General features: G+C 42.4%; 1 protein-coding gene across 2 annotated transcripts; it reads left to right on the top strand.

Annotated features, from left to right (window-relative positions):
• The first annotated feature begins 61,449 nt into the window (after positions 1-61,449).
• LOC140202917 (3-phosphoinositide-dependent protein kinase 1-like) lies at positions 61,450-143,815 on the top strand. Of its 2 annotated transcripts, XM_072268506.1 has the most exons (15): positions 61,450-61,624; positions 65,020-65,065; positions 116,564-116,857; positions 122,467-122,509; positions 124,908-125,045; positions 125,237-125,381; positions 126,592-126,689; positions 127,055-127,130; positions 128,105-128,173; positions 129,313-129,409; positions 129,888-130,061; positions 130,700-130,917; positions 131,240-131,297; positions 138,517-138,669; positions 139,404-143,815. In XM_072268506.1, the coding sequence occupies exons 3-15, from the start codon at positions 116,618-116,620 to the stop codon at positions 139,515-139,517; spliced, it is 1,623 nt and encodes a 540-aa protein (XP_072124607.1). In that variant the 5' UTR covers positions 61,450-61,624; positions 65,020-65,065; positions 116,564-116,617; the 3' UTR covers positions 139,518-143,815. The 2 variants fall into 2 exon arrangements, with proteins under 2 accessions (XP_072124607.1, XP_072124606.1); XM_072268505.1 differs by lacking the exon at positions 65,020-65,065.
• The last annotated feature ends 364 nt before the right edge of the window (positions 143,816-144,179 follow it).

Genomic DNA, 144,179 nt, shown 5'->3' with positions numbered 1-144,179 from the left:
GATGAGGAGACGATGTTGCCTACGGTGGGGGAGCCTAAGACCAGATGACACAACCTCAGAATGGAGGAACGTTCATTTAGAATGGAGATGAGGAGGAATTTCTTTAGCCAGAATGGTGCATCTGTGGAACTCATTGCCACCGGTGGCTGTGGAGGACAAGTCATTGGGTGTATTTAAGGCAGAGGTTGATAGGTTCTTGATTAGATAGGGCATGAAAGGATATGGGGAGAAGACAGGAGAAATGGATCTGCTATGATGAAATGGTGGAACAGACTAGATGGTCTTTTGGTCTGTTAGCTTTCATCAAATAGGATGGAATGGGATGCTTCTCCTGCTCTTTATAAGGTCATCCATCAGTGTCCCATGTTCCCTTGCCTTCTCAGCCTCCTTCCCTTGAACAGCAACATTCTTGTAAATCTTTGCAGCTTCAAGTTCCAAAACCTTGCTCCAGGGATGAGGATAAGGTCATGTGTCCAAAAATGGCAGGAGTCTCGATAAAGTCTTTTCCTGTGGAAAGAGCCTGCAGCTTAGTCGTGTCCGAGAGAAGGACTTGCAACCATAGCTTGTGTAGATGTCAAATGCAAAATCCACGGAGACACAAGAGTCACAAAAAGGGAATCCATGTGATATTATAGCCACTACTGATGATGCAGAATTTACTTTCTGTTGCTTTGTTGCATCAGTTGGAGCCTCGAATATTGAAACATTTGAGATTCAAAGGAGCCTTGACTAGATGGCTGTGGAGGTCACTTCTCTCTTTATGAGCAAAACTAGAACTGACTGTCAATGTTTAAAAATAAGCATCACTCCCATATAGAATAGTGATCAGGGAAAAATATCTCTCAAATGTTCATCAGTCTTAGAAATTCTTTTTCTCACAGAATGGTGGAAACAATATCTTTATATTTTTTTGAGTCCGAGGTAGGTGGATTCTTAATACGCAAGAGCAGAATGGTAACTGGCACAGGCAAAAATGCAGATTTGGGGTTACAATCAGATTGACCATTATCATTTTGAATGGCAGAGGAAGTTTGAGTGGCCACATGACCTACATCTGCCCCTAATGAGAATACTCTTGTGTGTGCTTGAAGCATGCAACAGTAGGGGTTTAAGATCATAATCCTGACTGATGAGACAACTTTAGAGATACTGATCAACTCAGCTGCAAAGTGTTCCATTGTGGGGAGGAGCTCCTGATAAGCAAAAGTATCATCTACCCTCAGTGAAAAACAAGGGTCAACCTAAAGTTTATTTGTATGAGGTCTGGAAAGACTTTGCAAGGATTCAATGCACAGTACGCTATAATGACCTGTGGACAAACTGGTCAACCAGTTATAAAGGGCAAAGATTGGATAATGAGATAATAAATTGATTGGACTATATGCATTTATTATTCAAATTGATCTTTTGTCCAAATTATCTGATATAGGGAATGAAAGTTTCATTTTTACTCTGCAGTTTGTAGATAAAGATTTCCTGGAAGCAGCCTCTGAGGTTGTTCAGGGGACTCAGACTGATCTGGCTCCAAGGCATATTCACAAACACTTTGATAGAATGAACCAAATGGGCAAGAGTCCAAGGGAACATTTTAGTTATTGCAGGCTAGAACTATAAACCAACCGAGGATGTTTGAAAAGGGAACAGTAAGTGCTCAAAGTCTACTTTATTGTTTCTATGCTCAAGTATAGGCACAATGAATGTAAGTAGAACAAAAAAAGAAGCCTGCTTCAGTGCAAAGTGATCACAGTGTTGCTAAATTGTGGTGATTAGGGTTTTGCTACTTGATTCAAAAACTGAATGGTTGAAGGGGAGTAGCTGTTCCTGAACATGGTGTTATGCAGGTTTATGTACCTGCTGCCCAATGGCAGCTTGGCCTGCATGGTGGGTCACCACTCTCTTCTTGGGCACTGTTACAATAGATGCCTCTTCATACTGTAGAAATGACAGGTTGAGTATGTCCGTTAGGTACTCTAGCCAGTTGGTCTGATCTTTAGGACTTGGCCAGATACACTGCCTAGATCAGATGCCCAAAGACTGAAATTACAGGGTCATGTGTTCTCACTGAAAGGAGATGAGCTACAAACTGAACACACGGGAACTGTCAGTTTGAGGACCTTTGCCAGGAGTTTTGTGCATTGGCTGAACTTTGCTAGAATTGGAGGGTGCTATGTAGACATACCTGTGCTAGCAGCGAAGAACCAGATCACTCAGGCACATTACAACCAGGGTGAAGGCTGACCCAGACATTCCAACAACTCCGTGCAAGCTTTGCCAAGAGAACAGTGATCACTTCTCCGTTGACTGATACTTACAATGGGTTAAGGTCAGCCATGTAAAGTCAGCAGGGTACACCAGTGAAGCTGGGCGGAGCTAATGTTCAACAATGCCCCACAGGTCGTTTTTGCATTTATTTGAGAGCTTCTGCAATGGAAGAGAAGAAGATGCTGTGGCAGCAGAATAATGGGACAGGTGGAGCTGCTGCCAGACAGCTCCAATGATGCAGCTTTGAACCAAAAGCAAGCTTATTATCAAAGTTCAAGTGCAAAATAAATTTATTATCAAAGTACCTACCCTGAGATTCATTTTCTTGTGGGCGTTCACATAAAAACGAAGAAATGCAATAGAATCAAAGAAAGACAGCCCACTACTGTTGCATGTGTTCCAGTGCTTCTGCATTCTGGTTATCCTGCTCACTCTGGCACATGCATGCTCAGCCTCTAAAGTTATAATGCTGAGGAATTCAAAGTTACTAACTCTCTCCACCTCTGATGCCCTGATGAGGGCTGGCTCATGGACCTCTGGTTTCCTCCTCCTGCAGTCAATAATCTGCCCTTTGGTTTTGCTGATGTTGAGTGAGAGGTGGTTGTTTTGGCAGCACTCAGTCGGATTTTCATTCTCCCTCCTACGTGCTGATTCGTCACCCTTTGATTTGGCCAACAACAACAGTGGCGTCATCAACAAACTTAGACATTGGAGCTGTACTTAGACTCACAGAAAGCGAGGAGAGCAGGCGGCTACACATGCAGCCTTGTGGCATCTCTGCGCTGATAGTGGTAGTGGAGGAGATGTTGTTGCCAGTCTGAACTGATTGGGGTCTGCAAGTGAGGAAATCAGGGATCAAGTTGCCAAAGGAGGTAAAGAGGCCTATGTTTTGGAGCTTATTGATTAATCTTGAGGGGATGGTAGTATTGAATATGGAACTGTAGGCAAGGAAGAGCGTCATGGTGAATGCATCTTCACTATCCAGATGTTCTAGGGTTGAGTGAAGAGCCAACGAAATGGCACCTGCTGTTGACCTGTTAATTGGAGCGGACCCAAGTCACCGCTCAGGCAGGATTTGACATGTTTTATCACTAACCTTTCAAAACACTTCATCACGGAGGATGTAAGTGCTACTGGACGATAGCCATTGAGGTAGGTCACCATGTTCTTCTTAGGCACCAGTATAATTGAAGTCTTCTTAAAGCAGGTGGGTACCACAGACTGCTGTAGTGTGAGGTTGAAGACCTCAGAAAGCACTCCAGAGCAACACACACAAAATGCTAGAGGAATTCAACAGGTTAGGCAGCATCTATGCAAATAAATAAACAGTGGATGCTTTGGGCCGAGACCCTTCACAAAGTCTGGAAAAGAAGGAGAAAGATGCCAGAATTAAAAATGGGGGGGGGGAGAACAAGCTAGAACATGAAAGATGAAGCCAGGTAGGTGGGAAAGATAAATTTATTCATTTATTGACATATAGTTTGGAGTATTCCCTTCTGGCCCTTTGAGCTATGCTGCACAGCAATCCCCCAATTTGATCCTATCCCATTGACAGGACAATTCACAATGACCAATTAACTTACCAACTCGCATGTCTTTGGATTGTGGCAGGAATCCAGAGAACCTGGAGGAAACCCATGCCACCAAGGGCTGGAGAAAGGAAAAAGAGAGGGATACCATGGAGTGTGGGGTGATAGGCAAGTGAAGGGAAGTGATAAGAGGCCAGCATTGGGAACAGAAGAAGATAGAAGAGGGAAGGAAAAAGAAAAAAAATAGAAAAAGTAATTAACGAAGGAGAAATTGATGTTCGTGCCCTCGGGTTGGAGGCTACCTAGATGAAATACGAGGTGTTGCTCCTCCACCCTGAATGAGGCTTCATCTGGACTAAGAGGAGGCCATGGACCAATATGCCAGAACAGGAATGGGGATAGGAGTTAAAATGGTTGGCCACTGGGAAATGATGCTTTTGGCCAATGGAGCGAAGATGCAAAGTGGTCTGCCAACTTACATCAGGTCTCTCCAATGTAGAGGATGCCATATCAGGAGCACCAGATACAACAGACAACCCTAAATGATTCACAGGTGAAGTGTTACTTCACTGTTTGGGGTTCTGAATGGAGGTGAAGGTGGAGGTGAATGGGCATTTCCATCGCTTGCAAGGAATAGATGTCAGGAGGGAGATTAGTGGGAAGGGATGAATGGAGAAGGGAATCACGGGGGGTGCGATCCTTGCAGAAAGAGGAGAGTAGGGGGAGGTAAAGAGGTTTTTGGTGAGAGGATCCTGTTGAAGATGGAAGATATTGTGGAGAATGGGAGAATGTTGTGTTGGATCTGGAGACTCATGGGGTGGTAGGTGAGGATGAAAGGAACTCTATCGCTGTTAAGGTGCCATAAGATAGGGTGAGGGTGGATGTCCAGGAAATGGAGGAGATACAGGTGAGAGTAGCATCAATGTTGGAGGAAAGGAAACTCCATTCTTTGAAGGAGGAGGACACCTCTGATGTCCTGGAAATGAAAGTCTCATCTTGGGAACCAATGCAGTGGAGACGAAGGAACTGAGAAAAGGAGATAACATCTTTACAGAGACAGGATGGGAGGAGGTATAGACAAGATAGCCATGGGAATCAACAGGTAGACTGTTTGCCTCCAGAGACGGAAACAGAAAGGCTGAGAAAGGGGAGGGAGGTGTCAAAACGGATCAAGTGAATTTAAGGGCTGGGAGGAAGTTGGAGGCAAAGTTGATGCAATTGACGAGCTCAGCATTGATACATTAAGCAACACCAATGTTGTCATCAATGTAGCACAGAAAGAGTTGGGGACCATTACCAGTGAAGACTTGGAACGTGGACTGTCCCATGTAGCCAATGATAAGGCTGGCATAGCTGGGCCCATGTGGGCTTGAGTTTGCATGAAGTGGGAGGAGCTGAAAGGGAAATTGTTGAGGGTGACGACCGGTTCTGCCAGATGGAGGAGGATGGTGGTGGAGGGGAACTAGTTGGTCTTTTGTTGAGGAAGTAGTGGAGAGCATTAAGGCATTGTTGATGGGGTAGAACTCTATAGGGACTGGATATTCATGCTGAAAATGAGGCGGTCTGGGCCCGGGAATTGAAAGTTGTTGAGGAGATCAAGAGCATGTGATGTGTTGTGAATGCAGGTGAGAAGGGACTGAACCAAGGGGGTTATAATGCAGCTGAGGTATGTGGACATGAATTCAGTGGGGCAGGAGCAGGCAAGATCAATGGACCTACCCAGATGATCAGTTTTGTGGATCTTGGGTAGGAGGTAGAAACAAGCAGTGTGGGATAAGGGAACTATGAGTTTGGTGGCTGTGGATGGAAGATCTCCAGAGTTGATGAGGTTAGTGATGGTGTGGGACACAGTGGCTTGATGGTCCTGAGAGGGGTTCTTTTCAAAGGGAAGTAAGAAGAGGTGTCTGAGAGTTGCTACCTGGATAGAGGTCAGTCTGCCACATTACAATATCACCCTCCTTGTCTGCGGGTTTGATGATAAGGTTAGCATGGGTGTGGAGTAAGTGGAGAACAGTGCATTCAGATAAACACTCCAGCCAGTTGAATAGCACAGGTCTGCAGTGCTTGCAAACACTAGAAAATCTGCAGATGCTAGAATTTCAAGCAACACACATAGAAGTTGCTGGTGAACTTGGCCAGGTATGCCATCTGGATGTGTTCACCCTCCTGAAGGGTGCTCTCATGTCGACCTCAGGGACTGAAGTCACAGTGTTTTCAGTGATTGGGGGGATTGTGAAGGTGCCTGCAAGTCCTGTTGGTCAAAACTAGCATGTAAGGGTCTCGGCCTGAAACCTAGAGATGCTGCCTGGCCTGCTGCATTCACCAGCAACTTTGATGTGTGTTACTTAAAAGGCATTGAGCTCATTTGGGAACGAAATGTTGCTGTCACTCATTGTATATCATTTGTAGGAGGTTATAAAATTCAAGGCCTGCCACAGCTGTCAAGCAAATATCTGTGATTTGAGTTTGGGCTGCAGTTGCCACCTTGCATGTGAGATGGCTTTCCAAATGTCACGCATAGCCCTCTTATACTTTCCTTTGTTTGATTTCGATGTTTTTAATCTAAGGTTCCTTCAGAAGTCAGAAAAGAGGCACAGAACTTGTTGCTTCACAATCATTATATTAAGCATTAACACAACAAAAAAAAGCCTAAAATGGACAGTAGCATCAGCAGAGGCTAGCAGTAGAAGGGAGAAAATGAGAGGGCGCCCAACAAGAATGTCATGGTCCGGTCAGTGAAATCTGTATTCCAGTTCACGGTCTGGTCCCTGTTCCTTATTCCAGGTTTTCGGTTTTCCCCAGTTTCTGTTGAGGCAGCTGGTTCTCGTTTGGGCTGGCTTCATAAGTACCTTCAGGATTCAGCCTCTGGCTGCTGGATTGTTCCTGTCTGACTCCCTGCTGTTCCCCTTCCTTCTGTTGCCTCGCCTCGCCTCGCCTCGCCTGTAACCCTGTCAAGTTCCATCGCTGGAGCAATATAAGGAATTGTCTATTGTTGTTTTGAACTGTCTCTGTGTCCATGCCTTCACTAGGTAGGTCTGGCCGTTTGCCGCTACCTAGTGTTAGGCTCTGTCTTTGTGTCCTTGCCTTTGCCAGGTCGGTCCGGCCATTTTCCGCTACCTAGTGTTAGGAACCGTCTGTGTCCATGTCTTCGCTAGGTAGATCTGGCCACCTGCCGCTACCTTGTGTTGGGAATTGTCTTGTCGTATTCTGTGTTCTGTGCAATGAGTCCGGGCCCTACGTCCTGTTTCCAAGGAGGGGTCCTGGCTCTGTGCTCCATGTTCCTGCCTCTGCCTCGACCAAGGCTCCGCGCTCTCACCTCTCCCTCAGCCAGGGCTCCGCGCTCCTGCCTCGTCCAGTCCTAGCCACAATCCAAGAACCTTGTCCTGTCCAAGCCATGGCTTTGTGTTCTCGTCCCGTCCATGTGTCTTGCCTAGCCCAGGAGTACCTTGCCCAGCCCAGTGCTGCTGTTCCCTCGTCTTGTGCTGGGGTTCCCTTGTGTTGTCCAGGAGTCTCACGTCCAATCCTGTAGACATGTCTTGCCCTCACCTAGTTCTGGAGTCCGAGCCCGAGTCAAGTCCCAGGTTCTGGGTCGTTGCCCAGTCTCTGGCTTGGAGTCCAAACCCAAGCCTCAAAGTACCCTCGCACCTCAAGGAACTCAAGCCTCCTCATGTCTCACCTAGTTCCGGGGTCTGAGCCCGAGTCAAGACCCAGGTTCTGGGTCCTTGTCCAGTCTCTCGCTCTGAGTCCATGCCCAGGCTCCTAGTTCCCAGTTCCATGTCCTGGTTCCGCTATTCTAGTCAAGTCCTAGCCCAGGCCCTATATCCTAGTCTCGTTCAGGGCCTGTGTCATGTCCAGCATCCTTTCTTCCCCACTTCTCTTGCTTCCTTGTCACACCTAGTCCCGTTCCTAGTGTTTCAGTGTCTGTGTCTTGCATTTGGGTCTGCTCCTTCAACGCCCCCCATATGACAGAGGAGCACCTCTGTGTATTCTACTGCGGTAAGAAAAACTCCGTTCAAATTTGCAGATAAGACTCCGCCTATCAGAGAGCTCCTACTTGAATAATGCAACACCAGGAGAAGCTTACAGAGTCATAGCACTCAGGGACACACTGAAAACCCGCATATACACAATGTCACCACAAGGAAGCATACTATGCAGTTACTTGTATATAAGTATTTATATAAAATACAAGCAGACAATTAATCATTAAGCTGCAAAGTAAATAATATTCAGTCAGATCCAACATCTTGGTCGCCAAGCTTGACTGCCACCAATCTAGCACTCAGCAGATTGCGGATCTCTTGGTTCACCCAGGGGTTCTGGTTGGGGATGATTCTGAATGATTGTGTGGAGACACACTCGACAATGAGTGGCTTTATAAAGTCCACGACAACCTCTCGGGTATTCATTCAGATCCTCTGATGAGTCCTTGAAAATGGCTCAGTCCACTGACTCGAAGCAATTGAGTTACATGTCATGAAATTTGTTGTTTTGTGGCAGCAGTACATTGCAATACATAAAAATTACTATAACTTGCTATATATATAAACTAAACTAAAGAAGAAGTGCAAAAAAAGAGCAAAAATAGTGAAGTTGTGTTCATGGTTTCGTTGTCTGTCCAGAAATCTGATGGCAGAGAAGAAAAAGTGGTTCCTAAATCTTTGAGTGCTTGTCTTCAGGCTCCTGTACCTGCTCTCTGATGGTAGTAATAAGAAGAGAGCTTGTTCTGGGTGGTGGGTGACCTTAATGACATGCAATGCCTCAAAAAGTCAGCGTCCATCATTAAGGACCTCTTTTGAAGATGTCCTCAATGCTGGGGAGGCTAGTGCCCACGATGGAGCTGGTTGAGTTGACAACCGTCTGCAGCTTTTTCCAGTCCTGTGCAGTGGCCCCTCCAGATGAGATGGTGATGCAACCAGTTAGAAGGTTGACACCCAGGAACTTGAAACTGCTCACACTTTCCACTGCTGATCCCTCAGTGAGGACTGATTAGTGTTCTCCCAACCTTTCCTTCCTGAAGGCCACGAACAATTCCTTCATCTTACTGACGTGGAATGCAAGGTTGTCGCTACGACACTACTCCACCAGCCAATCTATCTCACTTCTGTACGCCTCCTCGTCACCATCTGAGATTCTGCCGACAGCAGTTGTGTCACTGGTAAATTTATAGGTGCCGTTTGCACTGTGCCTAGCCACACAAGGGTGTAGAGAAAGTAGAGCAGTGGGCCAAGCACACATCCATGAGGTGTGCTGGTGTTGGTTGTCAGTGAGGATGAGATGCTATTTTCGTTCTGCACTGACTGTGGTCAAGCATCTAGTTTGCAAAGAGAGGTACAAAGGCCCAGGTTTTGAAACTTGTTAATTATTACTGAGGGGATAATGGCGATGACCACTGAGCTGAAAACAATAAGAGCAGCCAGACGTAGGTTTTGCTGTTGTCCAGGTGGTCCAAGGCCGATTAGAGAGCCAGTGAGATTGCATCCACTGTAGGCCTACCGTGAGAGTAGGTAAACTGCAGGTTCTGGCTTATGCAGTTAATTCAATCCATGACCAACTGCTCAAAGCACTTTGTCACTGTAGATGTGAGTGCAACTGGGAGATAGTTGTTCAGGTAGCTCACACTACTTTTCTTGGGCTCTGATATTATTTTTGTCCTTTTGTAGCAGTGACAGATTGAACTTTGGCGTTGTAGAGTTCTCCGAAGATCACATGAGTTCCTCCTGAGATTCCAGTTTCCTCGCACGTCCTAAACACATCTGAGTTGGTTGGTTAATTGACTGTATTAAACGATCCCTGTTAGGTGAAGAAGCTATTGTCCATGCTTAAGACATAGTAGTCATTAATGCAAATGCAAACTACAAGCTGTAACTAGTTTTGCAATTAAAAGTATAACTGTTTGAACAAGAACCATGATCTGAAGATAGCCAGTAAGTGGCTCACAGCAGGAGAACATTCATGAGCTATGGTTCATGAACTGACATGACAATTGCTTAGTTATTTATAAGTAGTATTTATTTCTTCTTCTACTTGCATAGTTTGTTATCTTTTGCGCACGGGTTGAAAACCAAGTTGATGCAGTCTTTTATTGATTCTATTATGGTTATTATTCTATTATGGAGTTATTCAGTATGCCTGCACAAAAATGATCTCAAGGTTGTGTAATGCACTGTAATGTTCACTGCTGAAGTAACAGTTTCTCTGTAGCAGCAATGTTTGGCTTATGACTGGAGATAACAGGACTCTGGATGCATGTTAGCCAATCAGGATTTTGTTGCCCTGTCTAGTGATTCTGGAAGTAATTGATTTTGCGGGCTTTTGCCAGAGGGAGAGAGAGAGATGAAGAGAGAAGACACGAATGGAGAGAGTTGGTAGACCACCGGGCGGGGTGGACTCGGAGCGAGGGTCCGAAGGACAACGACGATCGGAGGACGTCAATGGGGACCGATCGGCCTATGGGTGAGCTCCAACTTTGTGCCCAGACTGTTTAATAAGATTTGGACCCTTTTTCTTTTATATTTCGTTTCTCTACTAACCATATAGTCAAAGTAAGAGTTATAAAGCTTAATTGTTTAATAGCATATTGTGTACTGTTTATTATTCAGGGTATTGATTTGTAACAGGGGACACATCACGCAACATCCACCCAACTGAGATTTCTTAAGTTTGGCCGGGCAGGGGGTTATCACCCCCTATATTAAGCCGCTAGGCAAACCGAGTATTACAGTTGTATTTGGTGACATAAATGTACTTTGATAATAAATTTACATTGGACTTTGAATTTTGAACGTAATCGCCTCTGTTTCAAGAATCTAATGGTAGGGGAATAATAACTGCTCCTGAACCTGGCGACGTGGGTCCTGAGTCGCCTGTACCTCTTCGTCATCAGAGTTGTGAGAAGACAGCATGTCCTGGATGGTGGGGTCCTAGATGATGGATGCTGCTTTCTTGCAACAGCGCTCTTTGTAGATGTGCTCAATGGTGGGGAGGGCTTTACGCTGATGGACTGGGCTGTATCCACTAATTTTTGTAGGATTTTCTGTTCGTGGGCATTGGTGCTTCCATACCAGGCTGTGATGCAGCCAGTCAATATACTGTCCACAACACATCTATAGAAGTTTGTCAAAGTTTTAGATGTCATGCTGACTCTTTTCAAGCTCCTAAGGAAGTAGAGGTGTTCCCGTGCTTTCTTCATAATTGCACTTGCGTGCTGGGTCCAGGACAGGTCCTCTGAAATGATAACACCGAGGAATTTAAAGTTGCTGACCCCCTCCACCTCTGATGAGGACCGGTTACTTCTTCTTGAAGTCAATAATCAGGTCCTTGGTCTTGCTGACATTGGGCAAAAGGTTGTTGTTGTGGCACCACTCAGCCAGATTTTTAATCTCCCTCCTATATACCGATTCGTCTCCACCTTTGATTCAGCCAGTGACAGTGGTGTTGTCAGCAAACTTGAACATGGCATTGGAGCTGTGTTTAGCCACACAGTGATAAGTGTAAAGCGAGTCGAGCAGGTGCTAAGCACACAGCCCTGTGGTGCACCTGTGCTGATGGAGATTGTGGAGGAGATGTTGTTTCCAATCTGAACTGACTGGGGTCTGCAAGTGAGCAAATCAGGGATCCAATTTGTCAAGAGGTATTGAGGACAATGTCTTGAAGTTTATTGATTAGTTTTGAGGGGATGATAGTATTGAATGCAGAGTTGTAGTCGATGAAGTACATCCCGATGTATGCATCTTCACTGTCCAGATGCTCCAAGGTCGAGTGAAGAACCAATGAGATGGCAGCTGCAGTGGACCTGTCGCGTCAGTAGGCAAATTGGAGCAGATCCAAGTTGTTTTTCGAGCAGGAGTTAATATGTTTCATCACCAACCCCTCAAAACACTTCATCACTATGGCTGTGAGGGCTACTGGATGATAGTCTTTGAGGCAGGTTACCACATTCTTCTCAGGTGCTGGTACAGTGAAGTCTGCCTGAAGCAGATGGGTACCACAGAATGCCAAGTGAGAGGTTAAACATCTCAGTGAACACTCCAGCCAGTTAATTAGCACCATTTTTTAGTACTCACTAGGTACCCCATCTGGGCCGGATGCTTCGCGTCAGTTCACCCTCCAGAAGGATGCATGCACGTCACCCTCAGAGACTGAAATCACAGGGTCATCGGGGCTGTGGGAGCTGGTGGTGATTCTCCCAAGTTTTGACAGTCAAAGCAAGCACAGAAAGCATTGAGCTCATCTGGAAGCGAAGCTCTGCCGTCGCCTATGTCACTTGATTTTACATTATATGAAGAGATACTATTCCAGCCCTGCTACAACTGTCGAGCATCCTTTGTTTATTCACACTTGGCCCAGAATTGCCATTTCACCCATGAGATGGCTTTCTGGAGATCGTACCTGGACCTCTTGTACCTTACTTGGTCACTGGACCTGAATGACACTGATCTGGCTCTCAGAAGATTAAGAATCTCATGGTTCCTCCAGGGCTTCTGGTTGGGGGAGGTTTGAATGACTTTGTGGGGATGCAGCCATCCATGTCTGTTTGCATAAAGTCCGTGACAACCATAGTGCATTCATTCAGATCTTCTGAAGAGTCCTTAAACATAGCCCAGTCCACCAACTCAAAGCAGTCCCACAGCTGCTCCTCTGCATCCTGCGACCACCTCCTTGTTGTACTTGACCTCCTCCTGTATGCAGGAAGTGGGCAGCCAAGTGATCAGATTTCCCGAAATGTGGTCTAGGCATGGAACTGCAGGCATTCCTAATCATAGTATTGCCGTGGTCTCATGTGTCGGGACCCGTGGTGCTGCAGGTTATATCCTGATGATAATTGGTCAGACATTTCTTCAAAGAAACCTGATTGAAGTCATTGACTAGGATTTGAAATGCATTGGAGTGGGCTGTTTCTTGTTTGGTGATGGCAGCATTCAATATCTCGAGTGCATGGTTGATGTTGGTTTTTGGTAGTACGTAAACTGTGGTCAGGAGTACTCTCTTGGTAAGTAGAACAGTCAGCACTTAATCATTGGACGTTCGGGGTCAGGGAAACAAGAACGTGACAAGCCCAAGACTGCTGCATCTGTGTGCCACAGAGAATTCATCATGAAACACAGACCCGACCTTTTGCCTTCTCCAAGTCAGCAGTTCAATCCATCCTGTGTATCGAGAAGCCCTCGGGTCCGATCACTGAACCCTGCAAGTCTGAAGTGAGCCATGTCTCCATGCAGCACAGAATATAGTAATTCATCATTTCCCTTTAATACAACAAACTTGCCCTTAGGACCTCATTCTTGTTCTCCAACGACTGCACGTTTCCTAACAAGCTGCTGGGTAGAGGGAGTCTCATTCCTCTGCGTCTCAGCCTGGCTTGTAGTCCTTCCTCATCCATCTCTTCTGGCTATGGTGATGTACCTTCGTATACTTAAAGGTGCCGTACTTGCTTGCTTGAGAGTTAAGTCCGCCAAGTCCTTCAGAAGATAGTGGAATTGCTAGTTTATGAAGACAGTTCAAAAGTACATTGCTTAAAGGGAAGTTAGAGGTTGCCGTTTGCAGTGAGTAATTCAGAAGAGGTATATATAGAAGTCTAGTAGATAGCATGCAACACGTCGCTGTGGTCCACCAGCGCCATCCTGGCAAGGTTGCAGTAGTAGCTGGTCACACACTTAAAGAAACAAATGTTTGAAAATTCTCCAGCTTCACAATGAATCATTGACAGGTTATCTTCTTTAAATATGACACAATTTCAGTCTCTTTTTCTGTTTTATTCCAGCACTGCATTGTTATCTTTGCCAGCAGTCCAACAAAGTGTAGCATCAACCAATGTAGCAGAGTCGAAGAATAGCAGTGAGTCATGTCAAGAGGTTTCAAGTTTGTTAGTTTGTCAGAGACAAGTGCACAGCTGAGGATGTCGAACTACCTCAGGAAGTCTTCCAACATACTGAACTTGTAATGGCTGCGTGTAACTGTGAGAAGTGTTCATGCATTCCTTTTTGGGAAGAGAAAGCATAGTGAGTGTTTCATAACAGTCATGTAGGGAGAGGACATAATGACATTATTCCATGATTATGCAGGGAGTTCCTAGTTTAAATAACCGTGTTTGAACTCTCTGTGCCTGTAACTGCTACCGTAAGCAATATCAGAGATGGTAGACTGCAGACGCTAGAAAGAAAGGAGGGCAACTTCAAAGTGGCATTCCTTGACTAGACCATGCAGGGAGTGGTACAATGAGAGAGGGACAATAAGGGAATGATGCAGTGTTACGACCCAAGACGTCGACAGTTCATGCCTCACAATGGATGCTGCTCACTGCTGAGTTCCTCCAGCAGATCGTTCACTGCTCTCATTAGGTACAGCGACCAAGCATTCCAGCACTATACAAGGCCCACAGGAGTGGATGATGAAAGTCTGTCTCCTTTGGCTGAAGTGTCTAGAACCAGGATTAATAGATCTCGAAACTCTTTTGTTCAAATTTCTGGGCGTCAAGACCCATTATGTAAGAGGCTTAGGGCACAGTGTGTAAGAGAAACTCATTCGAAAGCCTTTCCTTCTCAAGTTGTGCCTATCCAAAATTAGCAGGGCAGGTGAAGTTGGTGGGGTAATGGGAATTCAAAATTGGGCATGGCGTCTGTTATGAGTCAGGGGAAAGAGGAGATGGGACATGCAGAATGGGACCACATTAGACAACTGAAGAAACAGTGACAGTAGACCTCAAGGAGTAAGGGGCCAATCATAGCACTTGATAAGAGGGGATAGGCTGGCCAGGAAGTCAGGTGATTGATGGGTGGTGGACATTCAGACATGCATGGGGCTGGTGTCTGGAGTTTGAGGTGAGGGGCGGGGGTCCAGATGTAAGAGCGGAGACACTTACTGTCCTTAACACGTAGAGATGCTTTGAGCAAGTGAGCCATGAAATGTGTGTTGCGCGTCACTTGGCACCATTGTATACACAGGTCGACCTGTGGGAATGCATGTCATTTAAAAAGGACCCAAATGGAATCAGATTCAATCAGGTTTATCATCACCGACATGCGTCGTAAATTTGTTAACTTAGTGGCAACAGTACAATGTAATACATGATAAATAGAGAAAATAAATGAATTACATTAAGTAATTCTGTACAATATAAAGCATTTCTCGCAACTCTCTATTTCTTCTCTATATAAACAATAAAGTGAGTCTTGGAGGAACTACCGAGTCTGGGTCCATTTGTTCGAGCGAAACCAATTAGTTGCAGCATCCACCCATCACGGTTATTCTTATTGGTTATCAGTTTTGTAGAACAATTGGCATAGTCGGCAGGATTTGTGGATTGCTGACAATGTTTCACTGGAACAAAGAGGTTGCCCAGCAACAATATGGTATACCTGGGTGGACAGATAATACTGATGGGTTTGCTGTGCTTGCTAACACCCTTGCTAAGTTGGGACCTCCCATAAATTGGGATGATCGCCTAGATAATTCTGGCGACAAATTGGGAAGTAAGGTGGCTAGATTGTCGCGAGAAATAAATTTTCATACTGAAGGCTATTGGCTGCTGGCCACAGCCTTGCGCCAACAGTTGGAAAGGACCCATGAAGTGGAACAAGAAAAAGATAAATTGAGGGATGAAGTGAATGCTGTGAAGGAGAGGTGCTCAGTAATGACTAAGGTGGTGAGGACCAGTCAGAATAGGGCACAGGAAGCTGAGGAGAAGGGAATTGAGATGGCATGTAGGCAAGTGCAAATTAAACATCAGGAGGCGGTCCGCTGCCAGAATTATACCCCTAATCCCATGAAGATAAGATCAATGTTGCTATCCAGGGGAGACCCAGACACCTGGGATGCAGATATATGGTATGATGATAATGATAATGGGTCCTTTGATGAGGGGGAAACTGCTTTTGCCCCAGAACCATTGCAGGCTTGGCCTGCTGTGGTGACTTCTCAGAAAAATGTCCATGGGCAGCCAGGAGTACAGACTCTCGAGTGCAAGAAGTATAATGATAAGGAGCTATCTGAGATGGCTGCCCGTTTTAAACGAAGGTCTGAGGAATTGCTGGCCAAATGGTTACTTCGCTTGTGGGATGATGGAGGTGCTAGTATAAACTTTGATCCTGAAGAACTAGCAAGACTAGGGTCTTTAACCTCGAATTCTCGTATTAGTATTGATATTCTCGTACTTGGAATATTGTGTGCAGTTTTGGTCACCAAATTACAGGAAGGATATAAATAAGGTTGAAAGAGTGCAGAGAAGGTTTACAAGGATGTTGCCAGGACTTGAGAAACTCAGTTACAGAGAAAGGTTGAATAGGTTAGGACTTTATTCCCTGGAGCGTAGAAGAATGAGGGGAGATTTGATAGAGGTATATAAAATTATGATGGGTGTAGATAGAGTGAATGCAAGCAGGCTTTTTCCACTGAGGCTGGGGGAGAAAAAAACTGAGGGCATGGGTTAAGGGTGAAGGGGGAAAAGTTTAAAGGGAACATTAGAGGGGGCTTCTTCACACAGAGAGTGGTGGGAGTGTGGAATGAGCTGCCAGATGAAGTGGTAAATGCGAGCTCACTTTTAACATTTAAGAAAAACTTGGACAGGTACATGGATGAGAGGTGTATGGAGGGATATGGTCCAGGTGCAGGTCAGTGGGATGAGGCAGAAAAATGGTTCGGCACAGCCAAGAAGGGCCAAAAGGCCTGTTTCTGTGCTGTAATGTTCTATGGTTCTATGGTTCTAAGTATATATATGTATATTAAATAGTTAAATTTAAAATAGTGCAAAAACAGAAGCAATAAAAATAGTGAGGTAGTGTTCATGGGTTCAATGTCCATTTAGAAATCAGATGGTAGATGGGAAGGAACTGTTCCTGAATCGCTGAGAGTGTGTCTTCAGGCTTCTGTACTTCCTTCCTGATGGTAACAATGAGAAGAGGGCATGTCCTGGGTGATGGTGGTCCTTAATAATGGACCACTTTTCTGAGGCACCACTCCCTAAAGATGTTTTGGATACTATGGAGGCTGGTACCCAAGATGGAGCTGACTAATTCTACAACTTTCTGTAGCTTCTTTGGATCCTGTGCAGGAGCCCCACTTCCCCAGAGCAGACGGTGGTGGATATGATGATATCTGTTGAGTTTGTTATTGAGGGAGAGTTCAGAGCACAGCAGGACACCAGCATGCAGGACACTCAAATGAATTTTATTGATAACCCTGCTTGTACACCATGAGAAATTCTCCCATGTGGGAGCAGCTACCTGAGTAGCACAGGAATAAATTTATTAACTATCTCTACATCCCCCCCCTTCTTAAAAAAAAACAAGATACATACATCTTGTCTATAGAACTGCATTGAAATTGTAGTCACTGAAATTGAACGATTCATTCATAGCACACAGGTTACACTCCTTACATAAAGATAAAAACTACTTGTCAACATTATAACTATCTTTCTCTTTGTTTTTAATGGTCTCTCTCTCTCTGTTTTCCTCCTTTTTTCCAATACTTTTTAAGAACAGTCTCATTTTGTGAAATGTTTTCAACATTAGAACTTTTTTTAAAAAAACACTCAATCTACTGGAGGTCAGGGCAGACCACCTCAACACTGACAAAGTGAGAGGATTATTCTGCCTCTTTAGGCTCTTGTCCTAAGCTGTTAGGCTATGGAGGGACAGGTAAATGACCTGATCTAGTATAGGTTCCTGGAAACGTTGGAGCAGATGGAGATTCTTGAACAGGTGCGTCCACCTCAGGTTAGTGGTTTTCCACATAAGGGTTAGGCCACTTTATTTCTTTCTCTACCTTTTGTGGATTTTGAAGGTGGACGAGTGCACGCCTGTTCCACCTGATTTCACCTTGTGATGTTCTGATCACAAGCGATCGTGGTTCATTCTGCTGGGCTGTTGTTCCTTTGGTGAACTGGTCTGAAACCCAAACAGCCTCACCACTCCTGAGCGGCGACAACGATTTTGCCCTGTGTCTGAGATCGTGCATGCTCTTTGTTTTCTCACAGTACGTCGTCACAAAATTTCTCACTTTGTCCAAGTCTGATAAAAAGGGAAGGAAGAACAGGCAGGCTTGTTCTCAATCTCCAGCCTGTTGAGCTCTGATGGACTATAGTTATTTGCAAGAGGTGCGGACCAAAACCTGCTTTATCAGGTTTTTGCCTTCAGTCGGACTCTTCTAACAGTTTGCACTGCTCCTTCCGTTTCTCCATTTGCCTGTGGGTACCGTCGACTGCTTGTCTGCTGTTTGAACTCATAGCTCCTAGCAAAGGCTTTGAGTTCTGAGCAGCAGAATTGTGTATTGTTGTCTGACACGTGTCTCTAGTATTCCATGTCGAGTGAATACAGCTTTCAGGTGCTGTGTAACTATTGCTGAGGATGAAGAGGACAGCTCGGACAACTCAGCATTCCATGAGCAGTAATCCACAGTGAGAAGATATTTGTCTCCTTGTATTGGAGAGGTTGTGACTGTCACGTAATAGCATTGCCCATTTACCTGGTTGAAAGACACGCCACCTGCCAATCAAGGTTTGACCCCTCCTCGCCCATCAATGCACACCTAACAATTGGCCCCTTTAATTAGCCTTGTACTTGACCTCGGGCAACTGGCCTTTGTAAGCAGTTTAACCCTGCTGGCACCGAGCCATTGGCTTCCCTGCGAATCACCTGGGCTGGACTCATCAGCCCTGCTGCTCTATAAAGGAAGCCTCGTGTGCTTGATCCTCTCTCTTTTTTGCTACCTCCGAGGGACCACCCTGCTGTTGGTGAGTTGTGCATTGAATAGGGTTAGGGGTGTGAGTATCGTCCCTAATATTATAAGAGCCGTGCCCGCACAGTGTCAAGGGTGTCGGGTATCGTATTGACTTTTCCTGTGTGTGTGTGTGAGACGTGATTTTATTAATTGCCCGTGCGTGTTTTATTGCTGATCGGACTACGGTAAATTGTGTGTGTGTGCATGTTGCTTCTGTTGCCATTTTCCCACATTTGCCTTCTGTAAATAAAATCCTTTACTACCAAGACTGTGTCTAGAGTCCTCGCCTTTCAGACCCTACCGAATCTGTTTCCTCACTCACAACACTCCTTTCAGCTCGAAAAATGTCTGTGGCTGCAATTTGCCATGGAAAGTCTGGGAGTTCTGTGGGACAGAGGGGTTCAGCATGATTTTTGTGTAGTTTTCTGCATCTTTCACATTGCTTTATGTAATCTCCCATCTGTGTGCTCAGACCAGGCCACCACACGAGTTGCCTTGCTCTTAAACGATATTTTTCGATGCCTTGATGTCCTTGGTGGATTTGACTGATGATTTTGGTATGCGTAGAATCAGAAATGATGAGTCTGGAGCCCTTTAGCAGCAAATCATCAAGAATGGTGAGTGTGTCTCTTTCAAGCCTGTTAGGTCAGAGAACATGAGCTCTTTTGGAACAGCTGACCATCCATGCTCACAGTATTGCTTGACCTTGCTGCAGATTTTGTCCTTTTCAACTCAGCACAAATTTTGTCCAGTTTACCCTGTGATGCAGGAAGACTTTTTTTTAACTGAGCTAAGTAGATATTGGCATCTTCCATGAGGTGGGGTCAGCATCTGCCCACTAACTTTTGCATGGCGTCCTTGACAGTGTCTGGTGTCGTGAAAGATTTGCCAGTGTCATGTTCATTGTCATAACAGTATCACACAAACCTCATTCTGAATCTTTGCAGATGTGGAGGTAAGTCATCCAAGTGTTTCGAGCTGAGGAGGCTGACAAGTGGCTTGTGGTCTGTTTCAGGTAGGAATTCAGTGCCTGTCAAGTAGCAGCTCGTGTTCACAAGCCCACACGAGAGCCAGCATCTTCTTTTCAATTTGTGTGCAATGCTGTTCAGTAGGAGTCAATGCTCTTGATGCATCTGCCACCGGTTTCCATACACCCACTGCAGTACTGCATGAGCATTCCCCCTAGGCCAAAGGAAGAGGTGTCTGCTGAGACCTCAGTTGCTTTGTTCCAATCAAAGAACGCCAATGTTAGTGGAGAGATAAGCTCTGTTTTAAGTGATAAGAATGACTTCCTCTGTGGTATGTCCCAGGTTGAAACATTCCTCTGAGAGAGGAGGTCATGTTTTCTCTGCCAAATCTGAACTGAACCTTCCCAGCTGGTCTACCATGCCAAGGAAACCGTGGATCTCTGATACATCCATAGGCTGTTCCACGTTTCAAAGTCCTGCCAATTTTCGTCTGAATCTGGTTGCACTCCCTCTGAACACAGTTGGTGGCCAAAGAACTTTGCAAATTTGTATTTTTTTGTTCAGGGTGATTCCAGCCTGTTTCGGTTTCTTCGAGGTAGCTTCCACTCATTTATCATGTTGCTCACTTGAGCCTCCAAAGGTGAGTATATCGTCCATGTGGCAAACTACTTCTTCCAATCCCTCCAAAATTTGGTTCATTCTCATCTGAAAGAGTTCAGGAGCTGATAAGATTCCAAAGGGGAGTTTCTTGAAGGTATTGCATTTATGTGGTATGATGAAGGTTCTGAGCTTCTGTGACTCAGGAGCTAAATGGATCTGCCAGAACCTTGAATTTGTATCTAGTTTGGTGAAGAACTTTGCTCCACCCAGCATACCCAATGTGTGCTCAACAAAAAGACTAAACTTCTTCTGCCTCACTGCATTATTCAATGTCGTTAGATCAACACAGATCCTCACTCTGCCATCTAGCACGGGAACAGGAACAATACCCACACTCCAGTCAGTAGGTCCATTCACTCTGGTTCTAATGTCAAATGCCTCCATTCTCTTAAATTCAGCTTTGACTTTGTTCATCAATGGGGCTGGTATACACCTCACAGTGGTCAGAGAGTAGGGCCTCTCTGCTGGCCTCAGTTGGATAAGATACTCTTCTTTCAGCACCCCCAGGCCTGTGAACAACTCCGGGTACTTCCCCTGCCACTGATCATTGTTTAGCAAATCCAACCTTGTAATCAGGTTCACCTTCTCAATGGCCTGTCATCCCAATGGTGGTGAGAAGAGATTCTGAACAACATAGACATCCTCTTTTAACTGTTTCTCATTTTTATGGACGGAAGTAGTAAACATTCGTTTCGCACTGAGCTTACGTTTCCCTGGCCCCATGAGCACTTTCGTTGTTCGGTTTAGTGTAATGCTTGTTTTCTTCACCAGTTTTGTGAACAGACATTCGGAGATGGCTGTGACATCTGCCCCAGTGTCCATATAGAAGAATCTCCTCATTTTGCAACTGAACCATAATACACCAGCCTTGTCTATTTGAATCTAGAGCCCCAAGGAAAGCTTTCTCTTCATCTGCATCATGGTCTTCTTTGACCCCCTGAAGAACTATTTTTGAGTAACACTGGCTCTTTTAATGGCTAACTCTATTGCACTGGTGGCATTTCACTTACTTTGCTGGACGGATCTCTTTGACGTGGATTGGAGACGACACATCTCCTGCAGTTGGACATTTTCCTGCTCTTTGTTTCGATTGTTTGTTTTGTTTGAGCTGAGCTCTACTATCACTTTCTCTAGTCTCTCTGTCTGCATCTTGTTTGTATCCTTCTTTTTGTACAGCTTCCAGCTTTATATCAACATCCTTTTGGTGCCTGAGTTCTGCCTGTTGCTGACGAACATTCTCACCCTGCCTGACCATAGTAATAGCTTTCTCTAGTGTGTGAGATTTACCTGCAACTGAAGTCTCTCTGACAAATTGGTGATTGTAGCCCAACAACAATCCTTCTCTAATGTCCTCATCTCTCAGATTTCCATATGCACAATTGTCTGAGGGCATACAATGCTGTGATGAAGTTATTTACACTTTCATCCGGCTCCTGCTTTCTGCAGTTGAACTCTGCTCTCTCACATAACACATTTCACTTTCCTGTGAAATATTCTTTAGAATTAGTCCTGCACTGTTTTGTACTCCTTTTCCTGAGTATCTGTCAGTCCTAATCCAGTTATGATGTCATCTGCTTTGTGACCCATGCAATATATCAGTGTGCTTACTTGATGCTCTTCTGAAGCCTCAGTGAGATTGCTTGCAAACTGATATCTCTCAAAGTGTCTGAGCTGTCTCTCAGTCCCCTGATATAGAGAACTCAAATGTCTCGGGTGGCTTTATTAGAGAAGTCGATGTAAGTCTTGCAGGTATTCGCTTCATTTTCCTGTTGGTTGTTTACTTAGTTGGACTATAAAATCTTCTTTTCTCTTGATTTTGAGTTTGACTGATTTCCCTGACTTATCTGCTGTGTCTGTGTCTCTGTGCACTTCCACAGGCTAAAGACCCACAGATTATTTTAATGTTTCCACTTTTGGGTGTATCTTGAAGGCATTGCCTAGCAACCCTGGCCTTTTCTCAGCTCAGGCCTCATGGTGCATTCATTTAGTAAACTAGCATAGGCACTTTAGGTTGATATGTCTGGATTTTTTTTTATAGATATATGAGAACAAGAACAGTCTTACTGTAAGTTCTTTCTTGTTGGGGAATCTCACTTGTTCACCAATTCAATTACTTCTGACGTCATGTTGGGTCTGTTATTGAGGGGTGGTGCAGACCACACCAGGATACCATTATGCAGGAAATACAACTGAACTTTATTAATAACCCTGCTTGTACAGTATGTAAACTCCTCTCATGTGGGAGTGCCATAGGAGTAACACTATTCTCTACCACTACAACATCTGAGCAACATTACAAAGTACATCTTGAGAAATGTTCCCCGACAGTTCAGGCATGAGAAGTTGGTTGTTCAAGACTGAGATGAGAAGTTCTTTTACCAAATGTGGCGGGTCTCTGTCACTTGGTACCTCAGAGCGTTGATGATGCTTACTTGATGATTAGATCCAAAGCCAAGGTCAATAGAAGATTGAGATACAAGGAAATTAGACCATGAAAACAGGAACAGGAGCTGCAACTCAGCCCTGGAAATCTGCTTTATATTTCATCAAGATCACAGCTAATCTTCTTCCTCACTACTTTTTCCCTCCTCTTCTCATGTCCATGGATCCCTTAGCAGCCGGAAGTTGGACAATCTCCGACTTTGACTGACCTCACTGACAGTGCCTTTATAGTCCTCCAGAGCAGGAGAATTACGAAGATTTTCTATTGTTCTCCTGAAGAAACTTTTCTTAAATTTCTCGGTCCTACATGGGCTAATCTGACCCTTCCTACGGCCCTCAGCTGAGGGAACTATGCTCCTTGAAATCACCCTCTCAAACTTGTAGAATTTTGTAAGTTTCAATGTAATTTCTTCTCATTCTTCGAAATACTAAAGCAAACACAGTCTCTCCTCATTGAAAGGTTGTGGGAGAGGGTAGGAATTTGGAAACTGGCTGATCTTATTGAATAATGACATAGGCTGGAATGGGCTCTTCTGGGGGCGGGGGGACAGCTCTGTTCCTGTTTTCTATTGCTGACAGTGAAAGGAATAATATCACGGGTTTCTATCCGCCAAGTCAGGATTGCAAAAGAGTAAAGCATCATGGAAACTTGGCCAAGTACAGAACATATTTAGACCATAAGACAATAAGATATAGGAATAGAATTGGGCCATTTGGCCCATTAAGTCTGCCCCAATTCCTCCCAGCCTCAATCCCTGCCTTCTCCCCATAGCCCTTCATGTCCTGATCATTCAAGAATTTATCAACCTCTGCCGTAAATATTCATAAAGACTTAGCCTCCACAGCCGCCTGTGGCAAGAATTCCACCGATTCACCACCCTCTGGCTAAAGAAATTCCTCCTCATCTCCGTTCTAAAAGGATGCCCCTCTATTCCGAGGCTCTCCTCTGGTCCCAGACTCTCCAACCATAGGAAACGTCCTCTCCACATCCACTCTATTAAGGCCTTTCAACACTTGATGGGTTTTAATTAGGTCATCCCTCATTCCTCTGAATTCTAGTGGATGCAAATACTCTTGGTATTACAAGCCATTCAATCCTGGAATGATTTTCGTGAACCTCCTTTGAACCCTCTCCAGTGTCAGCACATCCTTTCTAAGATAAGGGGCCCAAACCTGCTCACAATACTCCGAGTGAGGCCTCACCAGTGCCTTGTGAAGCCTCAACATTACATCCTTGCTTTTATTATTCGGTACAGAGTAAAGCTTTTTCCAGATTGACCAGTCACTGAATGTGTAGAGATGGTGCCCTCTACTGTTCATTAGTGAATCAGATATGGTGCATACTAAAACATATCCTTGGGCATCACTGCCACTTCTATGCCCACACTTCCAGACTGAAAAATAGCTTTTTCCCCAGAGCTATAATTGCTCGGAACCAATCGATCAAACATCATCCATCAATTTGTTATATTGCTACTTTAATACTGGGTTTATGGCTGTCATGCATCTGAGTTGTGCTTTTGTACTGCTGGACGTTGCTTGTTCAACGTTCAGCTGGTTACCTGATTTTATTTATTGTTTATTTATTTTGTTATTTTATAGCACTGAGTACCAGAGTTGCAAACTCATTATTGCTGTATTGGTGCATGACAAATTGTACTATGCAATGACAATAAAGATATTTCATTCATTCATTAAGTGGAGTGATTTTGAGATAGAATCATTTTTAGGAGTGCAATGATGATTCATGAGAGGGCTATAAGCGAGATAAGCCCTCTTAGACAGATCCAGGCACAGGAGAACATTGAATCCATTCAAAATCAAAGGCTTTTCGTAGTCTCACCTCAGTCAAATTGATACCAAGCTGTACCAGGACAACATCCTGGTACAGGCTATGCCATTCAGGGGCTTGGGCTATACTATTTTCTTTTTGCTTTCTGCTATCATAACCATATGTGTTAAGTGCTGTGTACTGCGTTTTACACCTTGGTCCTGGAGGAATGCTGTTTGGTTTGGCTATATACTCATGTATGGTTGAATGATAACTAAACTTGAACTTAAACCTGGTGGCCACGTCTATCACAAATGTTAATTGCTGAGGAATTTTGGTGGAATCTAAGCTTCAAACACTGACATATCAGGAAGGAGTGAATTACTAAAATAGTATGTTTTGGGAAGCAGTCAAATCCCTTAGATTAACTACACCAAATTAGGTAGGGGCAGAAGGGTATGACTGTAAGTGAGGCAAATAGAGGGATCCAGGAGACAGGTCTGAAGGAGTTTCAGTCCTTGGAATTGTCTGAAAAGTTCTGAGATTCTAGCTTGCTGTGTGGATGGGAACAAGGGCTATAAGGAATGACAAGCAACCTAACCACAGAACAGTGGTTCAGAGAGCGTGGGGGGGGGGGGGGGGGGGTTGCAGTGAGAAGAAATATGTGAGTTGTCATTGGACATAGTATAGTCAGAGGGATAAACGCTATTTACTGTCGCTGGGATGGAGAGTTCAGAGTATCTCATGTCAGAGCTGGGAGCTAGCCAGCAAAGGATACAAGCCTACTCAAGTACAAGGAAATCTGCAGATGCTGGAATTTCAAGCAACACACATAAAAGTTGCTGGTGAATGCAGCAGGCCAGTCCTGACGAAGGGTCTTGGCCAGAAACGTTGACTGTCCCTCTTCCTAGAGATGCTGCCTGGCCTGCTGCATTCACCAGCAACTTTTATAAGCCTACTCAAGTGACAGATGGGTGTGCTGAGGGGGAAGGGTGGCCCTTTTGTTAACAAGTGAATTTGAATCAATAGCACGGAGCAGCTATTGGATCAGAAGGTGGAAATCTTCACGAGTAGAGTGAGGAAATCACAAAAGTAACAGGAGCTTGATGGAAGTTATATACAAGTCTCCAAATAGTAGTCAGGAGGCGGGGCACAAAATACAGCAAGAGATCAACAAGACATGTGCAAAAGGTAGTATTACAGTGATCATGGAAGATATCAATATGCAGGTAGCCAGGGAAAATCAGATTGAAATGCAAGAGGGGGAATTTGTGGAATGTCTATAAGAAGGGTTTTTTTTAGAGCAGCATGTTCTAGATTCCACCAGGGAATAGGCAGATACAGCAGAAATTCATCTCGAAGGGAAAAGGAGTGCCCCAAAGGGAGGACAAAACAGCCATTGTTGACACAGCATAAAAGCAAAAGAAGAGGCATATAATATGGCAAAGAAGTCAGAGGTCTAGAAAGCCATTAAAATGCAACAGAGGACAACTAAAAAATCTATAAAGGAGGAGAGGGAAGATGAGGGTAAACTGGTCAATAATAACAAAGAAAATTCCAATAGTTCTTTTTGATACATAAAGGGTAAGAGTGGACAAAGGGCTGCTTGAAAATCACTCTGGAGAGGAATTAGAGTGGCTGAGAAATGGAGAAGAAGCGAAGTACTTTGCATTATACGCCACAGTGGAAGACACCAGTAAGGGAGAGAGTTGAATATCATAGCCATTGAGAAGCTGAAAAGGTCAATCAAGTTCAGAAACAGATTTAGTATCACTGCCTATTTGTTGTTTTGTGCCAGCAGTACAATGCAAAGACGTAAATTTACTATCAATTACAAAATAAATAGATAGGGCAAAAAAAGGAATGACAAGGTAGTGCTCATGGGTTCATGTTCCATTCAGAAATCTGCTGGTGAAGGGGAAAAAGTTGTTCCTGAAACATTGAGTTTGGTTTTTCAGGCTCCCTACCTCCTTCCCAATGGTAGCAATGAGAAGAGGACATGTTCAAGACAGTGAAGGCCCTTAATGATGAATGCCACCTCTTGACGTTCTTGATGATGGGGTGGATTTTGGCTGAATCTACAACCTCTGCAGCCTCTTGTGATCCTGTATGTCAGAGGCTCCATACCAGTGTGTGATGCAACTCGTAACCATACACCAATGGAAATTCAGAATCAGGTTAATATCACTGGCATATGTGGTGAAATTTGTTGTTTTGCAGCAGAAGTATATTGCAATACATTATAAGAAAACAAACTGTAAATTACAATAAGTATAATGAATAAACTTCTCTTGGGCTTCCAGCTGGGTACAGGTATCCATTATAACCGATGTTTTAATGACAAACTCCGCCACCTTCTTCAGGGATGATGCCTGGACATGTCTATACCACCAGACTAGACTTGCCCAGGCATCAGCCCTGAAGAAGATGGCAGAGTTTGTCATTGAAACATCGGTTATAATGGATACCTGTACCCAGCTGGACACCCGAGAAGAGTTTATTCGTAATATACGCTGGGAAAGCACTACATCCTTTTTTTTTTAACAATACAACTTCAACTTAACAATCCATCTCCTGTACTCAATACATTGATTTATGAAAGTCAAAGTGTCAACAGCTTTACTTACAACCTCATCAACCTGATTTTCACATTCTCACAATCTGTCCAAATCCTTCTGTAAACTCCCTGCTTTCTCAACAATACCTGCCTCTCCACCTATCTTTGTATTGTCTGCAAACTTGGCCACAAAGCCATCAATTCCATCATCCAAATCATTGGAATGTAATAATAAAAGATGCGGACCCAATACCAACCCCTGTGGAATACCACTAGTAACCATCAGCCAACCAGAATAGGCCCCCTTTATTCCAACTCTTTGCCTCCTACAGGTTAGCAAATCTTCCTACTATGCTGATTTTATTACGCTAATAGTTTCCTTCTCCGCTTTGAAACCAATGGGTGAGGTAAGGAATCAGTTTGCACCATTTCCCACTTGGTCGTCCTTCATGTACCCATCATTTTTCTCCTTTGGTAGAGAATATGGAGCTAGGGAATCTGCTGTGCTCATATTGAGACAGGGAGTGAATTCAAAGGGCCAAAAGTTTCAGGCCAGTGACCTTTCATCAGAAATAGGAGATGTTAGAATACCAGCCTGCAGAGAAGAGAGAGGCAGAGTGAATGAACACAATGTCTGTACAGAGGAGACCAGGAAAGGCTGGGTGACCCAAGTGTGCTTGATGTGACAGAGAGAGGAGGGTAAAGCTTTCTTAATTGTAACTGATCTGTCCTAAAGAGAATTGCTGGCAGAGGACAGGACGAGTAGACAGTGAGATGGTGGCTGTAAGGACAACGTTGAGGAATTTCCATCGATTTGTATCGTTTCAGACCTACGTCTGTCTCACATTGCATGGAACGTTGAATGTATCTGGAGTCACTGGTGAAGCGCTGGATTCTTTGTCAAGATATTGTTGTTGCATTGAGACCTCTGGTGTTCCTTGCCATTAACGGTGCAGCTGTCTGTAGAATGGTTTCCTTGACGGTTTCCTTGTTCTTTGCCCTCCTTCCACATTGTGATTGTTTTGCACCCATGTTTTCTGACAGCAAGACAGTAAGTTATTTTGGTAGCTGCATGGCATCACTGCCTTGTTCTAAAACTTCCAATATATTGTAAATGAATATAATTCTTCTGTTTGAAACTTCTTCTATCATTACAGTAGGATTTCTTGATTTTGTCTTCATCCTTCAACCTAAATTCTGAATTCACAGACATATGAATCTTATAACTGCATGCTGATTAAACTGTTGTCTCATTGACTCTTGGTTCTGTGCAGTATAGTCTTAGTCCTTCACCTACTTTCTTGTAGTGTCAAGTCTTCCTCTGTTATCTCTGAGATCTGATTTCAAAGCCTTTCTGATTACAAGTATGCTTTTGTTTTCTAAATTCAATGTTTTCTGGCATGTAGTAATTTGGTGGACTTGCAAACTGAGAATGGGACAAGAAATGGAATCTCCGTTACACACTCTGTGGATGCTGCTTTACCCAGTGGATCATTTCCAGTGTTTGCTGCCTTCAGACCGAGAGAAGCCAGCTGGCAAGTTTTGACTGTCACAGAACAAACAGGCTGGTTGAAGATAAGCAGAGTGACAGGAAGGGACAGAAAGTTCATCAAAAATGCTGTACCAGTGAGAAAATGGTAATAAGATCAGTGATCATATCTAACTGCAAGAAGTGTTTGCAACTAAATAGATAATGAAACTAATGCAGAAGCTGAAATAACATGTTGTGGATAAATGGTAACCGGGGGTTAAATATTCCATACTACATGATTTTTAGAAAAGGAGAAAATATAGAAGAATATATTAGTACAGTGAGGTCATGGATAGACTTGGGTTGATATCTTTATTATAAAGGGTGCTATAACTGTTGCAAAGGAATAACTGGCCTAGATAAACAGGAAGTGTGATCAGTATGGGTAGAGATGAGAGATAACATTGGAGGGGGCGGTTACAGGAAATGATGTCAGAGAGAGAATGAATCAGGAAATAAAAGTTTCTACTGTCACAAAACATCAGTTTGTTTGATCAGGTGGTTCAAATGATCATGAAGGAGTTTAAACTTAACATAGGAGGGCACATCATATTCATAAAGCAATTTTGAAAGATGAGTTTATCAAGAACATTTGGGGCGGATTCCAGCAGAAAGGTTTCAGGGAACCACTTTATGCCTCGTCTGAGTAATGAGAGAGGCTTAATTAGTAACTTGTATTGAGGGATCATTTAGGAAAGTGATCATAATATGATGGAGGTTTGTAGTGTCAGAGTAAATCAGAAACTAAACCATTGAAATGAAAAGATACACATACAGAAGATATGTGGGGTGAATTTAATAGGGTTAGTTTGGAAAACTCATTTTAAAAATAATCTGCTGATATATTATTTCAAAGGATTTTTTTTTATAATTCTTAGTAAATTCCGTTGAGAAATGAAAATACACGGAAAAACTGATACATCTGTGGCTTAGTAAGAAAGCCAAGGGTAATATTAAATTAAACAGCTTGCAGCAATATCAGGAGCAGTAGGAAACTAAGTGTGGGAGCATTATTGAAAGCTTTCATGACATCTAAGAAAAAAAAATCAGAATGAAAGTAACAATAAATATTTGTCCAAGTTCTTCTACAACCATATGAGAAGGAAAAAGTGAATATAAATCTGTGTTACTTAGAGGCAAAGTTTGCAGAAGTTAAAGTGGAGAGAATAAAGAAATATCTGAGGTATTAATCTTTTATCTGTCTTCAATATAGAAGACACAATAGTCAAACCCAGACCAAAGTTGAATCATAGGAGGATGCACGACAGCTGTGGCAGGACTTAAATGCCATCACCTCCTACAAATAAAATCAAGTGACATAAATGACAAAAAGGTTTCGCTCTCAAATAACCTCAGTGCTGTTTAGGCCCACTTTGACTGACAGAATATGGAGGCACGTTCACAAACACCTATGGCCCCTGACAACCCTGTGATTTCATTCTCTGAGGCTTCCTTCAGAAGGCTGAACCCACGGAGAGCATCTGGCCCAGACAGTGTACCTGGCCGAATAATAAAGATGTGTTAATCTACTGGCTGGAGTATTTGCTGACAACTTTAACCTCTCATTTACCTGCTTCAAGCAGGCTTTAATCATACTGGTGCTCAGAAAGGACATGCTAACCTGCCTCAGTGACCATTGTCTAGTAGCACTTACATCCACTCTGATGAAATGCTTTGAGAGGTTGGTCATAAAACACCAATTCCTGCCCGAGGAGTGAATTGGATCACCTCCACTGTGCCATTGATCACAACAGATCAACAGCACAGCCCATTTCATTGGCTCTACATTCAGCCCTGGAACATCTAGACAGTGAAGATGCATGGTACATCAGGATGCTCTTTACTGACCGCAACTCGGCATTCAGTACCATCATCCCCTCAAAACCAATCAATAAGCTGCAAGGCCTCACCCTCGATACCTCCTTATGCAAGCTGATCCCTCAATTTCCTCTCTTGCAAATCCCAGTCAGTTTGGATTGGCAACAACATCTCCACCATCTCCATCAGCACAGGTGTGTCACAAGGCTGTGTGCTTAGCACCTGCTCTACTCACTTTATACTTTTGACTGTGAGGCTGAGCACAGCCCCAACGTCATAGTGAAGTTTGCTGGTGACACCACTGCTGGTGGCAGAATCAAAGGCGGAGATGAATCGGTACGTAGGAGGGAGACTGAAAATCTGGCTGAGTGGTGCCACAACAACAACTACAGACCTTCACTCAATATCGGGAGGAATTCTCCTCTGGGCATCCCGTGTCTGTTTAACTCATATTCATCAGCCTCCCATAACCCACCTCAGATACAGTTTGGGTGTTCCTGGTGCTTCCTTTTGAGCCATACCCCCAATGAGACTTTATTATCTACAGCACAGCAGGAAGTGTCAAACAAAGTACTGAGAACCCCAAGGAGAACAGTATTAAATGGCCATAGCTAAACCCTGGCACACACCGGGAGAAGCCAGTGTCACTACAGAAAAACCATTACGCAAACAACAGGAATTCTGCAGATGCTGGAAATTCAAGCAACACACATCAAAGTTGCTGGTGAACGCAGCAGGCCAGGCAGTATCTCTAGGAAGAAGTACAGTCGACGTTTCAGGCCGAGACCCTTCGTCAGGAGATGTGTGTTGCATCTCCATTACGTTGATTTGTAGCCTTGGTTTGTATCCTTATGACAAGGAAGCAGTTCGCCCCAATTCCCGCATGGTCCTCCCCCGTGTGGCCATTTTTCTTTCTCCCTTGTTAGGGAATGCGGAGTATAGCACTGAGTTAAAGGATCAGCTGTGGTCACGTTGAATGGTGGAGCAGATTCAAAGGGCAAGGAATTTCAGGCCAGTGATCTTTTATCAAAACTAGAAAATGTCAGAAAACAAGCCTGCAGAGAAGTGGGAACAAACACTCCCCAAACGTTAAACCTTTCATCACCAGAATCATTCTCCTGAACCTCCTCTGGACCATCTCCAGTGCTAGCTCATCCTTTCTTAGATAAAGGGTCCAAAACTGCTCTCGTTACTGCCAGAACATAGACCAATGCCCAACGTACTAGACATCTGTCATACTAAGATAAGGAATGTCTACTATTCCAGGCCCAGGCTGCATTTTGGTAACTGGATCACTTAGCCGTCCTTCTCCTACCTGCGTACAGGCAGAGGCTAAAGGGCAAAGCCCTAGATGATTAGGCCAACAAAGAGGTGGTTGCCGGAGGCAGGGGGACAGCCCCAGGATTGCTTCAAGTCATTAGACTGGGCCGTGTTCAAGGACTCACCTGGGGATCTGAATGAATACACCACGGTTGTAATGGACTTTATTAAAAGAGCTGTAGATGAGTGTTCCCACAAAATCATTCAGATCTTTGCTAATCAGAAGCCCTTGATAAACCATGAGACCTGAAATCTGCTGAGAGCCAGATCAGAGGCATTCCAGACTGTGACCAAGAAAGTTATAAGAGGTCCAGGTATGATCGTTGAAAAGCCATCTCACAGGCAAAGTGGCAATTCTGGACTAAGCCTGAATCAACGAAGGATTCTTGACGGTTGTGGCAGGGCTTGGATTCTATCACCTCTCGCAAAGTTAAATCAAGCAACATAGGAGACAGCAGGCTTCACTCCCAGATGAGCTCAATGCCATCTATGCTCGCTTTGACCGTCAAAACATGGAGGAACCGTCACAAACACCCATATCCCCGATGATCCTATGATTTCAGTGTCCAAAGCCAATGTGCAAGCAGCCTTCAGAGTATGAACAGACGAAAAGCATCCGTCCAGAAGGGGTACCAGGCCAAGTACTAAAGACCTGTGCTGCCCAACCAGCTGGTTTGTTCACTGGGACCTTTAACCCCTCACTTCGGCAGATTGAGGTACCCACCTGCTTCAAGCAGGATTCAAATATACCAGTGTCCAAGAAGAGCATGGTGGCCTGCCTCAATGACCATCGCCCAGTAGCACTTACATCCACAGTGAAGTGTTTGGTGATGGAACATATCAATTCCTTGCTGAGAAGTGAATTAGATCTGCTCCAATTTGCTCACTGAAGCAATGGATCCATCTCACTGAAACTTCACTCAATCCTGGAACCTCTGGACAGCCAAGTGGCATACAACAGGATGCTCTTTATAGGCCACAATTCAGCATTCAATACCATCATCCCATCAAAACTAATCAATAAGCCTCAAGACCTTGGCCTCAATATCTCCTTGTGCAATTGGATCTTGGATTTCCTCACTTGCAGATCCCAGTCTGTTTGGATTGGCAACGTCATCTCCTCCACAATCTTCATCAGCACAGGCGCATGAAAAGGCTGTGTGCTTAGTCTCCTTTTCAACTCACTATACACTGATGACTACATGGCTAAGCACAGCTCCAATGCCATATTCAAGCCTGCTGATGACACCACTGTCTTTGGCCGAATCAAAAATGGTGATGAAGCAGCATATAGGAGGGAGACTGAAGATCTGGCTGAGTGGTGTCACAACAACAACCTCTTACTAAGTGTTAGCAAGATCAAGGAGCTGGTTATAGATTTCAGGAGAAGGAAACCATAGCTCCACAAACCTGTTCTCATTGGAGGATCAGAGGTGGGGAAGGTTAAGAACTTTAAATTCTTTTCTTTTTAAATCTTTTTATTAATTTTTCCAAAGTTATAAACAAAATAACAGTGTTGATACAAAGAGATTGGAATAATCTTATTGTTAATAAACATATACAGAAAAGATTTCAGATAACACAGGTATAATAGACTTCCAAACTCATGATCATAGGTATAAAAGAAAAAGAAAAAAAATACGAAGAAAAAACCCCCAAAAAAACAAAAAAAACTAAATACTAAACCCAAAAAAGCAGATGGAACAAAACAAGGCTAGACCAATATCTTAAATCGAACACATTCAGTAATGTCATCAACTCCGCTCCTCTATTCATATATTTTAAGTTAATAAGAAAGATTCAGAAAGGTCGAATTACAAGAACTTTGAATTCCTATGTGTTATTATTTCAGAGGACTTGTCCTGGGCCCAGTATGTAAGAGAAATTATGAAGAAAGGACAGTGGCACCTCTACTTCCTTAGAAGTTTGCAAAGATTTGGCAGGATATCTAAGACGTTGACAAATGTCTATAGATGTGCAGTGGAGAGGATATTAACTGGCTGCATCACAGCCTGGTATGGGAACACCAATACCCTTTAATGGAAAATCTTACAAAAAGTAGTGGATATGGTCCAGTCCATCACAGGTATGGCCCTCCCCACCCTTGAGGACATCCACATGAGATGCTGTCACAGGAAAGTGGCATCCATCATCAGGGACCCCCACCCCAACTTTCCAGCCCATGCTCTCTTCCCGTTACTGCCATCAGAAAGGAGGTACAGGAGACTGACGTCCTACACCACCAGGTTCAGGAACAGTTAATACCCCTCTTGATCCAAAGGGGATAACTTCACTCAACTTCTCTTGCCCCATCATTGAAATATTCCTACAAACCAATAAACTCACTTTCAAGGACACTTTATCTCATGTTCTTAATACTTATTGCTTATTTATTTATTTTTTTTTGTATTTCTTCTTTTTGTATTTGCACAGTTGTTATCTTTTGCACTCTAGTTGAACACTCTAGTTGGATGGTCTTTCATTGATTGGTTATTATTCTACAGATTTATTGGGTATGTCCACAAGAAAACTAATCTCAGGGTTGCATATGGTGACGTATATGTACTTTGATAATAAAAATTTAATTTGAACTTTATAAAGCCTCAGCATTACACCCTTGGTTTTATATTCTAGTCCTTTTGAAATATATGCTAACATTGCACTTGCATTCCTTACCACAGATTTAACTTGCAAATTAACCTTCAGGGCAGCCTGCACGAGAACTCCGAAGACCCTTTGCACCTGGATTTGCAACCCATTTAGAAAATAGTCTACACCTGTATTTCTTCTACCAAAGTCCATGACCATTGTCACGACCCCCATGACGGGAATAAAGAACCAGCAGAAATAGAAAACACTTTGGAGTCCATTATTGCTATAAACTAATAATATTTATTAGTAACTACACAATACAGTAATATAAATGTAGATAAATCAAACAGGTTAGCAATGATTACATAAAAGTAAGTGTGGAATATATATGTATGAAAAACCAAGCTTCTTTAAGTCTAGGGGTAAAAAGATACAGTCTTACGATGATGAGTAAAGTTCAGTTCAGTTTGTGGTATCGAGTTGAGTAGTGATGGAGAGAGTGGGAGAGATTTGGTCTTCAGGTGAGCTGATGCCGTCGATCTTCTCGTTGTCCTCTGAAATCCTTTACAAGTCACCGACTGTGACTTTAACAAAGGGGACCGGTTTTCTGTGGTGGAGCTATCCCCCAGGCGAGGGTGGACACATAGACAACTCCCCACCAGTCAACCCTTTTTCCTCCTTCCACTACAAGAGTGATTGGATCGATCCGCCTGATCGATCCTCCAAAACCCACTTTTTCTGCGTGCGCAACAATGCTCATTCAGTGTCTAGATTGTGTGCCTGAGGTCTGTATCATCTGACCTCCCATTTATCTCACCAGGCTGAGCATCACCTGTCATTCAAATAATCCCTCCTTCCTTTCTCTGTGAAGAAATGCAAGCAGGCAAACAGTCCTTGAAAAATATCAACAACCTGCCTTCGGTCACCATAGCAACTTTCCAGCTGCTCGGTGCTGTCTCCAAACCCAACTCAGTAGAAATCCAAAGTTACTTCCAGTGCCTTAAAGTGACAGTCCAACGGTTAATCTTCATCTCTCTCTCTCTTTTACAAAAGCAACATATCGGTGGTAAATAGGTCTCTCTTTTCAAAACCACAGTTAATAGGGGTACTCCAGGATCCCCTCACACCATACACTTCCCCACGCTGTATTTGATCTGCCTCTTCTTTGACTATTCTCCGAATCTAGGTTCTTCTGCAGACTCCCTGCTTCCTCAACACTAACTGCCCCTCCAGGTATCAATGTATCATCCATAAACTTGGCGAAAAAGCAATCAATTCTGTCATCCAAATCATTGACATATAATGTGGAAAGATATGGTCCCAACATTGACCCTTGTGGAACACCACTAGTCATCAGAAAAGACTCCCTTTTTCCCACTCTTTGCCTCCTGCCATTCAGCCAATCTTCAATCTATACTAGTATAATTCCTGTAAAATCATAGACGCTATCTTGTTTAACAGCCTCATATGTGGCAGCTTGTTAAAAGCCTTCTGAAAATCCAAGTAAACAACATCCACTGACTTTTCTTTACTATCCTGCCTGTTATTTCCTCAAGCAACTCCAACAAGTTTGCCAGGCAAGATTTCCCCTTAAGGAAACCATGCTGACTTTGGCCTATTTTATCATGTTCCTTCAGGTACCCTGAAATTTCATCCTTAATAATGGACTCCAACATCTTCCCAATGACTGAAGTCAGGCTAGCTGCCCTATAATTTTCTATCTTTTGCCTCCCTCCCTTATGAAGGAGTGGAGTGACATTTGCGATTTTCCAATCCTCCAGAACCATTCCAGGATCTAGTAATTCTTGAAAGATCACTATTAATGCCTTCACAATCTCTTCAGCTTTCAGAACCCTGGAGTATCATCCATCTTGTTCAGATGACTTATTTGCCATTGGAACGTTCAGCTTCCCATATACCTTCTTAGTAATAGAAACTGCACTCACTTCTGCCCTGATGTTATATAACCATATAACAATTACAGCACGGAAACAGGCCATCTCGGCCCTTCTAGTCCATGCCGAGCTCTTACTCTCACCTAGTCCCACTGACCTGCACTCACCCCATAACCCTCCATTCCTTTCCTGTCCATGTAGTTGCTCAATTTAACTTTAAACGACAACATCGAACCTGTCTCAACCATTTCTGCTGGAAGTTCGTTCCACACAGCTACCACTCTCTGAGTAAAGAAGTTCCCCCTCATGTTACCCCTAAACTTTTGCCCTTTAACTCTCAACTCATGTCCTCTTGTTTGAATCTCACCCTACTCTCAATGGAAAAAGCCTATCCACATCAACTCTGTCTATCCCCCTCATAATTTTAAATACCTCTATCAAGTCCCCCCTCAACCTTCTACGTTCCAAAGAATAAAGACCCAACTTGTTCAACCTTTCTCTGCAACTTAGGAGATGAAACCCAGGTAACAGTCTAGTAAATCTTCTCTGTACTCTCTCTATTTTGTTGACATCTTTCTTATAATTCGGTGATCAAAACTGTACACAATACTCCAAATTTGGCCTCACCTATGCCTTGTACAATTTCAACATTACATCCCAACTCCTATACTCAGTGCTCTGATTTATAAAGGCCAGCATACCAAAAGCTTTCTTCACCACCCTGTCCACATGAGATTCCACCTTCAGGGAACTATGCACCATTATTCCTTCATCCCTCTGTTCTACTGAATTCTTCAATGCCCTACCATTTACCATGGATGTCCTATTTTGATTAGTCCTACCAAAATGTAACACCTCACATTTATCAGTATTAAACTCCATCTGCCATCTTTCAGCCCACTCTTCTAATCGGCCTAAATCTCTCTGCAAGCTTTGAAAACCTACTTCATTATCCACAACTCCACCTATCTTAGTATCATCTGCATACTTACTCATCCAATTTACCACCCCATCATTCAGATTATTAATGTATATGACAAATAACATTGGACCCAGTACAGATCCCTGAGGCACACCACTAGTCACCGACCTCCAATCTGACAGTTATCCACCACCACCCTCTTGCGTCTCCCATCCAGCCACTGCTGAATCCATTTTACTACTTCAATATTAATACCTAACGATTGAACCTTCCTAACCAACCTTCTGTGTGGGACCTTGTCAAAGGCCTTACACATATAGACAACATCCACCGCTTTACCCTAGCCAACTTCCTTAGTAACCTCTTCAAAAAATTCAATAAGATTTGTCAAACATGACCTTCCACACACAAATCCATGTTGACTGTTTCTAATCAGACCCTGTCTATCCAGATAATTATATATACCATCTCTAAGAATACTTTTCATTAATTTACCCACCACTGATGTCAAACTTACAGGCCAATAATTGCTAGGTTTACTCTTAGAACCCTTTTTAAACAATGGAACCACATGAACAACACACCAATCCTCCGGCACCATCCCCGTTTCTAATGACATTTGAAATATTTCTGTCAGAGCCCCTGCTATTTCTACACTAACTTCCCTCAAGGTCCTAGGGAATATCCTATCAGGACCCAGAGACTTATCCACTTTTGTGTTCCATAAAAGCTCCAGTACTTCCTCTTCTTTAATCATCATAGTTTCCATAACTTCCCTACTTGTTTCTCTTATCTTACCCAATTCAATATCCTTCTCCTTAATGAATACCGAAGAAAAAAAATTGTTGAGAATCCAATTTTATCCCTCACTATTCTTTTGCTATTAATATAACTGTAGAAGCCCTTGGGATTTATTTTCCCCTTACTTGCCAAAGCAACCTCATATCTTTTTTTTAGCTTTTCTAATTTCTTTCTTAAGATTCTTTTTTTTTTACATTCTTTATATTCTTCGAGCACCTCATGTTCTCCATGCTGCCTATATTTATTGTAAAAGGGGGGGGGGAAACAAAAAGAAAAAAAAATATTTATTGTAGATATCTCTCTTTTTCCGAACCAAGTTTCCAATATCCATTGAATACCATGGCGCTCTCAAACTTTTAACCTTTCCTTTCATCCTAACAGGAACATAAAGATTCTGTACTCTCAAAATTTCACCTTTAGATGACCTTAATTTCTCTATTACATTCTTCCCATAAAACAAATTGTCCCAATCCACTCCTTTTAAATCCTTTCGTACCTCCTCAAAGTTAACCTTTCTCCAATCAAAATTCTCAACTCTGGGTCCAGACCTATCCTTCTGCATAATTATATTGAAACTAATAGCATTGTGATCACTGGACCCGAAGTGCTCCCCAACACAAACCTCTGTCACCTGACCTATCTCATTCCCTAACAGGAGATCCAACACTGCCCCTCCTCTAGTTGCTACCTCTATGTATTGCTGCAAAAAACTATCCTGCACACATTTTACAAACTCCAAACCATCTAGCCCTTTTACAGTATGGGCTTCCCAGTCTATGTGTGGAAAATTAAAATCTCCCACAATCACAACCCTGTGCATACTGCAAATATCTGCTATCTCCTTGTAAATCTGCTTCTCCAATTCTCGCTCCCCATTTGGTGGTCTATAATACACCTCCATAAGAGTTACTACACCTTTCCCATTCCTCAATTCCACCCAAATAGCTTCCCTAGATGAGCCCTCCTGCCAGAATACCGCTGTAATATTTTCTCTGACAAGCAATGCATCACCTCCCTCTCTTGTTCCCCCCCTCCATTCTATCACACCTGAAGCAACGAAATCCAGGAATATTTAGTTGCCAATCATTCTTGAATTTCTGGCATGCTGCTAGTGTATCCCACAGTGAAGACTCTTGCAAACTTTGTTAGCCATTTCTTTGTCTCCCATTACTATCTCTCCAATGGTTTGATGTCCACTCTTACTTCTCGGTGAATGACCACCAGAAAATGAATCTCAAGGTATAATATGGTGGCATTTGTGTACTTTGATAATAAATTTTACTTTGAACTTTGAGCTCAAGTACATGCAGGTACAGGTGCAATGAAAAAACTTACGCAAGAAATTCTGCAGATGTGTGAAATCCAGGGCAATGGACACAAAATGCTGGAGAAGTTGAGCAAGTCAGGCAGCGTCTATGGAGAGTAATAAACATTTGACATTTCAGACTGAGCTCCTTCATCAGGACGGAAAAGGAAGGGGAAAGAAGCTGGAATGAGAAGGCAGAGGGGAGGTGAAGGAGTAAAAGGTTGCAGGTAATAGAATTTACAGCATTACAGGCACATACCACTAGAGGAATTGGAATTGGTTTGTTATTTTCACATGTACTGATATACAGTGAGAAGTTTTTCTTGTAGGTCAACTCATTACGCAGTGCTTGAGGTGGAACAAGGAATGTAGAATAAAGTGTAAAAGCAACAGAGAAAGTACAGTGCAGGTAAACAATAAAGTTCAAAACCATAACAGCAGGTTGTGAGGTCTAGGGTCTTTAGTATTGGACGAGGGAAGCATTTACTATAAATGTTAATATAAACAATAACATTTAATATAAACTGCCTGAGAACAGGAGGATTGAAGCTGTCCTTGAGCCTGGTGGTGTGTGTTTTCAGGCTTTGTATCTTCCGCCCAATTGAAGCGGGGAGAATAGAGATGCTGGCTGCTTTACTGAGGCAGCGGGATGCATAGAAGGAGCCCATTGAGGGGAGGCTGGTTTTCATGATGAGCTGAGCCATGTTCACTATTCCCTGCAGATTCTTGCGGTCACAGGTAGAGCAGTTGCCGTACCAAGATGTTTTGCATCCAGATAGGATGCTTTCTATGGTCCGTTGATAAAGATTAGTAAGGGTCAACGGGGACATGCCAAATTCATTTAGCCTCCAGAGGAGGTACAGGCTTTGTTGAGATCTCTTGACTGTGGCATCTACGTGGTCTACCAGGAAAGGCTATTGGTGATGTTTAGTCTTCAGAACATGAGGCTCTTAGCCTTCTCAACAATTGATTTGGAAAGGAGAATGGGCCCTGCTTTCTCCTCACCCATCCCTTTTTGAGATCAATGAGCAGCTCTTTTGTATTGCTGACATTGAGGGAAAGATTGTTGTCATGACATCACGTCGCTTCTCCTGCTTACATCGTTGTTTGAGATACAGCCCATTACGGTGATATCATCTGCAAGCCTGTAGAGTTAGAGCAGAATCTGGCCGCTTTGTCATGCTTGTACAGGGAGCAGAGTAAGGAGAAGGCACAACATTCATTAGGAAAACCATAAATGGGACATAAATTGTACAAGAAAGAACACAATTAGAACCAAAAATTAACAAAGTTGTGTTATTGCAATGTTGGAACCAGAAATGCACTAATAAAACCTGAGAATTCCCTGGAAACTGATGACCTACATCTCAGAATTCTTAAGAAACAGTAGGTAGAGATAACGGACACACTAGTATTGATGTTCCTAAATCCCCTTGATTCTGAAATAATCTCAGTAAACTGGAAGGTAGACGTTTGGGGAAGTTGTAGTCACAGGTGTTGGCTGACCAGGACGTTTTAAGGTGCAGACGCTGAGTAGACATTTCAATTGCTCTCACAAAAGGATTATAGGTAAGCTACCTGCCTTGATGAACAGAGACACTATTATAGAGGCCATTGCCAGGTCTTTTTTTTGTTCCCGGCTGAACACTGAACAAATAGAAAATGTGTACATTTGCAATTGATGACGAGCAATAGCATTAAAGACAATATGAAAATGGGCCAATTGATCAGCTCAATAAGATCATCAACTTTTGCATTTCCATCTGCTATTTGTGCCCTCAAAATCGATTAAAATCAGAAATGTAGGTGTCTGAAAAACCTTGGATGCATCTCGTCTGCAGAAGGAATATTGACAGGTATGTGTCCGACCAAAGACTGAGTTACTTTACTTTTATTTGAGAGCTTCTCACAATGTAGTGGCATCAAACACTGACAGACTCCTATATATCATTCTGTATCTAGTAGGGTAGTAAAGTAGTTTAGATAGGGAGATGGAGTGGCAGAAAATGAATGGATTTAGCAAACTTTCCATCAAATGTTAGCAAAACGAAAGAGCTGGTTATTGACTTCAGGAGGCATGGTGGAGCAGATGCCCTTGCATTTATCAATGGTGCTGAGGAGGAGATGGTTGAGTGCTTCAAATTCCTGGACATAGATATCACCAATAGTTTGTCCTGGTCCAACCACATATGGCCAAGAAAAAATGTTAGCTCCTCTATTTCCTCAGAAGTCTGAGGGAATTCTACATACCCTGATGACCCTCACTCATTTTTACAGGTGCACCATAGAATACGTCCTATTCAGACGCATCACATCTTGGTCTGGCAACTGCTCTGCCTAAGACAGCAAGAGATTGCAAAGAGTTGTGAATGCAGCCTGGTCTGTCGTGAAAGCCGTCCTCCCCTCCATTGACTCTGTCTACGCTTCCTGCTTCCTCAGGAAAGCAGGCAACATAATCGAAGACCCCTCCCACACTAGTCATTCTCTGTTCTCACCCCAAACCCCGTCCCTTGGGCTGAAGATACAGAAGCTTGAAAACATGTACTATCAGGGTCAAGGACAGCTTCTACCTCACCGTTATAAGACTGTCAAATGGACCTCTTCTACAATAAAGATGCACTCTTCATCTCTCAGTCTACCTTGTTATTGCTCTTGCACCATGTATGTCTCCTTGCACAGTGCCTTCTCCATAACCGTGACACTCTATTTTACATTCCATTATTGTTTCTCCTTTTGCACTAACTCAATGTACTGATGTTTGGAATAATACCCCTGGGTAGCATACAAAAAGCTTTTCACTATTTCAGCACAGGTGACCATAAAAAACCAGTAAGAGTGAAAGAGCATGTGCAGGCAGATGGGATTAATTTGGATTGGTACCATGGACATGGGCTGGAAGGCTTGTTCCTGTGCTTAACTAGTTCTGCATTCTTGTCACAGTACACTCTCGGAGGACTGGACCCAAGTGCGGAGGAACAGCAGGCTTTCTCTGTCACGGGGGTCGCTGGCAGCAGCGCAACCCATGAGCTGCGGATGGCAGGTTCACAGCTTGACTCCGTCTGACGCAGAGGGCAGCCGATTCCTCATGAGAGAAGGATTCCTGAGTCTAACAAGAGGTTAGACTCAGGAATCCTAACAGAGCCTTGGAGGAATGACTGGGTGACACTGCAAGACAAATCGTTCTCTGCAACACAATGACTCCACTAAGGCACTAAACAGGAGTCCTCTTTAAATAACCATAGGATGCGGAAAAACCTGTCAGTCATAATTAACTTGACAAGATTAAACCGAAAGCACAAAGGCTTAACAGCTCTAGTTGAGATAACAGTTAGCAAATACAGGTGTTCGAGAAACATCCATCAATGTTCTCCAGCAAGCCACAGAGGCCTTCAGGGCTCATGACAGTTCAATGTTCAGAGGGATCTGTATGCCTACAATGGAGCAAGTGCTCCAACATATTTCTAGCTTTGCAATAAGTCATCAACTGAGTAATTCCTTGTTTAATTATAGCATGTCTCCACAGTTTACTGCAGGCTTTACTCCTGTTAATGGCATAGTTTGTCACACTCACACTTGGGCTTGTTGGATATGTAACTGTTTCAAGGAAGATGAAAGCATTTGGCTTAGCATGAAGAAGTTGGGGTCATCGGTCTGGTGAGGAAGCGCAAGACCCAAAACTAACCTGGATTTGTAGACTGGGTTGGAATTATGGCTCGTACTGGGAATCAGACGAGATTTGTCCATCTAGATTAGGTGATCATATCTAAAGATGCTGAAGTAATGGATGACGCTCAAACCAGTTGTGATCATGATACAGAGCCAACCACTGTTTGAAAGTCACGGCACAACTCGTCAAGAGGCTGCAAGTTCCATTGTCCCAGGGACAAGGGCAATGTACACAGTTGAGAAGGCCACAAAGTAATCTGTGATAACTGTGTATCACTTTGGATGTGTATACGCACTGAGTTTTACTAAAGAAGTGTGCCTTTACAATGTAGATAAGTCAACTGGACCAGATGGATTACATCCCAGTGCTCTGAAAGAGGTAGCTGAAGAGATTGTGGAGTCATTCTTTCAAGAATCACCAGATTCTGGAATGGTTACAGAGGACTGGAAAATTGTAAAAGTCACTCCACTCTTTAAGAAGGAAGGGAGGCAAAATAAAGAAAATTATTGCGGTTCGCCTGACTTCAGTGGTTGGGAAAATGTTGGAGTCCATTATTAAGGATGAGGTTTCGTGGTACTTGGGGGCACTTGATAAAATAGGCTGAAGTCAGCATGGTTTCCTTGAGGGGAGCTCTTACCTGACAAATATGTTGGAAGTCTTTGACAAAATAACAGACAGGATAGAAAAAGGAGAGTCAGTGGATGTTGTATACTTGGATTTTCAGAAGGCCTTTGACAAATTGCTACTCATGAGGCTCCTAAGCAAGATAAGAACATGAAAGATACTAGCATGGATAGAAGATTGGCTAACTAGCAAGAGGCAAGGTGTGGGAATAAAGGGTACTTGGTTTGGTTGGCTGCCAGTAACTAGCAGTGTTCCACAGGTGTCGGTGTTGGGGCCACTTCTTTTCATGTTTATATGTCAATGATTTGGATGGCTTTGTGGTCAAATTTTGTGGACGATATAAATATATGTGGAAGGGTAGGTAGTGTTGAGGGGGGGGGATCTGCAAAAGGACTTAGGTTCAGAGAATGGGCATAGAAGTGGCAGATGGAATACAGTGTTGGGAAGTGTATGGTCATACAACTTGATGGAAGAAATGAAAGGATTGACTGTTTTCTAAATGGAGAGAAAATTCAAAAATCAGAGGTGCAAAAAGACTTGGGAATCCTCATGCAAGATTTCCTAAAGGTTAACTTGCAGGTTGAGTCAGTAATAAGGAAGGCAAATGCGATGTTAGCATTCATTTCAAGAAGACTAGAATATAAAAGCAAGGATGTAATGCTGAGGCATGATAAGGCACTGGTATGACTGCACTAGTAGTATTGCGAGGAGTTTTGGGCCGCTTATCTACGGAAGGATGTGCTGACGTTGGAGAGGGCCCAAAGAATGCTCCCAGGAATGAAAGGGTTAATGTATGCGGAGTGTTTGATTGCTCTGTGTTCGTACTCACTGGAGTTCAGAAGAATGAGGGGGGATGTTATTGAAACCTATCGAATGGTGAAATAGAATGGATGAGAAGACCATGTTTCCTATAGTGAGGGAGTCCGAGGACCAGAGGGCACATCCTCAGAATAGACAGGCATCCCTTTTGAACATCCTAAGGGGGAAGTTCTTTAGCCAGCGGTTGGTATGTCAGTGGAATTCATTGCCACAGACAGCTGTGAAAGCCGAGTCATTGGTTATATATAAAGCTGAGCTTGATATGTTCTTGGTTAGTTATAGTGTGAAAGGCTGCAGGGAGAAGGCAGGAGAATGGAATTGAAAGAGGGAATAAATCTGCCATGATGGAATGGAAAAGCAGACTCGATGGACCAAATGGCCTCATCGTGCTCCTATGTCTTATAGTCTTATGGTCTCATTCGTATATTGTTTTGTGAATGTCAGATTGTCAGAGGATGTGCTGATATATCATCATCTGAATACTTACATGATGAAATCAAACTTCCCTGTTAAAGTTCGTAGAAGCATTCTGATTCAAATTTTCCGTGGTCTGCGACCATTACTGTAAGTAACAGAATCAGGTTTAATATCACTAACCTTTGTCGTGAAATTTGTTGTTATGTGGCAGCAGTACATTGCAATACATAATAATAAAAACAGTAAATTACAATTCAGGCTCTTTAGGCCTCTCCCTGATGGTCATATTGAGAAGGGGGCATGTCCTGGGTGATGGGGGTCCTTAATGATAGATACCCTTGGATGCTGTGGAGGCTAGTGCCCAGGATGGAGCTGGATGAGTTTACAGATTTCTGCAGCTCTTCACAGTACACCTGTAGAAGTTTACAAGAGTCTTTGTTCACATATCAGGCCTCAAACTCCTAATGAAATATAGCCACTGTTGTGACTTCTTTGTAACTGCATCAATACATTGGATCCATTATAGAACTTCAGAGATGTTGACTCCCAGGAACTCGAAGTTGCTCACCCTTTCCACTGCCGATCCCTCTGTAAGGACTGGTGTGTGTTCGCTCAACTTCCTGCTCCTGAAGTCCACAACCATTTCCTCAGTCTTACTGAGGTGGAGTGCAAGATTGTTGTTGCGACACTACTCAACCAGCTGATTTATCTCTTTCCTGTTTCCCTCCTCGTCACCACCTGAAATTCTGTCAACAATAGCTGTGTAGTCAGCAAGTTTATAGATGGTGATTGAGCTGTGCCTAGGTACGCAGTCGTGGATGTAGAGAGAGTCGAGCACACATTCTTGAGTCATGCTAGTATCTGTGTGGTGGAGATGTTATTTCTCATCCGCACAGACTGTGGTCTCCTGGTGAGTAAGTCAAGGATCCAGTTACAGAGGGAGGTACAAAGGCTCAGGTTTTGGAGCTTTTTGATTAGAACCGAATTCAAGATTGTGTTGAACGCTGAAGGCTGATTTATACTTCTGCGTCAAATCAACGCCGTAGGTATGGCATTGCCACGAACCCTACACGGATCCTTATGCCGTAGCCCAACGCGCACCTCTCCCAAAATGTAACTACGCGTCATGGCAAACGCAGAACGCAACAGCTGTGATTGGTCCGCTTGGTAGCATCGCATTTCCTCCTATGCTGCAATAGCTTCCCATGGGGCGACTGAAGGGCAGGGAAGGAACTCTGGCTGCAATGCTTTCCATAAAGCTTTACAGACCTCCGAAATTATGGAGGACATATTTCACTTCTACGAAAAAAGACGATCGCTTTAAACTTGTTTACCCCGAGAAAGACTACGATGACCATGAAGCCTCGCACAGGCAGGTGTGTGTGCATGCGTAATGTGCCCGAATTGCAGAGCGACGCAGACACACCGACGCACAAGTATAAATGCTCACAACGCACATAGGCCACTTGTGTATGTTACGGCGTCAAGTTGCGCACAAGTATAAATCAGCCTTGAGCTGTAGTCAAGAAACACACAAAATACTGGACATGTCCAGGCTGTGTAGATTTTCTCATGTTTGTAGTCAATAAGCAGCAGCCTGACATAGATATTGCTGTTGTCTGTGTGACCCAAGGCTGAGTGGAGAGCCAGTGCGATTGCATCTGCTGTAGACCTCTTGTGGCAATAGGAAAATTGCAGTGGGACCAGGTCATTGCTTAGGCAGGAGTTGATTCTAGCCATTGCCAACCTCTCAAAGCACTCCGTCACAGGAGATGTGAGTGTCACTGGACGACAGTCATCGAGGCAGTTTACCCTGATCTTCTTGGCCATCGGTGTGATTGTCATCCTTTTGAAGCAGGTGGGAACCTCTGACTGCAGCAACGAGAGATTGGAGATTACCATGAACACTCCCACCAGCTGGTTTTCACAGGTTCTCAGAGCGCTATCAAGTTACACCATCTGGGCCTGATGCTTTGTGAGGTTTCACCCTCTTGAAAAATGTTCTGACATCGGCCTCCAAGGCAGAGATCACAGGGTCACAAAGAGATGAAAAAGCATCATGTAGATGCTGTCCGGAATTTAAATTCCAGGTGATGCTGGTGAAACCCATCACTGGGTGTTGAACATTCTGACTCTGCCCCATTGAGTATATTCAGGGTAAAACAATAGGTGAATGGTAGCTTTTTAAAACTTTAGAGGAAGATTAGGGAAGACCTTAAGTGGTCATCTCCTGTATTAACACACTGTTAAAGGCATTTTCCTGCCACTTAATGCACAGTTCAGGACAGGACTGCTTTGTCATTCAAAATTCTGGGCCAGATGAATATTCAGGAACATCCCTCAACACTATGACAAAGGGGTATATTTTGGGTGCCTGGAATTTATGCTTAGAAGATTTTGGATCAGTCAACAGTATTGAACATTCTGCTGGTTTAGTTTGCAACCATTGTAAATATATAATTCTGTAAAGTTAGATTAAGAGAACACTCAGTCCTCTTTTACTGTCATTTAGAAATGCATACATGCATTAAGAAATGATACAATGTTTCTCCGGAGTGATATTGTAGCAACCCACTTTTGAGCACACACGAACCGGCTCACGAAACAGTGCACGCAGGCAGAGGGCCGGCCCCAAAAAGGGCGCCAGGCCATCTTCACCAGCAGGGGGAAAGTCCTGCGCGCAGAAAGGGTCTGGGAATATGCATTCCCCACAGCAGTTCCGCCCAGGGAGGGCGGGAACGGGAAGGCTTTAAAGCAGGCCGCGAAGTTTGAATAAATCTCTTTCATGGCAACTCTAACTCACCAACTACGTGTGGATATTTTAGCGCTGTGTGTAGCATACCGCTACAATATCACAGAAAACAGGACAAACCAAAGACTAACACTGACAGAACCACATAATTATAACATATAGTTACAGCAGTACAAAGCAATACCATAATTTGATGAAGAACAAACCATGGGCACGGTAAAAAAAAGTCTCAAAGTCCCCGAGTCGATCGATTCCCGAGTCCCCGATAGCAGGCGGCAAAAGGGAGAAACTCCCTGCCATAAACCTCCAGGCTCCGTCAACTTGCCGATGCCTTGGAAGCAGCCGACCACAGCCGACACTGAGTCCGTCCGTCCGAAAACTTCGAGCTTCCGACCAGCCCCTCCAATACAGCCTCCCGAGCGCCATCCTCTGCCGAGCGCCTTTGATCTAGCCCTGGCCGCTGAAACACGCAAAGCCGAGGATTTCGGGGCCTTCTGCTCCGGAGATTCCGGTTACCACACAGTAGCAGCGGCAGCAAAGCGGGCATTTCAGAAGTTTTCTAGATGTTCCTTCGTACTCTCACGTCCGTCTCCATCAAATCAGAATTCTGCGCAGTTCCCTACTTGACAGATAACAGGTATCAATCACTGGAGAGGCCGCGCGCGCTGCCCTCGCACCGCCATCTTCTCCTTAGCCAGTTAGCTGACTATATTCAAAGTGTTAAGGTTAAATATATGATTATAGCCATTCAAGCTGCAATTAATCATCAGGTGTTATCTTTGTGTTTAAAAAGAATAAACACAGCAGATAGTAATAAATTATGAATGAGTGCGGTGTGAATAGAGACTTTAATATTTCCCAATTACAGTTTCCATGTGGCTGAAATTAGTCAGCCATAACAGAGCCAACTCGTTTTCCAGAACTGTTGAAGGTTTATCTTAGATCCACCTTGGATTGCAAGAGTTTCAGAATTGGATTGCTTGCTGAAGACCTGATAAAGGGTCTTGGCCCAAAACGTCAACTGCTTATTCCTCTCCAAAGATGTTTGCCTGCAGCATTTTGTGTGTGTTGCTCAATTTCAAAATGACTGTGCCTAAAGTTTTAAAAGGCTTTTGATGGGTACCTGACATAAAGTAAAGTCTGACATAAATAAGCAAAAGGTTATCAGAGTGAGGCACCTTTTTTCTCACAGGTTGCTATGAGTGTGTTTCACAATGATTAGTATGATGGCTTTATCTTTGAACTGTCTTAGCAGCTGTGGTCAGGCATGTGAAGGGGTCCATTGACGACATAAATGAATGTCATTGCAAAGGCAAACTGGGATCTCACTCAGAATCACAACGTACCCTGGACTAGACAAAGCCAGGGAGAGATGTGGAGTTGGCTGATGCATGCAGAATCTAGTGTGGAACTTCATGATTCAATATGTGGGATAAAATTAACTGGCACATGTAAAATTGTTGTCTTATAAATCATGGTCACGATGTTTACTTTACTTACTGCCCGTCACACCACTGTCGTTTAGGGCAGTAGTGAAGGTCCCCCATCTCTGCTGGTGTTCAGGACTTGCTTCATCATGTTAGTAACTTCCTCTCGATTTTCACTACTGTCAGTCATGCAGGTCCTGGGTGGAGACTCAGGGTTACAATCACACTCAGATGCAGAAGGATTCTTCGTTGCTGTTTCCGTAACAATTTTGTTTTACCAGTCCAGGTTGTTAGGACTGAGCTGAACCTCCGAACCTGGAGGACTGGTGGGCCACTCTTGGTCTGGCCTCTACCCACAGGCCTGGAGGACTGATGGGCCACTCTTGGTCTGGCCTCTACCCACAGGCCTGGAGGACTGGTGGGCCACTCTACCCTTTGACCTGTCTGGCACGGGTGACCCTACCAAGATCCAAAGCACAAGACCCTGACTCCAGCCAATATAGCTCTCGGCGTCATCGAGGCACGCAAGCCTCCAAACCCTACGACGAGGTTGTCGTAGTCTTGGAGCGTGGTCACGCCACATTAAGCACATATTGTGTTTGGTTAGTTGAATAAGTATTTTGTTAAATAATGGAGAGAATATAAGTAAGTAAATGAAAACTCTGTGTGGATTTCAGAAAGTTAAAAAGGAGATAAAAAAGCAGAACTCCAGAGGTTGTAATTAGTGCATAAATTGAAATAGGATAGTGCAGACAATTATGTTGTAGAAAGGTGAAGAATGATGGAAAAATTGTACGACAGTATCTATGTAAATAAATCCACACACTTTTTTGTAATTCTTGTATGCCTTATCTGAAAGGTATATTTTTGAAATATTTACAAAGTATCATGGAGCAGCAATTGTGTTGGATTCAAAATGTCCAAAGCAAGTACAGTATTGAGACGATAGCATGGAGTGCAACAGTGACACCTGTTGGCAGAAAGTCAAAGCTGCAATAGATTTGCCTCCGTGCCCAGCAGGTGATCACTGCCCGGGTATCATTGCACAGCAAGCCACTGACTAGACAATAGATGCCAGGGACAAAATTGATGACAAAAACTATTATAGGAAAAATTAGCTTGTTCCACTTCCTTCCCCAGTCCATGGAAAAAACCTTGTGGATCAGAGATTGCTTAAAACAAAACTAACTTTATTCACAATAAAAAAACAAGAATAAATTGTACAAAGCCTTTTCATTCTTACATCGATAGACAATGTGTTAAGTAGCATTTCATTACATTACTTGAAACCAATAGCACTGTTGCCACACATGTGGCCCTCTGGGACGGTACACTACAACAATAATCGAGGAGCTTTCTCTCTCAGTCCACTCCTCACTCAGTAGTGGGAAAGCCCTGTCCTGTGGTCCCCCTACCAAGCCCTTGCGGAGGCTGCACCAAGCTTCGGCACCTACTGCCGTAGTCTAGGAAGTGCCAGTCAGCTGCATTCATCTGCAGACCATCTTGATTTGCTGGCAGACCTACGAGTTTCAGGCAAACCAAAGGGCATCCTTCACTGCTCTTTCAGCAGGACCTGATGTCTGCCCCTCTGCGTGTCCCTGGGAATAACCCATAGATCTGAGAGTCCTGTGTCACGTGGAGAACCGAGACGCTGCTTGCTGGATGCCGGTCACAAGGAAGCCTGAAGCACCCAAGCAGAGATCAACCATACTAGTGCCCAAGAAGAATGTGGTAACCAGCCTCAGTGACTATTGTCTAGTAGACTTAGATCCACAGTGCTGAAGTACTTTGAGAGTTTGGTGATAAAACGTACCAAATCCTGCCTGAGAAGCAACTTGGATCCGCTCCAATTTGCCTCCCGTCACAACAGGTTAACTGCAGATGCCATCTCATTGGCTCTCCTCTCAGCTCTGAAACACCTTGGCAAGGAAGATGTGTGTGTCGGGATGCTCTTAGTTGACTACATCTCAGCATTCAACACCATCATCCCCTCTGACTCATTCCCAAGCTCCAAGGCCACAGGACCATAAGATAAAGGAGCAGAATTAGGCCATTTGGCTCATTGAGTCTGATCCACCATTTCATCATGTCTGATCCACTCCCCCCTCAGTCCCAATCTCCTGCCTTCTCCCTGTATCCCTTCATGCCCTGACTAGTCAAAAACCTATCAACCTCTTCCTTAAATATACCCATTGACTTGGCCTCCACAGCCACCTGTGGCAATGAATTCCATAGATTCACTACCCTCTGGTTAAAGAAATTCCTTCTCATCTCTGTTCTAAGTAAACATCCCTCTATTCTGAGGCTGTGTCCTGTACAACTGGGTCCTCGATTTCCTCACCTGCAGAACCCAGTCAGTTTGGGTGGGCACCGCGGTAGGAAAAGAAGCGCCACAGTGGCGTGGCTGCTAGTGCAATGCTCTTACGGCTTGGGGCGTCAGAGTTCGAAGTTCGGAGTTCCATTCTGGACTCCCCCCCGACCGGAGTGAGTTTCCTACAGATTCTCCGGATTGCTCCCAGAGTCCAAAGACAAGGTTAATTAGTCATTGTAAGTTGTCCTGTGGTTAGGCTGGGGTTAAACAGGCGAGTTGCTGGGTGGAACGGCTTGTTGGGCTGGAAGGGCCTGTCTCTAAGTAAGTATCTCCAGGTAAAATAACTGTAGGTAAAATAAAATAACCACGTCCTCCACGATCTCCGTCAGCACGGATGTACCGCAGGCTGTGTGCTTCGCCCCTTGCCCTACTCACCTTTCACTTATGATTGTGTGGCTAAGCACACTCCAGAGTTGCTTTTAACTTTGGTGATGACATCACTTTCTTTTGGCCGAATCAAAGGTGGTGACCCATCAGCATACAGGAGAGAGATTGATAATATGGCTGAACGGTACCACAACAACCACCTCCCACTCAGCGTCAGCAAGACCGAAGAGCTGGATAGCGACTGCAGGAGAAGGAAGCTGGAGGCCATGATCCAGTCCTCACTAGGGGGATCAGAAGTGGAGAGGCTGAGTAAAGTTAAATTCAGAAGGTCTGCCATAGGCCAGCAAGTAAGCGCCATTACAAAGAAGACACAATAGTGTCTCATTTTCCCTATATCATTGCAGAGGTTCGGCATGTCATCAAAAACTTTTACCTGCTTCTACAGATGCACAGTGGAGAGTGTCCTGGCTGCATCACAGGCAAATGGAATGTTGGCCTTCGTTGCTAGAGGGATTGAATTTAAGAGTAGGGAGGCTATGCTGCAACTCCACGGGGTACTGGTGCAGTTCAGGTCTCCTTACTTGAGGAAGGATATACTGGCTTTGGAGGTGGTGAAGAGAAGGCTCACCAGAGATGAAGGGGTTAGACTCTGAGGAGAGATTGAGTCGCCTGGGACTGTACTCGCTGGAATTCAGAAGGATGAGAGGAGATCTTATACAAACACATAAAATTATGAAAGGGATAGATAAGATAGAGGCAGGAAAGTTACAGCCTCAAGATTCGGGGGAGTAGATTTAGGATGGAGATGAGGAGGAACTGCTTTTCCCAGAGAGTGATGAATCTGTGGAATTCTCTGCCCAATGAAGCAATGGAGGCTACCTCAGTAAATATATTAAAGACTCGGTTAGATAGATTTTTGCACAGTAGGGGAATTAAGGGTTATGGCTAAAAGACAGATAGGTGGAGATGAGTCCATGGCCTGATCAGCCATAATCTTATTGAATGTCAGAGTAGGTTCGACGGGCCAGATGGCCGACTCCTGCTCTTCTTTATTTATGTTCTTATGACTCTTTAGAGCTCATGTTCTCAGTATTATTTTTACTTGTACAGTTTTTCCTTTGCACGTTATTATTTATCAGTCTTTATCTGTTTATGTCAAGACTTTTTTTTGTAAAACGTTATTGTAATTCTTGTAAGAAATTAAATATCGGCGGTGTATGGTAATATGTACATACTTTGATAATAAAGCACCGCAGACAAAAAGCCAGAGGAACTCAGCAGGTCAGGTAGCATCTATGGAAATGAATAAACCCTTCTTCAGGACTTCATTTATTCAAGTAAAAAATTACTTTGTACTTTGAACACCATAAAATTCTTCTGGATCTATAGGTCAGGACTAAACTTGTGAATTTTCCTCCAGCAGCTTTAACTGATATCAGCAACTCAGCCTGGAGGAAAGATCTAATCGGACTTTACCAGATTGAGTGACTCAGTACTGCCCTGGAGCGTATTTACTAGCCTTTTGTTTTAGTGGCGAACAATTGAATTTGGATATCTGGATCCATTGTTTAATACACAGTTGGAATGTGGGCTTGTACAAGTGAAGTCATCTGGTGTTGCCTACAAATGCCACACTGTGCAGAAACAGGAGGCATTCTCACAGACATGAACCATTTCCTGAACCATCCAATTTCTTGGAAAGAATCTGCCTTTGTTTTCTTGTGTTCTTCAGTCTTCTCGATGCTATTGCAGTTCCTGTAGAGGCTGTGTCTCAAAATAAACCATAGTACAGCAACCTGGCCTCAGGCTATGTCCACACTACGCTTGATAATTTTGAAAACAAAGGTTTTTCTCTTCGTTTTGACCTTCTGTCCACACCGAAATGGTGTTTTCAGCCCCCGAAAATGGAGGTTTTCAGAAATGGTCTCCAGAGTGTATAAATCTGAAAATGCCTAATATCCGTCGCAGTGTGTACAGGGTAACCGGAGCTTTTTAAAACCACTGTCATGACGTGCTGCAACAGATGGCGGCAGCGCGGCATTTCATTGTTTTATTATTATTATTATTACTACTTTATTGTCGTCAAAGAATTGATACTAGAGCATACAATCATCACAGCGATATTTGTTTCTGCGCTTCGCAGAACCTAACAATTTCAGAACAGACTGCAATGAGACTAAAGCCAGAAGAGTTAGAAATGTACTCACCAAATACTTCGACCCATAGCTTACTGAATAAATAAGCGTACTCACTTTGCCCTGTTTTCTGTCCTTGCTTGTATGAAGGTGGTTTACCTATTGATGCAAGTACTTCTCTGACAATAGATGTGTGACAGTCTAATGTAACATTGTATGGAAATACAAGATAACACTGATGCAGACATGTTTTATACATTTAACAAGGTGCTTTATTAATGTAACAGAGTTAGTCAGTTTTTCCAATGTTTGTCGTCAGCCGGGTCATACTGTCCGTGAACTCCCTGTCGGTTGCCTCCATATGCTCCAGTATTAGTGTTTTTTAGTTTTAAGTCCTCCTGCGCGAGAGCCAAGAGCAATTCCTTTTAAGTTTTTCTACTCTGTAACTGGACAAACATGCACTAAGTATACCGTTTCCTCTTCGCTTGTTTTCTGTGTGTCCTGCGCATGCCCAGGAGGAGATTCGCCCAAATATCCGTCTAATGTGGACAGAGATATTTTGAAAAACGCTTAGTGTGGACACCTGTCATTTTTACTTGAAACCGGCGTTTTCAAAATTATCCGGCGTAGTGTAGACGTAGCCTAAGTGTTACTTGAAATTTTTTTTTGAAAGGCTGAGTGATTAGACACAGATTCAAAAATACAAACACAAAATACTCTGCAGAAGCTGGGGTCAAAGCAACACTCACAACATGCTGGAGAACTCAGCAGGTCGGGCAGCATCCGTGGAAATGATCAGTCAACGTTTCAGGCCGGAACCCTTCATGTCCTGACGAAGGGTTCCAGCCTGAAATGTTGACTGATCGTTTCCATGCATGCTGCCCGACCTGCTGAGTTCCTCCAGCAAGTTGTGAGTGTTGCTTCAAAAATACAAAGTTGAAACATTAGGAAATGCCTCACATGCAATGCTGTAGACAGACTCCTAGGATGAACCAGTAAAAATGAAACATTTTAGCGGTTAGCACAACGCTTTACAATACCAGCGACCTGGGTTCAAGTCTGTAAACAGTTTGCCTGTTCTCCCCATGACAACGTGGGTTTCCTCCAGGTGCTCCAGTTTCCTGCCGTGTTCCAAGAATGTACCTGTTGGTAGGTTAACCGGACATTGTGAATTGTCTTGTGATTAAACCAGGGTTAAATTGGGGATTTAATCCTAGCCTAATCAGTCCTGCTGAAGGGTTTCGGCCCGAAACATCAACGGTACTTTTTCCCATAGATACTGCCTGGCCTGCTGAGTTTGTGTGTGTTGCTCGGATTTCCAGCGTCTGCAGATTTTCTCTGGTTTGTGGATCGGGGATGGGTGGGCAGTGTGGCTCGACGGGCTGCAAGGGCCTACCTTGCGCTGTATCTCAATAAATGAATAAACTTGTGCAGTAGGATCATTCCGGATGGAAGAAATTACACGAGGAGGATAATGGTACCACATTGCAGCTTCTCACCTTTCTGATTAAAGCTGAACTGGGTATGGGACTGCCTGCATTCCAACACCTCGCCATTGGACAATCTTTATCTGTGAAGCTGGGTTCTGTAACAACATTCACGGTGGAGTAATGAAGGCCAATTTCCCCACACGGTTAAGGACCATCCAGGAGGAGAAGACAGCTGGACCATCCCATACACTGTGTACCATTACCTGCATGCCACTACCTCGTCAGTGCCCCATTCCCGTCAGCATAATCTTGGTCAGGCAGCTCAGAGTGGACAATGGATCAACGTCGAGACTAAGCCAGCTATGAAATTTCACTTCCTGCCCAGCCAGCCATCCACTAGTCTGGCCATACCAACTGAAGACCATTAAAGGCATCCATTAGTCTTGCGAGACCATGGATCTGTGCCTGGAAAGTCTTCACTCTCCAGGGTGCAGGCCTGGGCAAGGTTGTATGGAAGACCAGCAGTTGCCCATGCTGCAAGTCTCCCCTCTCCACGACACCAGTGTTGTCCAAGGAAAGGGCATTAGGACCCATACAGCTTGGCACCAGTGTCGTCGCAGAGCAATGTGTGATTAAGTGCCTTCCTCAAGGACACAACACGCTGCCTGGTCTGGGGCTTGAACTCACGACCTTCAGGTCGCTAGTCCAATGCCTTAACCACTTGGCCACGTGCCCACATCAGAAGACCATTATTATCCTTTTTACATCCACCCCCCCCACCAAATTTTATGTCATCTCTGAATGTGGAAGAGGTGCTCTGTCCACCCAATATGCCATCAATGCACAAGAAACAGACATTGGCATTAGTTCCATTCTATGGGGAAAATCTAATCCTATCCCAAAAAAAAGCAAATCTTCTATGTTTCTCCCACTCCCCCAATATCATCACCCTATGGTTGTTGAACATCTTGTAAGTTGTCTGGGCTCTTTGGTGACCTGTAGAATGATCCCAGCACTGTAACCACCCCTCTATGAGTTAATTCAAAGCAGATGAATTCTGTTGCTGGAAACTCGAAGTAAGATGCAGCAGAGCCCAGAGATCTGAAAGAAAAAGAGGTGTTGGAGACGTCCGGAAGGTCTGATGGTATTTGCGGAAAGAAAACAGAGTTAATATGTGTTAATTTTTTTCCCCACAGGAAACTGTGAAAAGGAGAAAACAAGTTTGTTTTTAGTCACACAGCAGTTGAGGGAGAAGTGGAAAAGAGGAAGAGAACATCTTTGGTAGTTTGAGGCGTGGGCTGCTGTGGTCGTTGTAGAGGTCATCTACTGTAGATCACATGGGTCTGTGGGAGCATCTGAGAGAAGGAAATGACCACCAGCTTTGAGGTGAGGACAGTTCATGTTTATTTTATTGATTTAGTAATACAGTACAGAGTAGGCGCGCCTGGACTTTCGTGTTATGCCACCCCAGCCCGATCATGGGACATGTACAATGACCAATTAAACTCCCCGGTACATCTTTGGACTGTGGGAGGAAATCGGAGCCCCCAGGGAAAGCCCACGCATTCCATGGGGAGGGTTTACAGATCCTTACAGAGAGCTGCGGAACTGAACTCCGAGCTGCCGTAGCTTTGCACTAACTGATACGTTACCACGGTGACCACTGTGAACGCGAGAACAGGAGAAGTGCTACCATCTCACACAAAGCAAAACTAACCACAGGAATAATGAGGTTTTGCTCCCAAATGCCCGCAACGTCGTTTATGCCCACTTTGACTGACAGGACATGGGGGCACCTTTACGAACACTCACAGCCCCTGGCGACCCTGTGATTTCGGTCTTTGAGGCCAGTGTCAGGGCATCCCTCAGGAAGGTGAACGCACAAGAAACATCTGGCCCAGATGGTGTATGGAACCGAGTACCGAAGACCTGGCTGGAGTGTTCACAGACATCTTCAACCTCTCGCTCCGGCAGAGTGTGGTACCCACTTGATCCAGGCAGGCTTCAAATGCCGAAGAAGAACGTGGTAATCTTCCTCAATGATTATCGTTAAATACACTTATATCCCCTGTAGTCATAACCGAAGGGTGGTAGTGGGGACGAGCTCCCACTGCTAAACAAATGCTCTTCATGGTGTGCATCTCAAACAGCCCCTGACAACCAAGTCCAACTCCTGGCCTTCAGGTGGGGCACAGTTCTTATGCCCGGCGGAGCTGTTCTCACTGACAGGAAAAGGGGCAAAGGCGGGCCACTGGCACCTTAAAACCAGTTGCTCTGGGCAGATGGGGCTCATTAACCATGGATGGTACCTCATCTAGGAGAGGGAAAACTCCGATTTCAAACCTCCGCTGCCTTGCTGCTATACCCACTCATGGGAAAGGCTTCGAGAGTAAACCCCGAGGAAAAATCCGGAGTCGGAGTCCCGAAGGTGGCTGACTGCTGTTGCACGGCAATTCCCGCGATGCTGCTGGCACCAAACTGTATCAACTTTCATTGTCCCTTTGGACCTGTCATCAGCATGGAGAGGGGGGGTCCCACTGCATGGGCAACAGACAGATCTCCATATCAACTCTGCCCTGGCTTGCGCCCTGGAGAGGCCACTCCAGCTTACCAGAGGCGCAGAACCCATGGTCGACCACGACCGACAGAGGCCACACATCCCCTGCAATTAAGTGCTTTGAGAGGTTGGTCATGTAGTATATCAAATCCTGCCTAAGGAGTGACGTGAATCCACTCCAATATGCTGGCTGTCACACCAGGTCAACAGCAGATGCCATTTCAGTGACCCTTCACTTAGCCCTGTAACACATGGGCAATGAAGGTACATATGTCAGGAGGCTACTCATTGACCACAACTCAGCCATCAACATCTCAGTACTCATCACCAAGATCAGAGACCTGGGCCTTGCTACCTCCTTGTGCAACTGGATCCTCTATTTCCTCACTTGCAGACCCCAGTCAGTTTGGATTGGCAATAGCACCTCTCCACAATAATGTGTTGTAAGGTAGACAAGAATGAGGTTTAGAAGGAACTGAGGAAAGCTAGAATGGGCATGAGAAGACTAAGCAAGTGGAGTTAAGGATAACTCCAAGGCATTCTGCACATACATGAAAAACAGGAAGATAACTAGAGTAAGGGTAGGACCATTCAGGCATAAAGTGGGAAACATGTGCCTGGAAGTGGAGGAGAGTCAGGAGGTCTGTAATGAATGATTTGCTTCAGTGTTCAGCAGTGAGAGGGACTTTGATGAGTTGGGGGGGGGGTTAGCATAGATGAGACTAATTTACTGGAGTATGTCGAGGTTAACTTTTGAAAAGCACTAGGACAGATAAGTTTCCAGGGCTGAAAGGGATATTCGCCAGGTCATTACAGAAAGTGAGGAAAGAGAGAGCTTGGATATTATGGTATGGATATAAGACTCGTATATAATTCCAAGGATTATCCCTAATCCTTGGAATTATATACGAGTCTTATGTCCATAGCAGCCGGCTGGTGGCATAGTGGCATCAGCGCCGGACTCCAGAGCGAAGGCTCCCGAGTTCGAATCCAGCCGGCTCCCTTGCACACTTTCCATCCGTGCTGGGTTGAGCGTTGAAATAGCAACCTCGTAAAAATAAGAAAGCCTGCTAAAAAAAATCACTGTCACGATGGCATCCCGATGATTCCACTCGGAGTTAAGGGCTTTCTTCTTCTTCTTCTTCTTCTCTTATGTCCGTGGTGGGCAAACTAACAGAGAGGATTCTTAGGACAGGTTTTACAAGCATTTGAAGAAGCAAAGTTTTATTAAAGATAGTCAAAATGACTTTGTGAGAAGCAGGTTGTGTCTCACGAGTATAAAGGACTTTACTGAGGAATCAACAAAAGAAAATGTAGGTAGAGTGGTCGATGTGGAGTACATGAATTTTAGTAATGTGTCTGACAAGGTTTCCTATGGCAGACTCATCCAGATAGCCATAAGGCATGGGATCCTGAGAAACTTGGCTGTGTGGATTCACGTTGGCTTGCCCACACAAGCCAGAGGATGTTAGTAGCTGGACTGCATTTTGCCTGGAGGTTGATGACTTGAGGACTTCCGCAGGGATCTGTTCTGGACCGCTTACTCTTTGTGACTTGAATGAGGAAGTAGAGGGTGGGTTAGTAAGTTTGCAGTTGAGGCGAAGGTTGGTGCTGTTGTGGAGAATGTTGAAGGTTGTCATAGATTACGACGGGACGTAGGCAGAATACAGAATACAGAAGGGCAGGTGAAGTTCGATCCAGAAGAGTGATAAACAAATAAAAGGAATTTGGTGCATTGGCCTTCATTAGTCAGCGACTTGAGTTCAAGAGCCGCAAGGTAATGTTGTAGTTCTATAAAACTCTGGTTAGACCACTCTTGGAGTATTGTATTCATTTCTGGTTGCCTCAACCAGAAGGAAGTTGAAGATTTAGTGAGGAGCTTTTCCAACCCTGGAAATCCCGGATTTGAGATCACATCTGATGAAGACAGGTTGCGTTGAGGAATTGAAGATATATAAAAAAAAACATCTTGAACCTATGTAACCTCTGGCTAAAAGAATAATTGGGCCTGAATAGGAATTTTTGAACTGAAGTAAACTCTGTCTTCAGCAGTTAGCTAAAAACCGGCTTATACTAGTTCTCCCTTGGTTTGCAGAGAGACATTGAGAGTTTGATCACATTTTATATTGCACCCTCGTTTGAGTAGGGGAAGGAAGACTCAACCATAAGGACAGGAATGAACGTCCACCTGTAATTAAGTCAGGGCCTAGCAAAGGGAAAACTGATAAGGACTGTACAGTACATCCATCTGTAATTAAACTTTGATTTAGTGGACTCTCTTATCTAAGTAATTAAGTTTTGCACCAATAGACTTGGTGGGCGTACCAGTTCAAATAACATGTTGCAACAGTAATGTATGGGGCTTACTATGGATAAATATATGGCTGTAACCTGACTAAGTGGGCCCACTTGTCAGATGGTGGCAGTACTTACATGCCTTCCCTCTGACAACTGGGTCTCAAACTCCTGCAGAAGGGTGCTTAATAAACTGATGTAACTATGAGAAGCTGGTCTCCTGAGTTTTATTCAGATTCTACTTTAACAGCATGAGCGAAGGGTTTTTTTTTCCTTTGGAGCGGAGGAATTGATGGAGGTGTATAAGATTATGAGAGGTCTAAATGGAGAAAAGGCAGTACCTTTCTCCCAGGACGGCAATGTTAGATGTTAGAAGCATTTTTTCACAGTGCCTGGGATGTACTGCTGGTGCAATAGGGACATTGGAGAGACTCTTCATTAGGCACATACATGTGGGAGGGGAGGTTTAGCCTGATTGTGGGGTAGGTTTATATAAATTGTCACAACGTCACCAAGCGGTACTAAGTTGTGTTAGTAGCAGAAATGGGTGCTTTAGGGGCTCAAGCAGTCGTGTATGAAGAGCAGACACTAGCAGCAGCAGATGCTGCAATCCAGATCGTGAGGAAAGGCTTTGATTCCATCCCTCCACAGATGCTGCCTGCACCACTGATTTCCTCCAGTGGTTTGTGTGTTGTTAGAGTGAATTAACAGTTTATGTTTATAATTATGTGAAAGCCTGTAAATAATTTTATCACCTTATAGTTATAAATAGATAATCAATGGCCTATTTATGCTTGTAAGTGATTTAACTGTTCATATGAATTAATCAGTAGTTTCCCAGGAAAAGTAGTGTGGATTAGTGGACATTAAGGGACCTAAAGTATCCTTGTACTGCCATTATTGCTTTTAGTTCTGAGCTTAGTCCGGAGGTTCTGATGTAATTTGCCCCAGTAATACCGATGATACTGCCGGCATTAACCATGATTTATATTCAAAAGAAGTATGTAAATGTGCTTCAGTAGCCAGACAACAGGAAAATACAATAGGATCTTGAACGGAATCAGTTCCTGCACACTTTTGTTGTGCAAATGTCATGATTAAGAAGTGCAAAAGACTTAATGTGTTTCACTCACAAAACTTATCACCAAATTAAAGCATTATTTTGATAAAATCATTACAGATGAGACATCTATTTTTACAATTTAAGAAAAAACCTAGTTGCAACGCAAGTTTCATAATAAAGAACAGTAAATGACCCAGCCCTAAAGGAAGCAAAATTGGCACATTAACCTCGGACTTAAAATTGGGGGCAGCAGTCTCATTTTGCGCATGCGCAGACCGTATTCCTGGCCGGGTCAAAAGCGGATCGCCGGAAGCAGCGATAGGCCGGTCCTCATCCTCAATGTCACTTGAGCTGACCAATAGCTGTCCAGTACTGAGAATCCGGAAGTGGCGCAGTGAAATGATACCCAATGCGAAGACTCCTAAATAAAGGGGTTGGACTGCCGGTAGGAAGGCGCTGGGGCCGAGACGCATTGTTGTGCTATGACGTAAGGAGTCGGAGACGGAAGATGGCGGAGTTAGCGGCTGCGGGCGGCGGGCAGTGAGCGGCGCCCAGGTCAGCGCCAGCTCTCGCAACCCGATCGCGGGTAGTGCCAGGCAACTGTATCTGGGCCGCACCGCGTCCATGGCGAGAACCAGCAGTCAGATGGTGAGTAGCGGCTCATTAGGACTCAGGGTCCGGATCGTACGGAGACCGCTGGGCCTCCCTAGCTGTGGTTAGGAAAAGTCTGAGGGGAGGGTGAGGCCGACCAGGAGGTAGGTTAGAGCGGAGGAGGCCAAGGGGATAGGTTGAAGGGGTTAGGTGGTTCTGGGGAGGGAGGAGGGAAAGAGGTTGGGGGTGTCTGGTGGGTAGAGAGGCCGGGGGTGGGGGAGGACTGGCGGGTGGAGGGGCTTGGGGTAGGGACTGGAGAGAAAGAGGATGTACTGGGTCGAGGGATGGAAAGAGGGTAGGTGGGCAGGGGAGAGGTAGAACAGTATAGTGTCAGAAAGACCCTGCAGCCTCAACGTTTGTGCTGACTATGAACCCAATTTCAATGAATTCCATCTGCTTGAATGTGGTCAATATCCCTGCATCTTTATCTGCCTCCTTAAATGCTCTTAAAGGTTGTAACTGTATGTGCTCCCACCACCAGCCTAGCACTGCTTTTCAGGCATCCATCGTTGTTAGTGTAGCAAATCTGCCTTCCTCCCTGCCCCCCCCCCCGCACTAATACAATCCCCTCTGCTGTTTATTTTCATTCTGAGGAAACAAGATGCCATCTACCCCATCTATGCCTCTGGTGATTTTGAATACTTTATCAATCTGCCCTGAACCTCTGAGGTGCCAGGATACATATAAAAAGACCATGTTTGTGTGATCTCTTCTTACTGATAGTACTTCGTAACCCAGTGAAGATTCTGGTGAACCCCTTTTACATCTTCTTAAAAGTCCCACATCCTTCCTATAGGTGACCAGAGCCATACACAGTACTCCAAGTGTGGCCAAACTAAAGTTTGACGAAGAGTGGTATGACTTGATAAGTTTTATACAAGCTGGCACAACTGATTTTTTTTAAACTAATATGACATATGTTACCTTTAACACCTAATCAACTTGTGTTGCGTCTTCTAGGAGAATTAGGAACACATATCCCACCAGTTACCTTGTATTCCTCTGCATTTGGCCTCAGAATGCTGCATCTCACACGTGTCCATCTTAAGCTCTCGTTTCTCTGTTCATATTACAGCTGATCGGCAACCTTCTTCACTATCCAGAGCTTGACCACTTTGTGTCATCTGTAAGCTTCTAATCACCACACTTGCTTTTCTTTTTGTCCATCCCAATCACAAGTATAGAGGTCCCAGCAGAGATCTGGGTAGAAGGCACCGTGTGCCTTAAACATCTCGATCACTCTGCCATGAGGGACGTCATTGCAAGCTATAGTAAAGTCTGTATGAAGTCAACATTGACTGCCCTACTATCATCTAAGATCAAGTTTGAATGGGGGGGGTACTGAGTAGGAGGTGGGATCAGAGGGGAAAGGTGGGATCTGGGTGGGAAGTCAGATTTAGAGAGGGTGGGGCGGGGGAGAGAGAAGACATCAGAAATAAAGGGGGCTGGGAGAGGGGGGAGATTGGATGGGGAAGGGTGGACAGAAGGGAGGGGAGATCAGAGGGAAGGGAGGGAGGGCCGGGAGGTAGATGATATTGTGGGAAGGGGAAGATCAGGGGGAGAGTGGGAGCTGGAAGGGAGATGAGGTTAGAAGGAAGTGGGGGCGGTGAGAGAGGGGGGAATTGGATGGGGAAGGGGGGGACAGAAGGGAGGGGAGATCAGAGGGAAGGGGCGGTGGGCCAAGAGGTAGATGTTATTGGAGGGGAGGGAGATGAGATAGGAGGGAGGGGAGATCAGATGGGGAGGGGGTGAGGGGGGGAGATCGAGAGCTGGATAGGAGGGGTAAGGTTGTGAGCGGGGGGGGGAGCAGGGCCGGAGGGGAGATCAGGGGTGTGTGTGTGTCAGGAGGGGGCTGGGAGGGAGGGGGAAGGGGGTGTTGGGAGGGATCGGATGAGGAAATGGTCTGGGAGGGGTGGCCAGGTGGGTGGGGATTGGATGGGGAAATGGTCCGGGAGGGGTGGCCAGGTGGGTGGGGATCGGATGGGGAAATGGTCCGGGAGGGGTGGCCAGGTGGGTGGGGATCGGATGGGGAAATGGTCCGGGAGGGGTGGCCAGGTGGGTGTGGATTGGATGAGGAAATGGTCCGGGAGGGGTGGCCAGGTGGGTGGGGATCGGATGGGGAAATGATCTGGGAGGGGTGGCCAGGTGGGTGTGGATCGGTTGGGGAAATGGTCTGGGAGGGGTGGCCAGGTGGGTGGGGATCGGATGGGGAAGGGGCTGCCAGGAGAGACGGTGGAGTTTAGAGGGGGTGATGTCTGTGAGGAAGAGAAATGTCACAAGAGACGAGCTGCAGGTAGACCCTGCTGGGTTGGATCGGTAAGAAGGAATGGGGCAGTTTGAGATGGAGTTGGCAGGTTGAGGTAGATTAGGAGTCAAGGGGTGAGGCTTTAAGGGTGGAGTCATATGAGCGTGGGATAAAGGAGAACTGAGTTGAGGGCTGGCAGGTATGAAGATAGGAGGTGGAGGGAGAGGAAGGCAGGAGGCAGACACTTCGGAGGTGAGTGAAGTGATGACAGGAATTGTGAGACCAAAGGCCTGGAGCCATGAGATGGGGGGGCGCGTGAAGATGGAGTAGACACATTAGACTGAAGATGGGGAAGGGGGCTTGCAAGGTGCTGTTAGTGAGGAAGGCAGTGGTGATGGAATTGGAGAAAAGAGTGAAGTGTGGGGGCCAGTCAGGATGGAGTTGATGGTGACCAAAGTTGGGTATCTGGTTAATGACCCTGGCATGAACCCTGGTGAGTATTTGGGATGGGTCACTGGCTGTTGAAGAGTGTGTGGATGCAGAATGAAGCAAGAGGGGGTTTAGTTTTGTATCTGGTGTAATGTTTGAGGTGCTGGGTGTGATGGGACCAGTGGGACTAGTGAGCGGGAAGGAGATTTGTACGTGGAGCGAGAAGGGGTTTGGGAAGCAACATGGGTCTGGTGTGGAGAACTGACCTAGGGGAGGGCAAATGAAGAAAGGGGGATAATTACCAAAGGATAACAAGGGTATAACCATGATGTTTTGGGATGGTGGAGACCAACAATTGGCTCCCTTCCTACTACCTGCTTCTTCCCTCCATCGTCCCCTCTATCCTTCACCTGCCCTTCATACTCCCTCCCCTTATATTCCTATGGTCTTCGTTGTATTCCCAGTTGTGTGTGGCTGATCTCCCATTCTGTTCCCCTCTGATTAATGTGGTCCTTTCTCACTCTCTATCCCATCCTTGGAACTTCTTGACTCTTACCCTTTCTTTGTATTTTCTCTCAAACTCTCACTCCTGCACTCTCCTCGGTGCCCTCTTGTGTCACAACGCTGACTTCATCTTCCTGTCTTTCAGAATACTTTCCTTCACTGTCCTGCATCACAATATGTGCACGTTGTAGATAAATGGCTTTTTGTTTTGCAGGCTTTGAAATTTTGAGTCAAGGCTGATATATCCTTGTTGCTTTTTGGTGAGGACTGAATCTTTACTTAAATTGAGTGACTTGTTCTGCTGGTAGAGTTCATTTCTGTACATTATCATGTTTAATAGATTTAGCCAAATTCAGAGTGCTTTGTTTCCTGTGTGAGTGTTGTACCATTTTGTTTAGTATCCCTCTGAGATTTTCATTCCAGTATTTAGTGTATTTCTTCTGTTATTATTGTTCAGAGTTATGAATTCTACATTTAAAGGTTTGGATGGATTGTGAAGATGTTAGTCTCTTCTGCTGATATAATCCCTTTCTGACAACTGAGCTTTTACTAGTTCATAGGTTTTTAAAAAATTGTTTCCATAATTTGAAGCAAGGCTGGGATATTTTTTATTACTGTATCTGAATACCCTATATGAAGGTGAGTCACTTGACCAGCTTGATCTGTAATAGTGGTTTTAACTAGTAGACATGTTGGAAATATAATATTTACTGTATTGTAAGTTGATTGAAGCACAGCCCATACTTGTTTTCTTCTAAACGTGCTTTGGGTTTAAAGATGATTTGTTCTGGTGGTTCTGAAGTGACTAATGAATTCTTTGTGGGGAACTCAGCTTCTGTAGCCACTCGGGTAGGTGGAGCTTAACAGTTCTTGGTACTGTTGTTCCTTCCACCCAATGCTTCTCTGTACTTGTCAAAAGTTTGGTTCAAAATCTTTCCTTTAGGAGTTTGGTATCAATTATGTGGTGGTCCATCATGACTTGGATGCTAGGACTGGGAGACAGTGTCCTCCAATCTAGCCAGTGAATTTTTCAATATTTTAAGATGCATCAAACCAAAGACTTGAATCCCCAAGTGCTAGTTAATCAGTGTAAAGTAAATAGTACCAATGGCATGATGGGCCAAAAGGCCTGCTTCTGTGCTGTATGATTCTGCAACTCTGTTTGGCATCTGAGGCAGTGCTTTGATGTTTCTACTATAAGACTGTTGAAGCTGACATGTTGGGTGGCAAACACCCAAATACTGTTTATTGGTTGAATACAGCCTTGGTGTTGGGTTTTAGAACATTCCTTCCCCATTCAGCTAAATGCTGTGATGACTTGATGAAAGTACTGCAGTAGTGGATTTTGTCATTGGTGTTTGTGGTCACTGAGCAGCCCTTCCAGAGATCTGGGAACTGATCTGAGGTGACCAAGGACCAGTGTTAGTGAGGGGACGGTGTAGTGTTGAAGGATATTTAACTTCCAGACATTTAGTGTTCTGTCACGTTCTTTGTTAGGGGAACCAGCAATGGCTTGGAGCTCAGCCAGTATGGGTGTGTTGTCATTCTCCTCTTACCATAGAGGTAACTATGTGATTTTAATTCAGCGGTGGAGACACAATTTTCCCGTTTGTCCGAGGTATTTACTCCACTTCAATCGAGAGCTTTTGAAGGTGATTGAGGTCGAATAGAACATGTGTATAATGACACAGCTTTGATACTTGCTGCACTAGGATAGGCCAAGGACAAGCATATTGGGGAGAGTCTTCCCTTAATTCCTCTTGTTTGATTGAGTCAAAAACCTTTGTGGGGTGGTATGTTGTTGTGCCTCTGAAGCAGGTTGATCCTCATGTGGTTGAGGATTTTGAGATACTTTGGTATTACTGAGACTGTAACAAATAACGTGCTGTGGAATGCAGTCCAGAGCACTTGTATCAACTGGCAGTTTTGAATTAAGAGTTCTTCAAAGTGCTTCTGTTGACTTGTCTTTGAACTCTCATTGAGATGGCATGTGAAGTGCTTGAGCTTAAATAATCTTGATGATGCTTAAGTATTCAGTTGATCTCTTGATATTTTGTAATATTTTTCAGCCTCTCTCTTGAGTCTCAAGTTTTCATTTGACCTTAGTTTTCAGGTGTCTCCGGATCTGTTTTTAGCCTGAAGTTGTGATGATGCTTAAAGACCAAGAATGTTTTTGGTTTGTCTACAATTTATCAGCATCTGGATCTCTAGATCGTTCTATGTTCTTGGGTAGAGAAATTGTTTGTTTATGGTTGATAATTATGGTGGAAGTTTTCTTTTTCTTTGAACCATTTACTAGTTTTCCTGTGGCAGCATTTCTGTTGCCATTGGGGCCTGCTTGATGGAATGAATTGGGCTCCTGTGGTATGGTTGACACATTATTGCCCCTCACTTGGCCAATAAAGTAGTTTGAGGCATATTGGTACACTGGTTGGGGTGTTACAACTTTCTATCTGAAACTATTTTACTCCTGTAAAGCGTGTCTGCTTGGTGTTTTGTCAGGAGGTAGACTCGGTGGAGTTAGCTGTCCTTGCACTCTTCCTAGCAGATATTTGTCTTTACAAAGCTTTGGTGCAATTACCAGGTGAGTTGTATATTACATTTTACAGACCTTGTCACTTTATTTCAAGGTAACAGTAGAATTATTCTTTGGGCTCACCTGTCACTTCCGGGGCTGACATGCAGACTTCATATCTAGGTGGACTGGTTCTGTGAATGTGAGCCAAAACATTGAGCTCTCACATAGGAACCTCTTAAGTCTTAATTCATTCTTGATGTCAAGACCAGTTCAGTGGAAATGGTGTCCTTCCAGGAGCAGGTGCATGCACCCTGTTGTTTCTTGACCTGGTTTTCTCTTGCTGTCAGGGTGGTAATGTGATTGTCAGCATGGCTGAGTTTCCATACTATGAGTTGGTGTGATGTTTGGCTCTTTTGTTTTGGTTTTTCACAAGAGTCCACACGTTCTTGATCTTAAACTTTATTTTGAAACATGGAATACGCCTGCAATTGGGGATAGCTGTTGCACACCACTGATGTGGTCTTGCTTGGCAAGATCATTAGAGACTATGCTCCTTTGCATAGACTGGAGAAGGTCTAGTATAAACAATTGTTGTAAGTTTATTGATACCCAGTACATAATTCAATAATAAAACAGAAACCTGGAGCAGCATAGAATGCTATGGATGAAAAATTGGGGAATGGGATTAGTATAGATATGTGGCTGATGTCATCAGACATGGTAAACTGAAGAGCTTGTTTCTGTGCTGAATGACATGTGTGATTGGTAGACAGATATGGATATTTTGATAGGTGACAATTTCCTTTTCCTCAGCAAAATCTTAGCAGAGTTTCACTCTGAGTTAGGAAGCATTTGTAATGCAAAAAAGGTGGACTTCTGAAACTGTTTCACAAAATGCAGTCTGTTCTGGGACAACTAACTCTAAATTTGAAATTGACAAACTTGTGTGAACTGAAAATATTAAAGTTTATATGCTGAGAACTCAGCCAGCCACATTTTCACTGATTGGAGGAACAGGCTTGGAACTAAATTTGCTTTATTTGATAGTCACTGTAATATATTACAGAAACTAGAAAGGAGTGGACTGGAACTGATGAAATGGATTTATTAACTTTGAGAATAAAATATCAGATGACTGTTGTAGCCTTAACTGGTAAAGGGAGTCTTGCCCTACGTAGACGGAAGAACTGTGTAATATTGTCAAAACATCCCAGCATGGACGGGCATGATTTCATGATTAGTGTATACAGAATATGTCAGTGGATGTGAATGCACAGTGGATACCAGAAGTCAAATGGAAAAGCTAAACCGAGTTACCCTGATGGAAATTATTCCAATTTAACAAGGTCCATTTTGTAAATTATGCATTGGAGGAGGAAACTGGGAGCTTTAGATTCTCGTCTGACTCCTTACCCTTCCTCCCCACTGAGTACATGATTGTATCGAGTTCGGTTACGAGAAGTGGAAAGTGCTTGGAGATCAGATTTAATATCTGTCCTTATAAAATGTCTAGAATTGCAGGCTTATAAAACCTAATTGCTTTTGCTTGCTCCTACATAGGAAAAAATCATAATTTATTAACAGAAGGAATGTAGTGACTTGCAGTACCAATACCATTCTTAGGAGCTGCAGATCTTCAAAATGTTTTTCTTAATTGTCCTCTGGAATGTCTTAAGTTATCCTATTTGAGGATCAGTTAGGGATGAACAATATATTGGTCTTGAACCAATGTATTAATAGCCTTGGACAAATTAAGACATTAAGTTTTCTCAGCAAACTCATTGTACTTGTCTCTCCTTTAGCTTAGACCAGACTAGTCATGTGCAAAAGGTGCTTTTTCTGAATGTCATTGGTGAGCTAGTTTTGTTTTCTTGAGGGAAGTGAGACTAATTGGTGCTTCTTTCAGAGCGAGAATCAGTCATCTGAATAACCTTCTTGGTAAGATGCTGACATTTTATGATTAACCTCCATCTGACAGAATTCAAGATAATTTTCTGTAGCCAACCAACATAATTTCAGATTTATCGGTTGGTTTCATTACTTGTGATGATAGTTACGGTACCATAAATTGATCTTTCGTGAGCCCCATTGTCTTAGATGCCGGAGTATTTGACTGAGTACGTTCCTAGCTTGTGTAAATTATGTGTAGCAATTTGGAGCCGTGTTGTTGCTGTCAGTGATAATTCAGCTAAATATATTGTAAGAATGTTCTTGTATCCAAGGACACTAGTTACTAGTGACTTGAGAGTGACCTTAACATAATTTAAATGGACTTATGTTTTCCCTATTTTTCCGATTGTTAATTTTCTCTAATTTCTGAATGGCCATTCTTTCAGTTGGTTCAAGCCTGGATCATCTGAATTTCATTGCCTAGCTGTTTGCCAGATAAAGTCATTGTTTCTTAGGAGCATTGATAATCTTGTGTTCTTACAAAATACTTGTATCTGGACTTTGAAAGTTGGGTTATTCGGTTCGGGAAGCTGTCCAATTAACTTAGTCTTTCATTATGCGTACCCAGTATATATTTCACAGTGGAGGTAAATACTGGTTGCATTTCTGATTGGAAACCCCCTCCCCCATTTGGTCAAAGGTCTTTGACATATTGTAATACTTAGCTGTGTATCAAGCTGTTCATTGGCTTTGTGCTGTTTTACCGATACAACTATTGTTCTCTGGTCACCTGCGTATCACCTGGCTTTGGTAATGTTTACTTCTGTGACAGAGTTGGAAAAAGTCTTGTTAATAGGTCTGTTTGTAATTCAATCTAATCAAATAGAACACTTTTAATGTTCAACTTGTGACAAGCCATCCCCTTTTGGGAGGAAAGTTCCTGTTAGTTGACAAAGCTGGTAACACCTCTTTATCTTGTGTAGTAGTCACTGTAGAATTGAACTCGTACTCAGGGCTTAAGTTTGAAAGCTTCAATTTTCTGCAAGTGTTGTGCCAGCCCAAGTCTGATCTGTTTCTACAGATGTTGGATTCCTCTGTATAACAGGTTTTAAATCTAACAGTTATAGCAGAAGAGTTCAAATTTGACTGACATGTACTAAACACAATTGGGAGTCTGAAATTAAAACAATCTAGAAGAAACTGCTAGGTCAGTCAGCTCCAAGAATAATATAATTATTGGTTTAGTTTGGAAGCACTGATTAGATGTTGACATGACCATTCTCAGGATTAAAAAAAATCTTTTGTCTGTTCATTGAGGGATCGTGAATCAGTGTTAGTATCACTGGGACCCTTCAATTAATATACTGTTTACTGTAGTGTATTGTACTTAGAATTTTTGATAACTTGCTGAAGCAACATAAATGAGATTAGACCTCAGTTGTGTGCCATTATAATGTGAAAATCATACACCTGGAATGAAGATGCCAGGAATAGCATATATTCAGCTTCAGTGTCAATTTTAGAGAATGCAACCTGAAATTTTGGGGGGAAAATTGGAGTAGGAAACATCGCTACTGGTTCTGAAGGAAAATCGTTAACCCTTGCTTCTCAAACCATGCAGCTTAGTCTGCTGAGTATTTTGCCATTCTTTTAACAACTCGGCTTGGAGATTCTATTGATTGCATGATCATCAGGATTATTTCCATAATGATTAAACAGTAAAAGCAAACTGCAGATTGGGTGAGCATAAAATTAAAAGCAGAAAATGTTGGAAGCACTGTGGATGGAGTAACAGTTGATCTTTTCAACACAACTGTCAGAAATTAGCAACATAACAGGGTTTAAGCAAGTGAAGTGGCAGGAGAAATTGGGAAGGGAAGCAGATTTAAAAACGAAGGCCCTTAAGGTGGAAGGCAGGAGTAAATATTGTAAAGTGATAAGTAACGAAGCAGTAGGTGAGCTGGGAGAATGGGAGTTGATGGGTGTTAAAATGGGAATCATTATCAACAAAATAGGGGGCATTAGTTGTGTCGTGATGAATTGAGTTATTCAATGTCACTAAAGGTGCAGGTGTGGAATAATTCTGTTTGCAGTTTTCACCATCATCAACAGTGTTTGGTTTGTTTTTGAATCTCTCTGAACAGCTTTATTGTTTCTGCCAGATCCAGGGTGTGAGCATGGGGCAGAGAATGTGAAAGCAGAGTATTGCTATCATATGATGGGGATGCTGTGCCAATTCATAGAGCCATTCCTTACCTGGGTTGCACTACGGTAATGGCAGGTATAAATTACTTGGTGGTCAATTTCACTCTGTATCTTTACTCAATGATTGGACTTTCTGCAGTTGGATATAATAGTTTCTAGATCTGATATTACTCGTGCATGCTTATAATGGTCATTACAAACTGGGGAAACACTGACGAGTCCCTAGTGTTCACGGTTCATGGATTGAAACAGGAGTTAATAATTGCTTTTATTCATTTTCCATTTCCTCATTCTCCTTGCAGTTTGTTCACAAATACGGTCGACCTTAACTAATCCGACTACCTGTAATCCAGTTCTTTCGATAATCCGGCACTGATTATGCTTAATGTGATCCTTCTGTAATTCGGCATTTTCAGTAATCCGGCACTCCTCAGGTCCCAATGGCGCCAGATTAGTGAAGGTCGACCGGTATTGGAAATTACAATAATTGGCCTATTGAATTCTTATTCTGAGAAGACACACTTTGGGTTTTCTTTCTCTCGTTTTAACCAGAGGGACTAATCCCTGTATATAAGTACTGGCACGTCTATTATCTCTTATATTCAAGAAAAGTTGTGTTGTTTGGGGGAGTACCTAGGTACCATACTTGTTTGTCCATGGTCTGCACTGAATTAGCATATCTTGGCTGCTGCTTTGGATCTTGATATCAAAGTTGCTGGTGAACGCTGCAGGCCAGGCAGCATCTGTAGGAAGAGGTGCAGTCGACGTTTCAGGCCAAGACCCTTCGTCAGGACTAACTGAAGGAAGAGTGAGTAAGGGATTTGAAAGTTGGAGGGGGAGGGGGAGATACAAAATGATAGGAGAACACAGGAGGGGGAGGGATAGAGCCAAGAGCTGGACAGGTGATTGGCAAAAGGAGATACGAGAGGATCATGGGACAGGAGGTCCGGGAAGAAAGACAAGGGGGGGGGGACCCAGAGGATGGGCAAGAGGTATATTCAGAGGGACAGAGGGAGAAAAAGGAGAGTGAGAGAAAGAATGTGTGCATAAAAATAAGTAACAGATGGGGTACAAGGGGGAGGTGGGGCCTTAGCGGAAGTTAGAGAAGTCGATGTTCATGCCATCAGGTTGGAGGCTACCCAGACGGAATATAAGGTGTTGTTCCTCCAACCTGAGTGTGGCTTCATCTTTACAGTAGAGGAGGTCGTGGATAGACATGTCAGAATGGGAATGGGATGTGGAATTAAAATGTGTGGCCACTGGGAGACCCTGCTTTCTCTGGCAGACAGCGTAGATGTTCAGCAAAGCAGTCTCCCAGTCTGTGGCCTTTTATATATTGGGTGCTCCCGATGTGGCCTTTTATATATTGGTGGGGTGATATACTGCGTCCGGTGCTCCCGATGTGGCCCTTTATATATTGGCGAGACCCGACGCAGACTGGGAGACCGCTTTGCTGAACATCTACGCTCTGTCCGCCAGAGAAAGCGGGATCTCCCAGTGGACACACATTTTAATTCCACATCCCATTCCCATTCTGACATGTCTATCCACGACCTCCTCTACTGTAAAGATGAAGCCACACTCAGGTTGGAGGAACAACACCTTATATTCCGTCTGGGTAGCCTCCAACCTGATGGCATGAACATTGACTTCTCTAACTTCCGCTAAGGCCCCACCTCCCCCTTGTATCCCATCTGTTACTTATTTTTATGCACACATTCTTTCTCTCACTCTCCTTTTTCTCCCTCTGTCCCTCTGAATATACCTCTTGCCCATCCTCTGGGTCCCGTCCCGTCCCCCCCCGTCTTTCTTCCCAGACCTCCTGTCCCATGATCCTCTTGTATCCCCTTTTGCCTATCACCTGTCCATCTCTTGGCTCCATCCCTCCCCCTCCTGTCTTCTCCTATCATTTTGGATCTCCCCCTCCCCCTCCAACTTTCAAATCCCTTACTCACTCTTCCTTCAGTTAGTCCTGACAAAGGGTCTCGGCCTGAAATGTCGACTGCACCTCTTCCTACAGATGCTGCCCGGCCTGCTGTGTTCACCAGCAACTTTGATGTGTGTTACTTGAATTTCCAGCATCTGCAGAATTCCTGTTGTTTGGATCTTGATATCTTGTTTTTAAATACTCTTGTGTGGGTGAAGGGTGTTGGGAGGAACTGGTCAAGATTTCAATGTGTGCTGGCTAAGCCACTCTGTCTTTGTATCAGACAAGAGTCAAATGGTGTTGAACAGGATTGTCCCCTCCTTGTCATTCTAAGGAAGTCACCACCCAAGTTTGATGGGTCGGGTAATTTTTTTTAACTGCAAATTTCCCATGAGGTCAAATTGACCAGTCAGTGCAAAGATTGGTGTCTAGTCTACTGCATCCCATTCTTGTACAACAACAGTTCTTGCATTTAGTTCATTTCACCCCAGCAATCTACAATGACTCCCAGTTCGGTGACACTGTAATTTTAAAATCATTATCTTCCATATTTGTCTAACTTTGATTTGGCATCCATCTCCAGACTATGTACTCCTTAGTGTCCTTAATTTTAATCTTACCCTTTAAATTACTATTCCATTAGCTACTTAAGTTCTAGAATTTCATTCCTTACTTTTGTGATTCCTGCCTTTTTTTAAAATAAATTGCTAAAATTAAAGTTGTAAAATTAGTCAGCTCCATCATGGGTACTAACCTTCGTAGTATCCGTGACGTTTTCAAAGAGTGGTGCCTTAGGAAGGTGGTGCCCATCATTAAGGATCCCCAGCAACCAGGACGTGCCCTCTTATCATTGTTGCCATCGGGAGGGAGGTACAGAAGCTTGAAGGCACACTCAACGATTCAGGAACAGCTTCTTCCCCTTTGCCATCAGATTTCTAAATGAACATTACCTTGCTGCTTTTTAAAAATGTATTTCTGTTTTTGCACCTGACTATTTGATATACATATACTTTAAATCAGTTTTCTATATTTACCATGTATTTCATTGTACTGCTGCCGGTGATATTGAACCTACTTTTAATTCAGGCTTACATCTTGGATGTCTTAATGTTATTATGTGATTGGTTATTTTAAAATTTTGTTAACCGTCCTTTGCTAGGGAAATTTTGCATTGTTTTACAGTTTATGAATTTCTGGTGGAAATTGTTCATATCACCAAACACTCATTTCTGTACAGATGGAGGATAAACAAGGTTTGTTGTTTGTGATACCAGTGGTCTCAGCATGATTCAGATTGCACTGTTAATAAGGCACTCTCCAGTTTTGAGTAAAATGACACTCTTACTGGGCTAGGGAAAAAAAAATGCATACACAGATTGATAAACGGAGAAAACTATTGCTTTGAGATTTTCTTTTCTTTTAAAATCTGGCTTCTGCAGTTTATCTGGCAGTTTTACACTCAGGTTTAAGCCAGTTGTTGGAATGCAGTGCCTTTTTTAACCAGTTGGCACATCTCTTGGCTAAAGAAAATGTTGATTAGAATTGAACTCCATCTACACAGTGATTTCCCACTGTGTAATATTTTAAAAGATAAACAGTAATCTCTACATAATCACCAGTAAACTTTGACAGGACATGCACATAATGTAAGTACTTAGCACCATGAACTCCAGCTGAAGTTATTTAAAGACAAGCAGTTCGAAAAGACACGTTGAGAGTTACTAAGTGCGCTTTGTCAGTCACAGCTGTCCTCATTGATTTCTACTTTCTTGACCCACTAAACAGTCTCCCTGGATCACATGTTTATAACACCACCCCCAATTTATTGTAGCATTTGGTATAACCCTGGTGCAGTTCAGCACTCTGGTTAGTTAAGGGCATAATCGCCTCACGTAGCCTGGATTCGAGGCAGGCACAACCCCGTGCAGCTGCACTTGCACATCTGAACTTATTGCATATTTTAAATCGTGTATAGTCTTGTAAGCCAATACTTATTTTCACCTATTTTTTGAGCTGATTCCATTAGGCCATTTGTTGCACCGAGTAAAGCCGGTCTTTGTCCCATTTTCACTGGCTCTTGGTTTAAATAGTCTAGACCATTTAACTCTGAGTCCATCAGCCATCTGCTCTCTAGGATCTAGTACTGGGGAGTTTGGTTGAGCCACTTCTTAACCAACTGCTAAAATTCAGAATAATGCCTGCCCTTTCCTACCAGCAGTCTCTAATGCCCTAAGGTATTTTTTATTCAGCCAATACAAATTCATACTAGGATGCAAATTACTTTGAAATCTTGTCAGGATTGTTTGTAAGATGTTAAATACTGCCAGAGAATTGCTTAGTAGCAGGTTATTTAATCATACAAGCTGTTGTAGAACTATTTGAAAACTATTTTCTGATTTACTGAAGAAAATCATTTCAGCAACCGGTACCACCAAAGTAGGCTTGCTAATTATCTGTTTCAACTGCTCTGAATAATTGTTGTATTTACCTGTACCTGTACTCGCACATTAAACACAATTAGACTTCCAGGTAGCTTAAAGATGTGAGTGACATAATGTACTTTCAGGGTAAGTATTTGGTATAAAGATTATTTTGAAAATGATGTTTAAAGAAAATAAATTAGGATGTGCTGGAAAAATGAGATGAATTTAAGAAGACAGGTTAGTAGAATAAGTCAAGTTGCTGGTGAAGGAAGTTTTTTAAATCGCTGAGGGCATGCTGTGTTGGTACTGAACATTTGGCAACATTTGCCAGCTGCCTCCAGCACACCCTTGGGTGTGTTGGTTGTTACCATTATACAAATGGACTTCACAGCCATGATAACCTTTGTTATAAAAATTTTTCCCATTAGGTAGAGGGTTGGTACAGTATCCATAATCAGACCCTGAAAGAACATTACGGCATTCACATCTTGGAGCTGCCTGGAAATCTAAATCATTGCTTTGATGTACATGTAAATAAACTTGAATCTTGAAATTCTGCCGTCTCCATCTGCTGTGATCAGCTAGGTCAGTAACTTTAGTCTGGGCGAGACCATAGATCGGTACGGCACAAGAACAGGCCCTTCAACTCACCATGCTGCGCTGGACTAATTAAGCTAATGACACCATATGCTCATGGTCCATATCCCTCATGTTCATCTGCCTATCTGAGAGCCTCTTCAGCATCTTTTGTACCTGCCTTCACTCCACCACTACTACTACTACTACTACTAGCGATCATTTCAGGCATCTCGCACACTTGTGTGAACCAAAGCTTTCTCTGTCACCTCAACTATTAGTCATTTTAACCCTAGGGAAAAAGAAACTAGCTGTCTACTGTTCATGCCACTTGTTATATAACTCTCCATCAGGTCTTTGCTCAGCCTCTGCCACTCCAGAGGAAAGCAACCCAAGTTTGTCAGCTTTTCTAATGTAGCACATGCCCTCGAATCCAGATTCTCCTTTTAATCCAATAGACTTCCTGTGCACATCTCTATAGCCTCCAAATAGCTTCCTGACTCTTGACTCAATGCCTCAAAGTCAGCTTGTTTTCCCAGCTTTAACTGCTTTGGATTGTGGTAGATAGAAAGTGCCATTTGGTGGAATAATTTGCTGGGAGTTTTGAGTTGGTGCCTTTCCGAACAGTAACACTACATCAGAAGGTATTGGATCCTATTTTTTTGGGGAGAACTTGCATATAGAATGCTGATTTTTTTTTTGTGGTGGTGGGGGGGGGACATTCCAGAAACCACTACTGTTGGTCAAATATTGGAATCTATCAAAATCATGCAGCCATTTTACAGACAGGAAGATATCATTATCTGGGTAATTTGGTTCAGATGACTAAAATGCATTTTGCATGTGTTCATTGTTGACTATACACATTGAATTCCCTATTCCTCTATAAGCAAGGCATTGAAATCTTTTTCAAATGTACACGGATTTACTATTTAATTTGTAGGACAACCTCCAGTTATACAGCTCTCTCAACAACACTGGTATCAACATGAGTATTAAACTGGGGTACTGAAGTGGGGTTTGAATCGTGCCTTCTCTCTTGAGTGGGAGTGCTACCACTGAATTAAATTTGAGACTTTTAGAAGTTTCTGTTTCTGCTATTTGACTTGTACTCAAGATTATGAGCTGTTGCTATTGTTGGATAATGACAAAGGTTTTAATTTGCTTTGTTACTGATGCTTTTGCTTAAATGATAGGTGAGGAGAGCAAAATAAACCGGCCTTAATTTGGGATTGATGGAAAGTTGTATGTGTTAGTATACATCGTAATAGGATTAAATATTATACTGGGCAAAAACATACTTCACCACACAGCTGCTGTCCTTTGTTTTGGAGAAATGTTTTGACTATAATCTAATTTGCTTAGATAGTGAATCATTACCTCCATTTGAACAAATTGATTGATATGTTTACAGATCTCATTTTGAGTTGAATTTAAAATTAGGATACAAGTACTTCATTAGTTTATGTACCATTTTGAATTATTTTGTGTATCTATACTCAAGAAATTTGCTGTCAGGAAATGAAACACTAATAATAACCTTAAATGTTTTTTAATGCAATAAAAGCTACTTCAACAATATACCTCAAATACAAGTTTGAACACATTCCCTGCACTAATGTTCAGGTTTCCCTAAAAAACCCTCCTGATATCCTGATGCAACTTCGATTTGCAGCTGAACATTGATCTCTCAGATTTCCAGTAATTGCCCTCCCATTCCCATTTCCCTCTCGCCTGATCTTCTTACCTGCCCATCACCTCTCTGGTGCTCCTCCTCTCCCCTTTCTTATATGGTCTTCACCCTCTCAGATCCTCCCTTCTCCAGTCCTTTATCTCTTTAACCTATCAGTTTCCCCAGCTCTTTATTTCACCCCTCCCCCTCTCCAGTTTTCATCTATCACTCTGCCACCTTGTATTTCTGCCCCCCTCTCCCACCTTCTTGTGCTAACTTATCTTTTTTTCCCCCCAGTCAGCCCGAAACGTCGACTGTTTATGTTTTTCCATTGATGCTGCCTGGCCTGCTGAGTTCCAGCATTTTGTTAGTTGTCACTTCAGTTGTAAACACTTTCCATGAAGTTTGGCCCATATGTATGTTGGTTGAATGTAGCACTCCATGTGTAATGTATTTGACAATCTTACTGCAGTTTCCATAATCGGCAGAATCAATTGTTTATGGAAATGTTAAGCAACAGTGTGGAATAGGCACTTCTAGCCACGCTACACAGCAACCTCCGATTCAACCCTAGCCCAACCACGGGACGATTCACAGCGACCAATTAACTTACCTACCAGTACGTCTTTGGAATCCCGCACTGTCATGGGGAGAATGTACAAACTCCTTACAGGCAGCAATGAGAAATGAAGCTGGGTCGCTGGTACTATAGAGCACTGTGCTACCATATTGAGAAGGGTGGATCCATATTTGTCAGTTCTGGAGGAGAAGTGATTTGATTGAAATGTGAGGGTAATTGGCAAGTCATTTGCTGTGAAGGTGGTTTTTATAATGACATGTGCCTGTGTGTGTGCGAGTCTGTGCGTGCGTCCGTGATGTCTTTTTCGTGGCTTTTACAAGGTGCAGAGAGAGAGAGAGAGAGAGACTGTGTGGCGTGCTACTCCCCATACAGACATTTTTGCAGTATTTTTCCTTTTTTTATTTTACGAGGTTGAGTTGCGATCTCGACACTCAACCCGGCACGGATGGAAAGCGTACTCGGGAGCGGACCCGACTGGTTTCGAACCCGGGGACCTCCACTCCCAGGTCTGGCACTGATGTCATTGCCCCACCAGCCAGCCCTGTGAAGGTGGTTTTAATGCATGTTTCTAGGTTTATAACATTTTAAGGTGCTAGTTATGCACAGAACCACTTACACAACTGGATTTGTGATACTGTTCACGTGATTAGTAATGCTAGAGTGCCATAAGTTAAAACCAGTTGTTCCAAACTCTACAAAAAGCACTAGAAACAAACATTGTTTCCAATCTGAGGTTGCTGATGTAGCCGAGCTGAAGAGGAATTTCTTGGGGATTTGTGGTTGTATGGAATTCGCTACTCAGAGAATATGTAGAGGCTGTGTCATTCAATACAATAAACTGTATTTTTAGTACAGGAGAATCAAAGATATGAGGAAGTGGTGTTGATCAATATTGGATTAGCCGTGATGTGACCCAACTGAATGACCAAGCAATCTGCGTATCCTGTTTTGTGTCCTGTCAAAACTAAATTGGCCTCATTGGTTGAATCTTTTTAGTTGTTTCAAAATCCAGTATTCTAGCTGATTGGGGGAGCACTATAAAACTGGTACACTAAACTGGAATTAGTTGGGTACAAATTTCTGCCTGCAGTTTGTGAGAAAAGTAAAGCTTATTTGAGGTTAGCTGAAAGAGGCAATTTCTAAGCATAATCGAGTACAGGATTCACTATGTCCCTTTACCTTTGTAATGTGCACAAATTTGTAGCTTGTGTTGCTATGGATGTAGATATATTTGTGGGATATTGTGGAATCTTGCCATGATGTGAGGAAAGGTGTCCACTTTATTACAGGTTAGCACGTCAGTGATTGGAATACCACAAAGGCAAGACTAAGCTGAGGCAAGTTTTCTTTTAAAAGTTAAACGTTTATGTCTGGTCACATTTACCTTAGCAATAGGGTTTCCAGAGGAAGGAATGTATTCATTCGGGTTGAGAAAGTGTGTCCAGTTGTGAAATTGTTCTTTCTGGTTGTGAAGAACAGTGTCCTCCTGCAGTTTCATGAATATTTTTTTCCACTGTTTTGCTGGAACTTTTTATGCCTTCTGTTCATTCTGTTTTAAAATCTATTTTCCAAACTGCTGCTCTGCTTCAGGCACTCTGACAGTTTCCTTGAGTACTTTGTGACATTCCAGTGATATTTTTTTTTCCCTCTTCCCCACCCTTATTGCTAAGGCCTCTGACTTCAAGGCAATAAGGCAGTATTATAGGTTTTGGATAAAGGTTGTTCTGCAATGAGGGCCTCCCTCAAATGTTACTGAAGCACATAGATGGCCAACAAATGTGAGAGCTCTGCCTTATTCTCCTATCCAAGCTCTGTGGACACCAGTGAGTGGGCTGACCAGGGGTTCTTGAATGAATTTGACTGTAAAATCCATTTTTGGAATTTTTGACTGGAGGGCAAAGAATTGAGCAATAGAATGCCTTTTATTACTCAAAGTTAAGCTGTTCCTTAACTTTAAATCTAGCAATTCTCTAAAAATTCTGGGTAGGCTTGATGTAAGTTATAACCTTATTGGGAGCAAATGGTGATTTTTGCCATCAATATTTCCCCAAGTCTTCAGTGCTGATTTATGAGCTGCAGCAAATTCCCAATACCTCAGCAATCTGGTCATTTAATAGATATTATGAGCACCACTCACCAATTGTCTGAGTGTGTGCTTCTAAGTACCGGGGCACTTTGGAAATCTTTTCCAGTGTTCTCTATTCGACGAGGTAATCATACATACAGGTTGCTCAGAGGGCGAAAATTGCACTGGTCAAAGTCACCAATTTACCTTGTAACTGTAACCACAAGTTGTTATTCCTATTTATCCTTTGGTGCATCCAGTATCAATCAATATCTTGACATCACTGTCCTGTGATCTTTTGTTGTAATTTTTATTCCATACTTCCTAAATACAACAAGATACAGTGTGCCACGTTAGCTGTTGAGGTCTTAGCAGATCTACTTTATTTGGTTTTCTTGCCTATCCCCAGCGTAGATTCGTAAAGTTAGAGAGGAAGAATTTTCTCGCCCTCTCAGTCCCAATGACCAACTACTTATTTTGTACCTGTGGCCCCTCATTTAGACATTTCAGCCAGAGAAACCAGCCTCTCGGCATCCACACTCAGTGTTACAGAATGAGATTTCCTCTCGATCTATTCTTTAGGAATAATAAATCTAGTCTGTTCCTTTGCACTTCTGTAGCACGGTAGCAAGTTACTGGGGTAGTTATCAGTAGCGTATAACTTTTTTCGCAAGGCGGGCCAGATTTACAACATAAAACTGTAGACTACTAAAAAAAAAAAAAAAAATCACATTATAACTATGTTTATCCAGTTACTGGCATTTTTGAATCATGTTTAAGTACTCGATGCTGTTCGTCTTGCAGCACCACTCATCCTGTGCTGTTCCACATGTGTACCCACTGGTAGTGTGCCCTATTGTTAAACGGTGACTGGCATGTGCTGTACTGCTATTTTCAGTGACAACTAGTCCCATCAATACTGTGACAGGTGTCACACAATGTCGGACATGTAGCCATCAAAAATATACTCGTAAACTGTTGTGTACGGAGACTCCTGTGGTCATCCTTGCAGTGTGCTTTTGACTAGGCTGCATGTAGACTTGGACTAGTGTGGCCCAAGAATCTCTGGCCTTTGGCATGGTCCAACATTAGTACAAAGCATGTATAATGAATGCTGCTTCCTCTTTTGCAGTCGGTAAAATTGAAACAGAAGGCAAATTAGCCTTTTGAATCTTTTCTGCCATTAGGTACAATTACAACTTGTCCTCCATCTCATATATTCCTGCCCTTTTGATACACCTTGTAGGAATTAAAGATGTCCTGTGGATTCCCAGGAGCTATTGGCAAGGCTATGACCAGGCAGCTACCATGATGAATGGATAAAATGGGGTCTTGAGGAACGACAGGAACAATATTGGGGAGCTAGTCAAAGGTGCTTGGAGTTGTATAGTGCTCTGGTACTGCATATGTTTCTAGCACTGCAAATGCCTCAACTGATACCTCATTAATAGGTTCAAAACTCACAATTTTAATTGAGTTAATCAAACTATGGAATAGAAGGTGATCAGTGAGTTCCCAGGTTCTTGGGGGGTGGGGGGGAACCACAGCAATTTGCTAATGCCTTTCAGAAGAGGAAAGTTATGGCTTTGGCGATAGGAGAGACTGCAGATACGTGAAGTGAAAAGCACCACGTAGCATTTGTAGAGTTGTATGTTTTGGGCCGGAATCCTGCAGCAAGACTGGTTTCACCTGTTCTGTGTACTGTGAAGACTAGCTTCACAGTAATATGGTGCCTTTTAATTCACTTTTGAAGTGGCATTCCAAATCACTCAACGTTATCATTTATTGGCGGTAAGTTCTGGACTTCTGGCAATTCTCATATCTTGTTGAATAAGTAATCTGTCCTCCCATCTCACTTCTGAAGAATTAGCATTCTTCAGTTAAGATGACCAAAACATTATATACACTATACTGTATGCATGGATTCATGAAGATTGCATGAAATTCTCTGCCAGTCCCCTCATTGTAAAGGTCACAGATTGGCCACTATACTGCATTTTATGGTTAAGCTAGGCTCTCACAATGATATAGTCCATTATCATTTGCTGAAGGAAATTTTGTTGCCTAAAATATTTTTGGTGATGTGGAGTCCACCAGATCCTTATTGCTGTTTCTGTGGCCAACAGTGCCAATCCAGTCTCATATAGTATATATAGTTCCTTTGGAAATAAGTTGTCGCCGAACTTTGTTTTTAGAAGTTTCCGCTCATAGGCGAAAATCTGAATACCATAATACATAGGCAGGGAATGATTTTGACTGAATATCAGTTCTGAAGATGCAGAACTGTGTTGTGCAACATGAGAGAGATCAAAGAGAACAGGTTAAATTAACTTTGGGGAATGCAAATTGCTCTTTGTTTATCAACATTTTAATTGAAATTTAGCATTAAGTTTCTTAAAGTTTCTGTCAACATCTGTTGAAGTAGAGGAACATTTTTTTTTAAAAAAGCAGGAAACTTAGCAGGCAGGAAGCTGTTTGTTCAGATCTATGTTAGAACATTTTTGTTTTACGTAATTTGCCCTTACTACTTGATTTGGGTTTATCAAATCAGATTGCAGTGTTGCAAGTATGGAATATTATGTTCCAAATGTTCTTGCAGAACTTGGTTTATTTTAAATAAGCATTGAACATTCTGAAAGGAAGTAATGTGTAGTCACTTTTTGCATTCTGGAGGTCCGTGGTTACTATAGTTAAAGCAAAGACGAAAGATGTGAATGAACCCACTTCTCCATTCTTAAAGCTCTGAGAGGTATCAGTTACTACTGCAGGAAGTCACAGTTTGCTTTAACCAAATATGCTGCAGCCTCAGCTGCTCTTGTTTACTGTAGTTACACAGTAATCTAGCTTTTTATTTTCAGTGCAGCACTTGTTAAGCTGGAGTTTCATCTGCACTCTATCCGCTTCCTGTTCAGAATCGTTGCTTACTTTAGGTTTATGCACAGACCTTGTAAAAGTCTCCCTCGATCACCAAGATTATGAAGCCCTTTGTTGAGAAATAAATGCAGTTCCATCACCGTCTTACCCATTTGGTTACCTGTACAGACGTTATACTATCCAAACTGAACTTCTACATACAGTGTCATGGAGCAGCGTTGGAGAGATTAGTGACTGGATGACAATTCAGGCCAATCTTCACACCCTTTCATAGTTTACTGTTACACTGACAGATTGGATTCTGTGCCAGGAGTGCTGCTTTCTGCTCTCCTTGTTGCACATTGCTATCAACTTGCCAATCAGGAAATTTTTCAGAAAATAATTTCTGTAGCTTACGTGTGTCTGTTGATGCGACTTTTTTAATAGAGTTATCGTTTATAATTGGTATTGAATTTCCAAACAGGAAGAAATTTAACTTAAGATGTAGCCTCCTCCACCATTGGTATAATTGTTTATCATCAATCTTCTATCATTGAAGTAAGCCACAACTTGTGGCCCCCACAATATTTTCCCACCACTTCCTCTAGGTTTTCATTTAGTAAAGCTGAGAGCTTTGTGCTGCTGACAGAATTATAAATTAAGGCAGTTAATATTAAACTTTAATTGCCTAATGCATTCAGAATCTTTCCATTAGATAATATAGCTTTCTGGTAGAAATGTCTTTTTTGTTAATGATAAAAGGATAGGCCATTGTTTTACTTCGGATATCTTTCGATCTTGGAATTCCACAACTTTGAGCCCCAAGTCTAACAGACTTAAAATCTTTCAGTACTGTTACATTATTGATCTGCTTGCAAAAACATGCTTATTTTCATCACAGCTCTAGCAGATGTCACACAATTGCCTTGTTTTACCACCTCTGGGTATTAATTTAATCATACTCCTACAATGCCTGGAAATGTTTTCTACAGTTATTTTTGGCAATACTTGCCGTGAGTATCTCCAGTAGCTGTGTAATTCTTCACCATCGCTGGAGAAGGTGAGAGTGGTTTGGGCCATTTTATTTTTGGGAATCACATAGAAACTGGAGTTGTAGTTTATGCAGATGGATCATATTTGTTTATGTGGTATCGGTGGATTCTCAGTGTAACGGACACGAGAAATAGGAGGAGGAGGTCACTGTGCCCACTGATCCTGCTTCAGTCATTAAGATTATAGCTGATCTTGCCCTTTCCCTGTATTCCTGTTCTTTACTATGCAAAAGTCTATCTCACTATTCTAAATATATTTAATGAGGTAACTACTGCTTCCCTGGGAAGAGAAATTCCATAGATTCACTGATCTGAGGAAACTAATTCCCCTCCATCTCTGTCCTAAATCCACTCCCCCAAATCTTGAAGCTACGTCTCTGTTTCTAGTCTCATCTACTAGTAGACACAACTTTTCCATTCCTTTCTTAATTTTATGTTTGCAGAAGATTCTCCTCATTGTTCTGAATTCCAGCAAGTATAGTTCCTGGTGATTCACTCTCCTCATCGACTTGCTGTCTCTTCTCCAGAGTCAGCCTGCTGCACCACCTCTAAAACTAGTATATCTGCAGTAAGCAAACCAGAGCTACAATGGCTGCCTCCAGCACATATTTGGGCCATTTGGTCGTTGCTGAAAATGAAGCATTTCACTGTTTTGATGTACAAGTGACAAATAAAGCTAATCTTTAAATCCTTTTATGGCATTGTGCATTGCTAAAAAATGGAACACCTGTTACCTGGAATCAAGAATATAAAATATAGGCATGTAGCTTATAGATAAAACAGCTTTTGTTTTTCTTGCTAGTGAACATGTAATGAAGTGGCATAGGCTTGGTAGAATAGATACTAGGGAAAGGGTGTAGAGAAGTACAAAGATGGTCCATGGAAACGTGAGGTTCTCTAGTCTAGAGCTCTGTAGCTACACATTTAAGTATAGATTTTCAGTTATTGACAGTTCTGGGGATGTGACAGTGACATGGAGGAAAATAGCCATACTGTTGAGGGAGCATACTTGGGTGACTACAGGACCAATCCCTAGGATTCTAGGGAAAGAGCACAAGTATTGATGATAAACTTATCCCGCTGTAGCTCTTCTCTGAATGTTCATTAACCTGAAGTCCCTTTCCTGATTGCTTTTGTGGAAGCTCTCCGCAGTTACCTTTGCGCTGAAAGGCAAATTATACAAAACAAGTTTTTGCTTGTGTTTGTAATCTAGAAAATTAAATGTAAGTACAAGTCAGGAATTGCTGTTAAATGTAATTAGGCCTTTCTGTTTTTTTTGTCGATGTTAATTGGAAAAATAACCCTGTGCCAGTACAGCACGGGGTCCATAGCCCTGCACTTTCTAATCCCAGCAGCATGCTAGTAAATCCCCTCTCAACAGTGTGGAGTTTTACACTGTTCGGGAAGCAAATGTCACACATATGGTTCTGAAACTTTCCGCTGTTAAGAGTGAAGGCCAAATGCAGTAAACTAATGCATAACTAAATGAAGCTTAAGGTTGTTTTTTCTTAGTTCTACAACTGTAAATTATTTCTATAATGATTACTTTTAAGAGATTTGTTGCTGTTACATACTCAGCCCGAAGTTTGTTATAACAACAAAATATTGGAAATACTCAGCAGGTTAGGTTGATCCTAAACATTAACACTTTCCTGCTAGAGGTGTTGCTTGGCCCACTGAATGTTTCCAGCATTTTATTTATTTCCAGTTTCCAGCGTTTGTAATTTTTTGCTCTTTGTCTTTGTAGCTTTAATGTGAAGGTTAATATTTCAGTAAGCATTTTAACTGTACCAGTTCTGTTACTCGTTTGAGTAAGATGTCAGAGTTCTAATTTTATCTGTTTTAAAAAAATTCTAATTTAGATAATTGCACGCTCTGTTGTACATATACAAAAGATTACTTTTAGTAAGCGAATGATTGTCTTCCCATAAAGGTGAACAATGGTTTAATTTATTTATAGGGTTTCGGAATCACTAGCAAGAGTAGTGTGTTTGCCAATCTCCAATTACCCTTGAGAATGTCATGCTGAGCTGCTCACATGAAATGTTGTAATTCATCCGGTGTACGTATTCCTGCAGTGTTATTTAGTTACTGTGTTCGAAGGTTTAGTCCCAGCAAAAATGCATCTCCAAGAAAAGGAAGATGTGTGACTGAGTTCTAACCTGTCTTTGATCTTTTCCTCTAGAAAGTGGAGGAGTACGACTGGTTGTGCAAGCTATGTACGAGGGATCCCAGTTTATGGAAGACCTGGTTGATGGAAAGCCAGCTGCGCAAATTCTCCTGTAAACTTTTAAAACAGTTTTCAAGATGGGAATGTTAGTTACAGAAATTCAAATATGCCCAGGAGTTTGAGATGGGGGGTGGCAGCTAGTTAATTTTAAGACCGTCTGCCACCTGTCTTATAACAAGCCTGTTAACATGTAACCTTCCTGCAGTTGTGGAACTACTCTTTAAAAAGAGCACAGCTGCCAATTCACAGGGGAAAGCCAAATAAGAAAATTGCTTTGGAAACTAGACAAATCTTTTTATTAAGGCTTGTAAAGTACTTTATCAAACAATATAATATTCATTGATATTTTAAACTAGCCATTCTATCAGAATCAGATTTAATACCACTGGCATATGTCATAAATTTTTTGTGGTGGCAGTACAGAGCAATAAATAAAAATGCTGTAAACAGAAATAAGAAGTATGCATATGAAATTAAATAGTGCCAAAAGGAGGAAGAAATAATGGGTTCATTATCCATTAAGAATTCTGATGGCGAGGGGAAGAAGCTGTTCCTAAAACACTATCTTCCCATTCCTGAACCCCCTTCTTGATGGTAGCATTCAGAAGGGAGCACCTCCAGGCTGATAGCAGTCCTTAATGATGGATGCTGGATTTTTGAAGATGTTGGTTTTGATTCTGTACCATTGTAAGTACAGGGGACGAGAGTATTTAAACACTTATGCTGATCGACCCTCACTGAAACTGTTTGATCCTGACTTACAGAAAAACCCACTAACAGGCTGTCCTCTGTGACAGAACCCTTGTGTAACCTGGAGACTGCATGTCCTGCAGATTAGTAATCAAGTTGTAGGGACTTTTATCCGGAAACTTGTACCTTTTGAATCAGAGACATGAGTGAAGAGACCCAGCATGGTTACTGGGGGCTTCAAATTTGAGTAATGAAATCTGAAATTAAAAATGGTTGGTATCAGAGTGACTTTGAAAGATGCATTTCCAAGGGAAGGAACTCTACCTTTGTTACCTGCTATAGTCTATATATGGCTTTCCACCTACCAATGATTAGCAATGCATTTATTGTTCATATCCTGGGGGGGGGGAATAAAAGGAAGCTTCCAGTGACTGCACTGTATTTTGTTGATAGTACACACTGTATCACTGTTGTTGGTGGTGGAGGTGAATGCTTATAAAACGTGCCAGTCAAGCATTAATGATATCCTTAAATATTGTAGGAAATGTACTTGGAGCCATCAAATCATTCAAAGACATAATGTTGTAGCGTGGATGAAATTACCAGAGAGACAGAGTCACTGGTAGATACAAAGCAGCTTCTTTATTCGACACAACAAGGTACAGCAGGCATCATATGAACGGAGACGCTTTCGGTAGAAAGGTCTGCTAGCTCAATGTGGGCTCGATATTTATATGCTAAACACAAAGGCAATCGCTAATTAAAAAGTTATAGGCAATGCATAGATAATGCTTCCTATTGAAGTTACATACAAAATATCACACCATCCTTCCTTCTGACGCCAACATGTCTAGGTTGGTATCCACAGCCTTTAGGAATGTAAGTTAAGTCTACGATACACTTATTTGGCATTTCCCGTGCTAACATAGAAGACAATTAATATTTATAATGTATAGATAATACTGTCTTTGAAACTACAGCATCAGGTCAAACTACGGCGCCAGAAGCATCTGGTATTCACGCCTTTTTAGGAAGCGCATTGTCAAACAGTTAAAATAGAAGTCTGGTGGCCAAAGTCATTTAAGTGTAAACAAATCATCTACCCAAAAAAACTCACTCTAACAAATGGTATCCTTAAATATTGTAGGAAATGTACTTAGAGCCATCAAATCATTCAAAGACGTTTTCCATGCTCTGATTTGATGGCTCCAAGTGCATATCTGACAGTATTTAAGAAACTACACACTTCAGGACATAATATCTGTTTGACTGTCACCTTTCTAAGCATTCGTGTTTTCCACCACCAACCAAAGTCATACAGTGTGTACCATCAACAAAATATAATGCAGTCACTCATCAAGGCTTCCTTTTGAGTGGCTGCCTGAACCACTTTCTCTGGCAGCTGGTTCTACATATCACACTTTGTGTACAAAAGTTGCCCCTTAAGTTCCTCTAAATCTTTCCCCTCTCCCCTTCATCCACTGCCATCTAGTTGTTGTACCCCAACTCTAGGCATACGACTGAATGTAGTCAATGCCCGTCGTGATTTTGTACATTTCTAAAAGATCTCCCCTCATTTTTCTATGCTCTAAGGAATAAAGTCTTGGCCTGTCCAACTTCTCCCTTTAACTCAGTTCCTTAAGCCCTGGCAGCAGCCTTATTCTGCCCTTTTGTCAATTTAATAACAGCATTCCTAACCCAAACTGAACACAGTACTCTAAAGTGCTGTTTCACCAGCGTTTTGTGCAGCCACACCATGACTTTCCCACTTTTGTAGTCATTGCCCTGATTTATGAAGGCTCATATGGCAAAAACCACCATCACCACCCTGTCTACCATTGACTCCACTTTCAGCAACCATATATGTCAAGGTCCCTCTGTTCCATAACACTTTGCAGAGCCTTGCCATTTCTTGACAGTCCTACCTGGATTTAACTTTCCAAAATGCAACACTTTGCACTTGATTTGAATTTGCCATTCCTCGATCCACTTTCTCTGCTGATCTATATCCCCCTGCAATTTTTAAATCTTCATTATCCTTTTTACCACCTACTTTCTAAGTAGGTTAAATTTTATGGACAGTCATTCCTGAAGCATCTTGTCTTCTCAACCAGAGGATGAATTATTTGTGGAATATCCAACTTCTGAGCTGCTTATGAAATCAGTATTAATGTGGCTAGTCCAATTAAATTTCTGGTCAGTGGTGACCACAACCCCTAGAAGTATTCACAGTTCTGAAGATGAATGGAGATGAGGCTATTGTTGGAGATGATTATTCTCGGGTACTTCGGCATCACGTGTTGCTTGCCAATTTTTAAGCCTGACTGAATGTTAATGTCCAATCATGGGTTGCTTTGTTTTGAGAGGTTGCAAATGAATTCCCCTTGCTGGACCTATGGGAAATGAATGAGGATGTTTATACCAAGTTGGTGCATAGATTTCCTGCTAGCAACGGTTCCCAACATGGGACCCACAGACCTCTTGGTTAATGGTAGGGATCCATGATATTAAAAAGGTTGGGAGCCTTTGTTAGAGTATCCTTGGGCAGAGGTTTACTTTTAACACGAGTAGAATTAGGCCATTTGACCCATTGAGTCTGCTTTGCCATTCCATCATGGCTGATTTATTATTGCTCTCAACTCTGTTTTCCTGCCTTCTCCTCATAGCCTATACTGCTCTGATTAATAAAGAACCTATCAACGTCCTTAAGTATACCCAATGACTTGGCCTGCACAGCATTTGAAGCAATGAATTCCACCAATTCACCACTTTCTGGCTGAAGCAATCTTTCCCTATTTCTGTTCTAAATGGGCATTCTTCATTTCTGAGGCTGTGTCTTTGGGTCCTAGACTCCCTCACTATAGGAAACATTCCCCACATATCCACTTTATCTAGAGCTTTCAATATTCAACAGGTTGCAATGAAGTACTCTCCTCCCCCCGCCTCAGCCATTTGATAATTCTGGGTCAGTGAGTACAAACCCAGAGCTACCACTCTTGAGCCTCCTCTGGACCCTCTCCATTGCCAGAGCATCTTTTCTTGGATAAGGGGCCTAAAACTACTCAGTACTCTTAAGTGCCTCTAAAGCCTCAGCATTACATCATTGCTTTTGTATTCTAGTCTTCTCAAAATGAATGCTAACATTGCATTTGCTGCTTTTTACAATCAACTGAACCTGCAAAGTTAACTTCTAGGGACTCCTGTAGGAAGAGCCCCAAGTCCCTTTGCATCTGATTTTTGAATTTTCTCCCCATTTAGAAGATAGTCCATGCCTTTATGCCTTCTGCCAAAGTGCAGGACCATGCACCTCCCTACATTCTATTCCATCTGCTACTTTGCCCATTACCCCAACCTTCTGCTGAACCCTGCTTTTCCTCAACACTGCTTGCCCCTCCTATCTTCATATCATCTACAAACTTGGCCACAAAGTTGGTCAATTCCTTCATCTAAATCATTGATGTACTATGTGAAAAGAAGTCCCTGCACTGATCCCTGCAGAACACCATTCGTCTCCGGCAGCCAACCTGAAAAGGCCCCCTCTATTCCCACTCTTTGCCTCCTGCTAGTCAGGTAATCTTTCCTGTAACACCATGGGCTTTATTGTTAAGCAGCACCCTGTCAAAGGCCTTCTGAAAATCCAAATAAAACAATATCTACTGACCTTTGTCTATTGTGCCTATTATTTCCTCAGAATTCCAACAGGTTGGTCAGGCCAGATTTTCCCTTTGGAAAATGCTGACTTTGGGTTATTTTATCACATGCAGTCAAGTACCCCAAAAACTCATCCGTAATAGATTCCATTTTACCAATCCCTGAAGTCAGGTTAACTGGCCTATAATTCCCTTTCTTCTGCCTGCCTCCCTTTTTAAAGAGTGGAGTGACATCTGCAGTTTTCAGTCTTCAGGAACTATTCCTGAATCTAATGATTCTTAAAAGATTTCTAATCCCTCCAATCTCTTCAGTTACCTCTTTCTGAATCTTGGGGTAAAGACCATATGGTCCAACTTCAGGCTTTCCAGCTTCCCATTCACCTTCTCTTTAGTGATAGCAACAACACTCACTTCTTCCCCTGACACTCACATTTCTGGCATTCTGCTAGTGTCTTTGCAGTGAGAGTCACACAATATTTATTAAGATCCTCCATTTCTATTGCCCCAGAGTCATTTTCCAATGGTGTGGTATCCCTTTGTCTCTCCTTTACGTTGTATATTGTCGGGGGGTGGGGGGAGACTTATTGTATTCTTATTTGTATTATTGGCTAGCTTATCTTCATATTTTAACTTTTCTCTACTTAACGGCTTTTTTATTTGCTGTCTTGGTTTTTAAAAACTTCCCACTAATATTTGTATATCTACTATATGTTCTCTCTTTGTCCGTTAGGCTGTCCTTGACTTCCATTGCCAGTCAAGGTGGCCTCATCCTCCCTTTGGAGTACTACATCTTTTACTGTATCTTCTGAATTTCCCCTATAAACACCAGCCATTGTTCTGCCATTATCCCTGCTAGTGTCCCTGTCCAATTAACTTTGCCAGCTCCTCTATCATGCATCTGTAATTCTCTTTACTCCACTGAAATAGTGATAAATTCAATTTTACCTTCTCAAACAGCAGGTTGAATTCATCATATTATGATCACTGACTCTTTGAGTTTTCCTTACCTTAAGCTCCCTAATCAATTGACCCAACACCCAATCCAGAATTGCTGTTCCCATAGTGAACTCACCATAAGATGCTCTTGAAAAGCCATCTCGTAGGCATTCTACAAGTTCCCCTCTTGGGATCTAGCACCAAGCAGCTTTTCCCAATCTTCCTGCATATTGAAATGCCCTATGATTTTTGCAACATTGCCCTTTTGACATGCCTTTTTAATCTCCTGTTGTAATTTGTAGCCCACATCATGGTTACTGTTTGAAGGCCTGTATATAATTCCTATTAGGGTGTTTTTTTCTACCCTTAACTCTACCCACAAGTATTTTACATCTTCCAATACTATGTCACCTCTTTCCAAGGATTGATTTAATTTTTAAAAAATCAATACAGCTATCCCAACCTCTCTGCCTACCTGCTTGTTTTTTGTTTTTGATGTAACGTGTATCCTTTGATGTTAAACTAACTATGATCTTTCAGCCACAACTCAGATGCCCACATCGTACCTGCCAATTTCTAAATGCACCACAAGATCATCTGCCTTATTCTGTATACTGTGCGCATTCAGATGTAATGCTCTCAGTCCTGGATTGATTCACCCCTTTGATTTTGTCCCCCGTTACACTTTAAATTATTCTACTAACTGCAATTTTGTTCTATCATCTGTCCTTCCTCAGTGTCATACACACTGCATCTAGTTGTACACTAACTGTCCCATCCTGACCCCTATCACTCCAGTTCCCATCCCCCTGCCTAATTAGTTTAACCCCTCCACCTCTAGCAAACCTGCCCACTGTGATAGTGGTCCCTCTCTGGTTCAGGTGTAAGCTGTCCTTTTTGTACAGGTGATGCCTTCGCCAGAAGAGGTGCCAATAGTCCAGAAATCTGAAACCATGCCCCCTACACCAATTCCTCAGCCACTCATTCATCTGCCAAATTATCCTATTCTTGCCTTAACTGGCATGTGGCACAGGCAGCAATCCAGAGATTACTACTTTAGCGGGCTTGCTTTTCAGCTCTAACTCCCTATATTCTCTTCAAGAACTCTTCCCTTTTCCTACCCATGTTGTTAGTACTAATATGTACCATGATTTCATTATATTTCATTATGTACAATGATCATCTTTGTCCATACATCCATCAACCTTTAAAGTTGATCCACAACTATCTGAGACAGATTTCCAGAGATGTACTCAGTGGCTACTTTATTAGGTACACCTGTACAATTGCTTGTTAATGCAAATATCAACCAATGGTGTGGGAGCAGCTCATTGAATCTCTTGACCTTGTCTACATGCAGTTGTTCAGACCAAACATCAGAATGGGGAAAAAATGTGATTTAAATGACTTTGACTGTGGAATGATTGTTGGTGCCAGATGGGGTAGTCTGTTGATCTCAGAAACTGCTGATTTCCTGAAATTTTCCAGTACAATAGAAAACAAAAGCTGCCCAGTGAGCAGCAGTTCTGTTGGTGAAAATGCCTTATTAATGAGAGAGGTCAAAGGAGAATAGCCAGACTGGTTCAAGCTGAGAGAAAGGCGACAGTAACTCAGATAATTATGCACACCATTGTTGTAATGCACCTCTGATCGCACAACATGTCAAACTTGCAGTGGATGGGCTACAACATGAACAGTTTTTTAAATATTATCCCAATCTTTATTGTTTTGTGGGGAGGGGGATTTTGGTCAATGTGCTTGTTTGGTTCTGCCTTTTTTTTGGGTGCAGGGAGGAGGGATTTGGGGGTTGATGATTGTGCTGCCTTTCTTTGTTTTCTTGTTTACATGGCTACCTGTAGAAGAATTTCAGGGTTGTCTAATTTCATGATAAATGAAACTTTGAAAATATAAGAGCTAACTACAAAGTAGCCACCAAGTGAACAGCCTTTAAATGCATGTTCTCATTCCAGTTCAAAGTGGGCAACTCTATGTCCTCGGGCTACATTTATTCTTGGTGACAAGAAAGAACAATCTGTTGATATTGGCATTTGTGCTTTTGATGTCTCTAGTCTGACGTCTCCATGAATTTCTCATTTTTTCTAATCTCCAGGTTAAACATAAAATTTAAAAGCTCAAAGTAAATTTATTTTCAGAAGTACATATTTACCATATACAACTCTGAGATTCATTTTCTTGTAGCTGTACTCAATAAGTCCAATACAATAATTATAATAGAATCAATGATAGATTGCACTAACTGGCCATACAACCAGTGTGCAAAAGATGAACTACAAATACTAAAAAGTAATGGTAAGTACACAGTAAATATCAAGAAGTAGATTAGTCCTTGAAAGTGAGTCCCTAGGTTGTTGGAACATTTCAGTGGGGCAAGTGAAGTTATCCCTTGATGGCTCTCAGTCACTCCTTATTGGATTATCCCTCGTCAGTTGAAACTGTCTTTATGTTGTGCTCCCTCTTTCCTTGGTAAAGAAATCAAGAGGATTCCAGGTGTACTTTATCAGTAAAACTTTGTTTTTGAATTGCAGCAATTAAGGTGATTTTTTTTTTATTTTTCAGTGACTTCATTTTAGGATATGTTTGGACAGATGATTGAGCTTTAGAATCATAAATTATATCTTTAAGTAATGTGACAGTTTGTGTTGATTGAATTAGACAATGCTAACCAGAAGTTTACCCGTTTTTGACTTGCGTACTACTATAGGTATCCCATACATTATAAAAGTACAATGTGATCTTTACAAAGAGCAGTTCATTAACAGTGTGTATTTTACCACATAGTGTAAAATTCTGAAGCTTTTTCCTGTCTGATTCATTACATCATAAGTAATTGTGTTTAAATTAGTTGCTCAGCTTTTGCAACCTTTAAGCATTACATCTATGCCTTTAGTAACAACACATCCATGGTAATTATGATATGCTAAGCAAAGGTATTGTTAGCATGAGTCTAAGAGCTAAAATGCACCTGAACAATCTCTGCTCCTCATGGTGTGTCATCATGGTATGATGGTCATTGTTAATTTGTGATGCCTATAGCTAGGTTCCTAAACTTGAGAATTGCTTCACTGTTTTCTGACTGCGTACTAAATTAAATGGCATGTTCTAATGGATCTTTAATAGCCAACGTTCTTGAACTTGGGGCAATGGTCTTGTGTAATATGGTTCAGGGGAAAAATAAAAAGAAACCTGAAGAGGCCATCTCATTGTAAAATGAAACTTAATTCTTTATATTGTTTAGTGTATTACTAATATTCTACTAAAACCAAAAGCAAATTTAAGAATAAAAAAAAATGTGTTGCTAATGGTGAAAAGTAGACTTTAATCTTCTAGGGATGTTCACGCCACTGTTGCTTGTAGATTCATTGTGTGGTATTCATCTGCTTTGAACGGGCTTCAGTAATATTGGTGCCCAAGAAGAGTGTGGTATCCTGCCTCAATGACTATCGCCCACTGGCACTTACACCCACAGTGATGAAGTGTTTTGAGAGATTGATGTTGAAGTTTATCAGCTCCTGTCTGAATGGCGACTTGGATCCACTCTAATTTTCCCACCAAAACACAGGTATACAGTGGATTCCATCTCATTGGCTTTTCACACACCTTGGAACATCTGGCCAGCAGAGAGACTTGGTCAGTTTAGGAGAGTGGGCAAAGAAATGGCAGATGAGATACAATGTTGAGAAATGTACGGTTGTACATTTTGGACAAAGAAATAATCGGGCACGTTATTATTCAGATGGGGAGAAAATTCAAAAGTCAGAAGTGCAAAGGGACTTGGGGGTCCTCGTGCAGGATACCCTAAAGGTTAACCACCAGGTTGGATCGGCAGTAAGGAAAGCGAATGCTATGTTGGCATTCATTTCAAGAGCAATAGTGTATAAGAGTAAGGAGGTGTTGATGAGGCTGTATGGGGCACTGGTGAGACCTTATTTGGAATACTTTGTGCAGTTTTGGGCCCCCTATCTGAGAAGGGATGTGCTGATGTTGGAGAGATTTCAGAGAAGATTTACAAAGATGATTCCTGGAATGCAGGGGCTAACATGAGGAGCGTTTATTGGCTCTTGGACTCTATTCATTAGGGTATAGAAGAATGAGAGGGGATCTCATAGAAACATTTCGAATGTTGAAGGGGTTGGACAGAGTAGATGTGGAAAGGCTGTTTCCCTTGGTGGGTGAGTCCAGGACAAGAGGCCACAGTCTTAGAATTAGACCCATTTAAAACAGAGATGAGGAGAAATTTTTTTAGCCAGAGCGTCAAGGATTTATGGAATTCGTTGCCACATACATCTGTGGAGGCCCGGTCATTGAGGGTGTTTAAAGAGGAGATTGATTGGTAATTAGTCAGGGTATCAAGGGATATGGGGAAAAAACCTGATATTGGAACTACATGGGAGAATAGTTTAGCTCATGGTAGAGTGGCGGAGCAGACTCGATAGGCCGAATGGCCTACTTCTGCTCCTTTGTCTTGTGACAGATGCTCATACCCTCTCTTCATCCTCGTGATAGTCAGAGTTGTTTTGGTATGCCGTAAGGTCACTTGAATATGGGGTATCTGTCTGTTGAAGCTCAGCCTGTAGACATAACTGCATTTCCAGGAGGAGTTTCTGGGTGGTGAGCAGAAGCCGTACATCACCAAAACCAATTGCAGCACCTCATTTGTTCAGCTTGTGTTTGGGTCATTTTATTGCAAACAACTTTTTATGTGCTGTTGAAGTGATCAAAGGGTAATTGCATTAACCTTAAATGTTTTAAATTGTGCACATTTTTGCAAAGGTTTAGGGATTAAATTTTGGCTTGGTTGTGAAAGGATTTTGCAAATATTTGCTTCTGTTAAGAAGTTTTGAATGACCCTTTACACTTGTAAAATTCTCTGCTTAAGCTGTTTTTATTTTTATTGTGTAAACAAAATCCTCAATAAGGAACTGGAACCTTGAACATGACTCACCAGGAAGGCAGAGAACTTGTGACTTCCGTGCTTGTGCAATGAGTATTGTATGCCACGATGTCTGTATTCCTACGTGTTTTAAAAGCTTGTTTTCCTTTGAATTGACACATGACTGAGATTGTTATAGGAGAACATTGAACTTCATTAAGCTTATAATTTGGTATAATCAAGCCTCTTTCATTATCTGTCCTTCCCACAAGTTCTTGTTCTTCCAGTGCTGTTTCTTCAGCAATATTCATGAATGTAAATTAGTCATTCACATTTGGGGTGGAAAATAACTGTCAGGTCACCTTTTGCCCTCCTAGAGAATGCCAGCAGTCAGTGTTTGCAAGAAATTATTGGATGAGTCTCAACATCTCATTACTATTGCTAAACCCAGGACTGGCTGAACTACTTCCCCAGTCACTGGTACCAGAAATAAAAGCTTTGTTTCTGATAATTATAGGCACTTTGGTAAATGTTTTCTAACTCTGTTCATCTTTCAGTGATGCTTGAGGGCAAAACCCGCTGTGTACGCCGCTTATAGTTAAAATGGTGGGATCATATTGGTAGGATCAAATGTTTTACTCCAAGCTGAGAACTGTTTGTGTTGGGAATAGAATACTTTTCATTTTGTAGCTGAGTGGTTTATTCATTGGTTAGAATACAGACATAACTGAAGGCCAGCATTTTTCACACATTTCTAATTGCCCAAGGATGTTGGTGAACTGCCTTCTTGAGCTGTTAGTCCTTCTGATGAACGTCTTTAGCAATCAGATTAACTTGTCAGTACCAACACAAATGCAGCAATACACTAAATAAAGATTAAAGATTAGCTCTGCCACATGTACATTGAAGTTTACAGTGAAATGCTGTGTTTTCCAAGAATGACCAGCACAGTTAGAGCTGGGCTGAGGCAGCCCACAACTGTCACCATGTTTCTAGTGCCAACGTAGCATACCCACAACTTACTTAACCCTAACTCGTCCATCTTTGTAATGTGGGAGGAAAATAGAGCACTGGAGGAAACCCATATGATTAAGGGAAAACATACAAACCTACAGCGTGAGAATTGAACTCCGATTTTATAGTTGGTGCTGTAAAGTGTTCACTGCCTGCTTGCCTAGTTTGGTCTGCATGTTGGAATATGTATCAAAGTTTTGCTAGACCAATCCAAAACTAACCCCACTATTTTTAGTATTTTGTTTGCACTGGGATAATAAACCTCCTCCTTTCTTCTGCAGAGTATGTAGGTGATGGTAGAATTGGGATGTCATTGATGTAGGATTGGAGTTGCTAGTTGGGTGAAGGTCTGTTCCAACGCGGTGTATGTATTTCTCTGATTTCTTTCAGTAATTTTATTTTGGATTGGAGAAGGTTAATATTTAAGATTTCCTGTGTCACTGTAAAAATGGGAGAACTTTGGATTTAATTTACTCAGGATTTCACCTTCAGGATGCTTATGAATTTTAGAGATTCTTTCTCCCCACTATTTGAGGTTTTGATTGAGTTTGGTTTTTTTTTGGGCTTCTTCAACCATCATTCATATTGTAAGTTGTTCAAATTATTCAGTTTCCCCTGATATAATTGAGATCTCTGGTTATTATTGTTGATTAAACCAATACCCAATGTAATCATTGTGCAGAAATGTTGAAGGCTGTTCATAAACTTAAAAAAAAATCCGAAGATTTGAGTTTTAAGCAATAGAAGTGACTAAGTTCTTGAACTTTCAGCTGAATGTGTCTTGATATGTGCCTTGATATGGTCTCTGGTTGGTAACATTCAATATCCTGTTGCACCCAAGTTCATAAATGAAACACAATCATTTTGGGAAAACCGTAACTGTGATTCAATTTGTTGAATTCTGCTATAATTTCTAGAACATAAATGCATATTAATTAAAGCACATTTAAGTACACTGCCCTTTTAAGTACAAAATTCTGACATGTTGATAAGATTGTGCAGAAATGTTGAATTTCCACCATTGTATTGTTTCCACCATCTGGAAATTTAGAATTGGGAGTGGAAGGAAAGAGTTTGCATTTGGTATAATCCAGGGCAAGGTGTTGGACTGAGATGTAAATCTTTGCAATTTTATACTGTACAGGTTGTGGATATCCAGTTGCTGTGTAGATTTAAAGTTCAGATTTATGGATTTTTGGAATCTAAAAGCATTAGCGTTTGGGAATGGAAGATGAAAGTGAGCATGATTGATCATGATTTTTATTGAATGCTGGAGCATTCTTAAAGGAACACAGAGCTTGTTGCTTTTGTATGTTCTTAAATAACTACAAGTGAAGACATATAGTAAAATGGGGGGGTGCAGTGAGGAGAAGGAGGCAGGGGAACCATGGGTCAGGTGTTCAACACAAAATTAGAAATCCATTTAAGATTTAAAGGTTCAAGTGAAACTATCTTTTTTCCTTTGTCACCTTGTCCAATGGCATTGAGACCAATAGTAGAACGTATTATTAAAGACCTCCAGCACCCAGGGCATGCCCTTTTCTCACTGTAACCATCAGGTAGGAGATACAGAAGCCTGAAGGCACACACTCAGCGATTCAGGAACAGCTTCTTCCCCTCTGCCAACCGATTCCTGGATGGATATTGAAGATTTGGAACTACCTCACTTTTTTAAATATACAGTATTTCTGTTTTTGCACATTTTAAAAATCTATTCAATATACATAATTGATTATTTTTTATTTTATTATTTTTTGTCTCTCTCTGCTAGATTATGTATTGCATTGAACTGCTGCTAAGTTAACAAATTTCACGTCATATGCCGGTGATAATAAACCTGATTCTGATTCTAAAATATAGCAGGCTTTGGAAACTTAGGATGAAAACATAATGCTGGAAATGGTCAGTTCAGGCACATCTGCAAAGAGAACAACTCAGATCATTTTACAGGTCAGTGACCTTCCCTCAGAGCAGGTAAATATAAAGGGATGAAACTTATTCCAAGTTGCTGAATAAATTGAGTAATGAAGGATATTGAGAAGAGTGGATGGAGACCAGGAGAGATTGAATAACACTTGTGGTTGTGTTGGCTGAAAGAGTAGTGAAGACATTTCTGGGAGGTATAAATAACAGGTATAAAATCTGATGTATGAGAAATGAGTGTCTTGGGTAGATGAGATGACTGGTAGTAGAATAAACAAATAGAAATGTCAGATAACGATTGGAGTGGCTGGTTATCTGAAATTGTTGAAATCAGTAGCTGCAATGTGCTTCTCCCAAGATGTCTAATACATAGTTTTAAATTAATGCTTATCCCTTGCAGCAAAGAACACCCAAGAAAAGTGGTCTAGCTGCAGCCATCAAGATGAATTAAAGATTGTTAATTGATCTAATACTGTGTTGTCCAAAAAAGTATCTTGGACTGGGAACATTTCAGTAATCAGTAGAGGAACACGACATTGCTAAGGGAAAAAGAAGATGGTATACAAGGCAATACAGAGTCTCGGCCCAAAACGTCAGCTATTTACTCCTTTCCATAGATACTGCCTGGCATTTTGAGTTCAATCAGCATTTTGTGTGTGTTGCTTAGATTTTCAGCATTTGCAGATTTTTCTTGTTTGTAATTGTATACACAATTCTTTAACAAGAAATGTAAAAGCAGAGGACTCTTCTGGATATGTAAATTAGGTTAACTAAGTACTATCTCTTTTTTTTGGTGTACACTCAATCATCAAAGTCAGACAATGACAATCTCAGCAAGGGAGATTCTGACTAACTACCCTTGATACTGAATGGCATTCCACCTAAGTCAGTTTCCTTGGGGACACGTTTGACTAGAAACTGAACAGGAGCAGCTTCGTACATACCAAAACTATGAGAGCATGTCAGAGGCTGTAAATCCAGAAAGACTGACATACCATAATGAATTCCTTGATCTTGCTGATGTTGAGTGCAGGGTTGTTGCTGTGGCACTGCTCAACCAGTCAACTCCACTTCACTTCTCTATCTGAGATTCTGCCAACAGCAGGTGTCATCGACAATTTGGCACCATGAGTGTGGTGAGAGTAGCACAGTGGGCTAACTGTGTATCCTTGATGTGCGTCTGTGTCAGTGAAGATCTTTCCTAAACCGGTCAGCACTGGTAAGTTGAGGATGCAGTGGCAGAGGGAAGTACAGAGGCACAGGTTTAAAAACTTGCTGATTGTTACTGGTGGGATGATGCTGTTGAATATTGAGCTGTAATTGATGGACAGCAGCCTGACGTACAGTAGGTGTCCAGGCACACCAAAGCTGAGTGGGGAGCAAGTGAGAATATCTGCTGTCGACCTTTTGTGGTGCTAGGGAAATTGCAATAGGTCCAGGTCCTTGCTCAGGCAGGAGTTAATTCTAGATATTACCAACTTCTCAGAGCACATCATCACAGTAGATTAGGCAGATCAGCCATAGATTAGATGGAGCAGATCAGCTTTATTACTTTATTTATTAAGATACAGTGCGGAATAAGCCCTGCCAGCCCTTAGAGTCATTCCCCCAGCAAACCCTGATTTAACTCTAGCCTAATCACGGGACAATTTACAATGACCAGTTAGCCTACCAAACGGTAAGTCTTTGGACTGGGAGGAAGCAGACGCGGGAAGAATGTGAAAACTCCTTACAGGCAGCGCCAGGAATTGAACCCCGGTTGCCGGTACTGTAAAGTGTTGTGCTGACCACTATGCAATTGTGCCACCCTTACCACTATGCAATTGTGCCACCCTTACCACTTGGGCACTGGTATGATTGCCCTTTTGAAGTAGGTGGTTAATTCTTTCTGCAGCAGCAAGAGATTGAAGATGTCCATGAACTTGCCAGCCAGTTCATTGGCACATTTTTGGTACTCTGACAGGTAAACCATCCCAAGACATCAAGCCACAGTGGTTCACCCTCTTGGAGGATGTTCTGCTGTTCTGACATTAGCTTCAAAGACATATCACAAGGTCACCAGATGCTGTGAGAACTTAATGCGGGTCTCCCTTACAAAGCATGTGTAAAAGGTTATTGAGGTCATTGGGGTGTGAAGCATTACTGTCCTTGTGCTTTTAGGTTTTGCCTTGGAGTAAGTGATGGCATGGAAACCCTCCCACAACAGTTGTGCATCCGATTGTGTCACTGATTTCATGTGAAATTGCCTTTTTCTCTCACAAAGTCTTTCTGCAGGTTGTAGTTGGACTTGTGGGGTTCTAGATTGCCAGTCTTCAATGCTACAGGTCTAATCATCAGCAAACTGAGTCTCCTGATTCATCCAGGATTTCTGATTGGGTATGTTTGGCCTGTTTTTGGAAAGGGCACATTCATCCACACAGGTCTCATTGAAGTCAGTGACAGCCGTGGCCTATTCATTCAGATGAAAAGATGTGAATGAATCCAAATATGACCCAGTCCACCAATCCAGTGCAGTTATGTAATACTGCTCTACCTTTACCATCCCTTCGCAGTGCTCACCACTGGTGCTATGGTCCTTGTTCTCTGTCTATGCTGAGGTGATTGGACTTGCCAAAGTGCAGGTGTGAGATGGCATGGTAAGCGTTCTTGATGGAGGTGGCAGAGTAATCAAGTGTTGGCCCCTCTGGTTCTGCAGTGGTAATTTGATGGTAGTTTCAGACTTAAAGCTAGCCTGGTTGAAGTCCACTGAGATGATTGGGAAGGCATCAGGATGTATTGTCTCATGGCTGTTGATCGCAGTGCTAAGCTCCAGTGCCAGCTCAACATGTTGAGGTAATTGGAGCCTGGAGGCTAGTTGAGCAGCAGAGGTGAAGAATGGGAACCCTATCGTTAGTATGGCTGGATGGAGAAATGGTAAGAAAATGGGAGCAGGACATGAAACATAGGTGTAGGTACTGTACGAGAGAAGAAAAGAAACTTTCAAGTTGGGAAGTGATTTCTGTGGGACAAGAACATTCTGAGATGATTGTACTAAGGTATTATTCTTGAATCTCAGGGAGGGAAGAGAAATGAACAGTGTAGTTGAGGCACTGGGGTTGGATGTGATAGAAAGAAGAAATAAATTAATTAGCTGTCCTGAGGGGGAAGACCAGCAGAGTATTCTTTGGGTGTGAGGAGACATGGAGAGCTGGTGTACTTGAAGCCCCCTCATGCAGAGCAGAGATCAATTTGCTAAACAGCAGCACCCTGCCCTTGTCAGCAGGTCTACTGAGAATGTTGATCTTGCTCCTTGGTATGAAGTTCAAAGAATAGTAGGGTTATAGTCAGTGGATGGCAAAATTGAAGCAGTCAGTATCATATTGGCAGTTTGTGATGAAGTATTGTAGCCTTGACTTACCAGAAATCACTCCTTTGACAAAATCAAATGTTTTATCATAGAATTAAGTTATTCCACAGAAAATGTTGTACAGTGTTTATAAAAAAAACACATTTACGGTCAATGCACCAATCCTTTGTCACATTTGGAATAATTTCTTTTTTTTTTTGAGAATGGCATTAAACTATAAGTTCTCCCCTTGCATAAATTCCTTCCAGTGAGTGTACCTGTCACATTGTGATGTTATTAGATTCATTGTTTGCAAAGCCCTCAACTCAAGCTCACAGATGCATAAACTACAAAGGATTTCCAAACCACAGGTACAACTCTTATGAGCTAAAAGAATATACCAACGAGTTGTAGGTGAATGAGTCGTCCATTGCAGAAACCAAAGGTTGAGGAATGAATTCTAGTTCTTTCTGTCATGGAAAGTTTTTCCCAACGTTTCCCACTGAAGCTGGAGAGATGTTGGAGCTAAATTGAGGGTTGTGGGGAAGAAGAGGGAGAAATGCCTGGTAAAGAAGAAGAAGAAACAGTATTGTGCTTGGGTGCAAAAGATGGGTTTGGGGAAAAGGACAAATGGTTTTGGCTGTATCTTCACTCCAGAATCAAAGTCACCCTGTCCTTCGTTAACAAACTACCAGACGTAGATGATGCTTTGATATTCAGTGGCCTTTCTTTTGTGGTACACTTTTGAGTACTGGGTAGGACCCCCACCCCCTTGCACCCTGAACACATGGACAAACACTTTATTAGGAACACCTACACACTAATGCTAATCGAGTATCCAGTGAAGTATACAATTGAATAGACTTAGCACCAATAAAAAGTCTCTAACATCCTGCCTCTACTGCACATCACAACCTTGCAGCAATGTCTACAATCAAACCTTGTAAAATGGACCATTTCCAAATTTTTGTCCTGCAATGCTCTAGCACAGCACTTGGTTACCTTGAATGACAGAAGACTATCTCAAACCTGGTATAAGGTCATGGTCCACTGGACTGTGGTTCTCTCTGCCCACTTGTATCTTTCAGTCAATTACAACCTATAACGGGCATGTCAAAACTCTGGTGGGGTACCACCAATACCACTTCGACAAATCTTACTGGTAGGAACTGTGAAACAGCATAATTATCCTCTCTAGGTCCATGTTCTCCAGCATTGAGACACCAATTATGCTCATCTGGCTTTGTTAAATACTGAAATTGTCCCATAGTAGACATCCTGTCAGAGAGGAAGTCACATAGTATTCTCAAAGCCACCTTGAGAAAAATGTAATACTGATTTTCCCCCTGGCCCATGACTACTTGGAATGTAGAACCATGCAGATCTCCCATTCTCTACGTTCTGCTAAGGACCACTGCCTTATGGAAGAGTCAGCAGTTCCATGTGAACTTCTACAAGTAACTCAATACCTACAGAGCTGGAGTGGAACAACTCATCCAGAACCCTGTTAGTTATTTGTGTGAAAATGTGTTTAATTTAGCAATGAAAACTGAGTGCATAGTCGCCACTTCTACGCTATCTACAGAATTGCAAAATGTTTTCTTCTGGCAGAGGAATAGGAATGCATCAACTGCACCATATTTCATGGAAAGAAAACAGAAGTTAGAACAAGCTGGTTTTGTTCATTGTAGGTAGAAGTAAAAACAACAACAATCTCCAATCTTGTTCTCTGATTCTATCCTCTTGTGGAACAAAATCACAATGCAAGAAAATTTCTAACCTCTTTAGTGGAGTGCAGCAAAAGTATTATCATCAGATAAAAGCTGCTTCTGAGCTTTGTGACCCCATAATCAAACAAGCTGTTGTGCATTCATGGTACCTAGGTCAAAGTTACAAGTCCAATTCCAAAGAATTTCAGGCATATTGAGGGCGTACAGCTTAATCAGCTCATCTTCTAGCACTTAATTTGTATCCCTGCAGGTTATCCCTACTCTATCCTTTACTATTAAAGGAAAACATTCCTGGGATGAGACCTTTGTAGGTTAAAGGAGAGAGAAAGCAGACTGAACCCATGCAATTTGGTGTTTTAGAAAATGATGGAAGATGAGAATGAAGCCTTTTTTTTTCCTACAATCTAAGTCTTTGTCTATGAATTACAAAGCCAAGTTTGTGTATCGTCTGCACACTGCTTTATCATGCCCCCCTATTTTTGAGGTTAATTTGGCACAGACATATTGGGCTGAAGGGCCTGTTCTTATGTTGTGGTGTTCTGTGTTAAATCATTAAAATCTACTACAGGAAACAAGAGACTGAGTACTGAACCCTATAGAACCCAGCTAGTCACAAGAACATTTGACACCTTCAGTTTGTCACTTGCCACAGAGGCTGTTCAAGATCTAATTCACCATCTTTCCTGGGACTCCATGGGCTTTTATTTTGACTTCCCATGAGGGATCTTGTCAAAATCCATACAGGCGAAACTAAACACACTACCCTCATCAACCCTCTTTGCTACCTTCTCAAAAACACTCATTTACAATTTTCTCCAAAATGCTGTCTGTGCTTTTCTACTGTTCAGAATGGATTCCAACAGTTTTCCACCAGTGAAGTTATGCAAACTGCCTGTAATTACTGGTTTATCCCTTCTTCCCTTTGTAAACAGTATATCAACTAATCCTCTGGCACTACTTTGAGGGGGGAATTGAAAAAATTCAGAGCTCTGCATTTCCTTCCATTTTTTTAAAAAAAAAAGATGGGTTGGATACATCGTGTAGCCTGATGATCTATTTACTTTCACAGATGCCAAGCCCTTTCTGTTTCATAGTGTTTATCCCATCTAATATTTCACTCTATTTCTCTGTAGTTATAACATCACACTTCCTTTTTGTGAGGAAGCCACAAAATGTTAAGAACCTTCCTTCCATTCTCCACTCCATGCGGAGGTAACCATTTTGGTCTCAATTAAGCCCTACTCTTTTGAAGAAAAGGGTATCTTTCCCTGGTATATCAGTTGACCCTTAACCAACGGCACTGAAATATCTGCTTTTATCACCTCTCATTCCACTTCCTCCCCCACCCTCCACCATCATCCTGCATTTCACCAATATTTGCTTTGTGTTATATACTTATGATTTTCAGTATCTTGTCTGTTTAGTCTTTTGAGTTTGGACATGTTTTCTAGGAAATAAGTTATAATGGCCTAATCTCAAATTTATACCTCCTTAGTGATGTGACTGTCTCTGTTGGGCCATCTGGTTCTGACGTAGCCTGCAGCGAGCTAGAGGAACTCCTAAGCCCACTTTGTGCATATACATACACTTATTTCATTGTAGGACTTTAAGACCCTTTAATGGATGAATACCTGCAACTGTAATGTGTATTGTGAGGATGAAAATTGAGCACAGCATCTGTAGACAATTGGGTGTGCAAAGTCAATTGTTCAATCACTGTTTGCATCATACTGTATAAAAGTTAAAAGATATATTAATATTTTTTAATATTGATTAGGTCCAAGATCTGGAAAAGGTCCACTTGTAATAATGTGAAGTGATACTGGGTCATTAAGACCATAAGGCAAAGGAGCAGAAGTCGGCCATTCGGCCCATCGATTCTATCATCATTTTATCATGAGCTGATCCATTCTCTCATTTAGTTCCACTCCCCCGCCTTCTCACCGTAACCTTTGATGCCCTGGCTACTCAGATACCTATCGATCTCTGCCTTAAATACACCCAATGACTTGGCCTCCACTGCAGCCCGTGGCAACAAATTCCATACATTCACTATCCTCTGGCTAAAAAAAAATTCTTCGCATCTCTGTTCTGAATGGACGCCCTTCAATCCTTAAGTCATGCCCTCTCGTACTAGACTCCCCCATCATGGGAAACAACTTTGCCACATCCTTTCAACATTTGAAATGTTTTTATGAGATCCCCCCTCATTCTTCTAAACTCCAAAGAATACAGTCCAAGAACGGACAAACATTCCTCATATGTTAACCCTCTGATTCCCGGAATCATTCTAGTGAATCTCCTCTGTACCCTCTCCAACGTCAGCACATCCTTTCTTAAATAAGGAGACCAAAACTGCCCACAGTACTCCAAGTGAGGTCTCACCAGCACCTTACAGAGCCTTAACGTCGCATCCCTGCTCCTATACGCTATTCCTCTAGAAATGAATGCCAACATTGCATTCACCTTCTTCACCACCGACTCAACCTGGTTAACCTTAAGGGTATCCTGTACGAGGGCTCCTAAGTCCCATTGCAGTATACCCAAAAGTCAGTAACTTGTTACATTTTTCATTTGGTACAAGTTGCATTTTATAATTATTCATGGTTAAGTGCAAACAAATTGGCTAATTAAAATGTTCTTTATCATGGTGGAAATAAATTTTTGTTACCTCTAATTTAGCAGATAAGCAAAGGGTATGAATTAATCATTTCATATATTCAGCCTGCAGCTGCTGTACCTGGATCATCTTTCTGTTTGTCAAGAAAGCTTATCCAGTAGCCTTTCGGGCAGCATTTTTGTAGGGTGTAAGTGAGTTTTTCCAGCCACTAGTCCAGCTTATTTTCCTCCTTGAAATTTGGGTGTGTAATACAATTTCAAGATGTAGGTAAAACCATGTACATGGCTGTGAATGAATTTGCCTTTTTTTAAAAAAAAAACACTTGGTTCCTTCAGCTTCTTCCTGACCCACAATTCTCAGCCTATTTACTTTCTCTCAGCACTGTTGATACTTTACAAATGAGAATTTTTGTGCTTTGGCTTGAAGCTGTTTTCTACTGAGTATCTAAATTGATCACAAACATTCCAAATCCTGACATTCCTTTCCCTGTCTTTTGATTAGAAGCAAAGAACCTTCTATGAATTTTAGTAACAAATTTACTTCCAAAATGTATCTGTTCAACATTCCTGAAAAACGTATTTTAGTAATATCTACCAGAATTTTGGCAATGATAGAATGAGCTGGTTTACTTCCGTAGGAAAGAATACTTCTGGCAGTTTGTATCAATTCAGGAATCAACAATGTGTATAACTAAAGTGCCATTGGTTCTTGAAAGGGTTTTTTTTCTCTTGTTCCCTGAATGTTCTGTGTCTGAGGGCAATGTAGCAGGACACTGATGCACTATATATTTTGTGGTGGCTTATTTGAGAGCTACTTGGATGTGGAAGTCTTTCTTGAGAGATCATTTTGATTGTATTCTGAAGTTGAATTTTTCTTAAGAATCCAACATTGGAATACTGAAGTGGAGTAGTTACCCTGAGAATTCTGCCTGCTGTACCATTTGAGAAGAATGGCTGCAGCGGAAAGGTAACTTGCACTTCTTTCCAAAATAATTGAAATGTGTTTAAAGTATTATAAATGTCCTTAAAACTATGAATTGTTTATAGTCTGTGTATTACTGTTTGTGAATGTCTGATTCTTCTCGTGACAGTTCCTCCAGCAGAGCACTTGACAGTAAAAAAATAAGATTACCTTTCCTTTGTTTTAACTCTTTGACAGCAGGTAGATGTAAAGATTGGCATTTGTAAAAGTAGTAATGAAATTCTGTACTTTTCTAATTTGTCAAAAGACTCCCCCCCCCCGCCCCCCAAGAGCATTGCAAATTACAAAGTGACCAGTGAAGCACTCTGAAAGTGTGGCCATTTGCAATGTCAAGAGTAATTTACTGTGATACTTTACTCATACTAAGGAATTTCTAACAGTAATTTAGTGGGTATTGAGCAACTTGGAAACTATGCTACATAAATAACACTTGCTCTCAGAGGAAGCAGTTTAAATCCTTGGCCTGTGGAATAACTAATTTCAAGCCCCAGATTAAGAAAGGGCAGTGGCTAGATTCTGATCCATGTAATGTAAAAACAGTTGTCCTGGTTGTGAACATAGCAGTTTGATAGCTTTAGGTAACTGGGCCAGTGCCCAAAAACAAGGTTTGGGCAATTGAGCATTGAACCCCCTCAGGCTATGGAATGATAACTTTGCAAAGAATTGACATTCTAGCAGAAGGAGTTAAAATTGATTGTTTTTGCTAAATATATGACAACCTGCTTTCTCATCAATAGAAATACACTAATTGATTTTGTAGGGAAGTGTTTAATCAGAAACTAGTTCACACATGTCTTGGTGACTGTTATGATCCTTACAGTACTCTTTAAGCCCACCAACTGCCTTCATGGAGCCATGGAGGGATACAGCAGGAAACAGGCCCTTCAGCCCATAAATTCGTGAAAATCAACCAGATATTTGCATATATCCTACATTAAGCTTCGTGCATTTCTCAACCCTTTTATCCCAGGAGCCCACTAATGAACTGACTTTGCACTGCTCGCAATGTTATGCAAAACCACATCTACTTAAAAAGTTAAATTTCCATAGCAGATTTCATAATTTTGGGGCATTCAAAAGCACTTAATCCACGCTGAGTACGTTTCAAAGTCTCGGCACCGTTGTCTCGCAGGGACACAGCAATTTCTCCAGATTGTAATGTGCTCATGCTGAGATATTCTGAGATTTTTAAAAGTGGTATATGTTGACTAGGATTCCCACATTAAACCTGCTGTTCAAAAATGTGCTATGGGATCTTTTGATTTGCTCTTGAGAGAGCTGATAAACCTTTGGTTTAGTTGTCATCCGAAAGTTGACAGTGCAACACCTGACTGAATTGGTGTTGGTTGAGGCTCATGTACAGGTGTTTAAAACCATCAGTGGAGCCAAGAATGCTATCTATTTAATAAACCATGGCTGGCATCATATTAGTTCTAGGATATTGACCTTTGTACCTAAAGAGGAGAGCTTAAATTATTAGTTTTAATGTTTCAGACAGTCACTTGCAAATGTCTCTGGAGTATGCCTTTTTTATAAAGATCTGACCTTATAATAGATGGGAAGAGTTAAACGCATCCTACATGTATTAAAACTATCAGGAAATAATGAAAATGGCAATGGGTGGAGGTTTCACTGTGGCATTCAACAAGATCTTATTTCTGTCGGAGTTGAAAGAATGAAAATGAGACTAGCATCCAGAGAGAAGTTTCAGTTCACACCCAGCCAAAAGTGGGTTGCAAGTTTCAGATTGTTTGAAATAATTCTATAAACCATTTCACACATTTTAATTCTATCATTTAAAAAAAATAATGAGCCAAAAACAGCATAGGAATGCTGTATGGCAAAAGAATTTGCACTTGCATGGCTCTTGCCTTTAGCTCCGCTAAGCCTACTTCTTAACCAATTGAGTACTTTGTTTTTAGCTGAACTCAGTCCTGTGGTAGCCAGTTAGTGACCAGGAAGCTCTCTCTGATAACAATATCATAAGTGACCATCTCTCTGGTCTGCAAAACAGGTTTGTTGTATGGGTAGTACTATCAATGGCTTAGAGATGTGGTGATGGCCATTAATGCCTGCTGCTTGTGTTATTTAAGTCAGAGATTTAATGAACTTCTAATGAATTTTAGGAAGAAACTTAACATTCAAATGACTTTTAATCATAAAAGGACATTGAAGCTTTGTCTTTTGTCATTCCTCTAGATAACAGAGGAGGCACTTTATTCACACTTCAGTAAAGATGGTCCTGTGGAGATAACACAGTGGACCTAAGTTATTCAGCTAGGCCAATCAAACAGAAATTGCATGAACTTAGTTGTAAATTTGTGTCTATAGGTTTTTTAAAACTAGGAGCTTAGTGAGAGCCCACCTAGTGTTTTAATCAAAGAATGTTGAATGCTAGGTTTACGTAAAAAGTAGGTTTGAATGACTGATCAGGATTGGAGAGGGCAGGGTGTTTTGTTGAGTAGCTACTTATTCAGCTCTTTGGTCTTTATGGGATATTACTGGATTCCAGTAAGCTCTTGTTTACCTGTGAAACTCTGGGGAAAAGTGTTCATCCTGTGATGAAACACCAAATAAATTGAAAGTTGTTCTTTAGATGGTAGATGGGATTTTCAGGTTGTTTTGTGTACCATTCTAGGTCAATATTAGGAAGGAAATTGTTTTTCAGTTCCAAAACCTTGGATGATTCTAAAGGACTGTTCAGTTCCAGCTACCACGTTTCAGGGTGATTTAGATTTTTTTTTATGCATGTTAGTTGTAATATTTCCAGGGATATTGTAAATTCAAGTATGCATTCCTAGGGTTTAGGGGATTGGTGGTAGTCTATCAGGAACTTTGAAGGTATGTACAAAGGGAACCATTTCCTGTTGTTATCACCCTCAGATTCACCAGTCTGTCAATGTAAGCAATCTTAAAGTCCATATTCACTTCTACTACAGTGACGAGGCCACACTCAGGTTGGAGGAGCAGCACCTTGTATTCTGTCTGGGTTGCCTCCAACCTGATGTCATAGAAACATAGAAAACCTACAGCACAATACAAGCCCTTTGGCCCACAAAGCTATGCCGAACATGTCCTTGCCTTAGAAATTACCTAGGGTTACCCATAGCCCTCTATTTTTCTAAGCTCCATGTACCTATCCAGGAGTCTCTTAAAAGACCTTATTGTATCTGCCTCCATCACCATCGCTGGCAGCCCATTCCATGCACTCACCACTCTCTGCATAAAGAAACTTACCACTGACATTCCTCTGTATCTGCTTCCAAGCACCTTAAAACTGTGCCCTCTTGTGCTAGCCATTACAGTCCTGGGAAAAAGCCTCTGGCTATCCACGCTACCAATGCCTCTCATTATCTTGTACACCTCTATCAGGTCACCTCTCATCATCCGTTGCTCCAAGGAGAAGAGGCTAGGTTCACTCAACCTATTCTCATAAGGAATGAACTTCTGGTAATGCACCCTGCCATGCCCCCCTCCCCCCACCACCACCATTCCCCACTTCCATTTCCCCCCTCTCAGCTTATCTCCTCACCTGCCCATCTCCTCCCTCCTGGTGCTCCTCCCCCTTCTCCAGCCCTTTATCCCTTTCACTAATCGACTTCCCAGGTCTTTACTTCAGCCCTCCCTCTGTCCTGGTTTCACCTATCACCTACTACCATGTGCTTCTTCCTCTCCTCTTCCCACCTTCTTACTCTGACTTCTCATCTCTTTTTCCCGTCCTGATGAAGGATCACGGCCCGAAACATCAACTGTTTACTCTTTTCCATAGATACCGACTGGCCTATTGAGTTCGTTTAGCAAATTTTCTCTAAGTTCTAGCTGGACCATTTAGGAGTGAAATCGTGATGTATTTTAAGCAGTTGCAGCAAAGAGGCATTGCACTGTTTGTAATCTGGCAGAAACACTTTGAGTGGTTGGGTTCCCTTCTATCCTTTGTCCCAAGAATGATTTTTTAGAGCTGTTACATGAAGTTAACTTGTCCAAACTAAAGTACTTGTTAAACATACTGTTTTCAGTTGGTTAGCTCATCCTAATCAGAAAGCATGTTTCACTAGATTCGGTCTGTGTCTTGGGAAGAAACCTGTCAAGTTTCTGTGGCTTATTAAGATTTCTAAGACCAAACTATTTGTTTAAAAGACATAGTGGGAAAGTACCAGATACTACTTTTGTTCACCAGAAAAATCCACTTTTCTTTCATAGTAAACAACTGGGCTGATCCAGGAAATGGTTTGTAAGTGTGTGGGTGTGAAATGCGGTCCATCTTCCTAGTCTGGAGAGCAGGAAAAGGAATTTGAGTTCTCTTATGCTGCAGGGTTACTAGATTCAAGCCCACTGTGTATTGATGACTAGAAAACTGCAGTCCTTTGATTTCTTGGCTTGGTACCATTTGGATCCATTTCTCATAGCCCAGGAGGGTGCATGTTCAGTTCCTGAGAGGTATGACAGACCAGATTTATCCTTGATTCAATGCAATGAAAATGGATCAAAAGTACAAGAGCTCCTCCTGATGGCTGTGCAGTGAAGTTGCTGTCCTGCAAATAATATTATAAACCACTAGATATGAAAACTGTTTACTTGGATGTTCATTCTGTGGTGATCAGAGCAGGAGTAAAATAATAAAATTAGGATAATCTTTAACTTGGGGATTTGCTCCATTGATCTATGACAAAACAATATTATATCCCATTTAAGGCCTATGATCAGTCCAGTCTCCCTGGATCTGTGTTATAACCAAATCATTAAAATATTCAATTCTGCATGCGTTGTTTCAGGGTGGAGAGCCTGAGTGAGTGGGTTGTTAGCCTGCAACCAAGGTTTAGCATCTTTTCCCTCATGAGGTCCTGGCTTCCTTCCTATCTTTCATTTCGACACCGAGGCCCTGCCCATTCACCTCCTTCCTCGGCTCCAAACAGTCCTTCGAGGTGAAGTAACACTTTACCTGGGAATCTGCTGAGGTCATCTGTTGTCTGGTGCTCCTGATGTGGTGTCTTCTACATTGGTGAGACCCATCGTAATTTGGGGGACCACTTCGTCGAGCACTTCCGCTCCATCCACCTAAAGCAGAACTTTCCAGTGGCCCAACATTTTAATTCCAATTCCCAATCTCGTTCCACTATGGCCTCCTCTTGTGCCATGATGGATGAGCAGCACTTTATATTCTGTCTGGGTAGCCTCCAATCTGATGGCATGAATATTGTTTTTCGTAAACTGGAAGGAGAAATTCTTCCCCACTTCCTTCTATTCCCCACTCTGGCCTCTTACCTCTTCTCACCTGCCTATCACCTCCCCCAGGTGCCCTTCCTCCCCTTTCTCCTATTGTCCACTCACTTCAGTCAGATTTCTTCTCTGGCCTTTTACCTTTCCCACCCACCTGGCTTAACCCATTACCTTCTAGCTATCCTCCTTTTCCTCCCCCCCCCCCCCAATTATTTTATTCTGGCCTCTTCCCCCTTTTCCAGTCCTGAAGGGTCTGACCCCAAAACGTTGACTGTTTGTTCATTTTCTTGGATTCTGCGTCAGCTGCTGTTCCTCCGGCATTGTGTATGGGTGAATAGCCGAAATCTTTCCCACGTTAGGATTTTAAGGTGAGGGGAAAGAGTTTTACCAGAAACGAGAGAGGATTTGGATTTTGGTATTTATTATAAGACCATAAGATTATACGAGCAGAATTAGGCCATTAGGCCCATCGAGTTTGCTCCACAATTTCATCATGGCCAATTGTTTTCCCCCTCAGCTCCAGTCTCCTGCCTTCTCCCCATATCCTTCATGCCCTGACTGATTAAGAATCTACCAACCTCTGCCTTAAATATACCCAATGATGGCCTGCAAAGCCACTTGTGGCAACAAATTCCATAGACTAATCACTCTCTGGCTAAGGAAATTCCTCATCTCCCTTCTTGAATGGATGTCCTTCTATTCCGGTCTTAGTCCCCACCATAGGAAACATCCTCTCCATATCCCTTCAAAATTTGATTAACTTCAATCAGATCTGCTCTCTTATCCTTCTGAATGCCAGTGAGTACGGCCCAGAGCCATCAAATGCTCCTTGTGTGATAAGCTTTTCATTACTGAAATAATTTTTGTGCACCTCCTTTGAACCCCTATCAATGGCAGCATATCCTTTCTTGGATAAGGAGTCCAAAACTGCCCACAGTACTCCCAAGTGAGGGCACACTTATAAAGCCACAACATTATATTCTTGCAACACGCATCAATGTTGCTGGTGAACGCAGCAGGCCAGGCAGCATCTGTAGGAAGAGGTGCAGTCGACGTTTCAGGCTGAGACCCTTCGTCAGGACTAACTGAAGGAAGAGTGAGTAAGGGATTTGAAAGTTGGAGGGGGAGGGGGAGATCCAAAATGATAGGAGAAGACAGGAGGGGGAGGGATGGAGCCAAGAGCTGGACAGGTGATAGGCAAAAGGGATACGAGAGGATCATGGGACAGGATGTCCTGGAAGAAAGACAAGGGGGGGGGGGACCCAGAGGATGGGCAAGAGGTATATTCAGAGGGACAGAGGGAGAAAAAGGAGAGTGAGAGAAAGAATGTGTGCATAAAAATAAGTAACAGATGGGGTACGAGGGGGAGGTGGGGCCTAGCGGAATGTTGACCCAGCCTGCAATTAACCTTTAGAGAATCCTGCATGAGGACTCCAAAATACTTCTGCACCTCAGATTTTTGAATTTTCCCTCCATTTAGAAAACAGTCTTTTTATTTCTTCTGCCAAAGTGCTTGACCATAGTCTTCCTGACTCTGTATTCCATTTGCCACTTCATTGCCCATTCTCCTAATCCAAGTCCTGTAGCCCCTCTGCTTCCTTAGCACTACCTGCCCCATCTTTTTAACGTCTGCAAACTTAGCCACAAAGCCATATATTCTGTCATCCAAATCATTCCACAGGAGACTCCTGTGGAACACCATTTCCACTGGTAGCCAACCAGAAAAGGCTCCTTCATTCCCACTCTTTGCCTCCCGCTAATTAGCCAACGCTCAGTCTATGCCAGTATCTTTCCTGCAACACCATGGGCTCTTAATGTGATGAGAAGCCTTGTGTGTGGCACCTTGTCAAAGGCCTTCTGAAAACCCAAGTACACAACATCAACCAACTCTTTTTGTTCAGAACACTTCCAGGAGAGGTGGTGAAATTGGATACAATCATTGCGTTTGAGGGACATTTTGAGCAGCACTTGGGTAGGCAAGGCATTGGAGAACATGGACCTGATGTGAACAAATAGGATTAGAGTCAGTGGGCAAAAGGAAGGTTAATGTTCGGCAGGTGTTGGGTGTTGTATGTATGAGTCTATAGCTTTGACTACGACTCTTTTCTCAAATGAAGGATGGAATTTTTATGTTGGGTGATTAGGATTTTAATAATGTAGATGTGCCTATTGTTGAATTTTGAGTGAAGTAGTGAAATAGAGAATGGGAGTACAGTGATTCCAACCCAATTTATTGCCAACCTCTGCAGGAGAAAGTAACAGTTAAAACACTTCCCTGAAAGCTGCTGTTCCCTTTCCCATCACAAAGACTGAATTTCCCTTTATCCTTTGTCTGACAGCACCTCCCTCCCTGGGCCTATGAGTCATATTTACAGTTGAGGGGTCATGTTCCCATTGAATCATAGAAGCTTACAACTCAGGAGGAGGCCTTTCAGGACTCTGTAGTAATGGAACAATAAAGCTCTCCAAAGTATTCCTGTCTTCGAGCTATAGGACCACTGTCCTGCAGGCCACAATACTTCAATTGCATGTCTGAGTACTGCCTCATGTTAGCAGTGGGAAATCAAGTGCTCAGGGATTTATGATAACTTTCCTCTTTTGTTCTGAAATTGCCTGTGTCAGAGAATATTTAATGACTGGTTGTACAGTGTTGTCTCATTTTGTTTGGATTGCATGTGAATGCACACAGTGTATGTACTTGTCTTGATTAATTTCTCCATGACCTGAATTTTACTGAATGTGTTATGACTTTGTTAATGAACCCATTTTCCTATGTGCTTTATTTTTCAGTATGATGTTCCCATTCAGTCCAGTGTAGTCCTTTGCTCTTGCCCATCTCCATCCATGGTAAGGAATCAATCAGACTCCAGCGTGCGACCAACGATCTCTGGTGCCTCCATGGACAGCAGTGCAGGCGACACTGGCCCAGTGATGGGCTCTTTACCACAGCGAACAGGGCAACGGCAGCAACCTGTAGTGCAGACCCAGCGGCAGCAGTCAGCTAGTCATGCTCAGCAACCACGGAAAAAACGACCCGAAGATTTCAAGTTTGGCAAGATTCTTGGCGAGGGATCATTCTCAACAGTATGTATTTATACTTGTATTTGTAGATTGCTTTTCCTTTTTTGAAAAAAAATATGGACATTGCCTTCTTGCTCGTACAAAGGGTTGTGTATTCTCATCTATCGTGAACGAACTTTTGGATTGTCCATGTTAAGGGTGTTCCATGTCCAATTGCTTGTGTATGGAATATTACTGGTAATTTGTACAAGTTGTGTTGTGAGTGGCAGATGCACTGTACTGGTGTACCTTGTCCAAGGATTTGGATTGGGTCAGTTTGAGATGCACAATTCTAACCTGAGGCAAGAGATCTTGAATTTGTGCTAGGAATTGACCAGATTCTATTCTGACACTTCAGCTTGGTGTTGAGACTCAGCTATATTAACACAGTATTTAACATTGTAATAAAGGGGAGACTTTCAGATCCTTAAGTCATCTCATCTTTGTAGAGAATTCCACTTAATCTTATTCTGTCACTTTCATCATAATCCTGGAACTACTTGCCTTCAGATATTTACCCAATTTTCTTTCAAAAGCTGGAATGTAATCTGCACCCAGTACATTTTTAGTTGGTGTATTCCAGGTTAGAGCTGTCCTCTCATTACCTCTGGAATTTTTGCTATTCACTTCAATTCCACATCCCTTGAATTCTTTGGCTGAAAAGCATTTTCCTCTATTTGCCCAATGTAATCCATCACAATTTTGACAACTACTACTCGTCTCGATATTGTATTCTACAAAGCAAGCAATCCAGTCTTCTCCACTTTGTCCTTGCAACTAATGTTCCTCATCTTTGTAACTTTATTTAAGTCCTGTAGAGGACTTTTGTATCCTTCCGAAAGTGCAGAAGTGTGGTAACCGGAATTAGGAGACAATGTCGATTGTTTCTAATTCTGGATATGAAATATCAATATTTATAGATCTTCAGCAAGCACATCTTGTATCCTGACCCTTGTTATGAAACCCAGGGTCCCATATTTCACAGCTTCTGTGATTTTATGTACACAGAAGCACAAGTTTAGTAATCCTAATCATTATCTGTTGGCTCTTCAAGTGAATTAACTCTGTCCAAAAAATACTGACAAAATTTTCTTCTATTTAATAAAGCCTTGTGGCTGTTAGCATTTCTAACTTCAAGGTTAATTTAATTAATTAAATTGTTTTACTGATCATCATTTTTTCACCAATGATAAATCAAGGTGCTTTTTGAGTATCCATCTTTTTCAATGAGCACTTAACATGTATCATTCTTGAGTCTTTTGGTATCATTCTTGTATCCAAGGAGTAGTACAAGTTTTTAGCTACCCCCTCTGCAATTCCCACCCTCACTTCTTCACTGGATACTTCCCATCCAGATTGGGTGGTTTTAAGCCCAGTTAGCTTTTCTACAGCTTTCTTCCCCATCCATCTTTATCCCATCAAGTATTTTGATATCTCAAATAGACGTTCTCGGCATTATTTTTCTTGGAAAATGTAAGTGCAGAGTATTTGAGGATTCCAGCCAATCCCTCTGCCTTTGTAAGAAAAAAATGTATATTTTTTTTAAAAAAATTCTTAGAAGGCTAGCTTCAGAGACACCTTGGTTTCCTGGTACACATGCAGGTTCTATAACCAATTAGGAAGGCAGATTTTGGCTTTTATCACAAGAGAACTTGAGTAAAAGTGTAAAGCTGCCTGACTCCAATTATTTAAGGCCCTGGTGAGACAAGCCTGGTGTCCATGTCTTGGGGAAAAATATACTTGGGATAGAAGGATTGCAATGAAAGTTGACCATATTGATTCTAGGAATAGTGCATATATGTATGAGGTGAGATTGAGTAGACTCAGGAGTTTGAAGGAGAGGTGACTTTTTTGAAACATAGAATATTTTTGTAGTGCTTGATGGCTTGGACAATTTTTATCGGAGGGTTCTGTAGATCTAAGAGTTATACTCTTTCATGGCAGAGATAAGAAGAAATCTCCATTTAGAGCTGTAAATCTTCAGAGCTGTTACCATATGGAGCCATGGCAGCTCAGTGGCTGTGTATGTTGAGTATGCATCAATAGGTTTTTCAATATTAAGGAAGTGGCACTAGTACAGAAAAGTAGCATTGGGGTAAAAAAAAATAATTTGTGAAAAGCAGAGCAGGTATGAGGTAATAAATTACTTTACTTCAAGCTGTGCTTTGTTATTGCATACCAGTCATTTTTTGGGGCCCTGATGCGGCCCAGCATTCCCTTTTCCCAGGCACTTAAACTTATATGCACGCAAAAGCTTTGCGTTCAACATTATTTTAGTTCCTATTCTCTTACTATGTATTTTTTCCCTTACTTTTTGGCATTCATACGAACATCAGTCTCTTCCAACAGTACCAGACATGTACAAATCCCTGGTTAATTTTATTTGGTGGGGCTTTACGATATTTCTCCTGTGCTCATCAGAACGACTGGATTCTTTCCAAGGAAACCATTTGGTCAGAATTGCATAATCTATCTGACCCTTTGTAATTCCGACTGCAGATTTCAGATTGATTCCTTCTAACGCTTTGGACATGCGCTACTCTTGGAGAAATCTGTGGCAGTCCAAAAGATGGGGCATATTCTGAAGATGGCAATACTTGTACCCTAGGGGAGCTTGAATCCAGTGCTTGAAAGAGCCCATCCTTCAGTTTGGCAGTGCTATTAATTGATCAGTCATTCTGGGAGCTGGTAGCAGGGCAGAGTACTTTGAATGTGCCTCCTAATGACATCCTCCCCTCGATGAGGGCTACAAACTAGAAAAGCCATTAGAGGCAGTAAATTGCAACAATACTTCTGCATGTATATGGGATTCATGCAGCCAGGCAATGCTGGGGCCTTAGAGGAAGTGGCAAATAAATAAAAGTGCAGATGATGCAATGTGAAACACAAGCTGAAAATGCCAGGCAACCTGAACCAGTGAAGCAGCATCTGTGGAAAGAAGCCAGTTAACATTTTGCAACAGCAGACCTTGGAACTGGGGAGAAAGGAATGGGAGTAGGCCAGCAGCTCAGATAAGCCTGCCCCAATCATTCAGGGTAGCATATGCTGGCTTCAGCTCCTCTTGTGCCAGTTCCCCGTAACCCTTAATTCCTGGCTGTTTCATATATTTATATATTCATATATTTCATATAAGTAATATTGGGAATTCGGCTTCCCTAAGGTCTGAGGATGGTTCCCTGTACCTGTCCCTAAATGTTTAGATTTCTCCTTCCACAAATGTTGCTTTGCTGGCTGAGTGCTTTCAGTATTTTTCTGTTTTTGTTCCTTTATTGGAATTGAATGCTGTTTTGCTGTTGGGGGATTTGAATTACCTGCATGTTTTTCCTCAGTGTTCATGTCCTCAAAATAACCCTTCACTTTTTGAACATTTTTCTTTTGACATGCTTCAGGTTACAGAAGTGAATTAAAACATTTGCAATTATTATGGGTCTCATTTGCCTTCACAAACAAGTCAGTGACTATCACCTACACACAATTGACTTTGACTCAAAGCCGTGAATCATTCACTTCCTTTCACCTTTAATAACCGGGTCCCTTCTAAAAGAGCAATGTTTGTGAAGTTTTAATCATTTCCTATAGTATATTAGAATTGTTTACTTCTGCCAGTAAACAGTACACAACCTTTTATTAATGGAACTGTGCAGCACAAATTCCTGTTATGAGATTTTTAATTGGTTCAAGTGTTTACAAAAAAGTTAGGATAGCTTTTCTTTATTGTCAATTAATATACAAATGCTCCCTGTTGTACAAACTCCTGCCCTTATGAAAAGCTTGACTGATATGTTCCTGAATGTCTGCTATTTGTAAGTGTGGGTGTTCATGTTGATGTTTTGGTACTTAGCAATTTAAAAGCAAATGGATTATGAAGTCTGAGCCGTGCCAGATTCTCTTTAGAAAAGCTTTAAGTGAGGACACAATTGTGAATAAAGGTAAGTGGCTACATGCACTGAAGATAGATCTGTGTTCTCAGGCAACATGGCTACAAGTCAGTGACCTTGGACAGCAATGGCAGAAACTGACCCAGGAGCAGGCCAGTATTCTGGATAGTGTCATTAGGCCTGAGCGCGCAAGATGATATAATGAACTTGGGCTTTGAGGAAACAGATCAGTGGTCAGGGGCCCGGAGGCGGGCTGTCTGTGTGTGAGTGGGATCAGTGAGAAAAGAGCTTGCTTTGCTGTTTTTTTTATATTGCTGCTTGTGTTGTTGTGCCGAACATTGTTTCTTGCTTTGTTGGTGCCGGAATCTGTGGTAACGCTTGCAGATTGTCCCTGGCACTACTTTAGGCTGTTTGTTGTTTCAGTGTATGTTTTGTTGTACATGTGATAAATCTGAATCAGTGATAGCAGGCGGGGAAGCTGGGTCAGTGGCAATTGACATTGAGAAGAATATGTTCCCATTTATGGGTGGGTTTCAAAATGGCACTTTTTGTGCTACTCTTAGTCAAGTTTGTCAATGAAGTCCCAAGTATCAGTGCTTTCTCTGTCCCTGCTTACTAAATGTAATAAAATGCACTCGTCTTTTTTTTTAAAAGAAACAATTCGTGTTCTGGCACTGATTTTTTTTTTTACGTGTTCAAATTTTGACTGAATTTTCAATGTTCATTAATTGTAAAGTTCTGAACAGCACAACAGCCCAATGTCCATCTGTCATGGCCTGCAATAATGTGATGCCTCAGACCCTGCAGCTCACTGGGGAAGAAGATTCTCTGGGACAAATTCCTTTCTTTTTCCCTTATGAGGCTGACCCTTCATTTCTCTCCTTTGTTCTGGACTCGCCACACCAGGGGAAGCATCTTCTCTTCATCTTCCCTGTTGAGCTTTTTTAATATCGCAGCACATTCTTCTCAACCCTTTACTATCAGCCCAGTGGGTGCCATGGGTACAGCTGCTCTACCACAGAGCAATCCAATCTGCTGACAACTTGGATTGGATTTTGACCTCTGTATGTGGAGTTGGCTCATCTTCCCTGAGATTGTGTTTCTCTTCTCTCTACACCCCCCCCCCCATGCTCTGCTTTCTTCCCCTGTCCCAGAAGCTTGTAGATGAGTAAGTAAATTAGCTCCTGTAAGTGATTGGATGAGGGACATGTGGGGAGAATAGAATGAGATTAGTGTAAATGGGTTGTTGATGGTTGGCATGGATTCAGTGGCTGAATGGCCTCTTTCCATGCTGTATTTCTCTAACTAAATTGGGAATTAGCATCACTCTCACTACGTTTGTTTAGGTATTCATGACCTCGAGTGCAAAGAGAAAATAATAAACGGAGTGGTATGAATAGTGGTTTAATGTTGCTACTGAGGATGGTCAGCAATGATGAAGATAAAGTTCATGTTTTAAATTGAGTTAGATGTGCATTATCTTCACTGTAGTCAGGTCTTTTAGATTGCATGCCGGATATATTTTGGCACTGCACAGCTTATCATAGCTGTAGGTTATTGTGGTGTGGCATGCCCAGCTGAAACAAGGGTCCACAGTGTTAGAATTGCCCAAGTATAGTCAGGGTGAGTGACATTTGAAGAATTTGAGTTTGGTAAGATGAGCTGCATGTAAGAAGGAGCTTTGCTTATAAGTGATGCGAATGTAACTGAGTTTGTTCTACAGTGTAGCTGACTGCTTTGTTTGTTTCTCTACAGGTTGTGTTGGCCCGCGAACAGACAACTGGTAAAGAATATGCTAGTAAGTAAAAACTAATAGACTTCCCTTCTAATTCAATTGATAGTTTTGAGCTGTTAATTCCACCATGGCTCACATTTAATTTTCCCAAGACAACTAGAAACAACTGTTAGCGTTTGACTCCAATTCCTGTTCAGGCTTTAGAAACAAGGGATGATAGTACTTGAGTTTGATCACATTCCTGAGTGGTGGATCCTGGAATGGCTCTATCCTTCCTCTGGCCAAGATCACTTGCCCACCATATGTCAGCCAAACTCTGGAACAAGCTATTGAATGTGAAAGGCAGTCCCTGCTACATTTGCAAACCTCACAGCAGATATGTGTCAAAAATAGAAGGAAATATTTGAATTTTTTTGTTTTTATTGCCAATGTTGATTGGAAACTTGTTCCATTTCCCCCACCCCACCCCATTTGTGGTTCTGAACACGAGACTGAATGGAATTAGTCTTGTGTCACAGCTGAGTCAGCCTGTTAGATAACTGACCTCAAGATAACTATGAATACTTGTTAGATGGAATCAGTCTGATGCAAGTATTAAATGAGCTGAGTTTTACCTAAGCACAAAGATCCTTTCCCCAGACACTGAAGCTGAAGAATAGATTTGTTTTTGTTTTTAAACTTAAGTTAAAGCAAATGATAAAATATTTCATAGTATAACAGAGGGCGAGTTGATAAAATGTGTTTGATAATCTATCAGTAGAGTTTCAAGATAAGAACATCACGAGACTGAAATTCATTAAAAGGGCAGATGCTTATGAAAGTGGTTGAATAACAGAAAATGGTGTGAAATGTGGTTTTGTTTCTGCACTGGGGAGAAGTGTACAGTGGGATTTTTCCTGGGGTTCAGCACTATGACCACTGCTTTACTGAATAATTAATATTTTGGACTGGGTATACAGTGCCCATTTTCTAAACTTCCAGATAGCTCAAAACTTGAAGCCATGGTGAGGATTTCAAGAAGCCCTAGATTGGCTGGGGTAAAGGTGAAATTCAGTGCTGAATAATGTGATATTACACTCTAGTAGGAATGGTGAGAAGAGACGATATGAACTAGATGGTACAAGGAAAGGGATGGGAGGGAATACGTACTCTTGAAAGTGGAAGGGAAGATTGGGAAAGCGGATAATTTAAAAAATGTGAATCTTGGCATTTATAAATACAGGAAAAGCAAATAAGAGTAAAACAAACGTGATCGACCTTTTATAAAAGATTGGTTTCCAACAGTTTAGGAAGGATATAAAAGCTTTAGGAGTGCAGATGATAATTTACCAAAATGATTTCAAAGATTATAGCTGGAGTTCAATAGAAAGATTGGAGAAGCTGGGGTTGTTTTCCTGGGAGATGTGAAGAGATGTGATAGATCTCAATTTCACAAATTCATGTAAATAGAATATCTGCTTCGATTGGTGGAGAGACTGAGAACTGAGGATGTAGAAGGAAAGTGGCAAAAGAACCAGAGAGGAGCTGGGGAAAGGTTTTTTTTTACACAGCAAGTGATTATGGTCTGGAATGTACTGCCAGGGAGAAAAATGGAGGCAAATTTAATTGCAAACACAAGAGATTCTGCAGATGCTGGAAATCAAGAGTCACACACATGCTTAAGGAACTCAGCAGGTCAGGCAGCATCTATGGAAAGCAATAAAGAGTCAAAATTTCGGGCCAAGATACTTCAGTACTGGAAAGAAAGGGGGAATACGTCAGAATAAGATGGTGGAGGAGGAGACTCACACCATTACAATTGAATTGTAATGTTTGCAGGGGAGCTAGGTAAGTATCTAAACGATCAGCTCAGTGGTGTAGGGTGCTGAGTGGGACCGTCTGTTTTTCTTATAAAGATTATATAGGCCAAATGGTCTTCCATGTCATAAAATTTGGATTGGTGATTAGCTGTAAAATTTGGTCTTGGTCCATTATTAAACCTGGCCTACATCAACCAGACTAGTGCCTGGCTTCCCTCATCTGCTTCCTGTAAAGATGGCGCCATGTTAAAAACTCAGCTGCCCACATCCTAAGTACACACGACTCCTTTGGCTGTTGTTTATGGGATGTATTTTAAAATTCTAGTATTTTCAGACTGTTTATAGTCTTTTCTTTGTTACCCCTTCCACCCATGGTGGAGGGGGCTACCAGTGAGTGAGGGCACAAATACATCTGAAACCGATTGTCAACTTTAAATATTTCTGCTTTTTCAATTTGGCACAACTATCATTCCCAGATTTAATTGTTCTATTTTAATTACGTTTTTTAGACAGTAGAGCTTAATCTTTGGAATTTGAAGACTGTTGGTCTTTGTAGTTATTAACAGTCAGTGCTAGCACAGGAAATTAGAGTAACCTTGTTCTAATCAATGCAGATATAAAACATTCAGTCAGCAGCTTCAGTAAATTACTTTATCTTACAGTTAAAATTCTGGAAAAACGTCATATCATTAAGGAGAACAAGGTACCGTATGTGACCAGAGAGAGGGATATCATGTCTCGGCTGGATCACCCCTTCTTTGTAAAACTCTACTTCACGTTTCAGGATGAGGAGAAGCTCTGTATCCTTCATTTTTATTGCATGTTTTGCTCTTTTTCACTGCTTAAAAGAAAGTACAAAGGAGCCATGCTTGAAGATTAGCACTTTAACAGAAGCACAGTCTTGTGATTTTTATGTAATTACAGGAAAATGTTATAAATCAAGGTGTTTTTCCCCAGTCTTTACAATATTTGATCCTGAGCTTCTATGCAGATTTTGGTCTTAGTTATGCTAAGAATGGAGAGCTGCTTAAATATATTCGTAAGCAAGGCTCATTTGATGAGAACTGCACAAGATTTTATTCTGCTGAGATTGTTTCGGCGCTAGAGTACTTGCATGAGATTGGGATTATACATAGGTAAGGACTTTCATTTTTGCAGCTGTTTGGCCTGTATTATGTCTTGCCTGCTTCAATTTCTTCATTGTTGTTAATAGTAATTTGAGCTGATGAAGGTGGTCTTCAACTAGCTAGAGAAGTTTCTTGCCTTGATAGAATGCTTGAGTCTCATCACCAGCTGGGAGCTGCCGGAGAATGTTATTAAGGCATTGATACCAGCCACACCTCTCACATTCCTCCAAACCCACCCCAATGCATGGACGTTTATGAAGACCCTTCAGCTTCACTATCTCTTGTTTCAGTATGTAAAATCCGTTAAAGGCCATGGTGTTCCCTTGATCAAAAAAAAATTGAAAGATGGTGCACAAACAGAATTAAAGTACAAATCACAAATTCCCTGGAAAAAATAAAAATGCTTAAAATCAATCTCCAAGTCAACTGAGAAAGACAGAAAAATTGAACCAGATAATGAAATGGAGGTATAATTAGAAGCCATGAGGAAATGCGAAAGAGTCACTGGTGACAAGAGAAGGAGTTTATTATTGTAAGGAAAATTAACAGTTGTAGCATTGGGTGAATTAAAAGTATGAACGTAGCTGGGATGGTTGGATAGAACTGTGATGGGGAGTGGCCACAGGCAAGATTTCAATATTGGAAATTTTCAGGTAACGGAAACTGCTGGAAGTACTCAGCAGGCTGGTAGAATTTGTGAACAGAAGTGACTAATATTGTAGGTCTAGAGTTGGAAAATGTTGGAGCTCCAACAATGCTGAAAAGAAAACAGGAAGGATAGGGAAGACATAAATAACTGGCACCAGCAGAGTGACTGCTGTTGAAAAATGTGGAGCAATAATTGCATCAAGTTGTTGAATGTGGGTGAGAAAACTGAGATTAAAAACTTTTATTTTAAGCCTGGAAAAATTCCTCAGAACACTGGCATGCTGCACCAGGGCAAAGATAAGGATCAAAGTAGGATAGTGAACTAATAATGAGGTGACCAGAGCTCAGGACAAAGCTTGTTGCTTCTGGGTACAAAACCCAGACACGTAATAGACCTTAAGGGAGCAGTGTAAATCAGTTTGAGGCAACTTAATAAAATATGGAGAAAAGAATTGAGCTAATGAGTGGTTTTGATCAATATGGGCTGAGACCTTTGTGCGATTGCATGCTATTAAAGGTAAGCTATGAATAGTTTGTCGTTGATAATTTAATCTGCTTAAAATGATTTTAGGGACCTTAAACCAGAGAACATCTTGCTGAGTGAAGATATGCACATACGGATTACTGATTTTGGAACAGCAAAAGTATTATCTTCAGATAATACGCAAGGTGCATAATTTATCCTTTCTCTTTCATCAAACAGTGCCAATTTTTTTATAAAAATAAACTCTTAAAAAGAGCAGGGGGTTAACTGCTATGTTTTACCGAGCCCTGCCTAGTTGCACTGCAAGAGCCAACATTTAAACCACTACTGTGGACAATTACTAGTGCTCTATGTACAAACCTTGCATGGCTCTTTGACGATTGGAGATATCTTTTGTAATTTGTGTCCCCTTGCTTAAAGGCTGTTTAGGTTGATGTATTCATTTGTTCACGACTTGAATTGAAAAGATTAGAAGGAAATGCTGTAGGGAGATGTGTGTGAGTATACCGATCATTGTGTTCCACAGTTTACACTAGTTTTGGTATTGCAGCTCGAGCAAATTCTTTCGTTGGAACAGCACAGTATGTTTCGCCGGAGCTTTTAACCGAGAAATCTGCTTGTAAAAGGTAAGTAGACATCTCCTTTGCAAATCTCTGCTGGGGCAGCTATTTCCCTTCGGTATTTTGTGATGTGTTTTTAACACCATACCCACACCCCTCCAAAACCCTGATCCTTAATGATCTATCTAGACTTTCTCCTAGGCTGCGCCTTCTCATTGGCCAATCATCCAACTATAGCATGTCTGCGGTGTGGGAGGCATCACAAATGAGCTGAGATTAATTATAGGAGATGTTCTTCAGACTCCCTTCTATTTTGTATAATGATGCCTGTGTCAGGTACCTGGACTATCATTATGGTATGGGTTTCACAGACTCTGACTGGAATGCAGGTTCTTCAGACACAGACTCTGGAATTTGGGGCCCTTGAGTCCTGTCCCAGCTGGGTACTGAACTCACCAGGATAAAGAGGTTCACAATCCTTGCCTTTGACTGGAGAACCTGAATAGAACACTGACTCGGGTATTAGATTGTGCTGGATTTGCCCCTCATTGATCTGTACGTGTATAGATACTGACCTTCACTGGAGTATAGGCCAAATGGATTTTTACCTCAGTTCGATACCACAGCTGGTGATTTTGACCTTGGGGGGGGGGGGGGCGCGATACTGTTTTCAGAGTATCTGCATCTCCTATTGATTCTCACTTTAGACTGTCGAGGGACTATCACAGAGCAATAACTCTGGTACATTTCCCCTCCTCTTTTCCTCTTCAAAGTACGAACCATACCCAGCTTTCCTATAGTCAGTGTAAGGAATAATTGATTCTGACGTTGAATGGAAGCTCCCTGTGTCACTAGCACTCATGATGGAGTAGCTACACTGGTGGTCCTCTGAACTAAAGGAAGCTGGAGGCTGGACTTTACCCTCAGGCCTTCCTTTCTGACTGCAGACCTGTGATGCGGAGGTCAGAACAGTGTGAGTGAAATTCCAGAAGTACCTGTGTGCAAATGCTGTATTGATTAATGTTTTCTAACCTCTGTAGCTCTGATCTCTGGGCTCTTGGCTGTATCATTTACCAATTGGTAGCTGGATTGCCACCTTTCAGGGCTGGGTAAGTACATAATATTGTATATTATGATGTTAGAACCCCTCTCCCTCCACTCCTCCCTCCTCCCTCCTCCCCCCTCCCCCCCCCCCCCACAGCCTCTCATGTTATTAATTCAATTCTTTGGTTTTAATCTTGTCAATATCCGTACTACACTATCCTCTGACACAGCATTGTTGTGTTGCTGTTTAGTGCACCCAAACTGGCATTGCCTGGTGCTCTGCTACAGCACACATGTCTGCAAAGAGCTTCTTAGCCGAAAGTTGATTTCTAAATTTGATTGAAATACATTAACTTCTAGCAGAGGTTTTGAAAGTATATGTTAATAAGCAGGTGTAAACGTTTTCTGAATCAGTGCTTATGAATTGCTGTAATTTATCGACTGTCACTTGGTGAACTGAAGTGGCTGTAGTTAGCCATTCAGGCAGTGGCTGTTTTAATGGAGTAGAAACTCCTCTCCATTTAAGAAGCAATGGGGGCTTTAGGGATTGCCTGTTAGGATGATTTCACACTTACTTTCTTTTTCTCGGATTTTCCCCACCCTGTATCCCTTTATTCTATGTTAAAGCACACAGGGAATATGAAAAGTAGAAAAGCATTAATTTGGAAATCCTGTTTGAGCAGCCTGTTTGACTATTAAGTGTATGCTAGTCACAGGTAGCAAATCACAAGCAACACCCTGTCCCAAGTACTAAGGTCAATTGCTCCCTTTATGTGGTCTGACTTGGCAGTGATTCAGGTCCATCCTAAACTAACAGGTGTTTGTGGGTAGTGCAGACACGTCTTTTCTTGGATCCACTTATCAACCAGCATTGATACTTCATGATAGTCTCACTTCTACATTTATTATCAAGGATTGACTTGTGATCCCCATCTGATGCCAGTTGTTGGCATCCCCTCTTCTGCATCACCTGTACTCGGCTAAGCCAACTAACTGGATTGTGTTAATATGAGGAGGATTTGTACTCTAATCCTTGGGTTTTTCTTAGCCTGCTCAGTGCATTATATGGTAAACTTCTAAGGTTCCTTTAACTCTATCGTGAAGCTGCATACACTTAGCTCATGAAATCACCGATTAAGCGAATTTTTAAACCTTCATAGTTTTGATGATTGGTGATATTTATTGTATTTATTTCTCTTCACAGGAATGAGTATCTCATATTCCAAAAAATAATTAAGTTGGAATATGAATTCCCAGAAAAGTTTTTCCCAAAAGCGAAAGACTTAGTACAGAAGCTTCTGGTAAGTAATTTCATATTTTCTCCCTTGATGCTTATCTCAAGATGTTCACCAAACTGCTAACTACAACCAGCTGTATTCTTGGCCTTTCACTGAATATCCACTCTCAGAAAGTATCTCAAAGTGGCATTGTGTTACATTCCATCAGTGTGCCTTGATTTTGAATTTAATAACATTATCTAGGCCAACATTTCAGTTTTTCTGGAGAAATGCTACACTCTAGGCATTACCTTTCAAGTGTGATTTAAAGACTATTAACCTGTTGTTTGAAGTAAAAGATTGTGATGCTGAAAACATTCTACCATAAAGGAACAACCGGTCATTTGTTCGATTGCTGGTCGTAGTATCCGACTGGGAAAATTTGTTTACCCTTGTGTTAACTGAATTATTACATCACATGGAAAGTACGATTGATTGGACACCGAGTATGGAGCTATTATCAATGGGTTTTTAATAATTTATTTTCCCTTTTAAATTCAAGGTGTCTGAACACACCAAGCGCCTTGGCTGTGAAGAAATGGGAGGTTATGGACTCCTTAAAGCCCATACATTCTTTGAACCTATTGCATGGGAGAATCTGCACCTTCAGACACCCCCCAAACTCACTGCATATCTCCCAGCAATGTCTGAAGATGAAGAAGATTGCTATGGCAATGTAAGTACAAATACCCTTCTGAATCTTTCATACTTATCCTAAAAATGATTAATTTCAGCACTTTTAATTGATTCTCATAGTTTCCAAATAAACAGCAGGCACTAATGTTTGTGTGCATATTGCACAGTATTTTGATGCCCTAAGCTGCTCTCTTGTAGTGTACACCAGATAACAGAGGGCGGAATTTCCTCTTCAGTTGTAACTCTGGGCATGCCCCTATTACCTTCTAAGTGACCTTAATCTTTTAGTAAATGTATGCATATTATAATTCTGTCTTAAATCATTTTGTCTTTCCTTCCTTAACTTCCAGAATCTTAATTTATGATTGTTATGTAGTGAAAGGAGATCACTATGTATCAGAATTTACAGAAGCAAGACCTTCATTTAACACTTAATTCATTGCTTCTCTGCAATTCTATAACCAATCAACTGCAACTATTTTCTGCAATCCCACTTCATCAAATCAGATCTTTAGCGGCTTTGTTTCATTTTTCGGTCATCTCCCTTTGTTTTCTGTTCTTTCCCAAAGGTTGCCCTCTGGTTTGTTATTCTTTGTGCTTAAAAACTTGCTGATGTGAGAGTATCAGGGAATAAGATTATTGACTTTTTGTCCAATCTTTTCTGCTCCATGGCTACAGTATGATGACCTCCTCAGTCAGTTTGTCTCCATGCAAGTGGCTCCCTCCGGCTCACTGCACTCGCTGTCTTCCCCTGAGCCTAGCCCACCACAGAGGTTATGTAGTAACATCGAGCAGTATGTCCATGATCTTAATGACACTTCGTTCGAGTTGGACCTTCAGTTTACAGATGAGGACAAGCGTCTCCTGCTTGAGAAACAAGCCAATAGAAATCCCTGGTAAGTTGCAGTTATGCTCATAAACAGTTAACCCTCTGGCTTTACAAACCTCCCAATAACTCCAGCTGGTATACTACCTTTAGAAACATTTGTCTGAAGAGAGACTACTTTCACCACAAGAAGTCACGTTCACCACTGTAAAACCATTGCAGTGGCAGTTCTGTGTTCCCTTGGCCTACTTTGATATTGCTGTCACATCTGAAGTACAGTGCCAAGGCCTTGTGCTCAGCAGTGTTCGAATTGCCCATCAGACTGTGTCCTCCCTTCTCTTCCATAAATCTGTGACATGCTGCCGGTAACTGGTCTGTTTTTTTCTTTTCAGGCATCAGTTTGTAGAAAATAATTTAATCCTGAAGATGGGTCCAGTTGATAAGAGAAAGGTACACAGTATTTTTCATCAATGTATTTCACACTGTCTGCAAACAAGCAGAGGGGATTGAGAGGAAAAGTTATTTCATGGTGACGGAGAAAGTCAAAATGGTGAAAGGGAAAATCTTTGATTTTTTTTCAATTGGATTAGCGGCAGACCATTCGATTTGTAGAGAGGGAGCTTTGCACAGGTCAGGGAGAAAAGTTTTTAAAAAAGGAGCATTTTGCGGGGCTCAGCGCATAGCTGTGGGCCAGTCTATTCAGAGAGAGAGAGAGAGCTTCGCACAGGTCGGGAAGCAGAGTTTAAAAAGGAGGGTCTCGCAGAGCTCAGCGCATTAGAATAGTGGGTATGACTGTAAGGCCAGTTTTCTCTTCTGGGTGTCAGATGTGAGATGTCCAGGAGACTTCCAGCCTTCCTGATGGCCACATCTGTGCCAGGTGCATTGAGCTGCAGCTCGATGACCTTCGGCTTGTTGAGAGTGAGGAAGTGATAGACAGGACCTACAGGCAGGCAGTCATCCCAGCAGCTAGGAGACTATCAGGAGAGGTAAGTAGGTGACCGTCGGGCGAGGGAAGGGAGAGTGTCAGGTAGTGTGGTTATCCCCTTTAACAATAAGTACTCCATTTTGAGTGCTGTTTAGGGGGATGACCTCCCTGGGGGAAGTAACAGTGGCCATGCCTCTGGCACTGAGTCTGGCCCTATGGCTCAGAAGAGAAGGGAACGGAATAGTGGCAGCGGTAATAGGGAACTCTGTAGTTAGGCAGACAGATAGGCGATTCTGTGGATGCGAAGAAGAAACACGGATAGTAGTTTGCCTCCCAGGTGCCAGGGTTTGTGACGTTTCTGAGCACATCCACAATATCCTGAAATGGGAGGGTGAGCAGCCAGAGGTTGTGGTACATATTGGTACCAACGATGTAGGTAGAAGAAGGGTGGAGGTCCTGAAAGCAGAATACAGGGAGTTAGGAAGGAAGCTGAGAAGCAGGACCTCAAAGGCAGTAATCTCAGGATTACTGCCTGTGCCACAAGACAGTGAGTATAGTATTAGAATGAGGTGGAGGATAAATGTGTGGCTGAAGGATTGGAGCAGGGGGCAGAGATTCAGATTTTTGGATCATTGGGACCTCTCCTGAGGTTTAGACTAGATTTATGGGGGTGGGGGTGTGGTGGGAACCGAAGTGAAGAGGCCCAGGGTGCGGAGGTTGGAGCACAAGTAGACAGCTTGAAGGGAGTTTGTGAAGAAGGATAGGCAGATGTTAGAGCAAAGATGCACTCAGCCTGATGGTTTGAGATGTGTTTATTTTAATGCAAGGAGTATCATTAACAGGTGGATGAACTTAGAACGTGGATCAATACGTGGAGTTGTGACTGGCCATTACAGAGACTTGGATGTCTCAGGAGCAGGAATGGCTGCTGAGTGTACCAGGCTTTAGATCTTTCAAAAAGAACAGAGGGAGGCAAAAGAGGTGGGCCATGGCATTGTTAATTAGGGATAGGTCACGGTTGCAGAAAAGGAGGAAGTCATGGAGTGTGGGTGGAAGTCAGAAACAGGAAAGGGACAATAACTGTTCTGGGTGTTTTTTATAGACCCCCCCCCCCCCCCCCCATAGTAACACGGACATCGAGGAGCAGATAGGGAGGCAGATTCTGGAACGGTGCAATTATATGGTTGTTGTGATGGGAGATTTTAACTTCCAACTTTCCTAATATTGATTGGCATCTACTTAGCACAAGGGGTTTAGATGGGGTAGAGTTTGTTAAGTGTGTTCAGGAAGGTTTTCTGACACAATATATAGATAAGCCAACTAGAGGAGAGGCTGCATTTGATCTGATATTGGGAAATGAACCTGGTCAGGTGTCAGATCTCTCGGTGGGAGAGCATTTTGGAGGTAGTGACCACAACTCTATCTCCTTCATCATAGTGCTGGAGAGGGATAGGAGCAGACAATTTGGAAAAACATTTAACTAGGGTAGGAGGAAATATTAGGCCGGAACTTGGGCTCATAAATTGGGAGCAGATGTTCTTGGGGAAATGCATGGCAGAACTCTTGCATGGTGTTCTGCATGTGTATGTTCCATTGAGGCAGGGGAAGGATGTTAGAGTTAAAGAACTATGGTGTACAAAGTATGTAGAAAATCTCTTTAAGAAAGAAAAGCATATGAAAGGTTCAAGAAACTAGGTACTGTGAGAGCGTGAGAAAATTACAAGGTTGCTAGGAAGGAATTTAAAAATGGAATTAGGAAAGCCGGAAGGGGCCATGAGAAGCAGGCAGAATGGTTAGCAGGATTAAGGAAACCCCCAAGGCATTCCACTAGTATGTGAAGAGCAAGAGGATGAGCCATGTGAGAATAGGACCAATCAGCTGCGACAGTGGAATCATGTGCATGAAGATGCGGAGGTACTTGTACTTTGCTTCAGTATTTACCAGGGAAAAGATCTTGGCAATTGTGGGGATGACTTGCAGTAGACTGAAATGCTTGAGCATATAGACATTAGAAAGAGGATGTGCTGGAGCTTTTGAAAAACATTAAGCTAGATGAGTCACTGGGACTGGATGAGATATACCCAAGGCTACTGTGAGAAGTGAGGGAGGAGATTGCTGAGCCTCTTGCGATGACCTTTGCATCATCAATAGGTATGGGAGAGGTTCCAGAGGATTGGAGGGTTGCAAATGTTGTTCCCTTGTTCAAGAAAGGGAGTAGAGATAACCCAGGAAATAGTGAGTCTGACTTCAGTGGTGAGCAAGTTGTTGAAGATCCGAGGGCAGGATTTATGAGCATTTGGAGAGGCATAATCTGATTTGGGATAGTCAGCATGGCTTTGTGGAGGGCAGGTTGTGCCTCACGAGCCTGATAGGATTCTCTAAGAAAGTAACAAAACACATTGAAGGTAGAGTAGTGGATGTAGTGTATATGGATTTCAGTAAGGCATTTGATAAGTTTTCCCATACAAGGCTCCTTCAGGAAGGAGGTATGGGACCCAAGGAGACCTTTGTGGATCCAGAATTGGCTTGCCCACAGATGGTAAAGGGTGGTTGTAGATGGTTTGTATTCTGCATGGAGGTCGCTCACCGGTGGTGTTCTGCAGGGATCTGTTCTGGGAAGCCTCTTCTTTGTGGTTTTTTTATATAAATGACCTGGACGAAAAAGGAGAAGGGTGACTGATGACACGAAGTTGGAGGTGTTATGGATAGTCTGGAGGGTTGTCAGAGGTTACAGTGGGACATCGATAGGATGGAGAAGTGGGCTGAGAAGTGGCAGATGGAGTTCAACCCAGATAAGTGTGAAGTGGTTCATTTTGGTAGGTCCAATTTGTAGACAGAATATAACATAAAAGGTAAGACTCTTAGCAGTGTGGAGGATCAGAGGGATCTTGGGGTCTGTGTCCATAGAACACTCAAAGCTGCTGCGCAGGTTGAGAGTGTTGTTAAGAAGGCGTATGGTGTGTTGGCATTCATCAACCATGGGATTGAGTTCAAGAACCGTGAGGTATACAAGATCTTGGTCAGACTACACTTGGAGTACTGTGTTCAGTTCTGGTCACCTCAGTACAGGAAGGATGTGGATACTGTAGAGAGAGCGCAGAGGAGATTTACAAGGATGTTGCCTGGATTTGAGGGCGTACCTTACGAGAATAGGTTGAGCATACCTGGCCTTTTGTCCTTGGAGTGATGGAGGGTGAGAGATGAGGTGTGTAAAATGATGAGGGGCATTGATCATGTGGCCAGGGCTGAAATGGCTGACATGAGGGGGCATAGTTTTAAGGTGCTTGGAAATGGGTACCGAGGGGATGTCAGTGTTAAGTTTTTCATACAGAGAGTGGTGGGTGAATGGAATGCACTGCCAGCAGTGGTGGTGGAAGCGGATATAATAGGGTCTTTTAAGAGCCTCTTTAATAGGTACATAGAGCTCAGAAAAAGAGGGCTATGTGCTCGGGAAATTCCAGGCGGTTTCTAGAGTAGTTTACATGGCCGGCACAATGTTGTGAGCCGAAGGGCCTGTAATGTCCTGTAGATTTCTATGTTCCATGTCTGGATGCAAACTCAATATGAAGTATAGGTGCACCTATATCTGGAATTCAGAGAATTGCTATTCAGAATCACTTTTGAAGGCAGGCATTTCACCCTGCTTTTGAGTGACTATACAGGTTTCTGTTCTTAGGAGTTCAGCTCTGCAGGCTGCCTCTTCAAGAGATTCCTTTACCATAGCATTAGAGAGGGATAGGAACAGACAAGTTAGGAAAGTGTTTAATTGGAGTAAGGGGAAGTATGAGACTATCAGGAACTTGGAAGCATAAATTGGGAACAGATGTTCTCAGGGAAACGTACGGAAGAAATGTGGCAAATGTTCAGGGGATATTTGTGTGGAGCTCTGCATAGGTACATTCCAATGAGACAGGGAAAGGATGGTAGAGTACAGGAACTGTGGTGTACAAAGGCTGTTGTAAATCTAGTCAAGAAGAAAAAAGCTTATGAAAGGTTCAAAAAAAACTAGGCAATGATAGAGATCTAGAAGATTATAAGGCTAGCAGGAAGGAACTTAAGAAAGAAATTAGGAGAGTCAGAAGGGGCCATGAGAAGGTCTTGGTGGACAAGATTAAGGAAAGCCCCAAGATGCTACAAGTATGTGAAGAGCAAGCGAATAAGACGTAAGAGAATAGAACCAATCAAGTGTGACAGTGGAAAAGTGTGTATGGAACTGGAGGAGATAGCAGAGGTACTTAATGAATACTTTGCTTCAGTATTCACTACGGAAAAGGATCTTGGCCATTGTAGGGATGACTTACAGTGGACTGAAAAGCTTGAGCATATAGTTATTAAGAAAGGGGATGTACTGGAGTTTTTGGAAAGCACCAAGTTGGATGTCACCGGGACCAGACAAGATGTACCCCATGTTACTGTGGAAGGCAAGGGAGGAGATTGCTGAGCTTCTGGCAATGATCTTTGCATCATCAGTGGCGACAAGAGACATTCCAGAGGATTGCATATGTTCCATTATTCAAGAAGGGGAGTAGAGATAGCCTAGGAAATTATAGTCCAGTGAGTCTTACTTCAGTGGTTGGTAAGTTGATGGAGAAGATGCAGGATTTATGAACATTTGGAGAGGCATGATTTGGAATAGTCAGTGGGGCCATGTCAAAGGCAGGTCGTGTGTTATGAGTCTGATTGAATTTTTTGAGGATGTGACTAAACACATTAAAGGTAGAGCAGTATATGGATTTCAGCAAGGCATTTTGACAAGATACCCCATGCAAGGCTTATTGAGAAAGTAAGGAGGCATGGGATCCAAGGGGACATTGCTTTGTGGATCCAGAATTGGCTTGCTCACAGAAGGCAAAGAGTGGTTGTAGATGGGTCATATTCTGCATGGAGGTTGGTCACCAGTGGTGTGCCTCAGGGATCTGTTCTGGGACCCCTACTCTTCGTGATTTTTATAAATGACCTTGATGAAGAAGTGAAGGGATGGGTTAGTAAATTTGCTGATGACACAAAGGTTGGGGGTGTTGTGGATAGTGTGGAGGGCTGTCAGATGTTACAATGGGACATTGATAGGATGCAAAACTGGGCTGAGAAGTGGCAGATGGAGTTCAACCCAGATAAGTGTGCGGTGGTTCATTTTGGTAGGTCCAATATGATAGCAGAATATAGTATTAACGGTAAGACTCTTGGCTGTGTGGAGGATCATAGGGATCTTGGGGTCAGAGTCCAAAGGACACTCAAGGCTAAGAAAGCATACAGTACAGTGGCCTTCATCAATCGTGGGATTGAGTTTAGGAGCCGAGAGGTAATGTTACAGCTATATAGGACCCTGATCAGACCCCACTTGGAGTACTGTGCTCAGTTCTGGTTGCCTCACTATAGGAAGGATGTGGAGACCATAGAAAGGGTGTAGAGGAGATTTACAAGGATGTTGCCTGGAATATTCCTTATCAGAATAGGTTTCGTGAACTCGTCCTTTTTCTCCTTGGAGTGACAGAGGATGAGAGGTGACCTGATAGAGATGTGTAAGATGATGAGAGGCATGTGGATAGTCAGAGGCTTTTTCCCAGGGCTGAAATGGCTCGCATGAGAGGGAACAGTTTTAAGGTGCTTGGAAGTAGGTACAGAGGAGATGTCAGGAGTAAGTTTTTTATGCAGAGTGGTGAGTGCATGGAATGGGCTGCTGGCGACAATGGTGGAGGCAGATATGATGGGATCTTTAAGAGACTCCTGGGACAGGTACATGGAGCTCAGAAAACTAAAGGGCTGTGGGTAACCCTAGATAACTTCTCAGATAAGGACATGCTCGGCCCAATTTTGTGGGCCGAAGTTCCTGTATTGTGCTGCAGGTTTTCTGTTTCTAGATCTGTCTTCAGCAGATCCGTAACAAGTATTGTAAAGCTCACAGAAGCAGCTGAATCTCGGCTGCTTTTACACTCATAAAAAATTTGTACACTTATTGTACTGGATAACAGGGGGTGGTTGTCCATTAAAGAGGGTCCAGTGGGGAAAGTAACCCTGATGGACAATCTTAACCTGGAATGTCAACTAACCCATTTCCTTCATAGAAGCAATTGATGCACTGAATTCTTCCAGCAGGTTATTTGTTGTGGTGACTGAATAAAGTGAGCTTCGCAGCCCCCTGGTGGTTCATTCGGTTAGTGCACAGGGCCAGGCTTGTTCATTCTCCAGCTTGCGTTATCTACTCTTGCTCAACATGGGATTACTCGGGTTGTTATTCTGTACAAAGTCTTGTGATTGTATTTTGACATCTGCTTTGTGTTGGTTTTCATGTGATAATGAAGGGGACAAGGAAAGTTTGTACAATGTCAGCTGTGGAGTAGGCAATACCTTTGCTGTATAGCCTATCCCTTGATTCTGACTTGTAGATGTCTCTAAGGAAATTTTGTCCTGAGTCAGAAAATACCCAAAACTCAATTGGGTAACAAATCTCCACTGTATTGTAATGAATGGCAGTCAAAAGCTCATAAAACTGGCAGTACAATTACCAACATTGGAGGGGTGGGGCAATGTTGTTTGTAGGAATGAAGTATGTAAGTGTGTCTGATTTTTGAATTTAATAACGGAACTTGTTCATGTATTGGTAATTACTTGGGGACAACCATTTCCTACATTATTAACATTGTTCCTAGGCACCATTTCATTGTAGCATTGCCAGCCCCAATTCTTTGGCGAAGGACAAATGCTTGAGTGGAGCCGATTGATTTCATTGGTATTTTTTGTTTGCAGGGCCTGTTTGCTCGACGTCGGCAGCTGTTGCTCACAGAAGGCCCCCATCTCTACTATGTGGATCCTGTCAACAAGGTTTTGAAAGGAGAGATCCCTTGGTCACAGGAACTGCGCCCAGAAGCTAAGAATTTTAAAACATTTTTCGTTCATACTGTAAGTTCATTATGGGATGGTTGGATTTGTTGGGAGTCACTTATCCAAATTAGGTTGTACCATCTTGGCTGTATGACAATGTTTTTGTGTTTACAATAAATCTTCATGATTTGCAAAGGTGGTGGGTTTGCAGTGGAAAACCAAATGAATGGTTGCCACTGAGGCTGCCAATATTGTGACTATGGTTATAAAGGACTTCCCCTCCATGGATAAACAACTTTCAATCTCTTGCAGCTCATATGTAAACCTCCCCATGTTGTTCCTTTATTCTCCACCTCTACCTTTGCCCACATGCTGAATCTTGGCTTCTGCCACGAACCTGTCCCTTCCCCTTGTACGCTGGGCCTGAAAATTCCCTGATATTCCCCACCGTGTGTACTCAGATCTGTGGTTGTTACACAGGGCTAGGGAGGACTTGGTGGTGTCGAAATGCTGTTTGTTGATACAAGTTTTCAGAACGCCATGCTTTTGTGCTGTGTGGGGTGTACGTAAAGAGCCCTGCCAGTGCTGCAAATTCATGCAAATGAGAGATCAGAGAAAGAAGCCTGATGCAAGTATTGACTGTAAGAGTTTCCACAATGGAACCTTGATCAAGTGCACCCACTGTGTGGCAGGGGTGGCTGTTCCCTGCCCCTCTACTGGAGGATGTACACTTTTATAATGGAAGGAATGTCAGTTAGTGAGATGAAGATTTGATTGCAGTTTCAATTGCATTGTTGCCTTTTGTTTTACAGCCTAATCGGACATATTACTTAATGGATCCCAGTGGAAACGCTCACAAATGGTGCAAGAAGATCCATGAAGTGTGGCGACGGCGGTACCAGAACCAGCAGAACACCGGCATCTAGCAGAGTGCAGCTCAAGTGGAGGGAGAAGCTTCCTCTCAAGTTGCCAGAGCTCCAGAGTTGAACACTGTAACACAGCAAAGAAAGCCTCCCTCATTCCCTTTTCTCTTGCCCATACACCCCTCCCATCCTCTTCCCTGCCCATTTAAAAAGAAAAACACACAGCCTGTGACATCCAGAAATATTCTATGCTTGTGTGTATTGGGGTTTTTTTTTGGGGGGGGTGGGCTGCAAACTTTACTCCCATATTTTTTTCCAACTAAAATGTAAATGGGATTGCGGGTTGCTTTGCCTGCTTTTCTGCAGGCTTATCATATCACAAATAGAAGACCCTTTGCCTATGTCTGTGTAACGTCTGCTCTCATTCCAGCTTCAGGATTTCAGATGAAGATCGCATATTTATAAACTGCTTTGTAGGCAGATTTCAAATTTCAGTTTAGGTATTCCCCGCAACCCTCATTCCAATTCCAGGTAGCCCTCTGCAGGGGCTGACCTTCTCTTTATATTTTTGTTTAACTTTCTAAAATTTATTTAAGAGCTATGTGATTTTTGACATTTGTTCTTGTTTTCATCTGGCCTTTGGCACCTGATTTGCTTCCCCTCAAGGCAAAGGTATATAGTGGTACTGAGGAATTGTGCATAGAAACTCTTTCAAACACAAGAAAACCCCTTATTTATGCGCTGTCTTATTCAGAGTAAAGCTGGTATTAATCTAATTGTAGGGCCCTTTCTCGCCTTTGTTTATGGGTAATCAAGATAGGTTCTCAAAGCAGAAAATGAAGCTTCCTAATTAATTGACCGGTCCATATCGAGCCTGTCTGTGTGGTGCGATAGAGTTCTTTACATGATAGTTTTATGTAATTACCTGTTCTGATTCAGTTCTACAGAAGGCTGCTGTTAAGTTGTTGCTCATACCCAAAGGATTGAAACTGATCTTTGGTCTTGGGCGTTTGCTGCATTTTTGCTTGGCTGAAGATATTAATCTGAACGAGCTGGAATCGTCACTGTGAGGCACTGAATTAATGCGTGCTTAAACCAGCAAACTACTTTGCTGCTTCTCCCTTCCCTTAAGTGATCGAAATGTCTAAAACCATTTCAGCAATGGTGCAGTATTTGCTCACTAAAATTTATACATGCTTTGTGCTAGATTTCATTCATGAAGTCAGACTAGTGTGTGTCTGCAAGTGGTTTGTGCAACCAGATGTTCACTTTGCATGCTGCGTTGTTTAATTTGCCGCTCTGATTCCTGTGGCACCTCAGTACACGCGCCCAGGGTCTGTCTTTAGTCACTGGTCTTAGTCATTGTTCTCTGGCCATGGGGACAGGCTGTGAAAGCAGCAGGGATTGAGGTACTTGGCTATGCTCAGTCCTGCATTCGTACATGTGACTGGATTTGAAGGTGTCCAGTCTGCTGTCATGTAACTTCTGTAAATTTTCTGTATATAACTATATATATAATATTATATATATGTGTTTGTGTGTGTGTATTTGCAGAGGGAGAGTCAAAATTGCACCTGGTACTGCAGTAAGATACTTTTATAGGACTCTCCGTGTGTGTGTGCAAACAAAATCAATGTTGGAAAAGAGAAATGAGTACAAAACAACAAGTCATACTCCACAACCCTCCTAATACATTACCAGTCAATGACCGAGCCTCGTCAACCCCCAGATCCCTGGCACAATTCCTCTGTTTTGTTTTGGTTAAGGTGGCAAAAGGGTTTACAATCGGTCACAGCAGCTGTGGTTCACCCACACTAGGTTTACAAGGAAACATGCTGGCTGCTCATTCTGATCTAGTGACCCCTATGGATGTGTGCCTGGGCTGTTGGGGGAGGACCTTGAAGGTTCTGGTGATCAGATCCCCACTTTGGCTGGAAGAGTGGTTTTTGCCCATGTAACTGTACTTCATCATGGTCTTTATTCTTGGAGAGCAGGAAAACTAACACTGCTAAACTGTACCGGCAGGTTATCCTATATGTCATGGAGCAATGCTTCCTAAAACAGTATGGTAATGTATATTCAATATATTAGTGATGTACTATCTGCACCACACTGTAGAAAGTCATAGAAACCCTGATGTAAAGTAACTTAAAATGTGATCTTGGAATACATGCGGCACAACTCTTCAGATGCTGTTTAATGTGTTTTTGTGTTTTGTTTATATTTTGCTCCTCAAAGTTACATCCTGAGCAACCTTTGATCCGCATAGATTGATTGACTTGGGTCTCTTATGTAAGGCAGGTGAGGGTTGCTGGTCCGCAGAATGAGCAGAGTTCAGAATTATTTTAGACTGCACATTCAGCTGGACACTGCAGCATCTGGGTCATAACGTGTAACGGAGCAGGCCGATAGGAAAGAGCCTTCAGTCAAGCTTGCAGGGATTCCTCGAACAGGAATAATGACCCAGATATGGGCTGTCACCACTGTTTTACAAACCACCCTTTATTACTATTGGTCATCCTGTCACATTCCCCTTTTCAGAAGATAAAGTTGTGGTCTGTGAATACTGACCAGTTAGAACCCAGGAACTGATGCTGTGCTAGTCCTCGTGCAATTCTCTACAATACCGTTGCAGTTTTTGTTTGACCTATACCCCAAGAGCTCCTCCTTCCACTCCTGTCCAAGTTGAAGAACCAAACTTTATTAGAACTTGAACACAGAAACAGATCAGGAGTTAAACCAGGTTTTTTCTTTGTAGCTCAATCTTGGAGCTGATCACTGTTAAACACAAGCTTTTGGAGGTGTGAGCAATTCTCCAGACCTTGGATACCTGAAGTGGCCTCTGGGTACTTGTGATCAGTGCATTTGTTTCTAAAATATTGATGGCTTCTGGAGTTTTAACGGGTAGGCATGCTGTTTACCATGAGAGTGCAGTAGACATGGTTCTCTTTCCGTATTTCCTATAAAAATTAGTACTGCGAATGTCTTGACTTCAAAATAAAACTCAATAACAAAACTTGACATTTAGTGAGGATGTGCAGTTCCTTGTGAAAACTAGTAAAATTGGTAATGGCTTATTGACTGCACTCGTGAATAGGATACCTTTTTTGCCTCTGGGTTAGGGGTTTATCTGATAACTTTTTATAGTCCGTACAAGCTGCCATTGATGAGCAAGTAAAGGACAGGGGCACCAAGAGTCCAGTGTTTAATCATTTTCCAGAAGGGGTAGCAGCAACTTTTAAGGCCATCAATCTACAGGCAGTGGCTGTTTTGTGCAATGTGATGCATTCAATCTGTGATTGACCTGTGCCACTGCAATAAGTCCTTCACTTTTTTTTGTTGGGGGGGTTAAGTTGAGAAATGGATTATATTATCTTGCATCATATAGAGGTGCACTTTGGATTTATTGTACACAATACCAGTTTGCTTATGGCTGATGAGAGTTATCCATGACTTGCTGTCTTAACCTGAGAGATCTTTCCAAGACTGCTCAGTAAGCATGTGACTTTTTTCTATGTATATGTGTGATGTTAATTTTTTGATGTAATTTTATTTGTTTTGCCACATTTGTATAAATCTTGGACACGACTACAGTCGGTGAGAACTGAGTAAATTTCAGTCTTGACACTTTACAGCGAGCAAGCGCAGATTGATAAAATTCATCACTCCTCTTCCTTCTCATCCCTAAGAAAGATTCAACTTCACTACATGTAATCACAGCCCCACTGATTTTTGTAGTTTTTCCCGGATAGTCCCAAGCCTGAAAAATACAGCATAACTATTAGCACATTTGAATCTTCCTCCACTATTCAATTAAAGATCATGACTGTTCATCTTAAACTGCTCATTGTCTGTCACTGTGAAGAGGGGAATTTCAAACAAACATCATCAATGCTCTACTCCGATCTTCTGACACTGCTAATCTCAGAACCTGCATTTTGTGAACAATTTAATGAGAGGGAAATCTTCTCTCTTCCCCCTCCCCCCAAGAGAAGTTTTAGCGCTTGCACATTTTGTCTATATTATCCTCATTTGTGTTAGAAACAGGAGGCATTGATGTGTGGGGATAATGGGTAAAATAGAACTGGTTCTAAGCTAGGAATACAATACATTACAGTCCAAACACATTGTTCACTTATGTTTATTTTATTTCATTCTTGTCAGATTGCTTCCTGGTTAAAGCTAGCCTGTAGTTCAGTCTGTTATTTAAATTCTAATATACAATTTGCATCTGGAGTTGATTCATGTTCAGGGGCCATGTTGTGTATGTGATGTTCAGCATTTGAATATGAATAATTATTGTAAACTATAATATTTTATGACTTTGTTTCCAGTCTTATATAAATTTTCTATTTGGTCAATGATTTGAATCATATTCCTCATAATTTAATGAACGTATAATACCTTTCAGAATATTTGTGCTTTAGATGGAACGGAATGACTTGAAATTTTCACGTAATGCTCAATAGTTCTGTAATTAAAGCATGTAGGGGTTGTAGGTCTAAACCACAAAATCTTTCTGTGCCTCTTTTTTTTTTGAACGGCATTTGCCCACCATGGTCAATCGCAGTATTATGAGGTGGGAGCTTGCAGGTTTGAATCTCTGTCAGAGGCTGCTGCAACTTCCTCCTCAATTTGTAACACCAAACATCTTACTACTGATTCTGTTCAATGGAAAACATTTTGCCTCTGCAAGTGGCTATGTCTGAATGTTTATAATGCACT

The sequence above is a fragment of the Mobula birostris genome, chromosome 9 (genome assembly GCF_030028105.1).
Source record: "Mobula birostris isolate sMobBir1 chromosome 9, sMobBir1.hap1, whole genome shotgun sequence".
Classification (NCBI taxonomy): domain Eukaryota; kingdom Metazoa; phylum Chordata; class Chondrichthyes; order Myliobatiformes; family Myliobatidae; genus Mobula; species Mobula birostris.
The sequence above is the reverse complement of the archived record's forward strand: the minus strand, read 5'-3'. Positions and strand labels throughout refer to the sequence as shown.

What these genes read in the sequence shown, in the direction of transcription:
- LOC140202917 (XM_072268505.1), top strand. Translation starts at nt 61,601, where the DNA reads ATGGCGAGAACCAGCAGTCAGATG. An exon ending in GAGATTGGGATTATACATAG is followed by an intron (nt 125,382 to 126,591) that starts GTAAGGACTTTC and finishes AAATGATTTTAG; the next exon opens with GGACCTTAAACCAGAGAACA. An exon ending in GTCCAGTTGATAAGAGAAAG is followed by an intron (nt 131,298 to 138,516) that starts GTACACAGTATT and finishes TTTTGTTTGCAG; the next exon opens with GGCCTGTTTGCTCGACGTCG.